A 144,179-nucleotide genomic window follows, 5' to 3' on the forward strand; every position below is an offset into this window, starting at 1 on the left:
AATAGTCATACCATTAATCTGCCGCCATCACCTCATGTTTTGGCATGATAATGTACGGCCCAATGTTGCAAGGATCTGTACACAATTCTTGGAAGCTGAAAATGTCTGAGTTCTTCAATGGCTTGCATACAACAAGACATGTCACCAGTGCTTGTTGTAAGGGGCTTAATACAGTTGTATTCCAGCCACTAGGGGGTACTCTGGTGAAGCCCATGGGAAATAAAGAAATATAGTTTAAGTGAATTGGGAAAAGTAAGAATGAAAAACTAAACAAAGACTGTAAACGGCTGTTACTTGTGCTGACATGATTAAAAGTGAAGTAAACCGTACTTTTCACATTGTAGTTTATATGATAAGCTCATTGGAAGGGTAACATTGTCTTGGGGAGTAGCTCACTGGATCTGAGACGCGGCACCTTAAATGTTCTACTGCTTGAGCTCTTGTTCCTCTTGTAGAATATTAGCTCAAAAGTATTGTGGAGCTCCTACACCTTAGTATAAACATTAATAGCACCCTAAATGAGTACAGCCATCTATTTCAGTCCAAGTCAAGCGCTGCATGTACCGCTCATTGAGCATGTTCGGGATGCTCTGGAAAGACGTGTACAACAGCGTGTTCCAGTTCCCGCCAATATCCAGCAACTTCGCACAGCCATTGAAGAGTGGGACAACATTCCACAGGCCACAATTAAAAGCCTGATCAACTCTCTGTGAAGGAAATGTGTTGCGCTGCATGTGGAAAATGGTGTTCACACCAGATACTGACTGTTTTTCTGATTGACGCCGCTACTTTTTAAAAAAGGTATCTGTATTCTCAGTCATATGAAATCCATAGATTTAGAGCCTAATTTCATTATATGAACTGTAACCCAGTAAAATCTTTGAAATTGTTGCGTTTATATTTTTGTTTAGTGTCCATCCACCCAAATGTCTGCAAGCCCACCCACCAACACATTTCTGGCTACACCACTGAAACTGGTACCTTACCCATATGGTTTAAGTTGGCACTGGAAGAAAGGAAAGAGGCTGGAGCGGTGTTTTCAAACTAAGGTAACATTCATTAAAGGCTAATCACTTTTTCTGGTGCTCCTATTCTGTTTGGTGGTGCAAACTTTTAAAAGCTATTTTACTAGGCAAGTCAGTTAAGAACAAATTCTTATTTTCAATGACGGCCTAGGAATGACGGCCTAGTGGGTTAACTGCCTGTTCAGGGGCAGAACGACAGATTTGTACCTTGTCAGCTCGGGGATTCGAACTTGCAACCTTTCGGTTACTAGTCCAACGCTCTAACCACTAGGCTACCCTGCCGACTATCAATACATTAGTAGCCCTGAGTGAATAAGAGCAACAGTTCAATCCAGAGCCAGTCAGGTAAATAATAGCTGTTAGTCAATGAACTGTGGGCCTACTTTGGAGGTCAAATTCAGATGTATCCAAACGTTCTATTTAGTTTTCTGTAAAATATTGCCATAGAGCTCGCCAGCGTGTAGTCCTAAAATCCCGGAAATACATTTTGTTCTAGAAGATAATAGCAGTCAGTTAACATGATCCTTATGAATCCTGTATGTGGTTTTTGGACTCCCGAGTAGCGCAGCGGTATATAAGGCACTGCATCCTTAGCGTCCCCACCCCTCTCCCCCCGCACAGTTGTGAACTATATGTATATATATTTATTTTTACACAACAAACTTATGTCGGGAAAGGAAAAAGGTGAGACTAATCTACGCCAGTTCTGATGAAAACCTTAGGGCACATAGCCTTGGGGGATGCCTTACTCCACCACTCCCTCCTTCCTTGCATGCCTCTTCCACCAATCCATTTGTTTTTTTATGGACAGAAAAGAGCAGAAGTTCTGAGCTGTCCGGTCAGGTCCATTGTCTATTGTGGCGTCACAACAGACACCCTAGTTCGTGTCCAGGCTGTTTCACAATCTGCCGTGATTGGGAGTCCCACAATTGGCCCAGTGTCGTCCGGGCTTGGCCGTCCATTGTAAATACGAATGTGTTCTTAACTGGCTTGCCTAGTTAATTAAAGGTTACACATTCTTCAAAATTCTTCAAAATTCACAAAAAGTGACGTTAGCCGATGAAGATTATCTCATAATACGAAACATAAGCCTGTGTTCACAAACCTTATTTTCAGCGTTTATCCAAATACCCTACAAAAACGCCATTAATTTCACCCATAGGCTTTGTCCAACGAATGGCGGAGTTAGTGCCTGTAAAAAGACGCCATTACCAATTCGCTATATAAATAGTAACTTACATTTCCAATGCAGTGTTTTCTTCTCCTTTACAACCACTAGATGGCACATTTGGGTAATATTTAAATACTGTACGTAACAGGTTAGGCCTCCAAAATATGAACAAAATATACATGTCAAACTATTTAGTGTGTAACGTTACTGTGCATATGGGATGGATGAGATAATTACAGAATGCTTGGTCTACTCTTTAAACGTATTTTTCACTTTGTCAGTAACCTATTGATTTTGATATACGGTATAAAAAAGGTTAAATATAAGTTAATTATAACATGTTTTTACGAGTCGTGCAGTACATTGCTGTCTAGAGTCATACAATTGTAGAGAAATTATATTTGTTGTCCTCAATCTACAGTAATGTGTAAAGCTCCTCCCATGTGTAGTTTTTTCCCCTGTGGTGTTCAGTTGGAGAGGACGAGCGCTTGGTCGACATTTTAGCACTGCATCATCAAGACTGACGTGGGGAATACGTGGGCAGAGGGTCGAGCCATCCACTCCTACCATAATTAGTGACGAGTCTGACTACGTAAAACTTTGGTAAGTTATTACACGGTAGACTAGTCGTGGGACTCGTTCTGAAGAAAAAAAGTAGAGCCAACAAAACAGAAAGATCACCGTTTACAATGACGCATGGACAAACTTCCAATTTGTCAGTTGAATCTACAGGCTAATGACAATGTTAGCTAAAGCTAGTTGCTAGCTCTGGTTACGTGGACAATCTCCTTCCTGTGTGTTAGCCAGCTGAACTACTTTATGCATTGACACGAATGGAACAGTTTGCTTGCTTGCTAACTAACGTTAAACTGGCATAGACAGAGTGAATTGGCTTGCCAGCCAGCGTCCGTATTACTTTAAAAAAAACTAGAAGCTGTATGCTACTAGCTAACGTTAGTTACGTGAGAAATAACGTTTGCTATCCACCTTTCATGCTTTTCGGTGTTACATCGCAGTTTATCTTGAGCGTTTGTCTTCAGCTGCATAAATTACGCTACTCCATTCGCGTTCAATTTTTTGGAAAGGTAACGTTAGTCAGCCAGCTTACGAAAAAAAAAACCCTGTTATTAAATGTACCCAAAGTATATCTGGTTTAGGTGCTGAATGTGGCTACAGATGTTATAAGCTAGCTCGCTACAAATGAACAATTTCAGAGTGACAGCTTCGAAACTCTGGACCTTCCTCCCCTTTTGTATTCAGACAGGCATGCGGCTGTCTTTGCTACATGGGAGTTTTTCCAGGGGGCACAGCTCTGACTGGGGAAAATCTTTTGGAACGGTTATCCAACTCGGAATTCCAACTCAGAAACCCTGGTTTCTTTATAGCGCTCCGACCTGAAGATCACCGACTTCATGTTTTAGAACTCGTTTTCCCCCCCGGAGGTCCCAGTTGACCTGACAGCACCATAAAAAATGGAAAACATGAACCAAGCAAACGCAACAATCACGTTTAACACAATGTTTAATTTAATATATTAATTTGAATTAAATCAAACGTTTATGTGTTTCATGTAATGCATTGTCACTGAAGGGGTTTGTTCTGTAGTGACAGTAGGCCACTTGTAACTTAATCAAAAGCCCTCGAATTGATGGTATTTGTTCTCCAACATGCAAAGACACTAGGCATTCCTTGTGTTTCTTTAAAGTGTGTATCCCAGTTTAATCAATATGTTTACAGCACAGGAGGACCCTAACACAATACTTTAACTAATGGCCTCCCAAGTGGTGTAGCGATCTAATGTACTGCATCTCAGTGCAAGAGGCGTCACTACAGACCCTTGTTCGATTCCAGGCTGTATCACAACTGGCTGTGATTGGGAGTCCCATAGGGCGGTGCGCAATTGACCCAGCATCGTCTGGGTTAGGTTTTGACCGGGGTAGGCCGTCATTGTAAATAAACATTTGTTCTTAACTGATTTGCCTAGTTAAATAAAACAAATGTGCTAACAGTTCTGTTACATATTCTTATGCATTCCTTTACACTTGTGTGTATAAGGTAGTTGTTGTGAAATTGTTAGATTACTTGTTAGATATTACTGCATGGTCGGAACTAGAAGCACAAGCATTTTGCTACACTCGCATTAACATCTGCTAACCATGTGTATGTGACCAATAAAATTTGATTTGATTTTGATGGCAAGCCAATCAACCAACACAGTTTTTGAGTAATCAGGCAGTTGTTCTGTACAAATGACAACATGAATTGCTTTAATCTAATGATATAATATTGAAATAGTCTTAGACTTGCATTTCCCAAAGGGAGCATCATTTGTTCTTATATAATCATCTATTAGGGTGGCTTTTTGTGCAATTTTCAGCAGCCATGGCATCACCCAGGTGGGTGCTACATGTTTTGGCAATGTTCCAAACCAACTCATTACAGAATTCCATTCTTAATGTCACTGCGCAAGTGAAAAGTGATTAGTGCTTTTTTGGGTTGATTCGATTACAAAAAAATCATCATGGTTTTCGGTTTTGATTTTTAGATTTTTTTTATGTGGATTGAATGCTGAATAAAACAAATTAATAAAAGTCCCATGATGGGAAAGGGGGATACCTAGTCAGTTGTTCAACTGAAATGTGTCTTCCGTATTTAACCCGATCCCTCTGAATCAGAGAGGCGCGGGGGGCTGCCTTCATCAACATCCACTTCTTTGGCGCCCGGGGAACAGGGGGTAACTGAGTTGCTAAGAGGCAGAACGACAGATTTTTACCTTGTCAGCTCGGTGATTCGATCCAACGACCTTTGTAGTGACTGTCCATTACTGCTGATCACTTATTAACCATTTTAATCACTTTACTTTAATAAAATGTTTCAGTTGTGTATATCACATTTGTTTTATTTCATTCCAAGTCATCATCTCTATAGAGCTGCTGCCTATGATGTTTGACAAAATCACCGTTTTAGTAGTTCTTCAAAGTAAATGAGGCATACTTTTATGACTGCTGAATACCAACTATCAATCACTTAGATCATGTATTTTTAAGGTAAAGATACCTCACGAAGCAACTTATTTCTATCCCTCTTGATCGCACATTCTCTCTCCCTGTCTGCTCCACAGACTGGACAAGTAGGTGGGCGAACAATGGATTATGGTCATTGTAGTTAATTACCACGTTTTCTGCGCTCAACTATTTAGAATATTGGTCTGTTGGAAACTGCAACTCTGTACTACATCGCACAGTTCAGGCTTGATCTGATTATCTCTAAAGAAACTGCACCGAGAGCACAGAATTAAAAAAAAAACGGAATTAAAGTAATTGAACCTACGTTGCTCAATTAGTTGTTTAAAAACAGAAAAATAACCAACATTTTGGTTAATTGCTCAGTAATACCCTACACATTTGTTGTAGTTTAATAGATTTTTTTCATTGAAATATGGATTCATGGCACAGTGGAATTTTTTATTGAGTGCAGACACAATTTAGAATGAGATTTTGATGTAATATGAGTTGGTGTGGAGTGTTTTCTTATATGCTTTATTGCTTTATAGTCAATTGCAAGTGATCACTCAGAAAAATGTGACAACCAATTTCCTTTGTAATGATACAAAACATAAAAATATATAAATTAATCAACTACAAGCTACAGGAAGAGTGAAAATAAGGATACATGAAAAAATTGTGAACTTCCCCTTCAATTGTGCTCAATTTCCTGACATATCCAGTCCGATGACCATGGACACAGCGGTTGCGTCATCACAGCAGGATGGAAGTGTTGATTACTCTCTGTCTGATGAAGAACCAAGTCAGAGCGAATCCAACTCACCAACTGCTGTACTTACTCAGGTAGCACCTTTTGTGTAGTGTGTAGTGTGTGTTGTGGCCATTATCACTCATCGCTCTTATATTCAGAGATGCATCAGGGTCTAAAGCCTGGTCCCAGTTATGTTGGTGCTCTTGCTAACTCCATTTCTCATTGTCAAGCCAAACACAACAATAAATGACAAGGAGTTGGCATGATGGCACAAACAAGCTAATTTAGAAACACTGATGCTGGAGCATCCTTTTCTCAAAATATTGTTAATAGGTAGTAAAACAATTGAACGTCTCTTGTTTTTCTCCAGGTTTCCGGAACAGGAGACTCCGCTGGCATGACAGTGGTGCAGTTACCTGTTGAGCAGACAGTTCAGGTCCAGGCTGTCATCCAGGCTCCTCAGGCCTCTGTCATCCAGTCACCACAGATGCAGACTGTACAGGTAGCTACTAGAGCTCCATCCCTTCCTTATACCCTCAGGTTGGGTCCCAACTTGCATCTCCTTCCCTATAGTTCACTACTTTTGTCATTGGGGATGCAGCCTCAAGGGTCACTCGTCTTGGCTCATACAGTAATTCAGTAGTTAGTTTTTTTCCCCATAGAACAATTCCAGAATGGTTTTAGGGACTTGTAGCTGTAGTTTGTTAACCTGAGTGCCAGTCTGTCCCATCATGCCAAATTCTTGTCACTCTTTGTCATGTCGTTGATAATGACAGCAATGGAGTTAGGAAGAGCACAGACATATCTGGGGCCAGGCTAGTAGTTTCTGATGTTGTGTATCAGTGATGCCAAGGATGTAACAAAGGGTATCTTCACATCTACAGGTGTGGGTGTTCTGGCTCTAATGCAGCAATCTCTCTTATTTGGCCTTGTCTGAGAAATGGAATCTGTGATTTAAGCTAATCAGTTTGACCTTCATGCACCGGATGTTGTATTGTACACGCTGTCTGCTTGCATTCGACAAATCAGCACGTCACGCTCATTTTCCTTTTTTTCTCTAAATCACACTCCCCAACAAAGAATGAGTCACAAATGGCACTCTATTCCCTATAGTGCACTACCTTTGACTAGAGCCATGTGAATAGGGCAATAGGGTGTTATTTGGGACACAACCTGAGATTTATACTGTTTTGGAAAGACTTATGTTTCAGTATTCAGTAAGGTATTTTAAAATGGAGGGAGGTGGCCCTACACAGTGTCTATGCATTACTTTTTTGTTCTCCAGATCACCTCTATAGCTGGGCTTGAAGGTGGGGAGTCGGCAGTCACAGACACACAGAAAAGAAGAGAGATTCTCTCAAGACGCCCATCTTATCGGTAGGCAGACATGAAAACATTGCAAATATAAAAATTGTATGTGTCCCAAAGGACACCTTATTCCCTATATAGTGTATTACTTTTGACCAGACATCTATGGGCCCTGGTTAAAAGTAGTGCACTATAAATGGATCAGGGTGTAAGTTTATATATTTGGGGCAGCACGTAGTGTAGCGGTTAGGAGTGTTGGGCCAAAAGGTCACTGGTTTGAATACCCGATCCGACTAGGTAAAAAATATGTCTGTGCTCTTCAACAAGGCACTTAACCCTAATTGCTCCTGGAGGTCGCTCTGGATAAGAGCGTCTGCTAAATGACAACATTTTGATATACAGTTCAATCGGAAAGTATTCAGACCGCTTGACCTTTTCCACATTTTGATATGTTACAGCCTTATTATAAAATTGATTAAAAACACAAAATATCCTCAATCTACTCACAATACCCCATAATGACAAAGTAAAAACATATTTTAACAAATTTGAAAAAATATAATATTACATTTAAATAAGTATTCAGAACCTTTATTCAGTACTTTGATGAAGCACCTTTGGCAGCGATTACAGCCTAGAGTCTTCTTGGGTATGATGCTACATGCTTGGTACACCTGTATTTGGGGTTTCTCCCATTCCCCTCTGCAGATCCTCTCAAGCTCTGTCAGGTTGGATGAGGAGCATCGCTGCACAGCTATTTTCAGGTCTCTCCAGAGATGTTTGATTGGGTTCAAGTCTAGGCTCTGGCTGGGCCACTCAAGGAAGCCACTCCTGCGTTGTCTTGGCTGCGTTGTCTTGGCTGTGTGCTTATGGTTGTTGTCCAGTTGGAAGGTGAACCTTTGCCCCATTTTGAAGTCCTGAGCGCTCTGGAGGAGGATCTCGCTGTACTTTGCTCCGTTCATCTTTGCCTCGATCCTGACTAGTCACCCAGTCCATGCCGATGAAAGAAATCCCCACAGTGTGATGCTGCCACCACCATTCTTCACCGTGTGGATGGTGCTAGGTTTCCTCCAGACGTGACACTCGGCATTCATGCCAAAGTGTTGAATTTTGGTTTCATCAGACCAGAGAATCTTGTTTCTCATGGTCTGAGAGACTTTAGGTGCCGTTTGGCAAACTCCAAGCAGGCTGTCATGTGCTTTTACTGAGGAGTGGCTTCTGTCTGGCCACTCTACCAAAAATGACTGATTGGTAGAGTGCTGCAGAGATTGTTGTCCTCCCGTCTCCACAAAGGAACTCTAGAGCGCTGTCAGAGTGACCATCAGATTCTTGGACACATCCCTGACCAAGGCCGTTCTCCCCCAATTGCTCAGTTTGGCCGGGCAGCCAGTCTTGGTGGTTCCAAACTTCTTTGATTTTAATAATGTTGGAGGCCACTGTGTTCTTGGGGACCTTCAATGCTGCAGAAATGTTTTGGTACCCTTCCCCAGCCTCAACACAATCCTGTCTCTGAGCTTGGTTTTTGCTCTGACATGCACTGTCAACTGTGGGACCTTATATAGACAGATGTGTGCCTTTCTTAATCATGTCCAAACAATTGCATTTTTTTTTTTACTAGTCAGTTAAGAACAAATTCTTATTTACAATGATGGCCTACCCCGGCCAAACCCGGACGACACTGGGCCAATTGCGCACCGCACTATGGGACTCCCAATCACGGCCGGATGTGATACACTTAGATGCAGTGCCTTAGACCGCTGCGCCATTCGGGAGCCACAGGTGGACTCCAAGTTGTAGAAATATCTCAAGGATGATCAATGGAAACAGGATGCACCTGAGCTCAATAGCAAAGGGTCTGAATAGTTATGTAAATAAGGTATTTCTGTTTTTATTTTGAATACTTTTGCAAACATTTCTAAAGGCGTGTTTTCACTTTCATTATGGGGTATTGTGTGTATATTGCTGAGGATTTTTTTTTAAGGGAATCAATTTTAGAATAAGGCTGTAATGTAACAAAATGTGGAGAAAGTCTAGGGGTCTGAATACTTTCCAAAGGCACTGTATAACCATTGACATTTCAAAGTAATCCAAGCAGAGTAGTTTATTACGTGCTTTCCTCTTTCCTTCAGAAAAATCCTCAATGAACTATCAACAGATTCCTCCTCAATTCCAAGAATTGAGGAGGAGAACCCTGAAGATGAGGTTCCACCCTCCAGTGTCTCTTCAGTTCAAGTTCCAACTTCAATCTATCAGACCAGCTGTGGCCAATACAGTGAGTTTCATTAGGCTCTGGTCAAAAGTGGTGCACTATACAAGGAATAGGTTGCCATAGTTGGTACGCAACTATGGTGTAAATGTTGACGTGCACTCACTATTGTGACATTAAGTTCTATATCCACTTTGTGTTATTGTGTAAGAGATCTTAAACTAAGGATTCATTGTGGAGGCTAAATTCATGCATCAATAAGCCAGTCACCTAACCTTACCATCCATAAAGTACAGTACTTTTTTATATTTGAAGAAAACATCTAATCTAATAGATCGAAAGGTGCTGCTTAGAAACGGCTGATAACAGTAATGAGCTATTTGTCGCAGTGGTCAAAAATGCAGAACTGCATGCGACTTTTGTCCCTCGTTGACAAAATAAACTCCCACACCCTTTTACTTCTGCACATTGATTATTCATGTTTTGGTACCTTCTTTAGATTCACACTAACATCCACATATACCTCTGAGTAACCCTTCTAAAAATGTGTGTCCCTCCTCAGTTGCCATCACCCAGGGGGGAGCCATCCAGATAGCCAGCCCAGGCAGTGAGGGCCTCCAGGGTGTACAGTCGCTGGCCATGTCCAACTCTGGTACCCAGATCCTGCAGTACGCAGCCCAGGCAGGGGACTCTGGACAGCAGTTATTCTCTGTGCAAGGTGGCCAGATGGTGATACAAGGTAAGAACTGAACTGAACTCTTTACACTTGTGGGAATTGGCTTATGTGGATACGTCTAAATTAAACTGTTTCTTACAGAGGAAATATGAAAAGCATATACATACGCATGGTCGCAATTGAAAGGGAACAGTTTGGAGATTATGGGAAATTGATGAGACCACAGTTGAGGACACAACAGTTCACCTGACACAAGACTGAATCCAAACATTACAATGTTGATTTTATGTGCATTTTACGTTTACTGTACTTTTCACCATATTTGTTGATAACGAAATCTGAAAATACTGTGGATACATTCAGTAACATGATAAGAATATTCCTGGAACATGTGGGGTAGGTGCAACATAAGGGTTTGAGTGAGAGGACTAACTGGTGTCTCCAAGTGGACACACATCTCTCCAAAGTACACAGTTCCTAAGTAATTTCAATGCACTTTTATGACTCAAAGAAGTCTTCAACACTAAGGTACTTTTTGGAGCTCTTTTAGTTGTGCCGTTGAGGGACTAGAGCAAGCACACTTGTAGTGTTTTTGTTTAGAACACAACCCTGCATCCCCACTATCACACAATTACTGTCGTTGTTTACTCAATCCAAAAACACAATCTGGGTCAGGTAGGAATTATTTAAAATTGTTCTATTGCCAACATGGCTATCTAAATGATCAAATAAATCTTAGTGTTAGGCTTTTACAAGGCAATTCAGAGAAACAAATCGTTATTTTGGTGTGCATAGAAAGGAGTCATGAGTGCCTTCAGGTGTTCCGCAGTGAATTCTCTTCACAACAGGCAAACAGGCTCATTCTGTTCAGAACAACCCAGGGTTTGACGCCATGTCATCTTGTAACTGTACATCAAACATAGTGATCAGGGTAGCCTAGTGGGCGAAAGGATAGCCCTCTAACCACTAGGGTAGCCTAGTGGGCGACAGGATAGCCCTCTAACCACTAGGGTAGCCTAGTGGTTAGAGTGTTGCTAGTAACCGAAAGGTTGCAAGTTCAAATCCCCGAGCTGACAAGGTACAAATCTGTTGTTCTGCCCCTGAACAGGCAGTTAACCCACTGTTCCTAGGCCGTCATTGAAAATAATAATTTGTTCTTAACTGACTTTTCTAGTTAAATAAAGGTAAAATAAAAACATGACATGAGTTTTATGATATGGAAATGCACATTTGGAATCACAGTGTTTGGCCTGCTTGTATGACATCAAAGTGGTATTTATTTATAATCCTCAATGTCTCCAAAATACATAGAGCCCTTTTCATTTACAGGATTTCCCTCACTCAGACAACCCAAAATCTGCAAAAGTTGCCCCATTAGCAGGAGGGATGGGGGCAACTTCTTGTTGTGTGCGGTGCTCAAGTTCAGTATGGCTTGTCAGTCAAAACCCATACAGCACTGTGAAGCACAGAGCCTGAGCTCTGATGTCATACATAGTTTGTTACTGTACAGCCACTGCGTTTCAATTTAGTTACTAATCAGTGCCCAAATTTGCCTTTTTCAACCTGAACACGGATGGGTATGAGTGTAAAGGGCTACATGAACTCCAAACTCTTTATGTCCCAAATGGCATGCTGTTCCCTAAATCAGGATGTTTTTATTTTATTGTCCAGTGTTGGTGATCACGTGCCCACTGGAGCCGCTTCTTCTTGTTTTTAGCTAATAGGAGTGGAACCCGGTGTGTGGTCGTCTGCTGCAATAGCCCATCCGTGACAAGGACCGACTAGCCCACCCGTGACTCGGACCGACTAGCCCACCCGTGACTCGGACCGACTAGCCCACCCGTGACTCGGACCGACTAGCCCACCCGTGACTCGGACCGACTAGCCCACCCGTGACTCGGACCGACTAGCCCACCCGTGACTCGGACCGACTAGCCCACCCGTGACTCGTACCGACTAGCCCACCCGTGACTCGGACCGACTAGCCCACCCGTGACTCGGACCGACTAGCCCACTCGTGACTCGGACCGACTAGCCCATTTGCTTTGCTGGTGTTTTCAGTCTTTTATGTCTAGCAACTAAATGTTTTTTTATTAAAATATCATTTTTTTTTTTAAATGCTCAGAACTTAGGTGGCCAAATAAAATCACCTGAAAGCCAAATTCGGCCTGCGGGCCCCCAGTTTGGGAACACTGCCCTATATAATGCAATACTTTTGACCAGGACCCATGGGTAATAGGGTTCACATTTTGGACGCAGTCTGAACTTTATAACCATCTGGTCTTTCTGTCCTTAGGCTTCCTAGTTATTTCATTAGACTACATTGAAATAGTGTGATTCATTAAGTCATGGGTTTGCATTCATTTAGCAGAAGAACAGAAGAAGGCTCTCTAAGTGGCTGGAGCATGACTAGTTTTTCTCAAAGAAATGTCAAGCATGGTTGGTTGACCCTGTAATGTTACTTACAGTACTATGCAACCAGTGTCATGATTTAACAATAGAGTATACACTACTGTTCAAAAGTTTGGGGTCACTTAGAAATGTCCTTGTTTTTGAAAGAAAAGCTAAAATTTCTGTCCATTTAAAAGACCAGCATCCCGGAGTCGCCTCTTCACTTTTGACACTGCGGGTACTATTTAATGAAGCTGCCAGTTGAGGACTTGTCAGGCGTCTGTTTCTCAAACTAGATACTCTAATGTACTTGTCCTCTTGCTCAGTTGTGCACCAGGGCCTCCCATTCCTCTTTTTATTCTGGTTAGATACATTTTGCGCTGTTCTGTGAAGGGAGTAGTACACAGCGTTGTACGAGATCTTCAGTGTCTTGGCAATTTCTCGCATGGAAAAGCCTTCATTTCTCAGAACAAGAATAGACTGACAAGTTTTGGAAGAAAGTTATTTGTTTCTGGCCATTTTGAGCCTGTAATCGAACCCACAAATGCTGATGCTCTATATACCCCGTTAGTCTAAAAAGGACAGTTTTATTGCTTCTTTAATTAGCACAACAGTTTTCAGCTGTGCTAACATAATTGCAAAAGGGTTTTCTAATGATCAATTAGCCTTTTTAAAATGATAAACTTGGATTAGCTAACACAATGTGCCATTGGAACACAGGAGTGATGGTTGCTGAAAATAGGCCTCTGTACGCCTATGTAGATATAACATAAAAAATCAGCCGTTTCCAGCTACAATAGTCATTTACAACTTTAACCATGTCTGCACTGTATTTCTGATCAATTTGATATTATATTAATGGATGAAAAATTTGCTTTTCTTTCAAAAACAAGGACATTTCTAAGTGAGCCCAAACTTTTGAATTGTAGTGTATAGTAATGGTTTTAGATAGTTCATCAGAGCATTGTAATGGTTTCCCTTAAATGTCAGTTTCCCTGTATTTCAATGGTACTTCTTTACAGCTGGACTTATTTTACAGAGAAACAGATGATAAACCTTAAATCATATAATCCTAACAAGTAGTAAAAGCCAATCCCCAGTGCTCACATTAGTACTACGACTGCTGTTATTTGGGCACACTAACCTCCTGTTTGATCTCCGTTGCCTAGTTGCGTCATAGGGTCTAAAAATATCCAGCTAGCCCTCCCTGCGTCTTTCCCTCCCTCCCCCTTGCCTCGCTGCATTGTGTTGCTCCACTTTAGCATTTGATCCAGGAGAAGAGCAGGGGGAGGGGCCTAGAGGCAGAATGTCTTATTGACTTCAGCAGGGCCAGTGATGTCATTGTGATGTCAATGTCCCTAATTGTAATTTTGTGCAAAGTTGATGGGTGACCCCTCCATGTAGAGAGCAGGCAGAGCGAGACACACACAGGCAGATATAAAGACAGAGAAAGTGTCTGGTTCTGTGGAGCCTGTGTTAGAGTAGAATATATGGCTGTTACTGGAGATGAGACTGAATCAGGTATGGAACTGTCGTTTTTAAGTTTTCCTTTCTAAGTGTTTCTCAGACTTTCATAGAAAATGAAATGTTGCATGCTGGCAGTAATTGAAAATGTATAGCTGCGTTGTTGTACAATTCAGATATCAATCTATCTGCATCGTCTATAGTTCGACAGCTAAATACATCATTTTGATACGTTTTGTTTTTGGGAGGAATGACTTTAAAGTTGGGTTGGTTAAATGTCTTTACAGAACTTTTAAGCATTGATAAAAACGTGTATGTAGTCTACCAAAGGTTCGCTTGGAGTCTCCAGAGTATTTTCTCAAGATACTGAGTGTTTTTAAGGGAACAGAGGAAACCAATAGCAAACTGAGACATGCACTGACTGAGGGTTAATAGCTAGCTACCCCAGAGGCACATTGCCCACAGTTCTTTCTGAGACTTGAACACCTTGCAAGAGGACTGTATAATTACCATTCAACATTCCTGTAGTGAAAAGCTAGACATAACTGTTGACTGAACAAGGCGGTAAGTGTTTGGTTAGCTTGCTCAATCCGCCGGTACCGGTCTGCCTGCCCCCTGAAATGCTCAAACAGAATGCTTCTCTGGATCAGCGAGGGTGAGGGGTGGTGGATGTGTGTTGACGTCAATCCGGTTTCCTGGAAGCAGATCTGGGCAGGGAAATTAAAATGTGTCGAGTGAGACCCAGATTGACGTCAGCAGGGAGTCATGCTGTGATTAGGCTACAGACAGAACAGAGCCCTCTGAGTGCAGTGAGCACAGCGTAGGCGATGCCAGTTTTAGTAATCCACTCAGATGACGACAGAGAGAGAAGAGCTCAGCCTGGTGTAGCCCCTCACATCTGCAGGCTGATGCTTGCTCTCTTATGTGTTAAAACACTAGTGCAGTGGTAGCATTTGGGCTATTATCAAGTCATAAATGTTACCAATTTTGTTTTTTGTGAAAGCATAGTTGTTTTGTATAAGTGTTTTGTTCTTGCCATATAGGTTCCTTCAGAAAGTATTCATACCCCTTGATTTATTCCACGTTGTTATACAGCCTGAATTCAAAATTGATTAAAAAAAAAATAATCTTACCAATCTACACACAATATCCAATGACAAAGTGTTTTTAGACATTTTTACAAATGTATTGAAAATGAAATACTGAAATGTCTCATTTACATAAGTATTCACACGCCTAAGTTAGTACATGTTAGAATCAATCACCTTATTCTTTAAACAATTCTTCAAGCTCTGTCAAGTTGTTTGTTGATTTTTTTGCAGATGATAATCTTAAATTTAAAACTGTAATTAGGCATATCAGGAACATTCAATGTAGTCTTGGTAAGCATCTCCATTGTTTTAGGTTATTGTCCTGCTGAAAGGTTAATTTGTCTCCCAGTGTCTGTTGGAAAGCAAACTGAACAAGGTTTTCCTCTAGGATTTTTCCTGTGCTTAGCTCTTCTGTGTCTCTTTATCCTCCAAAAATCCCTAATCTATGACAGCACCCATAACATGATGCAGCCACCTCCATGCTTGAAAATATGAAGAGTGGTACTCTGTGTGTGTTGTGTTGGATTTGCCCCAAACATAACACTTTATTCAGGTCAAAGTTCATTTCTTTGCCACATTTTTTGCAGTTTTACTTTAGTGCCTTGCAAACAGGATTATTGTTTTGGAATATTTGTATTCTGTACATTTTCATTTTCATTCTTCACTCTTGTCATTTAGGTTAGTATTGTGGAGTAACTAGAATGTTGTTAATCCATTCTCAGTTTTCACATATCAGCCATTAAACTGTGTAACTGTTTTAAAGTCACCATAGGCCTCATGGTGAAATCCCTGAGTGGTTTCCTTCCTCTCCTGCAACTGAATTAGAAAGGACACCTGTCTCTTTGTAGTGACTGGGTGTATTGATACACCATCCAAAGTGTAATTAATAACTTCACCATGCTCAAAGGGATATTCGATGTCTGCTTTTTGCTATTTTTACCCATCTCCCAATAGATGCCGTTCTTTGCGAGGCATTGGAAAAACCTCCCTGGTCTTTGTGGTTGAATCTGTTTGAAATTCACTGCTCGACATACAATTATCTGTATGTGGAGTACAGAGATGAGGTAGTCATTCAAATATCATGTTAAACACTATTATTGCACACAGAGTGAGTCCATGCAACTTATGTGACTTGTTAAGAACATTTTTACGCCTGAACTTATTTCGTTTTGCCATAACAAAGGGGTTGAATACTTATTGACTTAAGATAATTTCAGCTTTTAGTTTAAAAAAATTATTTAAAAAAAAATCTTGCCCTTTTTCTCCCCAATTTCGTGATACCCAATTGGTAGTTAGTCTTGTCCCTTCGCTGCAACCCCTACGGACTTGGGAGGAGCAAAGGTTGTCCTCCAAGCCATGCGTCCTCCGAAACACGACCCTGCCAAGCCGCACTGCTTCTTGAAACACTGCTCGCTTAACTCGGAAGACAGCCACACCAATGTGTCGGAGGAAACACGGACCGAAGTCAGCTTGCAGGTGCCCAGCCCGCCACAGGGAGTCGCTAGAGCGCGATGGGACAAGGAAATCTTGGCCGGCCAAACATTCCCTTTACCCAGACAACACTGGGCCAATTGTGCACCGCCTCATGGGTCTCCCAGTCACGGCAGGCTGTGGCACAGCCTGGGATCAAACCCGGGTCTGTGGTGACACCTCAAGCACTGCGATGCATTTGTAAATATGAAAACATAATTACACTTTGACATTATGGGGTATTATGTGTAGGCCAGTGACACAAAATCTAAATTTAATCAATTTTAAATCGGGTTGTAACACAAAATGTGGAAAAAGTCAAGGGTTGTGAATACTTTCTGAAGGCACTGTAAGCATGATGATAGTTTGTGACAAACATCTTTAGTTGTTTCTCTCCTGTAGTTACGTTGCAGTTACTATTAGAAGAGATTAGAATGGTATTTATCAAAATACCAGCGATCGGATGAGAATCTCAATTTCTAAACCAAGGAGCACATTGGAAATAAGTGTATTTTACGCTTTTATGTGTTATCCTCAGATTTAAAATATATATGTATTTTGTATGTATTTAAAAAAGTGTCAGAAATGTACAGTACCAGTCAAGAGACACCTACTCATTCCAGGGCATATGTGGTTCAGGGGCGGCAGCACTACCACTAGACTACCCCTTGGCAACTCTTGGATTTCTTTGTACTTTGAAATAGTTTTTAAATTAATCATCACCAAATAATGTAGGCTGCTATCAGTGAGGCTGTCTCTTCTTTCACTTTTGATGGCAGTTATCCACCCAGTAACCAGATAATGACAATTGTATTCACATAATTGTAGTAATTAATCCCCCCTACCATCGCCTATAAAGCCAATATCCTCTCTATTCTTTAATGGCAATGTGCACGTTGATAATCTGATAAAGACAAGAACACTGGTTACATAAAAAACCTCTGAACAAGCAGCTTATGACAACCAATCAGTGAAATGGTTTTTAATTGAGTTAGGCCTACTGTGTTGGGCAAGGTGATTGTCTCTCAATCCTGGTTGTTGGTGTTAAGTCACAGGCCATTGGTTAATCTTTTTACAGAGGGGTCAAAGGTGAGGGTTCCTGGCTCTCGTCATGGATCACGCTCTGTATGCATCCCAAATGGCACCATATTCGCTTTATAGTGCACTACTTTTGACCAGGGCCCAGAGGGAATAGGGTGCCATTTGAGATGAATTCTCACACTCTCCCAATACAGATTTGACAGAACTACTCAGAACTACTCCCTAATTTGGCAGCTGTGCTGTGATCTTAAATCTGTCTGTAGAAAAATGACCATTTTAAATTAAGTTCATTTGTGTCTGTTGGAATCCTGGATTGTCTGGTCATTTTAATAGAAAGAGTGGTCAGTTGTTTTTTTTTGCCGTTAAAAGGATTCCCATCTACTTTATTTGTATTTTGTGTTCGTCTAATTTACAGTTGCTTATCCTGTAAATAGATAGATGAGTAATCTTTGTGATTTGAAGGATTGAGTTAAAAAATACAGTACTTGATTTTCACCCAGCAAGCTAAGTACAGGTGGTCATTACAAGTGAGAATTTGTATTCCGATGTCCTGTCTGTCTCTCTGTGCAAGTGATGAACTTGATTTAAGTAAATTACTATCAAAACGTTCTGTCTGTGTTTTCTAGCTGCCACTGGAGATATGCCAGCGTACCAGCTGCGTTCGCCCACTTCGGGCCTACCCCAGGGCCTGGTGATGGCTGCGTCCCCAGGCTCCCTGTCCATGCACAGCCCCCCGGTGCACACTGAGGAGGTCACACGCAAGAGGGAGGTCCGCCTCATGAAGAACAGGTGAGACGGACGCAGTTGGCGTCCCAAATGGCACCCTATTCCCTTTACATTTGACCAGAGGCCCTGATCAAAAGTAGTACACAAAAGAGAGTAGGGTGCCTTTTGGGACATAGACACACATTTTACTTGAATTTCTCTGAATTTGGCTAACAACTGAGAAAGAGGAATAGATTTCAAAATCATTCATACTCATCTTTCGGTTTCCTCCCTTTCCTGTAGATTTTTAAAGCACCCTTTTGATAATTGGTTAGCAATAAAGGTTGAGTGGATGTTATGTGAATCGTCTGAGGTGTATTTGTTCACTTTTGATTGGGGTTGAGTGCTGGAATTTTTCCCACTGACCATCTCTTTTCCCCTGTCTTCTCTAGGGAGGCTGCACGGGAGTGCCGGAGGAAAAAGAAAGAGTATGTCCGGTGTCTGGAGAACCGCGTGGGCGTGCTGGAAAACCAAAACAAGACCCTCATCGAGGAACTCCGAGCATTAAAGGACATTTACTGCCACAAGAACGAGTAGCTCAGTAGCTGTACTCAGCCTTGTGCCAGGAGAGAGAGATCCTACTAAAATGGCTCATATAGTTCCGTTTACAGACTGACTGCTCTAAAAGACTGGAACAAAAACTACTTTCACTGTCTACTCCGCTTTTTCAGGCCCAGTCACTTTGATACTGCATCAGAGGTTGTCAGGCGGCCATAGGCTTGTGCTCTCCGGGCACAAGTCAAGTCTTGCTCTGGCCCAAGGCCCCTGTCTGTCCTCACTCATGCGCTTGCAAGTGAATACACAAGTGTCGCCCAGCCGCGTTTTGCTTTTGCTATTTTCAGTGAGGCAACCAATGAGAAGCCAGCCTGCAGAGGAAAAAGGAAGTACATGTGCTTCCTGAAGGCACAACGCTCACCACCACTGACTCACCACAGTGGAGAAGCAAAAGCTAAAGACCTGCATTAGAGTCTCATTATCAGCCAGCAAGTTTGTGCAAGCAGACTCACCAGCAAGCCAACCTACCTTAGCCTAAGTGCCAGTCTGTTTATGCTATCATGCCAACTCCTTGTTACTTATTGTCATGTTTGGCTTGACAATGAAACCAATCAAGTTGGCAAGAGCACCAATAGATCTAGGACCAGGCTAAACCTACCCATCTTTACTTTTCATTGCTAGCTAGAGTTGTTCTTATATTACTATATTTCTATTCTCATCTTGGCTGTTGTCAACATTCCTTTGTGAAATGAGATTAACCTCTTCTTTCAGGATGAAGTGTGACGAGTAAATACACTTTCTACATCATTGGAAGTTTTGGAATGCTGAATTTTGGCCATTTGAGTCCATTCAAAAATGTTTATGACTTAAAGGTCCAATGCAACCGTTTTTATCTCCATAGCAACTAATTCCTGGGCTACAATAAAGTACCTTACTGTGATTGTTTTCAATTAAAGTGGTCAAAAATAAACCAACATTTGCTTCTTAGCAAAGAGCTATTTCTCAAGCAAGAATTTAGCTTGGGCTGTCTGGGAGTGGTCTGAGCTGTTATTGGCAGAGAGGTTTCTTACAGGTCCATTAACTAATTTACCACCAGGAAGACCAAAACACCATCCCACAAAACCAGGCTGAAATTTCAGATGGTTTTTTCAAACAGCTCTTCCACTAAAAGGGCATTATTGTCATTTAGAAAATGACAATTTCACAGCATTATTCCAACCTCATAGTTTTGAAATTATTTTAAAACACAGGCAAATCTCGTTTTTGACCGCACTGGGCCTTTTAATGTGTTACTTGAATTAATGTGTAAGACCCAGTGTCAAGGATGTATCTAACATGCTGACCAAACCGCGCTTGTGCGGTCAAAAAGCATTAAACATTTTATGGCAATTTAGCTAGCTAACTTGCTGTTGCTAGCTTATTTGTCCTGGGATATAAACATTGGGTTGATATTTTACCTGAAATGCTGAATGTCCTCTTTACCTGAAAGGTCCTCTACCAAATTTGTTTCTCCTCATCTCTCCTCCTTCCTTCAGGCTTCTTTTTTTCTTCTTGAGAATTCATATGGAGGTTGGAAACCAACATTACACCATTACTACAACCGACCGGAGTGTGGACCTCAGTTCATCTTTCAATCACCCACATAGGTATATGCTCCTAAAATCCAATGAGGAGATTTGAGAGGTAGGACTTGCAGCGCAGCGCGTTGAGCGTCACAAATAGAACCAAGTTCTATTTTAGCACCCGGCTACGCAGTTGCTCGCTAACGCGTGCAATGATTGAATGCCTTTTATGCCTTTTACTTGATGTGCTCTTTTCAAATGGCACAGTTCAATTTAAAAAATAAACATGACATGCCCCTCAGAGGAATTTAAATTAAATAATTATATATTTATAGCCATCTGAGGAATCTTATCTCACCAAGACCATGTTGAAATGACTACTGCTATGCTACTCTTTCAAAACGGCTACATTTTCCGTTTACTGAATGGCTCACCAATCGTTCTCCACTTTGTCTGTTTTGGAACATTACTGTGCTGTGCCAGTATACTGTACACATGTATAAAAAAAATAACAAAAAAATACAACCACGGAAAGTACTGATGAACTAATGCTTGGGTATTTTGACTGTCTTTGTAAAAAAAAATGTATGTGAATGACTTTCTAATAACAGGTTGTGTGTGTCCCAAATGGCCCCTTATTCCCTTTATTGAGCACTATTTTAACCAGAGTCTTATGGGCCCTGGTCAAAAGTAGTGCACTAAATAAGGAATAGTGTGCCATTTGGGACATGCATAGAGTTCATGACTGCTCTGTTTAAAGGATATTGCTAATGAATGTCCATGAGAGTACAGACTTGACTGATGAAGCCGCTTCATTTTCTTTTCTCACACCAGTTCTGCTTGCGTGATTTTGCACCCTCCCGCTTGCTTTGAATTTTGTGGTAACCTTTCTTTCCGTTTACATGTATATGTCCTTTGTATGTTGTCATGCCAGTGGTTATACATTTCAGGTGAGATGTCAAATCAGATGAAAAAGAAAATTGATCTCAGTAAATGTTGTTGGATAGATTTGAAGAGCATGTCAAACAGTTTAGCTCTTAACCAGTTGTACAGCGCGCATTGATCCCTGCTATGTTTGTAAATTGTTTTAAAAAACAACTATTTCTAATAAAATTTCCAAAAGTTCATACCAGAATAGGAATTTGCAGTGAAAATGTTTGTAAGATTCATAGTCAGAAAACTATACACTATATGGACTGAAGTCTGTTCAAAACAATGTCTTTGGGCTTACCACTGAAATCAGCCTGGTCTCAAAGACGTAACATAGTAAATGTAAATTGGAGACTCAAATTATTATCATACACTACATGACCAAAATTAAACTCGGCAAAAAAAGAAATGTCCTCTCACTGTCAACTGCATTTATTTTCAGTAAACTTAACATGTGTAAATATTTGTATGAACATAAGATTCAACAACTGAGACATAAACTGAACAAGTTCCACAGACATGTGACTAACAAATTGAATAATGTGTCCTTGAACAAAGGGGGGGGGTCAAAATCAAAGGTAACAGTGAGTATCTTGGTGTCGCCACCAGCTGCATTAAGTACTGCTGTGCATCTCCTCCTGATGGACTGCACCAGATTTGCCCGTTTTTGCTGTGAGATGTTACCCCATTCTTCCACCAAGGCAGCTGCAAGTTCCTGGACATTTCTGGGGGGGGATGGCCCTAGCCCTCACCCTCCGATTCAACAGGTCCCAGATGTGCTCAATGGGATTGAAATCCGGGCTCTTTGCTGGCCATGGCAGAACACTGATGTTCCTGTCCTGCAGGAAATAACGCACAGAACGAGCAGTATGGCTGGTGGCATTGTCAGGCTGGAGGGTCATGTCAGGATGAGCCTGCAGGAAGGGTACCACATGCGGGAGAAGGTCTTCCCTGAAACGCACAGTGTTGAGATTGCCTGCAATGACAACAAGCTCAGTCCGATGATGCTGTGACACACCGCCCCAGACCACCTCCAAATCGATCCCGCTCCAGAGTACAGGCCTCGGTGTAACGCTCATTCCTTTGACGATAAACGCGAATCTGACCATCACCCCTGATGAGACAAACCGCAACTTGTCAGTGAAGAGCACTTTTTGCCAGTCTTGTCTGGTCCAGTGACAATGGGTTTGTGCCCATAGGTAACGTTGTTGCCGGTGAGGAGTCTGCCTTACAACAAGCCCTCAGACCAGCCTCTCTCGGCCTATTCCGGACAGTCTGAGCACTGAGGGAGGGATTGTGCGTTCCTGTAACTCAGTCAGTTGTTGTTGCCATCCTGTACCTGTCCCGCAGGTGTGATGTTTGGATGTACCGATCTTGTGCAGGTGTTGTTACACTGGTCTGCCACTGCGAGGACAATCAGCTGTCCGTCCTGTCTCCCTGTAGCGCTGTCTTAGGCGTCTCTCGGTACGGACATCACAATTCATTGCTCTGGCCACATCTGCAGTCCTCATGCCTCCTTGCAGCATGTCTAAGGCACGTTCACGCAGATGAGCAGGGACCCTGGGCATCTTTCTTTTGGTGTTTTTCAGTCAGTAGAAAGGCCTCTTTTAGTGTCCTAAGTTTTCATAACTGTGACATTAATTGACTACCGTCTGTAAGCTGTTAGTGTCTTCACGACCGTTCCACAGGTGCGTGTTCATTGATTGTCTGGTTCATTGAACAAGCATGGGAAACAGTGTTTAAACCCTTTACAATGAAGATCTGTTGAAGTTATTTGGATTTGTACAAATTATCTTTGAAAGACAGGGTCCTGAAAAAGGGACATTTCTTTTATATGTATTGCAAATTCATAACATATTGTACAAATTGCAATTTGTAACGTATCATACGCAATGGATGGTGGACATCCACAAACCACACGAAAAGTAACATATCATACCAAATGGAGGGAGACATATATACATGTACTATGTTATGTATATCCTGAGTCTAGGTTGCAGAAAAAGAGCACAATAATGAATACAAATACTAACCCACATCTAATTTATCTTCACCTTTAAATACCTTAACTCTGTCATCACAACATTGTACAACAGACTACTCAACAGAAAACAGAAGGCTGTTACACAAAACTTAAACGTTGCCTAGAGCAAATAACCTAAAAACCTCATGTTCCAACATTACATTTTTTATTTAAACTTTATTTGGACAGAGTCATGCTGAGACAAATTCATTATGATAGCCCAGGCATCAGATTGTGATCTATAATCAGCAGGACTCCATATAAGAGAAGGATTTACTACCCTTGACGTCCCAAGGAATATCAGTCACTTATAGAATTATTTCACTGTCTCTACCGTATATGATCTAAATGACAATAACGGTGTAGTGCTTTTATAGAGCAGCAATGCTGTTTATTAATTAACTGGTTTCTGCTCTACAAACTGCCCTCAAGTTTCATTTGTTACTTTTAATCCTTGAATTTCTCATTTCTCTTATTAAAGTATTTTGCATTTCTCTGAAAGAGTGCAGTACACCATTCTCTCTCTGTTTCAGGACACTGCAAAGTGGATGGGTTGGTACTGTAAACAGAGGACTTGGAATGAAACCTTTGAAACAATGGTGTTTTCCCTTACTGTTGTGTTTTTGTAAAGCCAATCTGTGAACATCTCCTACGTGTTCGCTTCTCTCAGAGTGTATGTCCAACGCATAGATGAGGGTTTCACGTTATATGGCAAATGATTTTACTGCTACTGTACATTTAGGAGTGCCTAAAATGCTTAGTACATGAAGATTGCACCCGTCAGATAGGACCTATCAAAACTTAGAAGTTGAACAACTGGAGGTGGGTGTATATTTAACATTTTATTAGCAGCATTGCAACATCTCCTGAAGTTCATCCTGTTTGGTTGAAGTGGAAATTTCCACCTCAGGACAAGGCGCAATCGGTAATGAAGTAATACACTGGTCTAATCCTGAAGCCTCTCCCTTCGCGAATAGTTCAACACTGACATCTTGTGGACAGAGGGTATTACTACATTTAGAAAACTAAACATGTATAAAGTACTTTTTACATCCGCAGATGTCACAAAGTGCTTACACAGAAACCAAGCCGAAAACAGCAAGCAATGCAGATGTAGAAGCACGGTGGCTTGGTAAAACTCACTAGAAAGGCAGGAACCTATGAAGAAACCCAGAGAGGTGCCATGGGCTCCCAGGTGTCGCAGCGGTCTAAGGCACTGCAACTCAGTGCTAGAGGCTTCACTACAGACCCTGGTTAGATTCCAGGCTGTATCACAACCGGCCATGATTTGGAGTCCCATAGGACGTCCCAGCATCGTCCGGGTTTTGGTTTAGCTGGGGTAGGCCGTCATTGTGAATAAGAATTTGCTCTTAACTGATTTTCCTTATTAAATAAAACAGCAGGGTCAAATAATAATAATACTCACAGTGGTTGTAGAGGGTGCAATGGGTTAGCACCTCTGGAGTAAATGTCAGTTGGCTCTTCATAGCCGAGCATGCAGAGGATGAGACAGCAGGTGTGGTAGAGGAGGGGAGAGAGAGAGTCCTCATGGGTGTTTGGCTTCGAGTTTAGTCTCCATACTCCTGCTACTGCTGTCGTGTTCTAAAGTATATCTGATGTAAAGCCAAATCTGATCTGTCAATTAACCCCAGGAATCTGTAAACCTTTTGTGAGAATTTGACATGTCTTAGACATGTCTATGTTTGGAATGGCGTGAACATGTCTGTCCTGTCCGTCTGCCTGTCTGTCCTGTCCGTACGTCTGTCTGGCATTAACAGATAAGGTCATGTCATAGGCCTCCAGCCTGGCAGCAGGCCTCTCACAGTAGGCTAGTGGTTCATTTCCACTAAGGATTTACCCCAGCGTTTACCCAAAAGGCTAAGGATTTTCTGTTTCCATCTACCCGTGTCTCACTGTGCCATGGCTCCGGCAGACCTGCCCTGACTTGCCAAGGCGCTGGGTACTTTTACGCTAGCCTTTACATAACAATGGCTAACTGTGAACTTTAACACCTCACAAAGCAACCGTCTTGAATGATGCAAAGGTTGTTGATTTTGCTCGCCACAAGTCTTTAGTGTTACACTCCTGATGGAAACACAATAACACTAGCGTACATTAACATGAAACACTGGTGACACCCTGGTGTGGGGGTAAGTCTAGATGGAAAAGCACCATAGGTGTGTTTTGTGGCTTACAGTATGACAGATCCCATTTGTCACAGTCTCTTGCTCTCTCTAGAGCCCATTGCACAGGCAAAGCCATGTCTAGCCATGTCACATTGATCTTGATAACTGCCTGTCTGAACTCATTACACCACTGTACACACACACTCTCGCTGTCTTGCGCTGAGCTAATTTGTAACCACTAACTTGATCTGGAACCTTTTCAAGCTACAACTGTGTTGCCTCTGTCATTGTGACAGCAGGAGCACCCATTTTATGTGCCATCATATTTGCCATAGTAGAGCGTCATTTACATTTTTGTTATAACTGATAAAAACAAAGATTGTTTATTATATTGACAAGATGTAACAATGAAAATACATGCTCTCAAAGATGGAATGCAGGCAGGAGGAGGCGAGATCAGGTGGGACCATTGTAGTCAATGAGAGGGCAGATATGTGTGTGAAAAACAGGCCATAGTGATCGATATAGGACTCATCTTTGTATCTTATGTAATCCGTTATGTTACCAGCAAAAATCAGAAAGGATGTTTACGATAAATATTTGACAGTTCTGTTTTCTTAATGACATTCAAATCAGCATTGAAAAAAGACGTAAATTTAAGTTTGTTCCGCCTGAGCGAGTCTGACCACAAGTCAGAGACCACTATGATGACAGACCAAATGTGTTTGATGGATCACGGGAAAAGAGCAGAATTAGGCTTTTGTAGGCTACAGTCCAACATATATCATTCAATGGTGCGACTACTGTCGGCATTCAAAGATTATCCAACTGGAATAAACGCCTGGAGGTAAGGACGACAGCAGTGTATGGTGTAGTCTACGGCGATACGGATAGCACTTATTATTGATATCTACATAGCACATGGATGTGAATCGCACTGCTGCTCTCTCATTTAGTTTTTTGCGCCTTACGGCTTGTGGTTGTTGTGGATGGCTGTGCACAAATCTAAATGTGTTTTTGAACCCAATAATGGTTGAATTCAAGACGTTTAAGCTGCCTATCAATCATTGTTTTTGAAACCAGTGGACAGCCAGTGAAAATGCACCCTTGCAACAGCTGCATAGTTCGGCTCCAAGGCTATGGAAGTGGGGCTTTTATTGCTCTATCTGATTAATAAAAAATAAGAATAAACTAATAGGCCTAATGGACACATGCTCAAACTTGCACACTTTTCAAATTAAATAAAACTACCGATTGCCCCTTTTAATCTGTAGTTTAAACATTCATTTCTGGACTTATATATAATATATTGATTCTTGAAGAATATAACTTATGAATGCTTCATGAGGTTAGTTCAACTGTAGCACTCCACGAGAACCCACAATATAAGCTTGTTTTACTCCAATGTTTGTAAACATTGTAAATGTAAACAAACACTGTATAGCCTCATATCATGGTTAAAACAATATGTTTTATGTCATGGATGGTCAGTGCTTGCATCTGAGAGTGTAAACATTTCTCAAAGCCCATCCCTCAGCTTTTATTTTTTACCAAAACAGAGGCAGGGCAACCGTTTTGTTATTGTTTCATCTGTAGATTTGCCCTTTAAACAGATGCATATTATCAAGATATCAAAGTGTCACCAACAAAAATGTAAACAATAGGCCTATAGAAAATACAGCATATGGCATTTATTTTTCAGTAGTGCTCAAAGCATGCCCTTCCTTGAGCACAGCATTTATTTTTTAACTCGAATTAATGAGCCCAATCAGTCCTCCATGACAACAAAATCTTGTTCAGGTAAAACAACACCTCCACTCAGCTGATCCGCAACACTGGGGCCCCACAAGGGTGCGTGCTCAGCCCCCTCCTGTACTCCCTGTTCACCCATGACTGTGTGGCCAAGCACGCCTCCAAATCAAATCAAATCAAATGTATTTGTCACATACACATGGTTAGCAGATGTTAATGTGAGTGTAGCGAAATGCTTGTGGCATTTCTTCAAGTTCCTCAGCGTACACAACACTGACAAACTGAAATGGTCCACCCACACAGACAGAGTGATGAAGAAGGCGCAATAGCGCCTCTTCAACCTCAGGAGTCTGAAGAAATTTGGCTTGGCAGTATCACCGCCTGGTACGGCAACTGCTCTGCCCGCAATCGCAGGGCTCTCCAGATGGTGGTGCCGTCTGCCCAACGCATCACCGGGGGCAAACTACCTGCCCTCCACGACACCTACAGCCCCCGATGTCACAGGAAGGCCAAAAAGATAATCAAGGTCAACAACCACCCGAGCCACTGCCTGTTCACCCCGCTATCATCTTGAAGGCGAGGTCAGTACAGGTGTATCAAAGCTGGGACTGAGAGACTGAAAAACAGCTTCTATCTCAAGGCCAACAGACTGTTAAATAGCCATCACTAGCACATAGAGGCTGTTGCCTATATACATAGACTTGAAATCACTGGACACTTTAATAAATGGAACACTATTCATTTTAATAATGTTTACATAGCTTGCATTACTCATCTCATGTATATACTGTATTCTATACTATTTTATCTTAGTCTATGCCGCTCTGACATTGCTCGTCCATATATTTATATATTCTTAATTCATCATTCCTTTACTTTGGGTGTATTGGGTATGTGTTGTGAAATTGTTAGATTTTACTGCACTGTCGGAGTTAGAAGCACAAGCATTTCGTTACACCCCCAATAACATCTGCTAAACGTGTATATGACCAATAACATTTGATTTGGCTAATCTATACTTCCATATTTACAAGTCCTATTCTTGAAGATTAAGGGGTATTACATTTATTGGAATGACTGGAATTCTGATAAACTTTGTTTTTTAATGTAAAGATATAATTTAATCATATTATTATAAGTAGTAGAAAGCAATGGGTTAGAAGAAGCCTTCATAACCAACCCATAAAGTAAAAGTTAACATCCATATATGGCCAGCTATGTAAACTTTAACATGGATTACTGCTGCAGTTGATGTCATTCAATTGGTAACATACATTTTTGTCTTCTTCTAATGCCTTTTAAGGGGACAGTAATCTAAAAGTAACTGAATGTAATCAGATTATGTTACTGAGTTTGGGTAATCAAAAAGTTACATTACTGATTACAATTTTGGACATGTAACTAGCAACTGTAATGGATTACATTTAGAAAGTAAGTAACTTACCCAACCCTGTTCCCAACTTATAGGAAACCATACCCAGTTGACTACTTGGTGGAAGCCCTCAATGGCAATATCCATGCTACAACAGGTTTTAGCCATGATGAGACCTTTTTCTCTATAAAATCCAGCACAACTCCAATATTTTAAAAGTTGTCGAAATGTCACGTGCGTCCACTTATATCAGTGCATTCGTGAAAACCTAACCATTATGAAAATTAGATTAGATCAAATAAACCTCAAGTAGCAAATTAGCAATTCAAATGTTTTGTTTACCAATTGCTACACTCCCTCATTGACCTCGATACAACAATTCTTATTCATTGACCTCGATTCAAAAACGCTTATTTTCGTGGACAGATTTTGGGAATAGTAAAACCTCTCGCTTCACTTCTTCCCCTCTGTTAAAACGACGACGTCTCGGACGTCAAGGGGCGTATTCATTACGGAAACCGTTTACCGTTTTTACAACTAAACGGAAGCACACAGAGAAAAACTAAAGTTTCTATCGGACAGATTCAGGTAGCTAACTCCCCATTTCATTTCGTTTGCTTCCGTTTAAGAAACGTTTTGCAACAGAATTGGTGTAATGAATACGGCCCTTGCAAGATGTTTATTATGCTGATTCTGTTACAAATCGTTTTGTAACTGTTTGGACTAATGATTATACCCCTGGCACGTCTGATTTAAATAACAGTCAATAGCGTAGTTAATGCGTGAGCTTGGCAGACTGTGGAAACTAAGAGGAAGGCTGGCTGCAACGGTTTACAGTGTAAAATCTGTCATTTTTCTCTGCTGAGTCTAGTCATTATCTCGTTGACTGTGCGAGGATTTATCAATGACAGTGCATTTACGTGCTGGTCGCAGTGGCGGTTTCACCCTTGGTGCTCTGATCCTCCTCCCCTCTTCAGTATCAATTTGAACCGACTAATATCATTCTTCGAAGAGAGCAATATTGGAAAGATGGGAAGCACGAGCTCTTGCTGTGTGTCTTCGAGCCCGAAGCTCCGGAGAAATGCCCATTCGAGGCTGGAGTCGCACAACCCGGAGCCGGAGTTGAGTAGGGAGGATACGGGCTGCAACCTGCAGCATATCAGCGACCGAGAGAATGTCGACGGTGAAGTATTTTAGGCAGCCCATATCTTAATAATAGCCTAATGTATAATAATATTAGCCTAAAGTTAAATGTGCCTGTGTGCTGGTGGTGAGTGTTTTGATAAATAACACGACTTAACCATTTTGAAGTTCACACTGAATTTTATTGCATTGGTTTGCCAAGTAGCCTATAGCGGTAACATTTATTGGCAACATTGCTTAATTTGCTTTTAACTATTATAGGCCGACATTGGATTTATTTTAAGTATTCTTTATTTCCTTTGAGACTCTATCCAAATGCCATGCAGAAATCATTGTTAAGCATGTTCCACTTAGCTAGGGTTTCTGTCCTCCCTCCCTGGCAGTGGATCTGTGTTATTGACTTATAATGCTTCTAATATGACTGTTTATCTGAATGTGTGCTGTTATTACTGTACATGGGGTTAGGCAACATGGCAATCCAGTCTGCCTCTCAGTCCCATGTGACATGTTGAAATATGGGATTGTGTCCCAAATAGCACCCTATTCCCAATAAAGATCACTGCTTTTAACCAGAGCCTTATTGGTCCTGGTCAAAAGTAGTGCAATATATAAGGAATAGGGTGCCATTTGGGACGCCTCCATGGTGCAACAGAGCAGACCGCATCCTCTTCATAAAGAAAGACGCCTTTGTGCTTCTCTTTGTTTTCAATTTCAGCATGAAAGACACCAATGGTGACATGGTATAGCACTCTGCCACACATGCTAACATGCATTACAATTGATCCATTCAAAGTGTTTACTAAATGGGTATAGCCTATTCAAGCTGAATGTCTCATGTAGAGATGCAACTCTCTGATATTGAGTGGTCTGCTTTGCAACATGCATGACTGAATATCCATAATTGGCAAACTCTGTACATTTTACATCAACCACTTGTGGTGTTTTCCCCATTTCTCATCAGTATTTCTTGTGGATATGTCCGTTGACTGAAAAAGGGTCTGGTACTCATTTTGGTGGCCCGGTACTGTATATATTTAGGTGACATTATTCCACAATATTTTAAAGCCAATATTCTATGAGTTGCTAGTTCTAAAGCAGTAGAACATTTCAGGTGCTGGTACCGGTGTGTACCAGCCTAATTCAAACACTGGGTATGTCCAAGCCACTAGAACCTACAGTGGTGGATAGAGGCTGTGACTGTCTGTACAATACAGGCTCCGTGTCTCATTCTACCTTGGCTCTCCTCTTCAAGTTACTTCTGAGTGCTGGAATGGGACAACATAATCAGGTAGTGTGGGTTCAATATGCCCAGCATGTTTTTCTCAGGCAGCCTTGCATGTCTCTGGAAACATTACCAATAACTAGAGGTCGACCGATTTATGATTTTTCAACACCGATATCGATTATTGGAGGACAAAAAAAAAATGCAGATTATTTTTTATATATATTTGTAAATAATGACAATTACAACAATACTGAATGAACACTTATTTTAACTTAATATAATACATCAATAAAATCAATTTAGTCTCAAATAAATAATTAAATGTTCAATTTGGTTTAAATAATGCAAAAACAGTGTTGGAGAAGAAAGTAGAAGTGCAATATGTGCCATGTAAAAAACCTAACGTTTAAGTTCCTTGCTAAGAACATATGAAAGCTGGTGGTTCCTTTTAACATGAGTTTTCAATATTCCCAGGTAAGAAGTTTTAGGTTGTAGTTATTATAGGACTATTTCTCTCTATAACATTCGTATTTCATAAACCTTTGACTATTGTATGTTCTAATAGGCACTTTAGTATTGCCAGCCTAATCTCAGGAGTTGATAGGCTTGATGTCATAAACAGCACAATGCTTGAAGCACAGCAAAGAGCTGCTGGCAAATACAGGAAAGTGCTGTTTGAATGAATGCTTACGAGCCTGCTGCTGACTGAGCAGTGGTAGGCAGACTGCTCTATCAAATCATAAACTTAATTATAATAAACACACAGAAATATGAGCCTTAGGCCATTAATATGGTCAAATCCGGAAATTATCATTTAAAAAACAAAACGTTCATTCTTTCAGTGAAATACGGAACCGTTCCGTATTTTATCTCATGGGTGGCATCCCTAAGTCTAAATATGGCTGTTACATTGCACAACCATCAGTGTTATGTCATAATTATGTACAGTTCTGGCAAATTAATTACGGTCTTTGTTAGGAAGAAATGGTCTTCACACAGTTCGCAATGAGCCAGGCGGCCAAAACTGCTGGATATACCCTGACTCTGCTTGCACAGAACGCAAGGGAAGTGGCACAATTTCCCTAGTTAAAAGAAATTCATGTTAGCAGGCAATATTAACTAAATATGCAGGTTTTAAAAAATATACTTGTGTATTGATTTTAAGAAAGGCATTGATGTTTATGGTTAGGTACACATTGGTGCAACGACAGTGCTTTTTTTTGCGAATGCGAAATTAACAGGCTCCGCATCGATTATATGCAACGCAGGACAAGCTAGATAACTACACATGGTTGATGATATTACTAGTTTAACTAGTGATTATGTTAAGATTTGATTGTTTTTTTTAAATAAAATATGTTTAATGCTAGCTAGCACCTTACCTTGCCTCCTTGCTGCACTCGCATAACAGGTAGTAAGTCTGCCACGCAGTCTCCTCGTAGAGTGCAATGTAATCGGCCATAATCTGTCCAAAAATACAGATTACCGATTGTTATGAAAACTTGAATTCTGCCCTAATGAATTGGCCATTCCGATTAATTGGTCCACCTCTACCAATAACCCCTCTGCATTTGACATTTAACTGGAAGACTGGCGCATATCTCTCCTACAAGTACAGTACCAGTCAAGGTTTGGACACACCTACTCATTCAAGGGTTTTTCTTTATTTTTTTTTACTGTTTTCTATATTATGGAATAATAGGGAAGTCATCAACTATGAAATAACACATGGAATCATGTAAGCATAAAAAGTGTTTTAAAAAATATATATATATTGGAGATTCTTCAAAGTAGACACCCTTTGCCTTGACAGCTTTGCACCCTCTTCGCATTCTCTCTACCAGCTTCACCTGGAATGCTTTCCCAACAGTCTTGAAGGAGTTCCCCCATTTGCGGAGCACTTGTTGACTGCTTTTCCTTCACTCTGCAGTCCAACTCATCCCAAACCATCTCTATTGGGTTGTGGTTTGTTGATTGTGGAGGCCAGGTCATCTGACGCAGCACTCCATCACTCTCCTTCTAGGTCAAATAACTCTTACACAGCCTGGAGGTATGTTGGGTCATTGTCCTGTTGAAAAACAAATGATACACCAACCCATCTGGTGGGACTATCGCTGCAGAATGCTGTGGTAGCCATGCTGCTTAACTCTGCCTTGAATTCTAAATGCATTACCGACAGTGTCACCAGCGAAGCACCATTACACCACCTCCTCCATGCTTCACGGTGGAAACCACACGCGCGGAGATCATATGTTCACCTACTCTGCATCTCACAAAGACACAGCGGTTGGAACCAAAAATCTCAAATTTGGACTCATCAGACCAAAGGACAGATTTCCACCAGTCTAATGTCCATTGCTCGTGTTTCTTGGCCCAAGCAAGTCTCTTATTGGTGTCCCTTTAGTAGTGATTTCTTTGTAGCAATTCTACATGAAGGCCTGATTCACTGTCTCTTCTGAACAGTTGATGTTGAGATATCTTACTTGAGCTCTGTGACGTGTTTATTTGGGCTGCAATTTCTGAGGCTGGTAACTCTAATGAGCTTATCCTCTGCAGCAGGGTCTGGGTCTTCTTTTTCTGTGGCGGTCCTCAGGAGAGCCAGTTTCATCACAGCGCTTGATGGGTTTTTGCGACTGCACTTGAAGAAACTATCAAAGTTATTGAGATTGTCCGCATTGACTGACCTTCATGTCTTAAAGTAATGATCGACTGTCATTTCTCTTTGCTTATTTAAGCTGTTCTTGCCATAATATGGACTTGGTCTTTTACCAAATAGGGCCATCTTCTGTATACCACCCCTACCGTGTCACAGCACAACTGATTGGCTCAAACACATTAAGATGGAAAGAAATTCCACAAATTAACTTTTTAGCAAGGCACACCTGTTAATTGAAATGCATTCCAGGTAACTACCTCATGAAGCTGGTTGAGAGAATGCCAAGTGTGCAAAGCTGTCTATCAAGGCAAAGGGTGGCTACCTTGACGATTTTCAAATATATTTTGATTTAACACTTTTTTGCTTACATGATTCCATACATGTTATTTCGTAGTTTTGACCTCTTCACTATTTTACAATGTAGAAAATAGTCAAAATAAAGAAAAACCCTTGAATGAGTAGGTATGTTCAAACTTTTGACTGGTACTGTATGTATAGGGAGGGAGGTTAAAAAAGAGTGAGAGTACTGGGGACTGCTCATAGTGTGATTGGAAAGGAGCGTGTAGGTGGATGAGTTGGGTGTTGTTCAAATGCCAGCCGTAAGGCCCTGGTCAAAAGTAGTGCACTATGAATGGAATATGGATCCATTTGGGACAGAGGATGTGAGGTCAGACAGTATGAAGATGGGCTGCTGAATGTTAAACTTCTCAGCGGGCTGTCTGTCGCTGTCCTACCACAGCAGCAGGCCTGAAGAGGTAGATATGTAATGACAAATCACTGCTGAGAGAGAGAAACTGATGCCTCTATGTTGACTCTTATGAGAAATATACGTCTATCACCATTACGATACTCTTGTCAAAATAGTTCTGAATCACATAAACAAACTACAACTTTAGAACCATCTATATAAGCAGTATAAATTGTTTAGAAGTCTTCTCTAAGCATTGAAAGTTGCAGTTTATTTAAAGTGGGATCTAGTTCTGTTTGAGAAGCCTCGAGTCTGACCCAGCCAGCCTGAGTTATGTTATTTCACAATCCATTTAGGGCTTTGTGGCCCTGTCCTAACGTTATTCTCCATCTTGTGTTCTTAAGCAGAGATCATCATGGCATAACATCAAGTCTCATGCTTGCCCTGATGTCTTGGGGAAAGGGAGATACCTAGTCAGTTGTACAACTGAATGCATTCATCTGAAATGTCTTCCACATTTTAACCCGGCCGCTATGAATCAGAGAGGTGCGGGGGGCTGCCTTAATCAATAATCCACGTCTTCGGCGCTCGGGGAACAGTGGGTTAACTGCCTTGCTCAGGGGCAGAACGACAGATTTTTACCTTGTCAGCATGGGGATTAGATCCAGCGACCTGACGGTTGCTGACCGAACGCACCTACCCAGCCAGGCTACCTGCCGCCCCTTGGCTGATACTCAGTCGACTTCAGGTTGGACATGCCAGGCAGGCTGCTTTTGAAGAAATGTTGAAATTTAGAGCAAGGCTTACTTTGGGCAGAGATGGCTCCTAGGTGGCTCTGCCTCTCACAGGTTTGAGGCCCAAATGGCACCTTATTCCCTTTACAGTAGTGATACGGTAGTTGCATATCGGGATATTAGTTCTGACTTTTTCCACATGTTTTACAGCCTACATTAAAATAGTTTTTTTTGTCACTGGCCTACACACAATACTCCATAATGTCAAAGTGGAATTTTGTTTATTTTTATACAAATGGTGACTTTAAATCTGTTAGAGTTTAATGACTTTGATAAGAGAACTGAGGATGGATTGAGTACATTGTAGTTACTCCACAATACTAACCTAATTTGACAGTGTGAAAATTAAGCCTGTAAACAATATATTCCAGAACACACATCCTGTGTGCAACAAGGCACTGAAATAATACTGCAAAAAATGTGGCAAAGCAATTCACCTTCTGTCCTGAACACCGTGTTAAGTTTGGGACACATTTTTAAGCGTAGTGGTGGCTGCATCATGTTATGGGTATGCTTGTAATCTTTAAGGACTGTGGAGTTTTTCAGGATTGAAAAAGAAACTGAATGGAGCTAAGCACAGAAAAAAATCCTAGAGGAACACCTGCTTTCCAACCGACACTGGGAGATTAATTCACCTTTCAGCAGAACAATAACCTAAAACACAAGGCCAAATCTACACTGGAGTTGCTTACCAAGATAACAGTGAATGTTCCTGAGTGGCCTAGTTCGTTTTTAGTTAAATCTGCTTGAATCTCTATGGCGAGACTTAATTGTTTGTCTAGCAATGATCAACAACCAATTTGCCAGAGCTTGAAGAAATCTGAAAAGAATAATGGGCAAATATTGTCCATTCCAGGTGTGCAAAGCTGTTAATCACTCACAGTAGTGATTATAACATGTTTTGATTCAGAGTGTATTTCATTTTCAATAAATTTTTAAACATGTTTTGACTTTGTCATTATGTGCTATTGTGTGTAATTTAGGTATTTTATTAGGATCCCCATTTAGCTTTTGGGAAAGCATCAGCTACTCTTCATGTGGTCCAGACAACATGAAACATGACATATTAAAGAACATTAATAGATGAGGACCGTACAAAAATATAAACGCAACATGTAAAGTGTTGGTTTCATGAGCTGAAATAGAAGATCCCAGAAATGTTCCATACACACACAGCTTATTTCTCTAAAATATTGTGCACACGTGTTTACATCCCCTATTAGTGAACATTTCTCTTTTTGTCAAGATAATCCATCCACCTGACAGGTGAGACGTATCAAGAAGCAGATTTAAACAGCATGATCATTTAATGGGTGAACCTTGTGCTGGGGACCACAAAAGGCCACTCTAAAATGTGCAGTTTTGTCACAACACAATGCCACACATGTCATGTTTTGAGGGAGTGTGCAATTGGCATGCTGACTGCAGGGAAGTCCACCAGAGCTGTTGCTGGAAAATTGAATCTTAATTTCTCTACCATAAGCCACCTTCAATGTCAGTTTAGAGAATTTGGCAGTACGTCCAAACGGCCTCAACCGCAGACCACGTGTAACCACGCCAGCCCAGGACCATTTTGTTTTTTTACTGTTGGATCATCTGAGACCAGCCACCTGGACAGCTGATGAAACTGGGATTGCACAACCAAAGAATTTCTGCACAAACTATCAGAAACCATCTCAGGGAAGCTTATCTGTGTGCTCATCGTCCTTACCAGGGTCTTGACGTGACTTCAGTTCGGTGTCATAATCTACTTCAGTGGCAAATGCACACCTTCAATGGCACTGGGACGCTGGAGAGTTTGCCCTTCACGGTTGAATCCCGGTTTCAGCTGTACCGGGCAGATTGCAGCTCATGCATGACATCGTGTGGGCAGGTGGTTTTCTGAACAGAGTGCCCCATGGTTGGGTTATGGTATGGGCATGTATAAGCTACACACAATGAACACAATTGCTATTTATTGGTGTCCATTTTGAATGCACAGAGATACTGTGACAAGATCCTGAGGCCCATTGTCGTGACTTTCATCCACTGCAATCACTTCATGTTTCAGCATAATGCAGGAGGCAAATGTTGGTCATTCCAGATACTGACTGGTCTTCTGATCCACCCCCGTACTTTTTTTTAAAAGGTATCTGTGACCAACCGATGCATATCTGCATACCCAGTCATGTGAAATCCATAGGGTAGTGCCTATTGAATTTTATTTCAATTTACTTATTTCCTTTTAAGGACTCAGTCAAATCTTTGACATTGTTGCGTTTTACATTTTTTGTTGAGTGTACATCAACTTAAAAACGGCACCGGTGGGTGAGACATGTTTAATCCATTTTGAATTCAGGCTGTAACACGAGGGGTATGAATACTTTTTGAAGGCACTGTATATCGTATTGTTTTGACTATCACAATATTATTTGGCTGTACCTGCACCAAAACTCCAGTATTTTTCCTTCACAGCTTGTTCTACTTTTTGAAGCTGCAATATGTAACTTTTTGGGCGACCAACCAAATTCACATAGAATGACATATCTAACATTTCTAAGAAGCTGTAGATATGTTCTCTGTGCACTATTTCTATGCATCCCATTAAGTTGGTGCCTATTTTACTTTCGGTTTTGTACACCAGCTGAAAATGCAATGTCATTGGTTATCTATATGGTACAATGATTCACTACACAATACATTTCTTGTTTTGTCACAACCAGAAATTAGTCAAGCATTTAGAAAACAACAGGAAATGGTGGAGCGATTTCTGCGTATTGCATATTTTAATAGGGAGCCAATTTTGTTTTCAGCTTTTTACTGATCAAAATCTTGTTCCTCTGCAGCAGACATGGCGAGCAATATATTTGGAACATCAAATCGCAATGCATATGACATCGTGATAATCGCAGTACATGTTTCCTCATTACCTGAGTAAAGAAGAATACCAAGTGTTGAATACCAAAAAGGCTGTCCTATATTCCAGGAAACATCCTTGACTAAATTAAATGTCTTTCTGTAGTTAAAATTTGAGAGGGCGGGAGAGGTCTCACACAAAGCTTACTGTGTTCCTGAATCTTACCTTAGTTCATTCTGCAGACCAGGGTGCAAGGCAGCATCCACTGATGTTCTTATTTCGGATGCAGGGAGTCTATCCTCTCTGAGACTCACTGACCAAACATGCTGGGTGCTCATTACGTGGATGTAAATTAGGTTGAAGAATATCATCTTGAATGGGGAAAATAACTTCTGTAGCCTTTTGTGGGCGATCTATAGCTCAAGTCCTCCCCTTTTTGTATTTGTGACTGCAGTGGCTAGATCCCATTCATGGCACTAATTATTTGGGGCAGAAGGAACACTGCATTGATTATATGGTCAGAAACTGTCGCTCTAAAGAAGAGGTTATGAATCTGCACGAGTTCATTGTCATATTCTTCTCCCCCATGTGAGTAGCATGTTCATTGTACATGCAGTAGTCAACTGGAAGTAAGATGCAGCAATAACGTTCTCCTCAACTGTCTGTTCTCCGGTTGGCGCACCGATTTTAGTGTCTTCAGAAATAATTCATACCCATTTGACTTAATCCACATTTTGTTGTGTTACAGCCTGAATTAAACTAATTACACTGAACAAAAATATAAACACAACATACAATAATTTTACTGAGTTACAGTTCATATAAGGAAATCAGTCAATTGAAATGAATGAATTAGGCCCTAATCTATGAATTTTACATGACTTGGAATACAGATACCTTAAAAAAAATGTTTTTAAAGTAGCGCCATGGATCAGAGAACCAATCCAGAAATTGCTGGATATTGGCGGGAACTGGAACACGCTTTTGTACACGACTATCCAGTGCATCCCAAACATGTTCAATTGGTGAGTATCCAGGCCATAGAAGAACTGAGACATTTAGCTTCCAGGAATTGTGTACAGATCCTTGCGACATGGGGCCTCTACATTATCATTCTGAAACATGAGGTGATGGCGGCGGATTAATGGCAGGACAATAGGCCTCAGGATCTCGTCACGGTATCTCTTTGCATTCAAATTGCAATCGATTAAAATGCAATTGTGTTCATTGTCCGCAGCTTATGCCTGCCCATACCATAACCACTCTGCCACCATGGGGCACTCTGTTCACAATTTGACATCAGCAAACCGCTCAACCACTCAACGCCATACACACTATCTGCCCAGTTTATTTTTATTTATTTAACCTTTATTTAACCAGGAAGGGCTCATTGACATTAATCTCTTTTTCAAGAGCGCCCTGGCCAAGATGGGCAGCACCAAGTCATTACAAAAAAATTAGACAACATGAAAATACACGTAATCTAGTAAAAACCATTGAATTCACAAGAGTATAAAACAGCAAATTAAAAACATTAACAGGTCAGGGAATCAGCCTCAAACCTTCATCAGTGATTTAAAAACACCAATCGGGACAAGTTCTTCCAGTTTAAAAGTATTTTGTAAGGTGTTCCAAGACGATGGCGCAGAGTACATAAAAGCCCTTTTACCAAATTCAGTTCGGACATTTGGAACAGTTAGCAGGATATAGTCCAGCGAACGAAGAGAGTACCCACCACATTTCTGAACAATAAAAATGGCCAAATAAAAAGGTAGTAAACCCAAAATGGCTTTGTAAATAAAAGCATACCAGTGACCGAGCCTACCAGTGACTAGAGAAGGCCAGCCAACCCTGGTATACAAAGTGCAGTGGTGCGTAAGGGTTTTGCAGTTTAACATAAATCTCAAAGTGCCATGGTAAAGAGTGTCAATTGATCTCAAACACTGAGCGGAAGCATTCATATATAAAGTATCCCCATAGTCTATTAAAGGCATGAATGTAGCTGATACTAGCCTCCTTAGGGCTTCAAAAGAGAACCGGCCTTATTCCTAAAATAAAATCCCAATTTCAGCTACAATTTTTGTGTAAGTTGTTGAATATGCAATTTAAAAGAGGCCGTCATCAATTAAAATTCCAAGATATTTATGAGGTTACAACTTCAATCTCCTTGCAGGTAGTAATAGGTGAAAGGTTCACAGGTCTATTTCTTACATTAGAAAACACCATTAGTTTAGTTTTGTCAGTATTCATGATAAGCTTCAATTGACACAAGGTATGTTGAACAGTATAAAAAGCAGTTTGCATGTTCTGGAAAGCTTTTGTAAGAGATGAGGCACAACAGTAAATAACACTCATCAGCATAAAAATAAAGTTGTGCATTTTTGACATTTTTGTCTTTAATCATTTATAAAAAAAATAGTGAATAAGAGAGTACCAAGTACAGAGCCTTGGGTCACACCATTAAAGACAGACAATTTAACAGACATAAGCCCATCAAATGTTAAATTCAAATTCTGTACCGGCTTCCTAATTTTCACTCTGCCATTTAAGTTAGTATTGTGGAGTCAGTACAGTGTTAGGTCATCTTCAGTTTTCTTCTATCACAGCCATTAAACTCTTTAAAAAATAAAAAAAATTTTTAATTATGTCGCCGTTGGCCTCATAGTGAATTTTCTGAGCAGTTTCCTTCGTCACCGGCAACTGAGTTAGGTAGGACACCTTGTATCATTGAGGTCTGGGTGTATTGATGAACCATCCAAAGTGTAATTAATAACTTCACCATGCTCATAGCAATATTCAATTACCCATCTACCAATAGGTGCCCTTTGTAAGGCATTGGAAAACCTCCCTGGTCTTTGTGGTTGAATCTGTTTTGAAATTCAGTGCTCGACTGAAGGACCTTTACAGGTAATTAATTACATGTGGGGTACAGCAATGAGGTAGTCATTCACAAATCCTGTTAAACACTGCTATTGCGCACAGTGACTCCATGCAACTTATTATGAGACTTGTTAAGCAAATGTTTACTCCTGAACTTATTTAGGCTTGCCATTACTAAGGGGTTGAATAATTTATTGATTCAAGACATTTAAGCTTTTAATTTTGTATTAACTTGTAATTTTGTGTGTGTAGGCCAGTGCCACAGTGACTCAATTTAATCAATTTTAAGTCTGGGCTGTAACACAACAAATGTGGACAAAGTCTAGGGGTGTGAGTACTTTTCTGAAGGCACTGTACATGTACATCACTGCCCATCTCAAATACAGTTTAATGATCAGATATAAGATGGTGCTTACTGCTCATGCCTTGAGGCAAATGTCTTGTGATGTGTCTACCTTGTCTCAGACCACATCACAAGCTATGTGTGTGTCAGGCCTATTGAGAAGTTTAAATTTAGACTGATGTGAAGCTGTTAAGGTAGTCTGAAAACCCCCTGTTCCTTCAACTGTATGACACTCTCTGTTCTTTTCCACCACTTTAAACTCAATTTCTATTCCCTCCCTCTTCTGTCTGCATACACTGGTCTCGTCTGTAATTATGCAAATGAGAGAGGTTGAAATAAGCTCAGACGCTGTCATATTTCCTTTTAATACCCCAAGTTGTACTTAAATGCGAGTTGGACTTAAATGGGCACATTTATCCCCTATGGTGCTCCTTCACCTCTACACTAATATTATCCTCCCGTCCTCACCCCTACAACCGTCTCTTCAGTTCCATTCACTCCACACAATGATCCCCCCCCCCCGGTCCCCTTTCATCAGCTGCTCCTCAGCTGCTCAAAGCATCCTGGCATAACAAACCGAATTATAAACAGCATGTACAAATAGATCCTCTGGCTGGTTAGATTGTCCCCATCATCCTTTTCATTCTCCATGAGCCACACCAGTAGGATGCATAATAATAACCAATAAACACAGGTCTTTGAAGGTCACATGTCCTCCTGTGGTTTTGGGAAAATATGTGAAAGCTCAAACAAAACTGTGGTTTTGATGAGGGGGGGGAAACCTTTTGTAAAACCTTTTTTATAAACCAATCCTCTCTCATTGAAATACCTGGAATTAGTTAGTCCTTACTAGAGGTCGACCGATTTAATCGGCATGGCCGATTTTTAATTAGGGCCGATGTTAACTTGAAAAATCAGCCTTTTTGGACGCCAACTATGGCCGATTACATTGCATTCCACGAGGAAACTAAGTGGCAGGCTGACTACCTGTTACGTGAGTGCAGCAAGGAGCCATGGTAAGTTGCTAACTAGCATTACACTTATCTTATAAAAACACTCAATCTTCACATAATCACTCATTAACTACACAACTAGCTGACCTGCGTTGCATATAATCAATGCTGTGCCTGTTAATTTATCATAGAATCACAGCCTACTTCGCCAAAAGGGTGATTTAACAAAAGCACAATCGTTGCACGAATGTACCTAACCATAAACATCCATGCCTTTCTTAAAATCAATACACAAGTATATTTTTTTAAACCTGCATATTTAGTTACAAGAAATTAATGTTAGCAGGCAATATTAACTAGGGAAATTGTCACTTCTCTTGCGTTCAGTGCAAGCAGAGTCAGGGTATATGCAACAGTTTGGGCCGCATGGCTCGTTGGTGTGAAGACCATTTCTTCCTAACAAAGACTGTAATTAATTTTACATAATTATGATGTAACATTGCACAACCTTCAATGTAACGGCAATATTTAGACTTAGGGTTGCCACCCGTTCGATAAAATACAGAACGGTCCGTATTTCACTGAAAGAATAAACGTTTTGTTTTCGTAATGATAGTTTCCGTATTTTACCATATTAATGACCTACGGCTTGTATTTGTGTGTTTTTATTATAATAAAGTCTATGATTTGATGGAGCAGTCTGACTGAGCGGTGGTAGGCAGCAGCAGGCTTGTAAGCATTCATTCAAACTTTACTGCGTCAAGCCTATCAACTCCCGAGATTAGGCTGGCAATACTAAAGTGCCTATAAGAACATCCAATAGTCAAAGGTATATGAAATACAAATGGTATAGAGAGAAATAGTCGAGGCGTCATAATTCCTATAACTACAACCTAAAACGTCTTAACTGGGAATATTGAACCACCAGCTTTCATATGTTCTGAGCAAGAAACTTAAGTTAGCTTTTTTTTTTTTACATGGCACATACTGCACTTTTACTTTCTTCTCCACTGTGTTTTTGCATTATTTAAACCAAATTTAACATGTTTCATTATTTATTTGAGACAAAATAGATTTTATTTATGTATTAAGTTAAAATAAGTGTTCATTCCGTGTTATTTTAATACCCCGAGTTGTACGTAAATGCGAGTTGGACTTAAATGGGCATGTATTTTATCGGTATTGGCTTTTTTTGGTCCTCCAATAATTGGTATCGGTGTTGGAAAATCATAATCGGTCAACCTCTAGTCCTAACCCATTGAGGAGATCTGTCTAAAAATAATAAATTATGAAGTTTTGTGGAATGGAGAGCTGTTAAATTCCCACTGTTATGGTCTCTCCCTTTACTGCTAAAGAATCATTTCAAGCAGATTAAGCCTTTGCAGGCATACTAGAGGTGTGTGATTGAGTAATTGACTAATGTGTTATTTACTCCCATCTTTGAGCATCTCATCACTTTAATAACCCCTTTTTAGAAGCATCAGTCTCATTGGTCTTAAATAATGTGCTCGGAGGAAATAATTTACTGATTTTCACTGCTCATTGATTTGTAGTCAAGTGCTATTATACAAATCTGAGTTGACATACCTGTGTGATGTTGGGTAAGATTCTTGGAATCTTTATTCAGAGAAATGGTCTTCTCAGGGCAACTCTGAAGCAATCAGTTACATACAGTGCATTCGGGAAAGTGTTCAGACCCCTTGACTTTTTCCACATTTTGTTATGTTACAGCCTTATTCTAAAATGTATTAAATAGTTTGTTTCCCTCATCAATCTACACACAATACCCCATAATGACAAAAAAAAAAAAAAAAAAATCATTTATATAAGTATTCAGACCCTTTACTCCAGTACTTTGTTAAAGCACCTATTGGCAGTCTTTTTGGGCATGATGCTACAAACTTGGCACACCTGTATTTGAGTTTCTTACATTTTTCTCTGCAGATCCTCTCAGCCTCTGTCCGGTTGGACGGGGAGCGTTGCTGCACAGCTATTTTCATGTCTCTCCAGAGATGTTCTATCGGGTTCAAGTCCGGGCTCTGGCTGGGCCACTCAAGGACATTCGGAGACTTGTCCCGAAGACACTCCTGCGTTGTCTTGGCTGTGTGCTTAGGGTTGTTGTCCTGTTGGAATATGAACCTTCACCCCAGTCTGATAACCTGCTTCAGAGTGCTCAGGACTTCATCAAGGATCTCGCTGTACTTTTCTCTGTTCGTCTTTCCCTCGATCCTGACTACTCTCCCAGTCCCTGCCGCTGAAAAACATCTCTACAATATTGGTGGAGTGCTGCAGAGATGGGAGAACCTTCCAGAAGGACAACCATCTCCACAGAGGAACTCTGGAGCTCTTTCAGAGTGATCCCCGGGTTCTTGGTCACCTTCCTGACCAAAGCCCTTCTCCCCCGATTGCTCGGTTTGGCCGGTTGGCTAGCTCTAGGAAGAGTCTTGGTGGTTCCAAACTTCTTCCATTTAAGAATGATGGAGGCCATTGTGTTCTTGGGAACCTTCAATGCTTTTTTTCGTACCCTTCCCTATATCTGTGCCTCGACACAATCCTGTCTTGGAGCTTTCCGGACAATTCCTTCGACCTCATGGCTTGGTTTTTGCTCTGACGTGCTGTCTACTGTGGGACTGTTTTATATAGATGTGTGTGTGTGCCTTTCCAAATCATGTCTAATCAATTTAATTGACCACAGGTGGACTCCAAGTTGTAGAAACATCTCAAGGATAATCAATGGAAACAAGATGCACCTGAGCTCAATTTCAAGTCTCATAGCAAAGGGTCTGAATACTTATGTAAGGAAGGTATTTACGTCTTTATTTTTAATACATTTGCAAAATTAAGAATAACCTGTTTCCACTTTGGATTTATGGGGTATTGTGTGTAGATTCTTGATTATTTATTTATCCACTTCAGAATACGGCTGTAACGTAACAAATTGTGGTAAAATTCAAAGGGTCTGAATACTTTCCGAACTCACTGTATCTGTTCACATACACCCATAGTATTATACTGAGGTAATGTACAAAAGCACTGCCAGATTACACATTATGTAGTCTTGAGTCCCAGCATTTCCCTGATTTATCCTTTTCATTTAGGGGATTTCATTGATACTGTACCTCTTCAAGAAGAGCCCACATTGATCTGAGAGACATTGATTGGGACATTGATTATGCCTCCCTTCTGCATCGGAATTTGCTCCAGGTCCCCTGGGTTGAACTAGGTGTTTGTCTCAAATGGCACATTATTCCCTAATATAGCACACTACTTTTGGCCAGGGCCAATAGGGCTCTGGTCTAAAGTAGTGCACTATATAGAGAATAGGGTGCTATTTGGGAGGCGGCCCCACGCCATTCTCAGGTAATTTTATTTAACTTTTTCTTTATTCAGGGGAACCCATTGAGACCAGTGTCTCATTTACAATGGTACCCCGAGGACAACAATGCAACAAATTCTAAATGTTCAATAAAAATAAAATAAACTACAAATTACAGAATCATCACTAAAGCTTCAAACACCACAAATATAATTATTCACATTTAATCCAAACAGTTGCATTTCTCATTTAAATTCATTCAACATTAAAGTCCTAAACTGCCCTAAAGGCAGTTAACCATCTCTGTGAATGGGTTTGGTATCTCATTTTAACAGTGACGTGAGGTAGATCAGAAGCTTGTGTAGTAGAAAGGGTGTACAGTAACAAAGGGTTAATGAAGTGATCTACGACACTTTAAAGAGGACAAGCCAACCTTTTGATACAGGATACAGTGTTGTATTAAAACGGTCACCTGCGATAAAGTGAAGGGTGCTATGGTACACTTCATCAAAAGGTTTAAGAATAGTGGCTGCCGCATTCTAATAAATTGTGTCACCAGAGTCAAGAACTGGCAGTAAAGTTGACTGTACAATCTGCATCCTGCTGTTTAGGGAGAGGCATGATATATTTCTATAAAATAATCCTACTTTAAATATCAGCTTAACTAGCTCATCTGTATGTTGTTATTTTAAATACTGTCCAATCCAAAAGTCCAGATATTTATAGGTGGAAACCTACTTGATGAAAGAACCATCCAATGCAGAAATGTGTAAGCCAGCTGAAATATACATTGACTTTTTCCAGCATTAAGTACCAATTTGAAATCAACAAGGACTTTCCTCAAGGTGACAAAATAGCCTGGTCAGCTATAGGGGCAATGGCGTACATACTGTACACTGTAAGTGTCATCTTTATTTGACTGCTACAGCTTTTTGCAGATAGAACAATATTATTTATGTAAAGAGGACAGGCCCCAAAATTGACCCCTGTGGGACACCTTTAGAAAGATCGCGGTAACTTGACTTGACACCATCAGAAAGCACACATTGTGTCCAGTCGGACAGATACTGTAGTTCCGAAACCACTTGCAAGATGCCTGGTCGAGTCCCATTTCAGACAACCTTAGGGGATGGTCGACAGTATCCGAGGCCTTGGATAGGTCTGTAAATATGTCAGCACAGTGTTTCCTGTGATTGAAGCAATTTAAGATATAATTTAAGACTAGCGTAGCTGCTGAAATGATGCTATGTCCAGTTCATAAACCAGACTGGTATAATTTTGAAGTTAAAGTTCTTAGCTTCTTAGAGAGTTTGCCAGTGATTTTTATCATATTTTTGCAAGATCAACATAGGTTGATGTACAGCCAAGATTTGATCACTTTCCAGAATTTAGCTGGATTTCCACCACTCAGATGCACAATTCAAAAGTTATGTTGACTTTGCAAAATGAAACTTGTGACATTTGACATGAATCATTCCAAGGCCACAGCTGCAGGATTTCAGATCCGATGGAGTCTAACACAAACATGCCATGATCAGTAGGTAACCCTGTATATGCTATAGCCATGGGGTTTGCTTGAGATGGAATAGATACAAGATTGCTGAGAACTGTGCCATTTGGTCTATGCTTCGAAAGCCAGGCCAGGGGGAAAAATGCCATATTATAACTAGGGTTGCAAAGGGTCAGAAACTTTCTGGAATTTTCCCCGAAAATGTTACAAGGGAAGTTAAGCCCTGGAATTTGGGGGATTTTGCTTAAATTCACCAGAAAATGTAGCTTAGAACAGGGAAACTTTCTTGTGGGATACAAATAAGGCACATTTAGGCTTGTGGCATATTTTGGTTAAACTATCCCCAATTCAATGGAATTGCAATCCTCTGCACTCTTCAGTCACATGTACAGCTGATTCTCAAGATCTTGCACACTAATGAGCTGCTATTGAGCCCACACTACTACACTGTCTGAGCCAAGAACTACATGCTTTCTGGTAAGTTTTGATTACAATACTGGGTGGGGTGAATATATTTTATGACATGCATGATTTTTTTGTTAACTAGTAAATAGTAGCCAACAGCAAAGTGTGTTTTTAAATCATATCTAACTTGTTAATTTCTGCTAGTTGGATGTGGACATGTGGATTTTAGCTTGCTTGAGCCTACTGAGTGTTAATTCACGTTTCCATACATGTTTCATTTTAAAACATTTATCTTACAGAGTTGTTTCATCTAACTGCTTAACTATTTATCTGTACATGGAATTTTTTTTTATTTTTTTTTTTTTACTCATTTTTTTTTCTAATCTTTACAGGAAAATTCCACGGGCACTATTGAATGTGTGGAAACATTTCACAGTAGCTAATATAGAAGGAAAATCTGTGTACATTTGCAAATACTGTGCCAAATCATATGTGAAGAATGCAGCAAAGATGCAGAATCATCTGACCAGTGCATAAAAGTCCCTCAGTGCGCACAACAACCAACCTCTGACAAAAGTCCCTCTACTTCTATCCGAGGTTAAAATGATGAACCAGACACCTTATCGGTAGCAACAGCTCATGGTCCTCCTGGAATCAGAAGTTTATTCTTGACTCAATGGAGGAACGTAGTCAGAGAAATGATGATGAATGGCTTGCTCGAGCTGTGTATGCAACTGGTTCACCTCTGATGCTCACAGGCAATGTGTATTGGAAGAGATTTCTGAACGTTCTTTGCCCAGCATACACCCCTCCAACCAGACATGCTTTATCTACTCATTTGCTGGATGCAGAGTTCAACAGAGTTCAAGTGAAGGTCAAGCAAAGCAGACTGTATTGCAATCATCTCTAATGGGTGGTTGAATGTTCGTGGGCAAGGAATAATTAACTACATCATCTCCACCCCTCAACCAGTATTCTACAAGAGCACAGACACAAGGGACAACAGACACTACGGTCTCTACATTGCAGATGAGCTGAAGGCAGTCATCAATGACCTTGGACCACAGAAGGTATTTGCACTGGTGACAGACAATACTGCGAACATGAAGGCAGTTTGGTCTAAAGTGGAGGAGTCCTACCCTCACATCACACCATTGGCTGTGCTGCTCATTTATTGAATCTGTTCCTCAAGGACATCATGGCACTGAAAACAATGGATACACTCTACAGGAGAGACAAGGAAATGGTTAGGTATGTGAAGGGTTGTCAAATTATAGCAGCAATCTACCTCACCAAGCAAAGTGAGAAAAGTAAGAGCACCACATTGAAGCTGCCCAGCAACACCCATTGGAGTGGTGTTGTCATCATGTTTCACAGTCTCCTGGAGGAGAAGGAGTCTCTCCAAGAAATGGCCATATCAGTCTGTCGTTATGGACAGCCCCATCAAGAGGATCCTCCTGGATTATGTATTTTGGGAGAGAGTGGTAAGCAGCCTGAAACTCCTGAACCCTACAGCAGTAGCCATTGCATGGATTGAGGGAGACAATGCCATCTTGTCGGCTGTTCAGACTCTGCTTGCAGATGTAAGAGAAGAAATCCATACTGCCCTGCCCACTTCACTGTTGTTCCAAGCAGAGTAAACTGCTGTTCTGAAATGCATCAAAAAGCATGAAGACTTCTGCCTGAAGCCCATACATGCTGCAGCGTACATGTTGGACCCCAAGTTTGCTGGCAAGAGCATCCTGTCTGGTGCAGAGATCAACAAGGCCTATAGTGTCATCACTACAGTGTCTCACCACCTTGACCTGGATGAAGGCAAGGTTCTTGGCAGTCTGGTGAAGTACACTTCCAAGCAAAGGCTTTAGGATGGAGATGCAATATGGCAGTCATGCCAACATATTTCATCAGCCACCTGATGGAAGGGACTTTGTAGATCTGAGGCTCTTTCCCCGGAGGATCATCCTCCAAATCCCAGAAACATCAGCCGCCTCAGAGTGCAACTGGTCCTTGTTTGGGAACACACACACCAAAGCACGCAACAGGCTGACCAATACAACGGTTGAGAAATTGGTGGCCATCCGGGCAAATATGAGGCTTTTTGAGCCTGACCACGAGCCATCCTCAACAAGGTTGGAAAGTGACAGTGAAGATGAGGCCTCAGTCTAAAGTACAAGGGGTTGACATTGAGGAGCTCCAGGGAGAAGACATGGAAGCCTGAGAGGAAGACAACCAAAGCTTTAGTTTCTAGACTATCATTTTACGTTGAAATGTTGAAAACATTTTTGGGAGATGCGATGGATCATTCAATATTCCCGTTTGTTCAGTGAAATCATCCCATGTGAAGAGTCAACTCATTTAATTAAAGTTCAATTCGTAACTAAATAGTTTAGTTTTTTTCTATTGGGGGGGATTTAATCATATGCAATTGTCTACTTATGATAAGGTAAAAGGGTTGTTTTTCTCCATATGGTAAATATGTCCAATGCAAAAAACTATTACATTTAAATGGTATTAATGTGAATTCCCATATATTCCCGTTACCTCCTGAATATTCCCCAAAATGTGCAACCCTAATGAGAACCTTTTTGTTGTGATAATAGTATTTGCTCGATAACCCACAAACTCCACTCTGTACCTCAAAGCCAGTTCTACTGCTTTGTTTCATTGTTCCTCCTCTCAGCAGGGATTGATTTAGACCTGCCACACCAGGTTGGTGCAATGATCAGGTAGAACAGAAAACCAGCAGGCTCCAGACCTCGTAGGGTAAGAGTTGAATACCCCTACTCTATAACCTGCTAGTTCATATGCCTTGCCACCGTGATATATAGACCTAAAGGCAGAGACCATAAGAAGACAGTGGCAGATTAAATTCAACCCCACTTGTTTCATCACAATACCAGAGAGCAACCTCTTGTCTGATGAAGTCGCCAAAGCATACTGCATGTAACAAACCGTTACATGACCTACAGCATGGTCAAGCAAGTTAATGTTTCTGGCATTTTCAGACTACTAAACAACTTAATTTTGAACCACGGAGAGCATGTAGAAAGAGAATAGGAGCTGCCTGCGCTCTTTCAACTTCAACATCATCAAATCACCTCTGCTTAGTCTAATACAGTGGACTAAATCGTATTTGGTATATTTTAGTTGTCAATCAACATAAGCTAAATATGATGTGGCTAGGTCTGGTCTATAGTACAGATGTTTTCATTTACTTTGTCTTGATATACACAGGCACTCAAGTGGATGAGGGCTTTGCAATTTTGGAACACAAAATATACCATATGAGAATTTAATGTGGTGGCTAGGAATGAATGCCTCTTATGCACCGTGGCTTTGCATGAGAACACACACTGGTGTTCCCCCTCTGACATTTTATTATGTGAGCTTGTGTGTGAATCTCTGACGCCTTGGGCTCCCCTGTCCGATATCAGACTGACTGAGGTTGCTTTGGCCTCAGTCCAGCCCTGTCAGCTCAAGTTGTCTCACCTCTTGTTGATTTGTTGAGCTCATGGTGTTTCTGCTGTATTCTTCTGGACAGAGGATTCCTCAAATTATGCCACAGCTGAGCTGTTTGTGTCCCAAAGGCACCCTATTCCCTATACAGTGCACTATATTGAATGGGGTGCCATTTGGGGCCCTTTCTTTACCAGACAGAGCTCAGTAGCTCAGGGCTTTAACTGGACCCATCCACCACACTCTTACAGTCAGCATTTGTAGTCCAACAATGGTGTGTCTGTTGAAATGGTACTAGGGGATTGGATGATGGGGTCTACATCCCAAATGGTACCCTACCCTTATATAGTGCACTACTTTTGACCAAAGTCCTATGGGCCCTGTTTAAAAGTAGTGCACTATATAGGGTGATAGGGTGCCATTTGGGGCGTGGGGGGGTGTTTGCTAAGTGACAGGATGGATGCTACAGACGGGAGTTTGGGAGTGGTAGCTGTTTTTGTTATTTCTCTCTTCTGACATTTGTGTCTTGCTTTGGGTTGGGAGTTTATAAAGTGTGATTCTGTTGACAGTTGACACAAAGATGCATTAATGTGCAAAGTAGTTTACATCAAGTAAGAGTCAGAAATATATAATGAGATCCACACACAATAATGGCAGTAACTAAATACTCATGCTGACATCACCATACTATACCATTCTTAGGACTTCCCTTGTAATGTGATTTGAAAGGGAACAGTTCACAGAGGGCAGTGGAAGCAAATGTGTTATTTCTTGAGGGATTTTCTATCATTGCCTCACACTTAAGACATGTTGCAGATCAGATGTTAAAACTTTACATGCATTAAACGGCAGCTATTTATTTTTACAATTGACTGCTCTATCAACCTCCCATTTATCTTAATGGCAATATTATCACACTGACAACATTTGTTTTGGCAATGGCTCAAATCAAAATGTGTTGCTGTAATGACTCATTAAATCCATTCGATCCCTATTGTTAAGTCCAAAGATACGTAAAATCAAAATGGCCAATTCCATATGTCAACAGACAAGAGCTGGTGAAAAATAAGTTTGCTACTGTGACCATCCTCCTTAGACCCCTTCCTCCACAGTGCACTACTTTTGACCGCAGACTTTTGACCAGAGCACTATGGGTGCACTACTTTTGAAAATGAAGGAATAGTGTGCCAATTGGGACACTAATTGCTAAAGTTTACCTGCTGAGCTAGATATTCAGTATCAGCAGTGCTGGCTTTGGCACTATTCCATTTTACAGTTGACTTCTGATAAGTGTGCTGAAGTTCAGTCTCAAATACATGTTCTATAACAGGGTTTCGCAACTGGTGGTCCTTGTTGATTTTATTTGGCCCCCTAAGGTTCGAGCAATTTTTAACTTTTTTCTCTTTTTTAAATTTTCATTGTTGGACCTACAGGCAGTGCTTGACTTGGGCCAGAGCTGTCCTGAGCGCTGTACTGGCACCTACAATTTTTGGGAAATTGCGTACCAGCTCCTCTAAAAAAACAGTGGTCTATCACTGTCCCGGATTTACACACAGCGTAAAAAGATTGATCAAAGAGGAATGAAGGTGGGATCTGCATTGACTAGCAATGGAGAGTGGGATTTTTCACTAGTCTGTGAATCCGTTGTGTGCAGATTGAGAGTGCGCCAGCCTGACGTTGTCAAATGAGGGTTCTTACGGTCATGAAAATCCTGGAAAAGGCATGGGATTTTGATATTGTTTTCCTTTTTAAATATATTATCAATCACTTAAAAATGTCTATCAACCATGATCAGAATTAGGCCCTCTGTATGTGCATCATCTGCGTGTGTGCCAGTGGTGTTGCCTGAGGGTAGGGGGACATTTCAGCAGCAGTTAGTCTATAATTATTTTATAGGCTAACTATATAGCCATACTACCTCTCTAGTTAAATTAGCTCTAAGCATTAATGGTGTTGACTAGCTGTCGCCTTTCCACCGGCACTGTCCACTGACACCATTATTGGAAAGCTGGGATTCCCCTCTATTAAAAAGCCCCTGAAAGCGCCGGTTGGCACATGTTTTTCTGTTGCTCATAAGATAAACATTTGATTTCAGTCTTGAAGTGTTTCCTGACCGATTCCGCATTTGGTTAATGATGTTTGTCACCATTAGGCTTCCGTGTCTACAGTGTCTATTTCACTTTCTCAAAATCCTCAGAATGAATCTAAGATAACTCAAGAAATCTGTAATTAGTTTTGACGTTTTTGCAGAGGAAGTTTTTAGTTGCGCAATTTTACATTGAACTATGGTGTTTGGTGCTGTACTTTGTATTCAATTTTGACACTAGAATAATGGGTTTTGACTCCTATCGATGCCACCTAGGCCATTTTTCAAAGGGATTCGCTGCTTTTTAAAGGCATTCGCTCTTTAAACACTAGGCTAGCCATGTAATTCCGACCAACGTTAAAAATATTTGAAGAATTGACAAATTAACAAATGACTTCCATGCTGTGCCTAGACCTCCCCTGAAACATTACCATTTTAGCCTTAAGATAAGAGATAAACATGTCTTCGTTAGCTACCTTGCTTTGAAATAGCCTACCATATCCATTTTATCCCTGATTCATTGAATGAGGGAATAATTGTATAAAGACATAAAAGTAGGCCTATTTGGTTGTAATGTTGCAATATTTTATATCAAGGGTGGTCAACCATCCTCCAGGAGAGTTACTAGGTGTGCAGGCTTTTGTCTGAGTTCTGTTCTAATACACCACATTGTACCCTAAACATCAGCTGCTCAACAGGACCTTTGATAAGCAAGCTTGGGTGTGTTTCCAGGTTGCATCAAAAGCCTGCACACCCAGCAGCTCTGCAGATGGAGGATTGACCACACACAGGAGCTTAACAGTGCAGTTAATCTACTTTGTATGGGGTCAAGTGCCTTGATCAAGGGCACAACGGCAGGAGATGGAATGCAACCAGAAGAAATGCTTAGGCTGCCCGCCCAGGGATTTCAATGACCGAAAAATCCCTGTAAACAAACCAGGTTTACAGTAAGCTGTAAGCTTGTGGTCACTGTACATGTGTTTTTATGAATGCTTGGAACATCAAAGAGAACACTGGGTAAATGACTCACTTAAAGCACTTTCCTTTCAAGCCCACCTCTCCCATGTTTATCCTAGATATTGCACAGAAAGAAAACGGATTACTGAAACCAGTTGAAACATACTGTTCAAGCCAACCCATTTCAATATGTCACAATACTTGTTTTAAGGATTAACATGGGCTAATTTGTTAACACTATCAGGGCCAATTTAAAAGAAAAATCCAACACACAAGTGAGTTGTGGTGGATGTCCTTTTGGTGGTGGACCATTCTTGATACACACGGGAAACTGTTGAGCGTGAAAAACCCATCAGTGTTGCAGTTCTTGACACAAACCGGTGTGCCTGGCACCTACTACCATACCCTGTTCATAGGCATTCAATATTTTGTCTTTCTCATTCAGCCTCTGAATGGCACACGTAGACAATCCATTTCTCAAGGCTTAACAATCCTTCTTTAACCGGTCTCCTCCCCTTCATCTACTCTGATTTGATTTGAAGTGTATTTAACAGGTGACCTCAATAAGGGATCGTAGCTTTTACCTGGATTCACCTGGTCGGTTTATGTCATGGAAAGAGCTGGTGTCCTTAATGTTTTGTACACTCACTGTATTTCACCATGAAAGCAATTAAAGAAATGAATGATGCTTTTAGTGGTTCACCCTGGCACTTAGTACAACATTTTTTGGGGTAAAATATTTTCCCCCAGCGCTGCAGACAGCTGTATCGATCCACTAATATGGGTTGTAAAGGCCCAGTGCACTACTTTTGTGTAAAAAATTATAATTTTGGCACTGCAGGCGGTTTCTATCCATCCACTAATACAGGGGTTGTAAAGGCCCGGTGCACAACTTTTGTGAGAAATGTTTATTTTGTACAGTCAATAATTGATTGGATATGTAGTGATTATGCCAACACAGCCAGATATGTACTGTTTTGTGCCCTTAAGCGTTTTCAAACTGACTTGTATTTGTTAAATGGGACTTTATTAATATAATGAGTAATCCAGGAATATCATGAGTTAATTGACTCAAAACTTGAAAAAAACTCTAAAGAGCACAATGACTATAATAAATGACTACCGGACACGAAGGGTCCATGGCGCTCCTTCTCACCACTCGATTGGCACTGCTCAGAAGAAGCGGTCCTCCAATGGAATGAATGGAATACACTATTTCAATTAAATATTTCAAGGACAAAATTTACATGCATTACATTTTTGTTGTAACAACTTTTTTTTAAAATTATACTTTAAAGATTTACATATTTATGTTTAGCTCACATATGTTTAAGTATGATTTAATACTGGAATGGGCAGGGGCCAACAAAAATCAGAACATTTTAATTTTAGAGAATTTGCAGTACGTCCAGCCGGCCTCACAACCACAGACCACGTGTAACCACGCCAGCCCAAGACCGCCACATCCGGTTTCTTCACCTGCGGGATCGTTTGAGATAATCCACCCAGACAGCTGATGAAACTGAGGAGTATTTCTTTCCAATAAAGCCCTTTTTGTGGGGAAAAACTCATTCTGATAGGCTGGGCCGAGCTCCCCAGTGGGTGGGCCAGTCTCCCAAGTGGGTCTATGCCCTCCCAGATCCACTCGTGGCTGCGCCCCTGCCCAGTCATGTGAAATGGGACCCCCCCCTCCCCCCGGTTGTTAATTTGACCACGGTTACGACAAGTTTAGAAAGCTGGCTAGACTAATTTAACAATCTAAAAAAAAGAAATTCTGACATGAGCTAATGGAGTGACTCATTGACTGACATCACAAGAGAGAAACATCTGATGCACAACCAAATTTCGAAATTGCACCTTTTATGTATTCTAACTTTTTAACTGTAAGTTGGGGGACCCCGACTGAAAAATACATCCGCTGGCCTATAGAAGAGGGGGCCGCCAGATGCCCATCCCTGCATTGGGTCTGAAATAAAATAAACGTGTCAAAAAAATGTAGACGTTAATAAATGCCTTTTCTACAGCTTCCAAGATGGAGGCGTGGGGCTTCAAAACAGCACCCCCTGTCAGTCATTGTGTGTGTATACATCTTTCTCATTGGTCCTTACATTGAACACTCACTCACAGGCATGCATGCAGGAATCCAAATATCATGTTCTACCTGGCACCAGAAAAGTCCAGTCTTGTCTACAGCCTGCTAGTGTGTCCCAAATGTGGAATTCCCTATAAAGAGCACTACTTTTGACCAGAATCTTATGGGCATAAGCCAAATGGGCCCTGGTTAAAAGCAGTATACCATATAGGGAATAGGTGTGTGTGTGTGTGTGTGTGTGTGTGTGTGTGCGCAGAAAATGTCTGGATTGTGAGAACATACTGGACGTATTAAATGCACTATAAGGGGATTTGGTGTGGGTGTGATTCACTGACTGCCTCATACATCACTGGGATGTTTCATATTCAGGGCTGTGTTTCTGGTCCTTTGCCAGACTATTATTTAACAACCGGTCATTTGCAAATGGATCTGAAGTGGCAGAGCGATGTGGACTGGATTGAAGGTAGTCTTGGCAGATAGCAGTATGACAGCCTTACAAGGATATTGCTATGGAGGTTTCTGTACTCTGGTTCTGGTTATGTTATGTGTTGTGTCTTTGTTAGTGGTAGGGCTGGGTGATATGGCCTAAAACTAATCTAAAAAGAATAAAAATAATAATAATCAAATGAAAAATGTCTAATGATACTAGATATTCAATGTTTTCTCTAAATAAGCTTTGTTGTACAGTTAAAGGTCAAATCCACTGCATTTAAAACAGTCAACAATTAACTAATGAATTCTGAGCTTGGTAAACTATACCTAACCTGAATATATATATATATATCTATATCTCTTCCACAACCATAAAATGTAATTATTTTAGCAAAATAGTTGTACCTGCTTTTTTTCCTTCTACTTGATGACCGCTTTGCTCACTCTTGGCATTCTCTCAACCAGCATCATGAGGTAGTAACCTGGAATGCATTTCAATTAACAGGTGTGCCTTAAGTTAATTAGAAAGCGCTATAAAAATCAAATTATTAAATGTGGAAATTGTTCAACGTTGTCCTTGTGCATAGTTGTACGGTTTGTTTTAACTTTGTAATCATTGGTTTTTGTTTGACATACACAAATCTGAGTCTCCACATCGTTCTGTTCCTGTGGAATTTCCCCCCTCCCTCTGGTAGTGTGCTCTGTGGTAGTTCCTCCTGCAGGACAAGTGGGCAGGGCATCCCTGCAAGCATGGATTAAAAGGCTGCGCTCTCATATCCTTCCTGTCTGCATGCTGTCAGGGATGATGCCAATTAATCTACATTGCTATGTGTCCCAAATGGCACCTAGGGCACTGGTTAAAAGTAGTGCACTACTTCCATTTGGGATGGAACCCACTGTACTGCAAAGTAAGTTCATATTTGGTAGGGGGAAATTAGGCATGAATGATCGTTCATTGATTACATATAGAATCTTACAGTATCTAGGCAAATTGATTATGTGTATTAACAGCTTTGCTGTACAGAAAATAGACCTCTGTTGGTACCTTGTCCATGCTTCAGAACTGCAGTGTATTTGTTGTGGAATGCCTGACCCCCCACGAAAGGCTAATTGTGTTCAAGTGACCTCACCCTCTAAATACCCCCTGGTCCTAATTTCTGAATTTGTGGAATCCTCCCGCAGTGTGATACTGAGGCTGTGTCTGAAATGAGACCCTGTTCCCTATTTGGTGTGCTATTGTTGACCTTAGCCCTATTGGCCCTGGTCAAAAGTAGTGCACTGTACATTGAATAGAATGCCATTTCAGACAATCTGGGTTTATGTTGCATAAGTGTTCGAAATCTACGAAATGGCTGTGTTTTATGCAAGACTAATCTACACTGTCAGTCCATTTTTAGTTGGCCCAGGTTGGTTTCCAGCCAGAAGTTGCTTCTCACCCACAATAACATGGAATGAAGCCTGAGATGGTCAAGTAACTTTGCCTGACACCTGAAGATTTGCATCAGCTCCTTGAGCTAATCCCTAGTCTTTGTCTCAGTCATTTGGTTTGAATTTGGTTCATTTGGTTCTCAGCTCTGGCCTATCCCTCCTGGTCAGTTGGCCTATAGCCAGCCCCACATGCTCTCTGTCTTGGTTTCTGCCAGGTCAAATCCCTCTGCTGCTGACAAACGCCTTCATCGTCCTCATCAACGGCACCCCCAGGTCTCTCCATCCATCCCACCAGCTCTTTGCCGTATTCAAACATGATTAGAAAAAGCTATGAATAAATGAGACCGTTGAGATGAATGAGTGGCTGTTCTGTTATGTATTGCTCTGTAATCTACTGGCTAGGTCTGGGTCTGCCTACAAGAGGAAGTGATTCAGTAGGGATGTGTACACCAAATTGCATGCTATTCCATTTGGTAAAGGGAATAGGGTGCTGTTTGGGACACAGTAGGAGTTAGAGGACCTCCCTGGCATTTTATAAAATTCTGAATGAGGCTATTACTGCATTGAATGTATTACCTGAAAGAGGTAGGCTAGGATATATCTCGAACAGGATTATCTATTTTGTATACAATTTGAGTGGAGTTGATAGTGCTCTCACATCCACTGATTTAAAAATAATAATTTAAAGCAACAATATTCATGAGTGATGGGCTGTTTTTAAAACTCTGCAGCTGCAATTACATTTTTGTAATAATCTTTACAACAGTAAAAAAAAAAAGTGTCCCCAGAAAGCCAGACGGAGATGGGTAAATGAGACACGCATTCGGTCTTTATAGCATAGGCTATGCTGCAGCAAATGTAGGCCTACCTGTCACAAGACAACAAGTTACCATGATGAGATGATAGGTCTACATGCATTGTGAACTGTGGTCCATACTTAGATGGGATGTCTGTCCCCACCCTGAGCGTTGATTCATCATGCAGAGGCCGTAGAAAAGCCAGATTTAGGCATTGCATATAATTTTAAAAGATCCATTTCAAGTCATGCTGTTCATAAAAATAATTTATTGTAAGTTATTGGTTTCTCGCAGTTATTTATCCTGGGAAAAGGGAATGATATTGTGTGATAAATCTTGGTAACTGGGATCTTGCCATTCAACCTTAGTTCTCACCCCATTCCATAGACACAGTAATTATGACAACTTCTGGAGGATGTCCTCCAACCGATCAGAATGAATCTAGTACTAAAAGCATAAGCTACAGCAAGCTAGCACTGCAGTGCATAACATATGGTTAGAAGTTTACTCAAAGAGAGCGAGAGACAATGGTTGAATAGTTTTAAACAAATACATTTTTTAAATTAAGGTGACGCGAAAGAGCTAGATTTATTTATTTTTTTTACCCACTTTCACTTAGCTAGCGAATGCAGCTAGCTAGTTTTTAGCCTACTCAAACACCCTGCTGAAACAGAGAGGGATGCTATGTTAGCTTGCTGGCTATCGAACACTGGAACTCTTCCAAATCAAGGTAAACTTTTGGTTGTGTTTAATTTATTGCCACCTGGGCCTGCTGGTGTAACAGCTGCTACACTGCATGATTGTAGTGGGTTTACTAACACGTTGACTATGATGTTTAATATGTGAACAACAATGTAGGCTGTGTAGCCGTTAGCGGTTATGACGTGAAGGCTTGGCAAATAATTTTTTATTTTGTTTGCCTGGTCACAGACAGCTGATGTGTTGGGCACTAAAGTCCACGTGCAAAGGGAGAGGGGGAGAGCGCTTAGATGCGAGAAGACATTTTACAACGATCAGACTGATCATGCTGTTTGTATGTGGCTGCTGTGAAAGTGAACTGGGATTGCGTCTGATCAGGGGTGTATTAATTATTTTGATTCTGTTCAAATGTTATGACAAACGGAAAATGTAGGCTACTTTAGTCCTAGCGCTAACTGAGAAAAGATTGACGTAACATAAGCGGTCATATTTAGCTGACTCTCGGCTGACCGAAACCATAATATGAATTAGCTATTAGCAGTGACTATTTACAATTCATCACGGGTGAGCTCACCATCGATCAAAATAATTGAGTAAAACACTTTTCTAAAAATCTAAAGTAATCCGACAGTAAGTAGTTTGTTCATGCCACCATTTATTCAATATTTTTTGTGGTCAACCAAAGATAAGAAGAGACAAATGAGTTTGGTCTGTTTTCAGTACGCATGTTGAAGAGGGTGTGTTGTCTACCATCATTCACTTTGTACTAAAAATGTATGAATCTTCCCTTTTTTTCTAAAATCTTTGGTCAGTCAGACAGATGTTTACGTGACACCCAGAATGCATTGTATGATGTCAACAAACATGCTGCCACACATAGCTGGCAAATAGCTTATCAAATAGCTTAGCATTAGCTCATCATAATCAGTACAACCTTCAAAAAAGTATTTTGCATACATATTGTGTCCATTACAATCTATGCAAGAATCGAAATGCATGATTTGTCACCAGTACTTGAAACGTGATTAAAACATTTTAAATGCATTATGCTACACATACATGCATGCATACAGTTGAAATCGGAAGTTTACATACACTTATGTTGGAGTCATTAAAACACGTTTTTCAATGACACCACAAATGTCTTGTTAATAAACTATAGTTTTGGCAAGTCTGTTAGGATATCTACTTTGTGTATGACACAAGTAATGTTTCCAAAAATTGTTTACAGACTTAAAATTCACTGTATCACAATTCCAGTGGGTCAGAAGTTTACGTACACTAAGTTGACTGTGCCTTTAAACAGCTTGGAAAATTCTAGAAAATGTCATGGCTTTAGAAGCTTCTGATAGGCTAATTGACATGATTTGAGTCAATTGGAGGTGTACCTGTGGATGTATTTCAAGGCCTACCTTCAAACTCAGTGTCTCTTTGCTTGACATCATGGGAAAATCAAAAGAAATCGGCCAAGACCTCAGAAAATAATTGAAGACCTCGTTCATCTGTACAAACAATAGTACGCAAGTATAAACACCATGGGACCACGCAGCAGTCATAGCGCTCAGGAAGAAGATGCGTTCTGTCTCCTATAGCTGAACGTACTTTGGTGCGAAAAGTGCAAATCAATCCCAGAACAACAGCAAAGGACCTTGTGAAGATGCTAGAGAAAACGGGTACAAAAGTATCAATATCCACAGTAAAACGAGCTATATCGACATAACCTGAAAGGCCGCTTAGTAAGGAAGAAGCCACTGCTCCAAAACTGCCATAAAACAGCCAGACTATGGATTGCAACTGCACATGGGGACAAAGATTGTACTTTTTGGAGAAATGTCCTCTGTTCTGATGAAAGAAAAATATAACTATTTGGCCATAATGACCATTGTTATGTTTGGAGGAAAAAGGGGGAGGCTTGCAAGCCAAAGAACACCATCCCAAACGTGAAGCACGGGAGTGGCAGCATCATGTTGTGGGGGTGCTTTCCTGCGGGAGGGACTTGTGCACTTCACAAAATAGATGGCATCAGGGGGGGTGGAATGATGTGGATATATTGAAGCAACATCTCAAGACATCAGTCAGGAAGTTAAAGCTTGGTCGCAAATGGGTCTTCCAAATGGATAATGACCCCAAGCATACTTCCAAAGTTGTGGCAAAATGGCTTAAGGTAAGGTATTGGAGTGGCCATCACAAAGCCCTGACCTCAATCCCAAAGAACATTTGTGGGCAGAACTGAAAAAGTGTGTGCGGGCAAGGAAGCCTACAAACATGACTCAGTTACACCAGCTCTGTCTGGAGGAATGGGCCAAAATTCACCCAACTTATTGTGGGAAGTTTGTGGAAGGCTACCCAAAACAGTTGACCCAAGTTAAATAATTTAAAGGCAATACTACCAAATACTAATTGAGTGTATGTAAACTTCTGACCCACTGGGAATGTGATGAAAGAAATAAAAGCTGAACTAAATCATTCTCTCTACTATTATGCTGACATTTCACATTCCTAAAATAAAGTTGTGATCCTAACTGACTTAAAACAGTGAATTTGTCCTTGGATTAAATGTCAGGAATTGTGAAAAACTGAGTTTAATCTATTTGGCTAAGGTGTATGTAAACTTTCAACTGTACAAATACAGTATGCTACAGTAGAAATGACAACACGATATACAGAAAATAAGGCACTTACTTTGATTGGCACTCACATACAGTACCAGTCAAGTTTGGACACACCTACTCATTCCAGGGATTTTCTTTATTTTTACTATTTTCTACATTGTAGAATAGTGACATCAAAACTATGAAATAACACATTGAATCATGTAGTAACCAAAAAAGTGTTAAACAAATCAAAATATATTTTAGATTTGAGATTCTTCAAAGTAGCCACCCTTTGCCTTGATGACAGCTTTGCACACTTTTGGCATTCTCAACCAGCTTCACGAGGTAGTCACCTGGAATGCATTTTATTTAACAGATGTGCCATTTTTAATTAGTGGAATTTCTTTCCTTATTCTTTATTTGTTTGAGCCAATCTGTCCTATTGTGACAAGGTTGTGACAAGGTAGGGGTGGTATACAGAAGATGGCACTATTTGGTAAAAGACCAAGTCCATATTATGCCAAGAAAAGCTCAAATGAGCAAAGAGAAACGACAGTCCATCATTATTTTAAGTTGAAACATTGCCTGCTAATTATCTATAGGCTGTGTGCCTTGGTTTGAGGGCAGCACTGATTAACTGTCCTGTGTAAAAAAACAACAACAAAAAATGAAAAAATGTTTCAAGCTCCCACTAGGGTGACCGTTAGCGATATTTGGAAATCACATGTGAAAAGGTTAACATTTGGGTGATGGGGGTGTCTTCATACTTTTTTCACCTAATAGCAGGAAGAGCAGTGGTCAGAACCTAACACTTTCATGATGTATGATGTTACAAAACCCTAACAAATTCAGTGGCTACTATCTCTGAACAGGGTACAATTCACAAGGAATAGATGACATCGGATGAAGAAACAATACTCTGAGCCGTAGCTCCATACTACTTGTTTGACATAGAGAACTGATACTATATTCTCATTGTTGGTGTGGAAATGGCTTGGTGTCTGTGGATAGCTTTTGGCCATTCCTTTGGATTCCTCATATCTTATTCATTGATAGAACAAAGTTTTTGGGGGGAGGGGTCTTTACGCAGTGTAGTACCTTCCACAAAATAAAATCTCGACCAAAAAGAAACGTAAGCATCTTTGAGGAACTTTTCCCACTCTTGAGTATGCAGTTGGCTTAACTTTGTGGTTTGATTGGATTCTATTATTTAAGGTAGCATCTTTAGTCCAGTTGTTTGAGCACAAAGTCCCCTTTTCCTGGTTCAGCAGGTGTGTTGAGGTGTTTTTGCCTCTGCAATGGTGACTCTGTGAGGACCTGAGTCCATGTTCAATGGTATAAAATGCGTATTTTTGACACATTGCACACTTTATCCTGAAGACTTCTTTCTTTCTTTACGATGCAGAGTCCAAGTGAATGGTAGCTACCAATATCTTTTAAATTACAATCCTTTTTCTCAGTCAGGACAATGTACAAAAAGATGGCGCCGACAAGCGGTCGCCCTGTTTCTATCTCCTAGACAACTTTGCAGTATTTTGATGCACCTGCAATAACCTATACAGATCTGTGTACGTGACCAATAAACTTTTGATTTGATACCATAGCATATGTATAGCATATGAGCGTAACAATCTATTTGATGTACATGTACACATGTGCACGCCAATCCGTAGCTCATATCCCTAGGCCGTGATGTAGATTTGCTCTGATTCACAAAGCATGAATCATGCTCCAATGTCTCTGAGGGAAAGAAACACAAATGGATGAGAGGACTAGGGAGAACAGCATGCAACAAACAGTGCATTACTTTGTCCAGAGCACTATGTAGGACAGGCTGCAACCTGTGGTCCTTCACTGTTAAGGCTGCTTGTGTGACTGTCCCCTGTGTTTTCAAGGAAATCTATGAATTTGCATTTTAATCACTGCCACTTTTCAGCACTAGCATGTGCGCTGCTGCCCTCTGCCTACAACACATATGGCCTCCTGTCTATAGAGCCGAACCGTACTGTGCTGGCTTGGATATTTTCTTTTCACATTGTCTTTTCCAGCACGCTTTCAGGAACTATCGTGGATGTATAATCAGGCCAGGCCAGTACACCTTGGCTTGGGTTGACCCTGATATTGAATCGGGCATGTTTATGGTCTGTCCTTGTGGCTGAATGAGGCCAATGCATGGATGAGAGAAAAACGTAGGGTATAAATGTAACCTTTTTGAAATGTCATCTCACCCCTACATTTTGGGGGTCAGTTGTCAGTTACATGTGTTTGTCTGGGCTTCTGAGTGGCGCAGTGGTCTAATACACTGCATCTCAGTGTTAGAGGCATTACTGCAGTACCTGGTTCAAATCCAGGCTGTGTCACATCCTGCCATGATTGAGGTCCCGTAGGGTGGCGCACAATTGGCCCAGCGTCGTCCGGGTTTTGCCGGGGTAGGGGACGGCCTAACTGACTTGCCTAGTTAAATAAAGGTTACACACACACACAGACACACACACACACACACCACACTGACCAAAAAGTTATTTTGTTGCCATTTACGTATGTCCCCATTATCATAATCAAAACCTATTTCTTTCACTTACTTGCTGTGCTGTTTCATTGTTCATTTGTTCAGGCGTTTCATTCTCAACTAGGATATCTATGGATAGCCGTTTGGGTCTTTGCGTGTCAAAAAAGGTACACGTCAAATAAGCTCGTTGACCAATCAGGACCTGAATATGACTGTACGTCACATAATTTAACACGTTCCTTAATTTTTTACGTAGTTATTACACATTGATTACACTCCCACATATTTCATATGTCACAACGATTCATCGATACGTATGCTATGATGCTGGTAAAGTTGTCTCGTGCACCTACAGTGCTGGTCTTTAAAAAATGTAATAAAAAGCTAGCTAGCTAGCTCGCTTGTTATTTGTTATTCACTGTGTAGTTGCTCCTCATGTCACTTTATTTTAACTCTGCATTATTGGAAAATTACCCATAAGTAAGCATTTCATTGTTAGTCTACACCTGTTGTTTACAAATATATTTTGATTAGATGTATTTATTGCACTCCTTTTGACCAGGATCCTGAAGTGCAGTGCACTATGAAGGGAATTGGGTGCCATTTGGGACTTATACCATAGTTGATATTGCTTACAATGACATCCCAGTAACTGACAGTGATTTTATTTTCACAGAGTTGAACATGGAGCACAACCCCTCAGACCATCCTCGGGCCAGCACTATATTCCTCAGTAAATCTCAGCCGGATGGTGAGTTGGTCTCAATAAATCAATGAATCTCAGACTCTTTGGAATCACTCAGCTTTGATCTCTGTGGTAATATATGCCTTGCCCTGGGGTGTTTCACTAGCAATACCAGCAGCCTCTGGATTCTCATACTATCACACTATTACTGTGTTTTTTTTCTCTGATAAATATGAGCATTTTTCTAGGAACAACCCCTGCTTATGACTGATCTGAAGAACTTTTGAGTCATGCTTAGTTGTGTTATACTGTAACAAGACAGTACTGGCAGCAGAGCAGGTTAAGATACACCATTGTCCAGAAGCTGCATCAAAGAAAAGGTGACATTTGATACATACCCATGTGTTAAAGTGAGCGCCAATGATAGTTGTGTGTTTTTGAGTTGGACAGGTAAATGAAGTAGATGGATTTTGGTTCTCTTTCAGTGGAGTTGCCTAGCAAGAATGGTGAGTATAAGCTTAGGCTACTATCTGTCACGGAGAGCTTCTGCTTCCCCCTAGCTGCAGAGTGGAGTCTGTCTATCATGTTCTCAGTGTCTAACCAGCATTAGGGGTGAATCCTAGCTTCCACTTAAGTGAATGCTTTATTTTAATAGTTAGGTCAAAATGTAACTTGACATTAATGCGTATGTGGAAGTTAGGACTTGCCTTTATGATTTAACCAGCTCTGATAATGTGATAATAACCGCGTTGTCCTCTTTGTGCACACTTTGAAATGCTTCTCTCTGTACCAGGTAGGATCCATAGAAGCCTTGCTGTTTCAGTGCAGCATGTCTTGCTGATCATGCTGGCAAATCTACCATGATGCTTTTTTTTTTTCTATTGCCGTGCGTAATTTCTAGGGCAATGCTGATAACCAAGGATCAAAGCCTTTCTCGCTCTTTCTCTTTTTATCTCTGTTAAGTGCGTGAAAAAAGAAAGAGCCTCTTCATCAATCATGTGAGTATTAAATGCTTATTAAATATAGGCGTCTATATTATTTCATGATGTTGGAAAGTTAGTCCTTTGTAGCTGATTCATAATTGTATGAATTGCCCATGATAATTCCTTGTCAATGTGTGTTAACTTGTAAAACAACACGAGTCAAAGGTAATGTACAACATTATGTCCTCCATGGACCCATTCAGGTGCAACTCGTGTGACATCCTGTTAAATTAATATAGTTAGTGCCGGCTTGCATCATTCATGGTAACATGTTAGGAGTGAAGGAATCTCTGCATTATTGTAAAAGATTAACAGTCCTTAGCTAGCCGATACATTATTGCATTTCATGTCTTCATTTGTCATGCATGTCCATCGCGTGCTCCGTTTGACGAAGTAGCCTACTGTAGAAACCTTACTTCATGTATCAATATGCCCTCTAACAGTCAGCTTTTATATTTGTAGCCATATGTGTATTTGTAATTCTATTTCATTATCGTAGCATGGATCAAGGAGACGAAAACACAGCTCCTGTTCCACCATCTTCCTAGATGACAACACTGTCAGTCAACCCAACCTTAAATTCACCATCAAATGGTGAGTATATGTCCCAGTTACATTTTCATGAGTTGACCTAATGGGACAGTACAGAAAGTCCTTGTTATGACAAATGCCTCAACCACGACCTGTTTTTCCTTCTCTACAGTGTATCCCTTGCAATATATTACCATATAAAGAACAGGTAAGAATACCCTATCACTTTGAGCAAGCAATGCCTTGAATGGAGAGTTTGTCTAGCTAGTGTAACAGTTCAGTAAAACATTTTACCTTTCTTGAATGGCCTGTTTCAGGGACACAGATGGAGGAATGCAGCAAGACATTTTTGACGAGAAGCTTCACCCTCTCTCGGTAATAGCCGAAGCAATCTGTGCAGGTGTTCATATTGGCCCACTGTGTTTCTGCGTGTATGACTCTATAAAATGTAGTTTTTATACTCTGTTCATAAAGCCTTCACGTTCTTCTACTCCCACAGAAATCAGAAGTGCCGTCTGACTATGACAAACACAACCCAGAGCAGAAGCAGATCTACCGCTTCGTCCGGACGCTGTTCAGCGCTGCTCAGCTCACTGCAGAATGTGCCATTGTTACACTGGTAAAGGAGGGGGATGGTTGACTCCCTTGTTTGTGTCCCAAATGGCACCCTATAACCGATTTAGTGCACTAATCGCAGTGCCATTAGAGATTCTGGGTTCGAGTCCAGGCTCTGTTGCAGCTGGCCGCGACCGGGAGACCCGTGGGGCGGTGCACAATTGGCCCAGCGTCGTCCCGGTTAGGGGAGGGTTTGGCCGACAGTTATGTCCTTGTCCCGTCGCGCACTAGTGACTCCTGTGGCGGGCCAGGGCGCACTGCACGCTGAAACGGTCGCCAAGTGTACGGTGTTTCCTCAGACACATTGGTGCGGCTGGCTTCCGGGTTAAGTGGACATTGTGTCAAGAAGCAAACTTGGTTGGGTTGTGTTTCGGAGGACGCACGGTTCTCGACATGCGCCTCTCCCAAGTCCTTACAGGAGTTGCAGCGGTGAGACGAGACCGTAACTACCAATTGGATGCCATGAAATTGGAGAGAAAAATAAAAAATAGTATAAAACATGTAAAATTCCAATTATTTAGCAAAGCATATGGCACAATTGTATTGTTTTCTTTATTTTCAGATGGCCAGGGGCACACCAGCACTCAGACATTATTTACAAAAGATGTGTTTGTTTAGTGAGTCTGCCAGACCACAGGCATTAGGGGTGACCACGTGTTCTCTTGATAAGTGCATGAATTTGACTATTTTCCTGTCCTGCTAAGCATTCAAAATGTAATGAGTACTTTTGATTGTCAGGGAAAATGTATAGAGTGAAAAGTAATGTACAGACATGTTTTACTTAAGTACTTTACACCACTGCTCATCAAATACCTTCTCAGACTGGGCAGACAGAAGTCCTCTCCACCAAGTTATTTTATCCCCTTTAGCGCCATGTTTGATCATCTGGTGTCCTGTTGGTCACTGTCTCAGTATGTCTATCCCCGGTCAGACACAGGCTTGGAGTGTTCCAGTCTCAGGCTGATCTCCATGTGAGTCAGTCTGCCAAAGGCTGCCTAACTAGCCTGTGTGTGCATCCTAAAATGCACCCTATTTAGTGTACTACTTTTGACCAGGGCCCATAGGTCAATATAGGGAATAGGTTGTCAGAAGCCTCCTAACTAACCTGTGTCTGTAGGCTGCTGGCAGGCAGATTCAGAGACTGTCAAGAGCAGCAGTGGAGGAAAACTAGGCCAACCGCCAGCGGCCAAAGCCAGTAAGCCACTGAGTCATCAATGTGCAGTACAAGGCCTGCGGCTAATACTCTACTGCCTGTGGAATACACAGTCGGTCTGCAGCCAGACCAGAGAAACTACTCTATTGCCTGTGGAATACACAGTCCATCTGCAGCCAGACCAGAGAAACTACTCTACTGCCTGTGGAATACACAGTCGGTCTGCTGCCAGAGCAGAGAAACTACTCTACTGCCTGTGGAATACACAGTCGGTCTGCAGCCAGACCAGAGAAACTACTCTACTGCCTGTGGAATACACAGTCGGTCTGCAGCCAGACCAGAGAAACTACTCTACTGCCTGTGGAATACACAGTCCATCTGCAGCCAGACCAGAGAAACTACTCTACTGCCTGTGGAATACACAGTCGGTCTGCAGCCAGACCAGAGAAACTACTCTACTGCCTGTGGAATACACAGTCGGTCTGTAGCCAGACCAGAGAAACTACTCTATTGCCTGTGGAATACACAGTCCATCTGCAGCCAGACCAGAGAAACTACTCTACTGCCTGTGGAATACACAGTCGGTCTGCTGCCAGAGCAGAGAAACTACTCTACTGCCTGTGGAATACACAGTCGGTCTGCAGCCAGACCAGAGAAACTACTCTACTGCCTGTGGAATACACAGTCGGTCTGCAGCCAGACCAGAGAAACTACTCTACTGCCTGTGGAATACACAGTCGGTCTGTAGCCAGACCAGAGAAACTACTCTACTGCCTGTGGAATACACAGTCGGTCTGCTGCCAGAGCAGAGAAACTACTCTACTGCCTGTGGAATACACAGTCGGTCTGCTGCCAGAGCAGAGAAACTACTCTACTGCCTGTGGAATACACAGTCGGTCTGCTACCAGAGCAGAGAAACTACTCTACTGCCTGTGGAATACACAGTCGGTCTGCTGCCAGAGCAGAGAAGGGCTAATATTAGGATCAGAGAAATGCATTTTCCACACACCACGTGACATTTTGATGCACCAATGTTGTGGCCTTGTCTAAAATGTACACTCGTCCTTGGCTTGTCTCATGAGATCATCCTGAGAGCGCCCTGGGGGCTGAAGGAAGCTGTGAGAGAGGGAGTAGGGATGGGGGTGTGTTGTGTGCCTCGGGTGAGGATCAGTGGGGTTGAGGAGAGGTCACTGTATAATTCAAGATTGAGATACGGGTCAGGTTTTGAACATGGCTCTGTGTGTGCGTTATCAGGAGATTAACATACTATTTAGGGAATAGGGTGCCATTTGGGATACAACCAATATCACAAAGGTAGTGGTCTCATTTACCTCATGACTTTAGTATTCATTTTCCCATTGTGTTTATTAGGTGTACGTTGAGAGGCTGCTGACGTATGCAGACATAGACATTGGCCCAGGGAACTGGAAGCGTATGTTGCTGGGAGCCATCCTGCTGGCATCTAAAGTCTGGGACGATCAGGCTGTGTGGAACGTAGACTACTGCCAGATCCTCAAAGACATCACCGTGGAGGACATGTGAGTTAATCAATCAATAAATGGAACATGGACTACTGTCAGATCCTCAGACATTTGTGTGTGTGATTATATACTTCATTGTCTCACATGTTTGTCACATGTCTGGAATGGGAACATGATACATTTTATTTTCAGGATGTTATTTTCAACAGGGACTCTTCTCTTCTGCCGGCTAATTGTAGCTGACCTGTTTTGCTGCTTGCATTTTAAAGTACACACTTTTTCTGAGTAAATGCTCAAACTTAAAGCTTTACTGACTTATGGCTGACATTGGACCACATTTTGAAATCAAAAGCATATACACTGCCGGTCAAAAGTTTTCGAACACCTACTCATTCAAGGGTTTTTCTTAATTTTTTAAACTATTTTCTACATTGTAGAATAATAGTGAAGACCATCAAAACTATGAAATAACACATGGAATCATGTACAGTCGTGGCCAAAAGTTTTGAGAATGACACAAATACAAATTTCCACAAAGTTTGCTGCTTCAGTGTCTTTAGATTTTTGTCAGATGTTACTATGGAATACTGAAGTATAATTACAAGCATTTCACAAGTGTCAAAGGCTTTTATTGACAATTACATAAAATTGATGCAAAGAGTCAATATTTGCAGTGTTGACCCTCCTTTTTCAATACCTCTGCAATCCGCCCTGGAATTCTGTCAATTAACTTCTGGGCCACATCCTGACTGATGGCAGCCCATTCTTGCATAATCAAAGCTTGGAGTTTGTCAGAATTTGTGGGGTTTTGTTTGTCCACCCGCCTCTTGAGGATTGACCACAAATTCTCAATGGGATTAATGTCTGGGGAGTTTCCTTGCCATGGACCCAAAATATTGATGTTTTGTTCCCCGAGCCACTTCTCACTTTTGCCTTATGGCAAGGTGCTCCATCATGCTGGAAAAGGCATTGTTCATCACCAAATAGTTCCTGGATGGTTGGGAAAAGATGCTCTCGGAGGATGTGTTGGTACCATTCTTTATTCATGGCTGTGTTCTTAGGCGAAATTGTGAGTGAACCCACTCCCTTGGCTGAGAAGCAACCCCACACATGAATTGTCTCAGGATGCTTTACTGTTGGCATGACACAGGACTGATGGTAGCTCTCACCTTGTCTTCTCCAGACAAGCTTTTTTCCGGATGCCCCAAACAATCGGAAAGGGGATTCATCAGAGAAAATGACTTTACCCCTGTCCTCAGCAGTCCAATCCCTGTACATTTTGCAGAATATCAGTCTGTCCCTGATGCTTTTCCTTTAGAGAAGTGGCTTCTTTGCTACCCTTCTTGACACCAGGCCTTCCTCCAAAACTCTTTGCCTCACTGTGAGTGCAGATGCACACACACCTGCCAGCTGCTATTCCTGAGCAAGCTCTGTACTGGTGGTGCCCCAATCCCGCAGCTGAATCAACTTTAGGAGATGGTCCTGGCGCTTGCTGGACTTTCTTGGGCGCCCTGAAGCCTTCACAACAATTGAACCGCTCTCCTTGAAGTTCTTGATGATCCGATAAATGGTTGATTTAGGTGCAATCTTACTGGCAGCAATATCCTTGCCTGTGAAGCCCTTTTGTGTAAAGCAATGATGACGGCACGTGTTTCCTTGCAGGTAACGATGGTTGACAGAGGAAGAACAATGATTCCAAGCACCACCCTTTTGAAGCTTCCAGTCTGTTATTCAAACTCAATCAGCATGACCGTGATCTCCAGCCTTGTCCTCGTCAACACTCACACCTGTGTTAACAAGAGAATCACTGACATGATGTCAGCTGGTCCTTTTGTGGCAGGGCTGAAATGCAGTGGAAATGATTTTGGGGGATTCAGTTCATTTGCATGGCAAAGAGGGACTTTGCAATTAATTGCAGTTCATCTGATCACTCTTCATAACATTCTGGAGTATATGCAAATTGCCATCAAACAAACTGAGGCAGCAGACTTTGTCTCATTCTCAAAACATTTGGCTAAGACTGTAGTACCCAAGGTTGTGTTAAACGAATCAAAATATAGTTGATATTCTTCAATGTAGACAGCCTTTTGCCTTGACAGCTTTGCACACTCTTCGGCTTTCTCTCAACCAGCTTCATGAGGTAGTCCCCTGGAATGCATTTAAATTAACAGGTGTGGCTTCTTAAAAGTTAATGTGACATTTATTTCCTCCTTAATGAGTTGGTACAAGGTAGGGGTGGGTGGTATACAGAAAATGGCCATATTTGGTAAAAGACGAAGTCTATATTATGGCAAGAACGGCTCAAATAACCAAAGAGAAATGACAGTCCGTTACTTTAAGATATGAAGGTCAGTCAATAAGGAACATTTTGAAAGTTTCTTCAAGTGGAGTTGCAAAAATCATCAAGCTCTATGATGAAACTGGCTCTCACGAGGACCGCCACAGGAAAGGAATACCCAGAATTACCTCTGCTGCAGAAGATAAATTAATTCGTGTTACCAGTCTCAGAAATTGCAGCCCAAAGAAATGCTTCATAGAGTTAAAGTAAAAGTTGCATTGACTGTTCAGAGGAGGCTGTGTGAATCAGGCCTTCATTGTGGAATTGCTGCAAAGAAATCACTACTGAAGGACACCAAGAAGAAGAAGAGTTTCTTGCTTGGGCCAAGAAACACGACTGATGGACATTATACGGGTGTAAATGTGTCCTTTGGTTCCAACCGCTGTGTCTTTGTGAGACGCGGTGTGGGTGAACGGATGATCTCTGCATGTGTATTTCCCACTGTAAAGCATGGAGGAGGATGTGTTATGGAGTGGGGGTGCTTTTGCTGGTGACCCTCTGTGATTTATTTTGAATTCAATGCACACTTAACCAGCATGGCTAACACAGCATTCTGCAGTGATACACCATCCCATCTGGTTTGTGCTTAGTGGGACTATCATTTGTTTTTCAACAAGACAATGCCCCAACAAACCTCCAGGCTGTGTAAGAGCTATTTGGCCAAGGAGAGTGATGGAGTGCTGCATCAGATGACCTGGCCTCCACAATCCCCCGACCACAACCAAATTGAGATAGTTTGGGATGAGTTGGACTGCAGATTGAAGGAAAAGCAGGCAACAAGTGCTCAGCATTTGTGGGAACTCCTTCTAGACTGTTGGAAAAGCATTCCAGATTAAGGTGGTTGAGAGAATGCCAAGAGTGTGCAAAGTTGTCATCGCTTTTTTTTGGTTAACACATAATACAATGAGTAGTTGTTCTAAAACTTTTGACCGGTACTGTACATTTATGTTTTTACACCAATGTTTTGGATACATGCCCCTAATATGTTGGTTTTGATCTCTAGGACAGTGAGCTGTCTACGTAACAGTGCTACCAATTGTTGTGAAAATAAACATATTTTCTCACTTTTTTTCTGAACAGGAACGAGCTGGAGCGTCAGTTTCTGGAGCTTCTTCAGTTCAACATCAACGTTCCGTCTAGTGTTTATGCCAAGTACTACTTTGACCTGCGCTCACTGTCAGAGACCAACAACCTGAGCTTCCCTTTGGAGCCCCTGAGCCAGGACAAAGCCCAGCGACTAGAGGTGAGCCACCACTCTATTTCACTGTTTTATCAATGATCACATTTATTTCTAAAGCCCTTTTTACATCAGCAGCTGTCACAAAGGGATTTTATAGTAGGGCACTTTCTGACAACTGCTGTTCTGAGAAAATGGCTTTAGAAATACATTTGATAGATGAATTGATGGCAGCTGGTCCTCTTAATAGCAATGGTTTAACACTTGGACCTGACGATGTAGTCCATGCCAGAAGGTCAATAACAATTCAGTTCAAGCGATACATCTGAGTTTGTTTAGCGATTCATGTTATTTTTTTGTTCCTGCAGGCCATCTCGAGGTTGTGTGACGACAAGTACAAGGATGCCAGGAGAGCTGGCAAGAAGCGCTCTGCGAGCGTGGACAACCTGGTCGGAGTGCGATGGGTCCCTGCCATCCTCTCCTAACAACCAGGAACATAGACCAGACCTGAGACTGGGCCTCAGGCCAGCATGGGGACATCCAGTCTTTTACCTAGCAAAATTCTAGTAACTTTCCGAAAAATCCCAGATTTTCTAGAAATCCTGCTTGGAAGATTCCCGGAATCAGCAGGAAATCTAGAATCCTCCGATCTGGATTTCTGGAAAACCTGAGAATTTGGGGAAAGTTATCGGAATTCTGCTCCCCTAACTTCACAGATAGATGCCTTTGCAGTGCTGCTGCTCCTGTAACACAGAAGGAAGAACTCTCTACAGGACTGGTACTTCACTAACTGTTAAGAAAAAGAAAGCTTCTTTGTGATATACAGTGCCTTGCGAAAGTATTCGGCCCCCTTGAACTTTGCGACCTTTTGCCACATTTCAGGCTTCAAACATAAAGATATAAAACTGTCTTTTTTTGTGAAGAATCAACAACAAGTGGGACACAATCATGAAGTGGAACGACATTTATTGGATATTTCAAACTTTTTTAACAAATCAAAAACTGAAAAATTGGGCGTGCAAAATTATTCAGCCCCCTTAAGTTAATACTTTGTAGCGCCACCTTTTGCTGCGATTACAGCTGTAAGTCGCTTGGGGTATGTCTCGATCAGTTTTGCACATCGAGAGACTGAATTTTTTTTCCCATTCCTCCTTGCAAAACAGCTCGAGCTCAGTGAGGTTGGATGGAGAGCATTTGTGAACAGCAGTTTTCAGTTCTTTCCACAGATTCTCGATTGGATTCAGGTCTGGACTTTGACTTGGCCATTCTAACACGTGGATATGTTTATTTTTGAACCATTCCATTGTAGATTTTGCTTTATGTTTTGGATCATTGTCTTGTTGGAAGACAAATCTCCGTCCCAGTCTCAGGTCTTTTGCAGACTCCATCAGGTTTTCTTCCAGAATGGTCCTGTATTTGGCTCCATCAATCTTCCCATCAATTTTAACCATCTTCACTGTCCCTGCTGAAGAAAAGCAGGCCCAAACCATGATGCTGCCACCACCATGTTTGACAGTGGGGATGGTGTGTTCAGGGTGATGAGCTGTGTTGCTTTTACGCCAAACATAACGTTTTGCATTGTTGCCAAAAAGTTCAATTTTGGTTTCATCTGACCAGAGCACCTTCTTCCACATGTTTTGTGTGTCTCCCAGGTGGCTTGTGGCAAACTTTAAACGACACTTTTTATGGATATCTTTAAGAAATGGCTTTCTTCTTGCCACTCTTCCATAAAGGCCAGATTTGTGCAATATACGACTGATTGTTGTCCTATGGACAGAGTCTCCCACCTCAGCTGTAGATCTCTGCAGTTCATCCAGAGTGATCATGGGCCTCTTGGCTGCATCTCTGATCAGTCTTCTCCTTGTATGAGCTGAAAGTTTAGAGGGACGGCCAGGTCTTGGTAGATTTGCAGTGGTCTGATACTCCTTCCATTTCAATATTATCGCTTGCACAGTGCTCCTTGGGATGTTTAAAGCTTGGGAAATCTTTTTGTATCCAAATCCGGCTTTAAACTTCTTCACAACAGTATCTCGGACCTGTCTTGTGTGTTTGTTCTTCATGATGCTCTCTGCGCTTTTGACGGACCTCTGAGACTATCACAGTGCAGGTGCATTTATACGGAGACTTGATTACACACAGGTGGATTGTATTTATCATCATTAGTCATTTAGGTCAACATTGGATCATTCAGAGATCCCCACTGAACTTCTGGAGAGAGTTTGCTGCACTGAAAGTAAAGGGGCTGAATAATTTTGCACGCCCAATTTTTCAGTTTTTGATTTGTTAAAGTTTGAAATTTCCAATAAATGTCATTCCACTTCATGATTGTTTCCCACTTGTTGTTGATTCTTCACAAAAAAATACAGTTTTATATCTTTATGTTTGAAGCCTGAAATGTGGCAAAAGGTCGCAAAGTTCAAGGGGGCCGAATACTTTCGCAAGGCACTGTAACATAAAGATTTGACTGTTTGGAGAGCTCATGACATCATAGCTTCCCGTTGACAGAAGTAGCCAGATGATCACCGCGGCAACATGAGCTTTATGCATTGAAGCAGCAAACCAAGATAGAAGTGGTCAGAAAACAAAATGTCAATGTCATTTGACCTCTTACCCTGGATCATGCCAAACGAAAAGGGACTGAAACGAGGAGGGACGACCTGAAATTGTCCAATAAGAAACGTGTGTTTTCGTTGCCGTTGCAAAACGCTTTGCTACAGTGTCCACTGATGAATACGACCATGGGTCTGGACTATCCAACCTGGCATGACAGGACAGATGGTTGCCTTTAAAGACGGTTCTGTGGCTTTTGGTGAACAGGTTTTTATTTATTTTGTATTCATAGTTGTTTTTACTACTAAGTGCTACAGCCAACCAAACCCAGGTACAATATTTGATCAGATAAAATAGCCTTCTAGCTGTGCAGGCGTTTCTACTTGATCTACATACACATTCCAGAATCATTTAGTTCTTAATGAACATAATTATTTTGTTAATGTTCAAACAAGTTGGCCATAATTAATTCCTTTCCACTAGTGTACAGTTACTGTGCCTCCCAATACCTAGAATGTTGTATTCAAATCTGCAGCTAAAATCCTAATTGAAAGCTTTTGGAGATATGTGAGTGATTTTTAGCTACTGTGAATGTGTCATCCACAGGATGGATTCAAAGTAGGTTATGTTGACAAGAAAGCAACCAATGAAAGGATAGAAATGGGTTGTCATACTTGATACACTGTAGAGCGTGACTTGTGTTTTCTGTCTCAGAACTCTGGATGTTTTAAGCTACAATGTTTTTTTTTAAGAACAAAACCTGAACCCTGAGCCAACTTATATATAACATGGCTCCTTCAAACTTTATACAGATTGATTTTGTCTTTTAAGCAATTATTTTTTATTCAAATATTATTGTTAAATTCATGATGATCAACTTTTTTTTGTGTGTTTTATCATGAAGACCCCTGACAACTGAAGCACTAGAATTTAATTATTTTGCTAATCAACTTTCTACAGTGTTTAAACAAGTATAAAAGTGATGATGAGATCATTAACTTAATTGTTAAATATTTATATTGAGGTGTTGATCCATGTTTATACTAAAAGAAAATTCCCTTGTTTTCTTATTTTGTGTTTTTTTTGTACAGTTAAACAGGCTACAAATAAATCTCAGAGGATAACACATTAGTGTTTAAAAACACATTAGTGTTTAAAAACACTTATTTCCAATCTGGTTGTATTCATTTATTTTTATATGTGGAGAACTTGTTAAAGACTGTGCATGCTAATCACCCTATTACCAGTGTATCCGTAGCCAATGGAAATGCTAGCTAGTTAGCTGTGTGCTAGTAGAGGGACAGAAGCTATACTGTTACATTTACAGCATGGAGTAGCAGGCTTGTGTCCCAAATGGCACCCCCATTCCTATATAGTGCACTACTTTTGACCAGGGACCATAGGCTCTGGTCAACAGTAGTGCACTGTACAGGGAATGGGGGTGCCATTTGGGAAGCACCACAATTGTCATTAATCACTCTATCTATTTACGCACTCTATCTATCTCTAGCTATTTACGCACGAAACTTGACGTTCACGGTCAGGAGGTTCATGGATATTGAGGCTCATGGCTAAGACCATCACCATTTGGGGACAGAGCTACGTTCTCATTATTGTTCTATAATCTTTAACCTGGTAACCTTCAATCTGAGTACCATTCTAGTCACTATGCTACTCTGAGTTCATGTAGACCCAACCAGTTGTCTGAGCTCAGTGTAATTTGTTGAAATATCCTAGCAATGCTTTGATGGTAACATGATTTTGGCATGATGATAATAATAGCGCAGAGAGGTGTCTTGTCACTAAGCTGTTTATAACACTTGAGAGAGATCTATAGTGGACACACACACACACACTGGGGAACAGCTAGGGAACTTACGCTGGAGCCACTTGTCTACGACTCAATGAGACCGTTGGATTTGAATTGGACTGAATTGAATCGAAGTGAATTGGATTGATCAGACTGAAATAGACCCTCGCTGAGTAACCTGGATTGGAGGAAGGTATACAGACCGTGGGATGAACTGCTTGTTTACACCATGGAGAAGACGCGCCTAATGGAAATGCTCTTTATTACTTTCAATCACAATGTCACTTTCCTGGGTAGGTAAACATAATGTGCATGGTATATGTATGGGATAGTTGATGTTTCTCTGGCCTTTATGCAACATATTTTTGAGTGCAGTCAGACCATTAAATTTGCTTATTTAGATTCACAGGTTTTCCTCCCCAACAAAATGTTTAGGGGAGAGCGTGATGGTCTTCTTTTGATAGTTAATGTTACTAGCAAATAGCTTTGTTTTCAATATTGGTGTCTAACGTTAAAATAGTGTGTGTGTGTGTAAGTGAATATTTAATTGATTGGCTCTATATGCAGGGAAGACGTGGTTGATCTTAATGGTGGTCCTGAGACTACTCATCCTCCTGTTCTCTGGTTATCCCCTCTTCCGGGACGAGCAGGAGCACTTTGTGTGCAACACCATCCAGCCGGGCTGCACCAACGTCTGCTTCGACGGCTTTGCTCCCCTCTCCCTCTTCCGCTTCTGGCTGTTCCAACTGATCATGCTCTGTCTCCCTCACATGATGTTCATTTCGTATATCGTCCACAAAGTATCGTCAGCTCTTCGTATCGGAGGGAACTATTTCCCCGGCAGCAGAAGTCCGGCAGGGGCTCTGTGTACCCATCAACATTCCCTACCAAAAGGGACGCCTAACTTTCTAAGGGCCTACCTCCTGGACCTGCTACTGCGTATCTTACTGGAGGTAGCGTTCAGTACCGGACAGTACTACCTCTATGGCTTCTCTGTCCCCAGGCGCTTCCAGTGCTATGAGTCCCCCTGTACGTCCATGGTGGAGTGCTACATATCCAGCCCCACAGAGAAGACCATCATGCTCAACTTTATGCTGGGGGCTGCCTTCCTGTCTCTGCTACTGAGTCTGGCGGACTTGATGTGCTCCGTGCAGCGCATGGTGACACAGGGGAGGAGAGAGGAGGAGCTGAAGGAAGGCGGACTGTTCATGAATGAAGGAGTTGGGGAAGATATTGAAGTCCTGTACGCCCAGAACGCTCTCAAAACTGTCCTAAAGAGAGGACAAAGTCACATTGACAAACCGACCTCGAGGTGTATCCCAAACAGTGACCTTTCACACGGACGAGTGAGAATAAACAATGAGACCCAGGTAAGGGTGGCTGCCCCACCCCTGCAGGGGAGAAGGCCACCACGGAGAGCTGCAAGGATGGAGCCTCCGCCGCCATTGAACGGTCGCTTTGTTCATCCAAACCACATCTCCCATTCATCTCCAGTCCCCCTCTCCCGGGGGTCAGAGAGAAACCCAGTGGTAGTCTCACGCCAGTCTACCCCCTCGCCAATGAACAGTGGCCGGAGGCATGGCTGCTACAACGTGGTAGACGCAACACTCCTGGAGCAGCATTATGATAGTGCAGAGTCCCGTGATAGACTCCAGGAGGAAGTCATCCTGCAGGAAGTGGGGGTAAGGGGCACCTCAAGCTCCTCCAGTGGTTCTTCTTCCTCGTCAGATGCGCAATAAAGTTTGTATTTTAATTGTTTAAATGTACGTAATTCTATGCAATTCTTGTTTCTTTTTAGTTAAACATTGTTGATGATTTCCTCTACTTACACTTGAATGAATTTTCCCCCTGAATGTAATAATGGGCTATACATTACATTTTGCTGACTTTATACTTAGTGACCACATTCTGTCTATAGAGCTGTTTGTGTTGGCTTACAGAATTAGAATGAGTGACTCAAACAATGCCAGTTGACCTTCAAGGACAATGGTGGCAGCACACAGCTGTTGTTCAGCTCAAATGTTTTTTCATTGGCTTCACCAACAACAGTCAGACAAGACTGACATGCTCCGGCCCCACCGAAGCCAACGTCACTTGGAGAACTGAGGGTCACAAAGGAACATTACTCTGCTGTGGCATCTAAGGAAACCGTAGACTCAAAAGAGACCTCGGGAGAGGTCAATGGCCTTAAAGGAGGCCAGTGATGGAAGACTTAGGTTTGAGGTGAATGGAAGAGCACCTGACTCCTAGACAAATACACAAGGGCAGAGACACAATCCAAGGTGTGTTACAGTGAACTGCACTGTACTGTCAACGATGTTCCCGACCTTTGCGGAGATCAAGTTCACTGTAAATACCGTGGATGACAGCTCAATTGTAGATTACCTTAAATTAAAAGTCAAGCACAATGCGCTTCTCTGCAATGCGCTTTGGATTGAATCGTGTCCAAAGCCTTCATCCAGTATAGCAGTAGTGTAGGATTTCAAACGATCTTGATTTTTTTAATTCTACTTTTTTTTTTTTTCTTTTTTTTTTGAATAAATCATTTCAACTACCATAGGGATTTATGTATTCTGTTTTTTAAGTGAATGTACAGACTATATTAAACATTTTAGTACACATGGGACTGCCATAATTATTACCTTCTTTGAAATCAGGGCTGTAACCAGGGTGAGTTTTAGGGAGGTTTGGAATTAAATGTTGTTGTTTTTTAAATGCTATTTGGAGAATAGCAAAAACAACTAAAAATGATCACTGCCATTATCACTTGGGCTGATGTAGGTTCATTAACATCAGGTGATCTACAGGCACATAGCCTATTAGCTATACAATTGTAATATTATACCCCTGAAAGGGAGGAAATATGAGGAAACGATTCACACTGACACGTCGCATCAGCGACAAAACAAACATGTATTACATTTGTAGAACTGTATTGTTTGCATTTTAATGTAGGCCTATTGGGAGGATAGGCCATGTGGAGATGTTCCTATTGAAACATATCTGTTTTTTTTTAAGGTACTAACTTTGATAAGATTAGTCCATATTTTCTCAGGAGACCACACATGGGGCCCTGACCCCAAGTTTGGGAACTATTGTACGAACCACTATGTCTCTACTTCTCCCACCATGCATTGCAGCCTGCGTCAGTCTCACCATTGAGCGCCACGCCACTGTCTGTCTCATTGGCTAACTCTCTGTAAAGCAAAGTTATTATGAGCTGTTTTTTGCTCCTGCTGAGGTACTCTGTTTAGCGTTAACCAGCTAGAAGGATGAAGTAAGAAGCTAAGTAATAGACCTACCAAAGCCCTTCAACATCAATGCAATATAAGTCTCTGCCAGCAGCTAGCCACTTGACTGACTGACATGCACTACATGCCCAAAAGTATGTGGACACCTGCTCATCGAAAATGTCATTCAAAATCATGGGCATTAATATGGAGTTGGTTCCCCCTTTGCTGATATAACAGCCTCTTCTCTTCTGGGAAAGCTTTCCACTAGATGTTGGAACATTGCTGCGTGGACTTGCTTCCATTCAGCCACGAGCATAAGTGAGGTCGGGCACTGATGTTGGGCGATTAGGCCTGGCTCGCAGTCGGCGTTCCAATTCATCCCAAAGGTGCTCAATGTAGTTGAGGTCGGGGCTCTGTGCACGCCAGTCAAGTTCTTCCACACCGATCTCGACAAACCATTTCTGTATGGACCTCGCTTTGTGCACTGGGGCGTTGTCATGCTGGAACAGGAAAGGGCCTTCCCCAAACTGCTGCCACAAAGTTGAAAGCACAGAATCTTCTAGAATACCATTGTATGCTGTAGCGTTAAGATTTCCCTTTACTGGAACTAAGGGGCCAAGGCCGAACCATGAACAACAACCCCAGACCGTTATTCCTCCTCCATCAAAAATTACAGTTGGCGTTATGCATTGGGGCAGGTAGCTGGAATTCATCTGTGGGACTGCCAGATGGTGAGCGTGATTCATCACTCTAGAAATATACATTTCCATTGCTTCAGAATCCAATGGCGGCGAACTTTGCACCACTGCAGCCGAGTGACATTACGCATGGTGATCTTAGGCTTGTGTGCGGCTGCTCGGCCACTCGGCAGTCCCATTCTGTGAGCTTGTGTGGCCTAGCACTTTTGTGTGGCCTACCACTTCGTGGCTGAGCCGTTGTTGCGCCTTGAAGTTCCCACTTCACAGTAACAGCTTTTACAGTTGATGAGAGCAGCTCTAGCAGGGCAAAAATTTGAATCTGACAAACTGACTTGTTAGAAAGGTGGCGGTGCCACTTTGAAAGTCACTGAGCTTTTTAGTAAGGCCATGACTGTGTGCTCTATTTTATGCAACTGGTGTGGCTGAAATAGCCAAATTCACTCATTTGAAGGGGTGTCCATATACTTTTGTATATAGTGTATCTATATTTTTTAAATAGCTTTTTGTCCGGCATCTCCCAAATACACTGTCAGCAGTAGTTACCTATTGATCTGACTGTGAGCTGGGGTAGTTTGTTTCATATCTCAGGGCCTCGAGAGTGCGGAGTTACCGCCGTTTGAGAGAGTGAGAATTTGTCGCACAAAAAGGTAAATCCGGTGGAGAAGGCGAACATAATGAACAAAGGCAGGCGCCATTATGAATCAGTCAGATCAAGAATATAAGCATTCTGAGTTATCAACGCTGGGAGCAATATTTAGATGTTGAACCGTAATTGATTTTATTGTTTTTATTTATTTTATTTCACCTTTATTTAACCAGGTAGGCTAGTTGAGAGCAAGTTCTCATTTACAACTGCGACCTGGCTAAGATAAAGCAAAGCAGTGCGACACAAACAACACAGAGTTACACATGGAATAAACAAACAGAGTCAATAATACAATAGAAAAAGTCTATATACGATGTGTGCAAATGAGGTAGGATAAGGGAGGTAAGGCAATAAATAGGCCATAGTGGTGAAATAATTACAAATATAGCAATTAAACACTGGAGTGAAAGATGTGCAGAAGATGAGTTTGCAAGTAGAGATACTGGGGTGAAAAGGAGCAAAATAAATAACAGTATGGGGATGAGGTAGTTAGATGGGCTATTTACAGATGAGCTATGTACAGGTGCAGTGATCTGTGAGCTGCTCTGACAGCTGGTTCTTATAAAGCTAGTGAGGGAGATATGGGTCTCCAGCTTCAGGGATCTTTACAGTTCGTTCCAGTCATTGGCAGCAGAGAACTGGATGGAAAGGCGGCCGAAGTAGGAATTGGCTTTGGGGGTGACCAGTGAAATATACCTGCTGGAGCGCGTGCTACGGGTGGGTGCTGCTATAGTGACCATGGAGCTGAGATAAGGCAGGGCTTTACCTTTACCTAGCAAAGACTTATAGATGACCTGGTTGCAGTGGTGGGTAGTATATGGGGCTTTGGTGACAAAACGGGTGGCACTGTGATAGACTGCATCCAATTTGTACAATATGTGTACAATATATATACATACATATATACGGAACTCGGTGTCCTCACAGGTAATAGTTACAGCCATGTTGGAAATCCATTTAAACAACTGCGGGTCTAATAATGTCGGAATAAGTAAGTGTAAGCCATATTGACCTCCTCTGGTAGATGTATGAAAGTGCAGATGAAAAGAAGAACCACCTTGCCAGAGATGAGCAAGGCGAAATCTATGGACATTTCTATATGTGTACATGTACATACTTTTCCTTAGTTAAATAGTAAATTATAACATTATTCTTACAATACGTTAAATCATTCAATTTTCTATGAATTTGTTTTGCAAACATAATGTTCAGTGTCCAGGGGAAGGGAGAACAGTGAAAATACCAAATCAGCTCCTTCCAGTCATTGGCTCCTATTCCCCTGATTGATCCACTGTTCATTTGCATCCCAAATGGAACCCTATTCCATATAGTCCACTATGGGCCTTGGTCAAAAGTGCACTATACATGGAACAGGGTGCCATTTTGGAAGAATTCCTAATGTAAAAATGCTGCAACCCATCAATGGCCCTACATGCTGTACCTAGACCACTCCGATCTCATGGGTAAATGCAACTGGTGATAGACATTAACATAATAGAACATCAAAAATCTATAAAAAATATTGCCAAACTGACTTTTCACCTTTAGACAGATCAGTAGGATTATATGCTTGTTGCCCTTGGTGACAGAAAAAAATCCATTCCTCATTCCTTTGATGTTGTCAGACTAAATGTACATGGAAAAAAAACATCACTACATACAATGCACCATTCCCAGCAAGCCTACTGGGTAGTAGTCATTAGTGCACAACATATCAAAACATGGCAAACCCTTTTCCAAAAGAAAATGAAAACAAGCGATTCGTAAAGGACAAAGTCAGGTGGTCCCTCCATGTTTCAGTACGTTTAGGGCCTAGTGAATATGACTGTTGTGTAAGGGAAATAAGTGGAGACTGTATTGAGGAATTGTACATTGAGCTAGTAACACTTTATCAGAGCAGAGGCAGCATGAATGATGTTACGACTCTGTTTGAAAATATAGTGGGGAAGGAGTTAGAGAGCCTGCTTTTCTGCTGGTTGATTACAAAACAACACAGGGTGACCAGCTGGCTAATGAATACGTGAGAACTGAATAAAACACTTGCTTTACTGTTTTTGTTACAGCATCCTTATGGAATTGTATCGATATGGGCAAATCTACTGTATATACAATGCTCTGTATACGTTTGGATTTTCCGCCGCTGCGTGTTTAACTGTGGGCGTCATCTTACTTCTGTATTCAATTTAAAACAGATGTATCTCAATCAATGACAGAAAACCAATTGAATCAGTAGACAAAGACACCATTCAATGTGCTTTACCAGTTCAGGGGGATGGGGGGTTAAATGGGATACCATGTTTTCGTCCTAAATGGCACCTTATTCCCTACGTATTGCTCTACTTTTGACCAAGGCCATTTGGGCTCTGGTCAAAAGTAGTGAACTATAGGGAATAGGGTGCCATTTGGGTCGCCTTCTATGGACGGCCTCCTGTTTATCTTGGCAGGAGGTGGATCCGGTGTGACCTCCATGACCTAATTTCCTCTGTTGATTTTTACTGGGGGCTGCAGTATAATAGGGTGCCATTTGGGACGATGGCACCCTACCAACCTATAACTTTGTCTCTGAGCTGAATCCTAGTTGTGGCCACATGTTTGTCAACCATACATTATATTGTTCTGAATAGGCTATAGGCCTACCAACTGTTTAACATTTTATTGGAATATCAATTCACTTATAATTGGCATTGGGAAAAACGTGTTATTTATTAACATTAACATTTATTGAGTGCTTGTTGAAAGCTTGCAACACAGAGGAAGGTCCCCCAAAAAGCTTGTAACACAGGAAGGGCCCCAAAAAAATTCAAAGACTCCAGTCACCCAAGTCATTGACTCTTCTCTCTGCTACCACACCGCAAGCGGGACTGGAGAGCCAATTCTAGGTCCAAAAGGCTCCTTAACAGCTTTAACCCCCAAGCCATAAGAGTGCTGAACAATTAATTAAATAGCTACCCGGACTCGACTAACCTGTACCCCCGCACATTGACTCAGTACAGGTACCCCCCTGTAGATAGCCTTGTTATAGTTATTTTATTGTTACTTTTTTAATTGTTTTATTTACTTTAGTTTATTTTGTAAATATTTTCATAACTCTATTTTTTGAACTGCATTGTTGGTTAGGGGTTGTAAGTAAGCATACTACACCTGTTGTATTTGGCGCACGAGACAAATACAATTTTAATTTAATTATTTTTCCACAAGGTGGCGGTATGATATTATTGAACTGCAGTAGCCTACCTGAAGCGTTGCTCCTGCTCTCATGAAGCTGCCTTGGCTTAATGAAGTTGCAGATACAACTTGAACTAAAGTCAGGATGCAGTTTATCAAATAGAATGAGAGGCATGACCACTGGGTCCCAATAACATCATGCTGGAAAATCCCTGTTTGGTTGGACAGTTTTTAAGAATAGATAAGTACATTTTTTGTGATGAACACTACATCTCCTGAATGTCCAAATTAACAAAAACAGTGATATGTATTTGCAAAACTATTTTTTATTTTTTATTATTATATATATGGATATTGGATCAACACAAACATGCCCCTCTGCGTAAAAGTAAACACGGGCTTCATTTTATAAGGTTTGAGATTCTTTACACCCAGGTCTCGCTCTTAAACGAGTGTTTTCGCCACAAGCAGGGGTCCTATTTGCAGTTTTCACATGCAACAGTGTCTCTATGCTTGTTAAGAAGATAAGCACGCTGTTTAAGCGCTTTCAGAGTAAACCGACCACACACTGGGACGTAATTACCTTCTAACGGGGAAGGCAGAGGGTCGGTCTAGTGGGCCTAGCGTGTTTGTTTGTAGTGCGTCCCAAATAGCACCCTATTCCCCATATAGTGCACTACTTTGACCAGGAACCATATGGCTCTGGTCAAAAGTAGTGCACTATAGGGAATAGGTTGCCCTTTGGGACCCAGTTCTACTGTCCCACTCCATCACTGTCTGACATCTTAATTATCAGGCCTAGGGCATATTGACAGTAAGATGGGGGCACCCAACCAATTATGCACACCAGTGGGTATTCTGAACTCTGCTCCACACAAACTTCAATAAGAATAGTAGTAGAATCTTTATAATTTCATATTCATATGAGGTCAGTGCCACGTCCATGCAGTCTGATAGCCTGCCTACACTTTATTCAAGCGAGACCTAGGCAGTATTTGACGTTTCATTGGGTCGTCAGTATTAATTGGGGGCAGAAGACGCAAGACTTGTAACATAATTGTCGCACAGAGGGGTTCCGTCGAGAGAGGATTACTCAAACAGACCACCTGTAAAGGCTTTCATTGCCATTTCAATGTTATTCCGAATCCTTCCCGTGGTCGCATCTCCAATACGTAAAAGTGTACTGTTTTCACCAATGCTACCCAAAAGGAACCCGATATCCATACACAAGTAGGGATACGTTTCTATGAATTATAATTGTTTGACAATTTAAGAATAGGCTTTCTAACTTATCCAAAAATCTATTCTCATGGCAGGAAGACAACAAAAGCAAATTTGCTAAATGTAGCCTACAGCTTTGGCACAGAATGACTACCAAGACGCACAGGTAAACATTTTATAAAAATGGTTTTATTCTCAAAATAAAGATCTTCTATCAAAGTTAATTATACACATTTACAATCTCGTATAGCCCTACATTTTATATACAAATGTACAATGTTTTTACATGAATAATTATATAAATACATTAAACACCAACAAAACCCGTATGAGACAGCATACTTCAAACCATCTTTGCTAAGCAAATTTTACAGGTTAAAATGAGACAAACGCCAAGTCTCTCTTTCGAATTAATAAATGGTGTGTTTAAGACAATATGGTTATTTGTAATAAGGAATAGAACAGTAGATATAACCTTGAATTTCCGCCTATCGAAAAAATATCACTGTATTGTGTATGTCATTGAACTGGTCCTCAACAGTAAGCATAGAATCACATCTCATTATATTTACATGGTTCTAAACTGGTGTGGTCTCATTGAGTAAGAAGAGAAATCATTACGTGCTCGTTAATGTGTTAATTTGAACACGCTGATGGACAATCCCAACATAATTAGATGTCTATTCTTCCTTTTCAAACCCGAGACAATGGCATCTGTTTGGGACAAGAGACAGAGCTCGCAGTGCCAGACCTCCACGTCAGTCCCGTGCTAACGTCACTGTACATTGACCCGCTCGTGGTCTTGCTGGCCCAACAGCAGCGGGTGCAAAATTTCCTCCAGGATTCTAAAGTTTTCCCCGACCAGACCCACGCGCCGGACGTGATGCCAACCAAAAGGCACATGAAATATTTGAGCATGAACACAGCGTAGTCTGGCTTTTGCATTTCATGCTCCGACAAGCAGGAACAGTTATTGGTTATTTCCCAAGTATGTCTGTTGTGCTGCTCATAGAAGTAACAGGCTACTATAATCGTGGCTGGGACAGTGTAAAGCACTGTAAAAATACCTATTCTGATCATCAGTCTCTCCAACTTGTCTGTTTTCGTCCCTCCTTGCTTTATAACACTCCGGATCCGGAACAGTGACACAAATCCAGCCAGGAGAAACATAGTCCCAATGAACAGATAGATAACCAACGGCGCCAAAACAAAGCCCCTGAGGTTATCCAAGTTCTGATTGCCAACGTAGCATATTCCAGCCACGGGGTCCCCGTCCACTGAACTCAACGCCAACACAGCTATTGATTTCATGCTGGGTATCAGCCAGGCAGCTAAATGAAAATACTGGGAGTAACTGGCTATGGCCTCATTCCCCCACTTCATCCCCGCAGCCAGAAACCAAGTAAGGGACAGAATAACCCACCAAATAGAACTTGCCATGCCGAAGAAGTAGATGAGTAGAAATACAATGGTACAAAGCGCAGGGCCGGTGGTCTCGTAGTGGATGTGTTCGGTATCATGCTCCATGTTACAAGCCACTTGTTCATGTCCAGCAATTAGTCTGACAATGTAACCGACGGAGACAAACATGTAACAAGCAGAGAGGAAAATAATGGGTCTCTCCGGATATTTGAACCGCTCCATGTCGATTAAGAAAGTTGCCACTGTTGCAAAAGTGGAGATAAAACATAACACGGACCATAGTCCTATCCAAAATGCAGTAAATGTCCTTTCGTCTTGGGAGAAGTAAGGATTGTGGCAGGGCATGGCACAGTTCAGAGTCTGTCCCGTTTTAACTCTGTTATATAGAGGATGACTGTCACTGTTGACTTGAACCATGGGCGCGCGGCAGTGACACCGGGGTTCGCAAGGAGAACTCTGAGGTTTGTGTTTACTAGGAACATTCGAACGCCCGTGTCCATTCTTCTTTCGTGGGTTTATTGGTTTAACGGGGCGGTTTGTGGGCTTTGCAACAACTGGAGAAACAGTCGTTGTCTCGCTTCTGTTATAGTCCATGCACAATGTATCTTGGTTACCCTGCACTGGTAATACATCGCATCTCATTCTGTCTGGCCATGGGAATCCGTACTGCCTCATCAGAGGCGCGCAGCCTGCCTTGGCTCTCTCGCAGACACTCCGACACGGCGGCAGGGGCTTCTTGTAGTCCTCCAGGCAAATAGGAGTGTACATGCTACAGAGAAAAAACTTCAGGTCCGGAGAACACTTGATTTCCACCAGGGGCCAAAACTGGTGCACCTCCAGCCCTGCCTCGTCCTGTGTGTCGTGATTGAACTGGTTGGGCATGTAGGTGTAGTTGTAGCCGATTCCTTTGCATAGAGGCACGGATATCTCCTGGCATTGTAGCTCCTTCGCCGCGGCGCAGCTCGACCTGTGTAGAACGAGTGCAAAAAGCATGCACCACCCCAGCAGCTGACACTCCATCCTCATTCACTGTTGAATTCGTCTGCTTCAAAGTGCCAGCGAACTTGCGCTTGCAAGTAGGCTGTAGAGTCCGATTATTCCAGAGATGCGGGTAAACTCATCCTTGGCGCAGACGGTGTTTTTGGGGATAAGCAAGCCTTCGGGTGTCTTCTGGCTGGTATAATGTTAGGGAATCCAAACATCACATCGTTTATTCTCTGTTTACGTTATTTTGTTAAAAAAAAAACTACCACTCTTCTCCGTCTGCTGTGGACTGTTGACTGACAGAATATAATTTACGCACCGATATCTCCATTTGGCACCACGGTTAATCGCTCGCTCTGCATGTTAACAGTTCTTGGCGAACGCATTTAATGGAATATATCTGGAGGGAGGCGCAGCGAAGTCACTCCCCCTATCGGAGCGTCTAATCACAGAGCGACAGGGCGGGGAACTAGGGAAGTCAATCAAGTGTTTTTCAAAGGTGTTTGTTTACGTTTTCCCCTTTTATAGAATAGTTTTAATTGCTTGGTCTTGGTTTATTCTTCCTCCCCCGTACAAAGCGATGCATAACGAGTTATTAAACGAGGGGGGGGGGGGGGGGGGGGGGGTTATTGAGTGAATTGAATTGGACATTGTGGCTAAATTAACTAACACGCTTCCGAGAACATTGTTCCCATTTGATTCGTTGCATTGCACTCCTTGGGTAACGTTAGGCCTTATTAGACTACAGTGTATGCATTTTCACGTTCAACATGATATTTACATTTCAGTCAATCATGGATACAATTATTTAAGAAAAACCTTCCAATCACAGATAAACCGGTCTATCTGATTTTAAAGGAACACGTTAATTGTAAACCTTTATTAACACTGTAGTAGGCATAGACCCAAGATAAATATTCAAACTTTAGGGGAGGGTGGAGACCCTGGGGGTTAATGTGAGATAGTTAGGAGACCCCAGGGGGTTGTCCTAAACTAAAGAAAAATGTGTTTGTCTTAATTGAGGTGCCATTGTTTGATTTAGGGCTTGGATAAGCCCCATGCTGAGGAGGTGATTAGTGAAATGTCTGCCAATGGCTAACAAACATGCTGAGGATGTGTGTCAATAGTCTAAGGCCCTATTCCCACTACGAGATATGAAGGAGATTCTGCTGAGTGGGGTGGCAAAAGAGAATTTTACTTTTTAATTCACACTACACCCTTGCCTTACCTTTCGTTGAGGTTGACAATGCAACATTCTTGGTCCACAGCCCAAATTCAAATCAAATGTTCAAATGTATTTATATTGCCTTTCTTACATCAGTAGATATATCAAAGTGCTGTACAGAAACCCAGCCTAAAACCCCAAACAGCAAGCAATGCAGGTGTAGAAGCACGGTGGCTAGGAAAAACTCCCTAGAAAGGCCAAAACCTAGGAAGGAACCAGGCTATGAAGTCCTTTTCTGGCTGTGCCGGGTGGAGATAAATAACAGAACATGGCCAAGATGTTCAAATGTTCATAAATGACCAGCATGGTCAAATAATAGTAATCACAGTGAACAGGTCAGGGTTCCATAGCCGCAGGCAGAACAGTTGAAACTGGAGCAGCAGCACGGCCAGGTGGACTGGGGACAACAAGGAGTCATCGTGCCAGGTAGTCCTGAGGCATGGTCCTAGGACTCAGGTCCTACGAGAGAGAGAGAGAGAAAGAAAGAGAGAGAGAATTGACCGTAAATATCACAGTAGCCACGAGTCAGTAAGCACAAACTATTCAACAATGACAGAAACTTTTCTTCTAAAACATTATTACACTATTGAATAATGCAACCAAACCAAATAACACTTGTGAGTAATGCAACAATTTACAAGCATGTAAGGGTTTATTTTCTCGTCTGTAGGCTACACTCATTACATTTTAGCTTCAAGACAGAAGCACAGAGTTGCTGTAGCAGCATGTCATCATCAGGTAATGAATGATTAACCCTCTCCATAGAATAGAATATAAAATACAGTAGGCCTAAATTACATTACAACAAACCAGGCTTCATTTTGATCAATATCATGCAAATCATTACATGTGGTAAAAGCAAATTGTGACTGAAAACGTGGGTATAAGGGAATTCACCAATAAGTGTGGTTTTACAGTGCCATCAGAAAGCATTAATAACCTTTGACATATTCCACATTTTCTTGTGTTATAGCCTGAATTCAAAACAGATGGAATATATATTTTCTCACCAATATACACACAATATCCCATAATGACAAAGTGTTAACATGTTTTTAGACATTTTTGCACATTTGTTGAAAATAAAATGCAGAAATATCTCATTTAGATAAATATTCACACCCCTTAGCTAAGACACTCCAAATCGAGTTCAGGTGCACCGAATGTCCTTTGATCATCCTTGAGATTTCACTACAACTTGATTGGAGTCCACCTGTGGCCTATTCAATTGTTTGGACATGATTTATAAAGAAACACACCTGTCTATATAACAGTTGACAGTGCATGTCAGAGCAGAAACTATTCCCTGAAGTCCAAGGAACTGTCCATAGATCTCTGAGATTAAATTGTGATATATCGAGGGAAGGGTATAACACAATTGCTAGAGTGATGAAAGTTTTGAAGAACACAGTTGTCTCCATCATTGGGAAAGTAAACAAATATGGAACTACCCAGACTCTGTCTAGAGCTGGCCATTCGACCAAACTGAGCAACCGGGCAAGAAGGACCATGATCAGGCAGGAGACCAAGAACCCAATGACCACTCTGACAGAACTACAGAGTTCCTTGGCTGAGATGGGAGAACCTGCCAGAAGGACAACAGTCTCTACAGCACTTCACCAATCTGGACTAAATGGGAGAGTGGCCAAAGGGAAGCCACACCTGAGAAAAAGGCACATGACAGCATGCCTGCGGATTGCAAAAAGCCACATGAAAGACTATGAGAGTATAAGGCAAAATATTCTGTGGTCTGATGAGACACAAATTTTACTATTTGGCCTGAATGCAAAGCTCTATGTCTGTAGAAAACCAGGCATAGCTCATTACCTATTTAACACCATCCCTACCGTGAAGCATGGTGGTGGCAGCATCATGCTATGGGGATGCTTTTCAGCGGCAGAGACTGGGAGACTGGTAAGGATAGAGATAACAATGAATGAAGCCAAATACAGGCAAATCCTTACTGAGAACCATCTTCAGAGTGCAAATGACCTTAGACTGGGGGTGAAGATTTACGATCCAAAAGGACAATGACCCGAAGCATACAGCCAAAGCAATGCTGGAATGGCTTCAGAACAAGAATGTGAAAGCCCTTGAGTGGCCCAGCCAAAGTCCAGACTTGAATCTCATTGAAAGTCTGTGGAAAGACTTGAAGATTGCTGTTCACCACCACTCCCCATCTAACTTAACAGAGCTTGAGAAAATCTGCAAGGAAGAATGGGAGAAAATCCCCAAATCTAAATGAGCAAAGCTTATACAGACATACCCAAGACGACTCAAAGCTGTAATCGTTGCCAAAGATGCTTCTACAAAGTATTAACTCAGTGGTGTGAATACTTATGTAAATTAGATATTTACAGTGCCTTGCGAAAGTATTCGGCCCCCTTGAACTTTGCGACCTTTTGCCACATTTCAGGCTTCAAACATAAAGATATAAAACTGTATTTTTTTGTGAAGAATCAACAACAAGTGGGACACAATCATGAAGTGGAAAGACATTTATTGGATATTTCAAACTTTTTTAACAAATCAAAAACTGAAAAATTGGGCGTGCAAAATTATTCAGCCCCTTTACTTTCAGTGCAGCAAATTCTCTCCAAAAGTTCAGTGAGGATCTCTGAATGATCCAATGTTGACCTAAATGACTAATGATGATAAATACAATCCACCTGTGTGTAATCAAGTCTCCGTATAAATGCACCTGCACTGTGATAGTCTCAGAGGTCCGTTAAAAGCGCAGAGAGCATCATGAAGAACAAGGAACACACCAGGCAGGTCCGAGATACTGTTGTGAAGAAGTTTAAAGCCGGATTTGGATACAAAAATAATTCCCAAGCTTTAAACATCCCAAGGAGCACTGTGCAAGCGATAATATTAAAATGGAAGGAGTATCAGACCACTGCAAATCTACCAAGACCTGGCCGTCCCTCTAAACTTTCAGCTCATACGAGGAGAAGACTGATCAGAGATGCAGCCAAGAGGCCCATGATCACTCTGGATGAACTGCAGAGATCTACAGCTGAGGTGGGAGACTCTGTCCATAGGAGAACAATCAGTCGTATATTGCACAAATCTGGCCTTTATGGAAGAGTGGCAAGAAGAAAGCCATTTCTTAAAGATATCCATAAAAAGTGTCGTTTAAAGTTTGCCACAAGCCACCTGGGAGACACACCAAACATGTGGAAGAAGGTGCTCTGGTCAGATGAAACCAAAATTGAACTTTTTGGCAACAATGCAAAACGTTATGTTTGGTGTAAAAGCAACACAGCTGAACACACCATCCCCACTGTCAAACATGGTGGTGGCAGCATCATGGTTTGGGCCTGCTTTTCTTCAGCAGGGACAGGGAAGATGGTTAAAATTGATGGGAAGATGGATGGAGCCAAATACAGGACCATTCTGGAAGAAAACCTGATGGAGTCTGCAAAAGACCTGAGACTGGGACGGAGATTTGTCTTCGAACAAGACAATGATCCAAAACATAAAGCAAAATCTACAATGGAATGGTTCAAAAATAAACATATCCAGGTGTTAGAATGGCCAAGTCAAAATCCAGACCTGAATCCAATCGAGAATCTGTGGAAAGAACTGAAAACTGCTGTTCACAAATGCTCTCCATCCAACCTCACTGAGCTCGAGCTGTTTTGCAAGGAGGAATGGGAAAAAATGTCAGTCTCTCGATGTGCAAAACTGATAGAGACATACCCCAAGCGACTTACAGCTGTAATCGCAGCAAAAGGTGGCGCTACAAAGTATTAACTTAAGGGGGCTGAATAATTTTGCACGCCCAATTTTTCAGTTTTTGATTTGTTAAAAAAGTTTGAAATATCCAATAAATGTCGTTCCACTTCATGATTGTGTCCCACTTGTTGTTGATTCTTCACAAAAAAATACAGTTTTATATCTTTATGTTTGAAGCCTGAAATGTGGCAAAAGGTCGCAAAGTTCAAGGGGGGCAAATACTTTCGCAAGGCACTGTATGTATTTCATTTGAAATAAATTAGCAAACATTTCTAAAAACATGTTTTAATTTTGTCTTTATGGGGTATTGTGTGTAGATGGGGCAGACAATTTGTTTTGTTTAATCCACTTTGAATTCAGGCTGTAACAAAACAACACAATGTGGAATAAGTCAAGAGGTATGAGTAATTTCTGAAGGCACTGTATATAGAAGCCCATACCCACCACCCCAAAAATTCAATAAAATGCTTCATGGTTTGTTAAGCTGCAGAATTAGTCAGTGCTTCAGTCTGATCAATTGTAGCCTACTGATAACAACCACAGCTGCAGGTAGTCTTGAGAAGCCATTGCGCTCTGTCCCATCTGGGCCTGGTCAGGTTTTAATATCCTAAGTTACGTATTTATAGCCTAAAATAGGCCCATTTATTTGTGTTCTGAGGAAATGGGAATGTGAGTAAATTTAATTTATATTTACACCTCAGGTGGTAAGGCTACCTAGGCCTTTTAAATCCAAAATGATTGACACACAATAGTATTGACACACTACTTGAGTATATTTTTAATGACAGATGCAAAGGCCTACACCAGGGGTATTCAACGCTTATCCTACGAGGTCCAGAGCCTGCTGGTTTTCTGTTCTACCTGATAATTAATTGCACACACCTGGTGTCCCAGATCTAAATCAGTCCCTGCTTAGAGGGTAACAATGAAAAAAATGCAGTGGAACTGGCTTCGAGGTCCAGAGTTGAGTTTGAAGGGCCTACACAATCCTGTTCGTTTTTGTCCAATCGCAGTTGTTGTCTCTTTGTCTGTGTAAAGAGTTTTAATGTTTTCATCCTCCCTAGGGCCAAAATTATGACCTGATTAGAAAAATTATCTGATCCCATCACAGCCCATATAAAACCACTTTTTACAGCTGATTTATTACTATCTCATATGCTACAACTAGGGTCCTGAGTTACATACCCTACATTATTCATCTCATATGTATATGTATATACTGTACTCTATATCATCTACTGCATCTTTATGTAATACATGTATCACTAGCCACTTTAACTATGCCACTTTGTTTACATACTCATCTCATATGTATATACTGCACTCAATACCATCTACTGTATCTTGCCTATGCCGCTCTGTACCATCACTCATTTATATATCTTTATGTACATATTCTTTATCCCCTTACACTTGTGTCTATAAGGTAGTCGTTTTGGAATTGTTAGCTAGATTACTTGTTGGTTATTACTGCATTGTCGGAACTAGAAGCACAAGCATTTCGCTACATTTCGCTACACTCGCATTAACATCTGCTAACCACGTGACAAATAAAATTTGATTTGATTTGATTTGATAGGGTCCTGAGTTAGTTAGGTTAGCCTACTACGAGATAAGGGTCTCTGGTCCCCGGGAAAACTATTTCCCCCCACAACTCAAATCCCCACACAATGTTACCATTTTTTTTAAAAACTATCCCATTTGTATGATCTACAGTTGACATGTTTTTGGTGGTGTGGATGAGCTTCCATAGTTGTACGTTGCTCAGTGCAGCCATGCAGCGACTGCGACAGTTTCAGGCTGTTACTGCAATTTCAGGAAAAAACTCAATAAACCAAGTCTCAAATAGTTCCACAGCCTTTTTTTATACGTAAGATGCCAAAATAATAATTTCTAGTTGAATGAACATATGAGAACATTTTTAAGTTGGCTGAATTTTGCCTATGTTTTCTCATGTTGGAGCTAAGTTTGAGCCAACTAAAAATGTCAAGTTCAGGTAATACTTAGACTGAAAAGTTGAGTAAACAAAAAAAAGGCTTGGAACCAGTTATTTAATATCAATTAATTGAAACAACTAGATCTGTGGATGTTTTTTTTCAGTGTGACATGCACATAATTACAAATATTGAGGTATACTGCTTATGTGGTCTGTCTTGCATTTTGTTCCGAGCAAATCTGGCAGAGCCGTGCTTCCAAAGCCAGCCTGTGTCTACTGCATTGATATTTTAAATAGATTTCCGTGAGTGCTTCCCCTCCCCCCATCAGAGGGGTTTGTGCCCAAGTGGCACTCTATTCCCTACATAGTGCACTAATTTTAACCAGAGCCTTACGTGCCTTATTCAAAAGTAGTGCACTATACAGGAAAGAGGGTGCCATTTAGGATGCACACAAGCTTTGAACTGCAGGTGAAAGTTGCAGAAAAGAACAGGTGTCCAGTCTCAGGGTCATAGGCCAATATAATGGAGACCAGCAGATGAGGAGCCGCATCAGTTACCCTGATTGTGTGTGCGTCTCAAATGGCACCCTATTCCCTATAACAGTGCACTGCGGGCCCTGGAAATAGGGTGTGTCTATCAGAATCTATAGGGACCCGTATTGATTAACAGACAGATAGAGCAGCATTCCAGCAACCAACTGTTGAAACGCCCCCTGTGTGTAACTGTGATAGCAGGTGTTGGATTACGTATGGGCCCCCTGCTTTCCAAATTTAAAAGGGTGGAAATGGAATTACTGCATCTGTTTAAAACTACATTTCTAGGCCTACATTCTCTGGCCAGAGTGGGACCTACCCCCCGCCCCCCCTTCTCTCTCGTTATGCTCCCAGGGCTCTCACAGTTCATGATGCCAGGGGGAGAGCGGGGGGGAGAGCGGGAGAGAGAGAGAGGGAGAGACACACAGAAAGAAAGAACTAGAGAGAGAGAAAGTGAGAGAGGGGAAGGAGAAAGAGGGAGGGAGAGAGAGACTCATTTGAGACACACGTGTAGATTTGTAAAGACTCATTGCTGAGGACCAACTCTCATGTCTTTTCTCTACGCTCCCACCACATGAAACATGGCAGCCATGTAATTCCCTTGTGGCAAAGTTGACCCCAATTGAATCAGTCAAATGATAGGCATTAACGGCAGAATTGAGTGGTTCTGCTTCGTCTAAGTGATGGTCGATTTTCAGTTTCTTTCTGAGCTTATTGAGTTTATCATTAAAGTCCACAACACAGTTATTTGAAACATATTGTGAACCATTTCAACAACTTAAAAGAATGATACTTGTTTACGATTGTTATGTTACGAAAGATTTATAAATACAAATCAATTGTATATGACCTTACAGTGAAATGCTTACTTATAAGCCCTTAACCAACAATGCAGTTTAAAGAAAATACCTAATACATTTTTTTTTCAAAAAGTAAGAGATAAGAAAAACAAATACTTAAAGAGCAGCAGTAAATAAAAATAGTGGGGCGATATACAGGGGGTACCGGTACAGAGTCAATGTGTCAATGTGCGGGGGAACAGGTGTCGAGGTAATTGAGGTAATTATGTACATGCAGGTAGGGTTATTAAAGTGGCTATGCATAGATAATGACAGAGAGTAGCAGCAGTGTGGGGAGGTGCAAATAGTCTGGGTAGCCATTTGATTAGCTGTTCAAGAGTCTTATGGCTTGGGGGTAGAATCTGTTTAGAGGCCTCTTGGACCTAGACTTGGTGCTCCAGTACTGCTTGCCGTGCGGTAGCAGAGCGAACAGTCTATGACTAGGGTGGCGGGAGTCTTTGACAATTTTTAGGGCCTTCCTCTGACACTGCCTAGTATAGAGGTCATGGATGGCAGGAAGCTTGGCCCCGGTGATGTACTGAACTGTATGCACCACCCTCTGGAGGCCGAGCAGTTGCCATACCAGGCAGTGATGCAACCCATCAGGATGCTCTCGATGGTGCAGCGGTTAAACTTTTTGAGGATCTGAGGACCCCTGCCAAATCTTTTCAGTTTCCTGAGGTGGAATAGGTGTTTTCAATCCCTCTTCACGACTGTCTTTGTGTGCTTGGACCATGTTAGTTTGTTGGTGATGTGGACGCCAAGGAACTTGAAGCTCTCAACCTGCTCCACTACAGCCCGTCAATGAGAATGGTGGCGTGCCTGAAATGGCGTGCCATTTCCTGTAGTCCACAATCATGTCCTTTGTCTTGATCACGTTGAGGGAGAGGTTGTTGTCCTTGCACCACACAGTCAGGTCTCTGACCTCCTCCCTATAGGCTATCTCATCGTTGTCGGTGATCAGGCCTACCACTGTTGTGTCATCGGCAAACTTAATGAAGGTGTTGGAGTTGTGCATTGCCGTGCAGTCATGAGTTGTACAGGAGGGGACTGAGCACGCACCCCTGAGGGGCCCCCGTGTTGAGGATCATATTTGGAGGATGTGTTGTTAACACCTGTGGGCAGGCCGTCAGGAAGTCTAGGATCCCGTTGCAGAGGGAGTTGTTTACTCTCAGGGTCCTTAGCTTAGTGAGGGCACTATGGTGTTGAACGCTGAGCTGTAGTCAATGAATGACATTCTCACATAGGTGTTCCTTTTGTCCAGGTGGGAAAGCGCAGTGTGGAGTGCAATAGAGATTGCACCATCTGTGGATCTGTTGGTGCGGTATGCAAATTGGAATGGGTCTAGGGTTTCTGGGATGATGGTGTTGATGTGAGCCATGACCAGCCTTTCAAATTGTTTCATGGCTACAGATGTGAGTGCTACGGGTCAGTAGTCATTTAGGCAGGCAACCTTAGTGTTCTTGGGCACAGGGACTATGGTGGTGTGCTTGAAACATGTTGGTATTACAGACTCAGACAGAGAGAGGTTGAAAATGTCAGTGAAGACACTTGCCAGTTGGTCAGCGCATGCTCGGAGTACACGTCCTGGTAATCCGTCTGGCCCAGCGGCCATGTGAATATTGTCCTGTTTAAAGGTCTTTCTCACGTCGGCTGAGGAGAGCGTGATCACACAGTCATCCGGGACAACTGATGCATGTTTCAGTGTTTCTTGCCTCGAAGCGAGCGTAGAAGTTATTTACCTCATCTGGTAGGCTTGTGTCACTGGGCAGCTCTCGGCTGTGCTTTCCTTTGTAGTCTGTAATAGCTTTCAAGTGTAGTATGATTCGATCTTAGTCCTGTATTGACGTTTTGCCTGTTTGATGGTTCGTCGGAGGGCATAGCGGGATTTCTTATAAGCTTCCGGGTTAGAGTCCCGCTCCTTGAAAGCGGGCAGCTCTACCCTTTAGCTTAGTGCGAATGTTACCTGTAATCCATGGCTTCTGGTTGGGGTATGTACATACAGTCACTGTGTGGACGACGTCCTCGATGCACTTATTGATGAAGCCAGTGATTGATGTGGTGTACTCCTCAATGCCATTGAAAGAATCCCGAAACATATTCCAGTCTGTGATAGCAAAACAGTCCTGTAGTTTAGCCTCTGCTTCATCTGACCACCTTTTTATATACCGAGTCACTGATGCTTCCTGCTTAGATATTTGCTTGTAAGTAGGAATCAGGAGGATAGAGCTATGGTCAGATTTGACAAATAGAGGGCGAGGGAGAGCTTTATACGCGTCTCTGTGTGTGGAGTAAAGGTGGTCTAGAATTTTTTTCATTCTGGTTGCACATTTAACATGCTGATAGAAATTCGGTAAAACTGATTTAAGTTTCCCTGCATTAAAGTCACCGGCCACTAGGAGCGTCGCCTCTGGATGAGTGTTTCCCTCTTTGCTTATGGTGGAATTGAGTGCAGTTTGAGTGCCAACCTCGCTCTGTGGTGGTGTAGACAGGTACGAAAAATACAGATGAAACCTCTCTTGGTAGATAGTGTGGTCTCAAGCAAAACTTTGAGGCTTCCTTAGATATCATGCACCAGCTGTTGTTTACATAAATGCATAGGCCCCCGCCCCGTGTCTTACCAGAGGCTGCTGTTCTGTCTTGCCGATAGAGTGTATAACCCGCCAGCTGTAGGATATACGTGCTTTCAGTTCGTCCCATTTATTTTCCAGTGATTGAACGTTAGCTAGCAGAATGGAAGGCAAGGGAAGATTAGCCACTCGTCGCCTGATCCTCACAAGGCATCCTGATCTTTTGCCTCGAAATCTCAGTTTCCTTCTCCAGCGAATCACGGGATTGGGGCATGGTCGGGTGTCTGCAGTATATCCCTCGCATCCGACTCATTGAAGACGAACTCCTTGTCCAGTTTGAGGTGAATAATCCCAGTTCTGATGTCCAGAAGCTCTTTTCGGTCATAAGAGATGGTTGCAGCAACATGATGTACAAAACAAGTTACAAACAAAGCGAAAAAAAACTATCAAAATAGCATGGTTGGTTGAGAGCCAATAAGATGGCAGCCTTACCCTCCGGCGCCCTCATTAACAACTTATGATTGATTTCTTTAGCAGTCAGTCTGGCCTTTTCTCTGGATATTTCAACTGGGCATACAGACCTATTTGTCTAACTAAATCAGGTTTCAGAATGTCTGAAAAGTAAATGAACATGTCATTTTAGTCCCAAGGTAAAAAGGAATAATTTATTTGATTTGAAACCGTATATACTGTATGTGTATTAGGAGATGGGGCTGAGGGTAATTAGGTCTCATTTATGACTCCAGGAAAGAGATTGGGCCCCCTCTCTCTCCAAATGATGTTTACTTTAGAGTTTGAAGACAGTCTTTAGGATGCCACCTTTAGTCTCTGAAGAAATATGGTCCTGTTGCTGAGTTCTAAGCATCCTATGAATATTCAATATACAAATATAGCCTAGCTATATCTGTCAGTACTGCCCACCACGCTTCAGGGTGAATTCTCCCTAGGTACCGATCTAGGATCAGCTTTCCTTCCCCCAAAACCTAACCATTAGTGGAGAAAATGGAAAACTGACCCAAGATCAGCGTCTAGGGTTAACTTCACCTTACACCTTACACCCCCAGCACCAACACTCTCCAAGTGTGATTCACTCCACAGTCTGTAGTTGTAGCAGACTCCCCTGTCTGTTTTGTTTAGCCAGAGATTTGCTGCTAAACAGTTTCAGGTGTGTTGCAAAAATCATCAAGCACTATGATGAAACTGGCTCTCATATGGACCGCCACAGGAAAGGAAGACCCAGAATTACCTCTGCTGCAGAGGATAAGTTCATTAGAGTTACCAGTCTCAGAAATTGCAGCCCAAAGAAATGCTTCACCGAGTTCAAGTAACAGACACATCTCAACATCAACTGTTCAGAGGAGACTGCGTGAATCAGGGCTTCATGGTCGAATTGCTGCAAAGAAAACATTACTAAAGGACATCAATAAGAAGAAGAGACTTGCTTGGGTCAAGAGCCCCGAGCAATGGACATTAGACCGGTGTAAATCTGTCCTTTGGTCTGATGAGTACAAATTAGAGATTTTTGGTTCCAACCGGGGGTGTCTTTGTGAGATAAGGAGTAGGTGAACGGATGATCTCCTCATGTTTGTTTCCCACCGTGAAGCATGGAGGTGGAGGTGTGGTGGTGTGGGGGTGCTTTGATAGTGACACTGTTGGTGATTTTATTTAGAATTCAAGGCACCAGCATGGCTACTACAGAATTCTTCAGTGATACCCCATCCCATCTGGTTTGTGCTTAGTGGGACTATCATTTATTTTTTTCAACAGGACAATGACCCAACACACCTCCAGGCTATGTTGGGTATGTGGCAGGGTCTACAATCCATCACGGATTACAAAAAGAAAACCAGCCCCATCGCGGACACCGATGTCTTGCTTCCAGACAAACTAAACTACTTCTTTGCTCGCTTTGAGGACAATACAGTGCCACCGCTACCAAAACCTCTTCTTCACCGCAGCCAACGTGAGTAAAACATTTAAACGTGTTAATCCTCTCAAGGCTGCCGGCCCAGACGGCATCCCTAGCCGTGTCCTCAGAGCATGCGCAGACCAGCTGGCTGGTGTGTTTGCGGACATATTCAATCAATCCATGTTCCCACATGCTTCAAGAGAGGCACCATTGTTCCTGTTCTCAAGACAGCTAAGGTAACTCAAGAGGTTGAGTTTTTTTAGAACAGAGTTGAAGCTGTTAAAATCATCTTCATACATTCATGATTCTGCAAAATACATATTTTATACGTTTCTATATTCATAGTTAATTTAGTACCATGTGAGCCCCACATCTATGGTGCTATGTTTTCCCTTCTAACTTGCAACTTGTTCTCTTCACGTCATCAGTCCCTGAAGGATGGGGCTATTTTAAAGGGAACAACTGGAAAGATTCATGACATTTTTATAATTGTGTCCTTTCTTCTGCTGCTATTACATCCTCAGTAAGGGAAACAGGGCCGTATCGGCTTCACACAAACACAGATTAATTAGAACCGTAATGACAAGCTGGAAACTAGCTAGCGCACTTACTAACCTCTCATCTGAGGGAACGCCGGGGCGAGGCTAATCAGTCGATGAGTCCCAAATGGCACCCTATTTCACTATATAGTGCACTGCTTTTGGCCAGACCCTGGTCAAAGGAAGTGTACTATATTGGGAATAGGGTGACATTTGGGAGGCAGTCAGACTGCTCACAGAGATCATTTCTCTGAGTAATTAGGCAAAGCCCCTGTGGAAAAGGAGGAAATGTTGTAATGTACCGTGAAGATGTTTTTCCCCTTTACCTGCATGGCAGAAATACCACACTTCAACCACCTTGGAATGGAATTAAAAATGTTCGGAAAGTAATAAAGTTATGTCACACAATGTCTATACATGTTTGCATTTCAGTAGTCCCCAAAGCTCCTCTTTTCAGTTCGCTGCAGCTCGCGACTAGAAAGAGCTGCAACAAACACTCAAACTGGACAGTTTTATCTCAATGTCTTCATTCAAAGACTCAATCATGGACACTCTTACTGACAGTTGTGGCTGTTTTGTGTGATGTATTGTTGTCTCTACCTTCTTGACCTTTGTGCTGTTGACTGTGCCCAATAATGTTTGTACCATGTTTTTTTGCTACCATGCTGAGTTGTCATGTGTTGCTGCCTTGCTATGTTGTTGTTTTAGGTCTCTCTTGTTGTGATGTGTGTTTTGCCCTATATTTATGTTGTATTTCATTATTTTATTTAATTCCAGGCTCCCGTTCCCGCAGGAGGCCTTTTGGTAGGCTGTCATTGTAAATGAGAATTTGTTCTTAACTGACTTGCCTAGTTACATAAAGGTTAAATAAAAAATTAAAATAAAAGCCTCGGAAAGTCCAGACTTGTCACGTTCTGTTTGAAATTGTCCAATTGTCCAATAGTTAGGTTAACGAGACGAGATTTGGAAGAATGGCCAAGCGAGACTAGCAGTTCCGTAATAGAGGGCTTCTGTCCTCCGCTATATCTTGTCCTGATTTAACAGTAGTGACCTCGGAGATAATGTTCCCCATCAGATTTATTTCAAGTATTAAAGCGGAAGTCTGACATATCTAGTTACTAGTAAATACTGCAATTGAAAAATACTTAGACCTTTATACTCCAGATGCCATTTTGTTTTATGTTTGAAGAGCAGCTCTGTAGCGTCACAAGATTGTGTATATTTAAAAAAATGTTTTAACTAGACGAGTCAGTTAAAAACAAATTCTTATTTTCAAAGACAGCCTAGGAACAGTGGGTTTAACTGCCTTATTCAGGGGCAGAACAATAGATTTGTACCTTTTCAGCTCGGGGATTCAAGCTTGCAACCTTCTGATTACTAGTCCAACGCTCTAACCACTAGGCCACCTGCCGCCCCAGGTTGCTGGTCCGCAATCAAAAATGAGATTCAAGGTTTCTTTTTAGTATTTAATTAATGTGAAATGTTTATCTATCTACCTACACCTGAATAAAACAAATACTAAAAATGTATCTTGAATCTCCTTTGAGTGCGGATCAGCTACACAATTTTGGAATTCTATTGCATTTTGGTCGACGCACCTGTTCTGAGCGCAGTGGTCACACAAACCTTCTGAGATCTGTAGCATCCCATCACTTTAGTACTCAAAGAGCCTTGTCCTCATCCTCTTAGGGGAGTGTGGAGTTGGCATTGTGCCCTCTGTGTACACGCCAGACTTTGGTTTACCACTAGTGAACCTGTTGACCCTTCTACCTCTGGTCTGCATCCCAAATGAAACCCTATTCCTTATACATGCTACATGGCCAAAAGTATGTGAACACCTGCTTGTCAAACATCTCATTGCAAAATCATGGGCATTAATATGGAGTTGGTCCCCCCTTTGCTGCTATAACAGCCTCCATTCTTCTGGGAAGGCTTTCCACTAGATGTTGGAACATTGTTGCAGGGACTTGCTTCTAGCCATGAGGTTATTGGGGTCGGGTACTGATATTGGGTGATTAGGCCTGGCTCGCAGTCGGCGTTCAATATGAATCCCAAAGGTGTTCAATGGGGTTGAGGTCAGGGCTCTGTGCAGGCCAGTCAAGTTCTTCCACACCGATCTCAACTAACCATTTCTGTATGGACCTCGCTTTGTGCACTGGGGTATTGTCATGCTGGAACAGGAAAGGGCCTTCCCCAAACTGTTGCCACTAAGTTGGAAGCACAGATTAATCTAGAATGTCACTGTATATTGAAGATTTCCCTTCACTTGAACCAAGAAAAACAGCTTCAGGACTCAGCGGGCCCGTTCTGTGAGCTTGTGTGGCCTACCACTTTGCGGCTGAGCCATTGTTGCTCTTAGACGTTTCCACTTCACAATAACAGCACTTACAGTTGACCGGAGCAGCTCTAGCAGGGCAGAAATTTGACAAACTGACCTGTTGGAAAGGTGGCATCCTATGATGGTGCCATATTGAAAGTCACTGAGCTCTTCAGTCTATGGAGATGTCAGCAACAGGTGTGGCTGAAATAGCCGAATCCACTAATTTGACGGGGTGTCCACATACTATTGGCCATGTAGTGCAGTGTACTACTTTTAACCAGATCCTAAAGTTGTGCAATATATTGGGAATAGGGTGAAATAGCCGAATCCACTAATTTGACGGGGTGTCCACATACTTCTGGCCATGTAGTGTAGTGTACTACTTTTGACCAGAGCCTAAAGTAGTGCAATATATTGGGAATAGGGTGTCATTTGGGATGCAAACCCTGGTTTCCATGCAGCAGGGTTGGAAAACTAATGCAGATGGTTGTCAGATCACTAATGGTACTGCGCACCGACCTGATACCTAGAAAACCTACTGTTTCTACTTGTGGAATCGCAATGCTCGTCAGTAGCCGAGAATTTTGACTTTGAGCCAGTCAGAGAGCACGAGCCTCCATGTGGGGGAGCCGACGGACATGAGAACAAAAAGGAAAAAAGAGGGCACTTTTCCCAGTGTAATCCACCCCCTTTTCATCAGAATTTTTCTAACTTAAACAATAAAGCTGCAAAAGACATCTAGCTAGCTGCTTCACCGACTCTTGGAAGCTAACAGGCAGCTACTTCATTAAAAAAGATTATGATTGAATTATAACATTATTATAATTATATTTAATTATAATGTTGCTAGCTACGCTATTCATTGTCATTTATTTATAATGCTACTAGTTTAAGTTAGTGATCTAGTTGTGGACATCTGGTTATTATCAACAAGGGCTTACTTCAAATTCTATCTAGCTAGAAACAACATTTTCGCAGCTTGCTAGTTAGCTTACATTAGCTGCAGCAGGCACAGGTCAAACAAGCTACTGTCACCTTGTGGCCTGGAGGATTTAAATGAAGCAAATCGCAGGTAATGTTCTGTGTGAACAATAAAAAGTTAATTGCCAACACTCTAAGAAGAGGTGCTAAGTACCGGCAGTCAGATTTCTCGGTGTGTCTGACCCTTTAGAATAAGAAGCATGTAAATCTATGGGCAATATTCTTTTATTGTACTTTTAAATAGTCATGTTTCCTCATTTCACCCATCTTGGAACACACACGCTCACACACATACTCTCACACACACACAATCACACATGTTCACACACAAACAATCACCATTGCGTTGACCGACCAGCTTAACCTTCAGCAATGCCCTGCTATGTTTGCCCATGTCAGTGTCTCCAACAGCAGCCTAACAGCAGCCCTACTTCAGCATGTACACGGTGCAGGGACCTATGGGGTGCACCCGCTTGACACATTTCACACGGCCGTGACAAGCCATCCAGGCCAGACGGCACCGGACAACCCCGGCTGTGGGCTAAGCCCCTTGGTCCACAGGATAAATAATCCTGACACACTGGTCCCAAATGGCACCCTATTCCCTCTATAGTGCATTGCTGTGACAGAGCCTTATGGGGCTCTGATCAAAAGTAGTGCACAATATGGGAATAGGGCGTTATTTAGGACGCAACTACTGACTGCTTCACTGATAGCTTCACATTAAACTGAGAGCTCCAGAACCACCTCCCCAGACGAGAATGAGTTATGGAGGAGATAGACAGGTCTGGGGGAGAGAGAGAAAGAGAGGGAGAGGGGGTTATCACTGCCTATCATGAAATAGTCTTGAGTATAAACTGGAAAATGTATTGTTATGCACACCTGCTTAGCCAGCCTGAGATAGCATGGCTGAGGCTATAGCTGAGAGAGAGAGAGCACTCATTAGCTCAGTCATTAAGGCTATCTCATCCCCAGTGGTGTAAGTACTTAAGTAAAAATACTTTAAAGTACTACTTAAGTGTTTTTTGGGGGTATCTGTACTTTACTTTACTATTTATATTTTTTGACAACTTCTACTTTTACTTCACTGCATTCATAAAGAAAAATAACATACTTTTTTACTCCAAACATTTGCCCTGACACCCAAAAGTACTTGTTACGTTTTGACAGGAAAAGTGTCCAATTCACACACTAATCAAGAGAACATCCTTGTTCATCCCTACTGCCTCTGATCTGGCTTTGTTTGTAAATTAATGTCCGAGTGTTGTAGTGTGCCCCTGGCTATCTGTACATTTAAAAAATATATATATAATAATTGTGCTGTCTGATTTGCATAATATCAGGAATTTGAAATTACTAATACTTTTACTTTTTAATTTTTTTTTTAGCTATTCCATTTACTTTTGATATTTAAAACCAAATATTTTAGACTTTTACACAAGTAGTACTTTACTTGAGTAATTTTACATGAAGGTTTCTTTACCTTTACTCAAAGTTTGACTTTTGATGACTTTTTCCACCACTGCTCACCCCAGAATGTGCTTTACTATCACGTTGTTCATGTTAAAGTGTCAATAAGGGGTGCAGTTGCCTGACCCTGCATTAATGAGATAGTGTTGCCAAAGGATAACCAAGAGAGAGGGAGATGGCTTTAGACTTCTTTAGACAATACAGGCATTGCTCCCAATGCAAGGGTCCAAAGGTCAGAGTCCGTGTTCACGCTCATTTTAGAGACAATTCTATATACAGTTCAAGCAACTATTATATAGCAAAGATACACAGTCCAGTCTGAGTCCAGACTGCTACCTACTAATCCGAGAAGCCCTGTCTGTATGCTGTGTTTAGTTACCATGGATATTTTGTTTCTGTTACTCTTTAGTGGGTGCTATATTTAGCCTTGACATAAGGAAGCAAAGTGGTGTTTACTGTTCAGGGATATATGTTTGACAGGCACTCTTAAAGTGATATAGAGGCTTGTTGCCCTTTGTGAATGAGAGAGAATCCATCTGGTCATGTTGATGTTATGGCTGGTTCCACGTATGTTTAGCAGCATATGCGATGTCCATGAAACTACTGTATATCAACGAATAGTTTGAAAATGAAATGAAACAATACGGAAAAAAAATGCCATACAACATCACATTAGCCGCAAGTAAGAAAGCAGTAACAAGACACTGGCTATCACCTCAAATACCAACCATCCTGGACTGGACCAACACAACCAACAACATCCAAGAATATCAGCTACAATCTGCTTGAAAAGGGAACCCTTTGTAAAGACCTGGACCAAATGGACATCATATATGGATAAATAAAACAACAGAACCCATCTAAACAACAAACCACAGACCAGATAAGACCTGATCCCAGAACATAGAACAATGTGATGAACATAATGAACGTACACAGGATAATGCACTACGGTGAAGATGGAGGAAATCCATTTATCTTATATATAAATCATATGTTCCGACAAATGTACAATGTATATTCAACTGTAATGGGTATTAAATGCACAGACCTCTGACTCTTTGGGTTGTTTTTATAAAAGTAATTGGACTAAAAGCAGATGAGTTTCCTTTAGAGTCCGTGGCTGGGTCTGAGATGGTACCCTATTCCCTATACAGTGCATTACTTTTGACCAGAGCCCTACAGTAGGTGGAATGCTATCAAATACATTATACACAAGGTTTTCACGTGTTTGTTGCCATTCCATTTGCTCCGTTCCAGACGTTATTATGAGCCGTCCTCCCCTCAGCAGCCTCCACTGGATGTAGGGTGCCATTTGCGATGCCCACAGGGAGGGGAGAGCAGAAGTAGAGGTGCTTATGAACGACACACATTGTTGTCAGCCCCAGGGAGAAAACTGAGCAGTTTGGCAACACCGACGGAATTTCCTTCTGTGATGTTATCTCCTGCAAGTGATTTAGCTCCAGCAGAGAGAGAGAGGAGAAAAGAGAGAGTAGAAAAAGAGAGAGAGAGATATGTAGGTAGTTATACCTTTTCAGGCCTCTGACAGAAACACCTCATGACTTGTACTGCCTGTGGTTGAAACCTACTGTACAGGACGGTAACTATACAATTACTACCTGCATGTGATCTTTTATGAGATATCATCTTAGTTTTTTTTACTGTCACTCACACTTTTTGTAACACCCAAATATTCAACCATTCCCAAAATGTCTTTGTCCTTGTGCGCATTTTAATTGGAGGGCTTAATAACACCACCATGTTGTCTTGAAGTGGACGTAATCTTTGTTGATGACATTGATAGGACCTTTGAGCCAGGCAGTAGTAAGAACTCAACTTTGCACTCATTGTCTCCCCCATGCTGACCCATGTCCATACTTTTGGGTCTGTGTCTGGATGGTACACCCATAAATGTTGTGCACATGGCTGTCTGTGACCACACTCCTGAGTGTGCATCTGAGAAAGTGTGATACATCCCTCCATCTTTTACAACATATGCATCTCCTGCAGTCCGACACATGCTAATATATTAGCTGGCATACTGTACAAACACATGCAAACACATGGTCTTTTAGGGAGGTTTTGTACAATGCACTTTGTTATAGAGATTGACCTGTTGAGCTCTTGCATCAAGGATATAAAGATATGAAATACATGCTAATAAAACCACGAAGACATTCTTTAATAAAAATTCCAGACACTGCAATAAATCTTTATCTGTCCAATGGAGTGCATCATATGATAAATCACCCCAATATCTCATGAACTACTGGGGTTGCATCCCAATTGGCACTCTATTCCCTATTTAGTGCACAACTTTTGACCAGGACTCATAGGACTCTGTATGTAGGGAATATGGTGCTATTTGGGATGTAGGCTTGATTTGCAGCAAGCAACAACAGAACGGTAAATGTTTACACATTTCTAAATGGGACATCATTGTCAGCCAGGGAAAGTGACAGATGACGTTATTCATAGACTTGAACGCCAGATTATGTTTTTATGTCAGTTAATGATTACACCATCATGAAATATATATATATATATATATATATATATATATATATATATATATATATATATATATTATTATTATATATAGCATTATACAGTGCATTCAGAAAGTATTCACAAAAAAAACAAGGAGAAGTAGACAGTATGGACATTATGTGAATAGAATAGGTGTGTACATTATTTGTTTTATAGGATGAAGTATGTAAAGTGGGTGAAGTCCCTACCACATGCCTCTTTGAGCAATTCAACTGTAACTCCACTTTGTCTCTGTAGTGTTGTTTTGCCTCTTTGATTGCGTTACGGAGGTCATAGCTGGTCTGGTTGTAGAAGTCCATGTTCCCAGTCACCTTGCCATGGTTAAATGCGTTTTTTGGTTTGCATCATCACAGTAGGAACAACATCCTCTATGCACTTCCCGATGAGCCATCGCGGTGTCGTCTTGGGGGAGAATATACATGGCAGTGACAATAACCAAATAAAATTATCTCGGGAAGGGATGTGGTGGGCATTTGATGGTGAGGTATTCCAGATCAGGAGAACAAAAGGACTTGAGTTCATGTACGTTTCCACAATCACACAATGAGTTGTTAATCATGAGCCCCTTCCACCTTTGTTTTTCCTGGAGAGTTCTTTCTTCCTGTCCATGCGATGAATGAAGAACCCCGCTGGCTGTATGGACAGGTACAATATATATGAAGAGAGCTATGATTCCGTAAAACAGTTACAGTCCCTTATCTCTCTCTTAAAGGATATCCTCGCCCTGGGCTCGTCTACTTTAATGTCCAGGGATTGAACGTTAGCTAGTAATATACTTGGGAGCTGTGGCTGGTTTGCTTGCCGCCTGACTAGACGGCATCAATGTTTTGGTGTAGCACCCGGGATGAATGGGTCTGCCTTGGGAAGACCAAACAATGGGTCCAGATCAGGGAAGTTTAATTTCTGTGAACGCCGATCTAATGCCTAAAAGTTATTTTTGTCTGTATCAGATAATACCACTAGAATTGTTTTGAGCAAATAATGTACGAAATGACAAAAAAAGCTAAATACTGCAAAGTTGTCAAGGAGCTAGAAACAGGGTGACCATGTCTGTCGGTGCCATCTTGGTCAGCCCCGTTATGCTCAACCCACAAAACAAAGAGAGTAGAATCAGCTCACCTGATTTTACACTAGGATTTGACAATTAGATTTTCAATGTACATTTTTCCTAAACAAATAGTTTCACCATAATAAAAGGAAAGTTCAGTTCATGTCACACGGTTGATCTTAAAATGAGGGACAGATGTCCATGATTCACTAATCACATGAAACAAATAATAATCTTCAGAAATGACTTTGTCAAGCAACAATATGACTAGGCCTTGACAATGGTGGTGAAAACTAAATTTTAGGGTTAAGCCGGTTAAACTCTTCCTATAGGTCACAGAGGGACATGTCAAAATGCTGAATAATTTAATTTGAGGTATTAAGTTTATTTGGCAATAGCTAATAGCTACTTTCTGTAGTCCCTGGGCATAGTTGTAGTAGTAGAGCTAGCAGTAAGAACTCTACTGTCACGTTCTGACCTTAGTTCCTTTATTATGTCTTTGTGTTAGTTTGGTCAGGGCGTGAGTTGGGGTGGGTAGTCTATGTTATTTTTTCTATGTAGTATTTATGTGTTTGGCCTGGTATGGTTCTCAATCAGAGGCAGGTGTCGTTCGTTGTCTCTGATTGAGAATCATACTTAGGTAGCCTGTTTTCCCCATTTTAGTTGTGGGTGATTGTTTTCTGTGTCTGTGTTTTCACCATACAGAACGGTTTCGTTTTTCGTTGCTGTCTTTCACTTTGTTAATTTGTATTTTTGTGTTCAGTGACTTTTCATTAAGAATGACGAACACTTACCACGCTGCACATTGGTCCGATTTGTCATACTCCTCGTCAGAGGAAGACGAATTTCGTTACATCTACTCCGTTCTCCGTTCTTATCAACCATGTTTTTCAGCCACAGAGTGGACCCTCTGGGTCTATCTGTAAGGCACACCCATAAAAGTCCTCCACATGACTGTCTGTGGTCACACTCCTGAGTGTCACACGCATGCTACTGCTGAGATAATTCGTGATTTACTACATAGGCATCTCCAACAGTTTGACACATGCAAATATATTTGTTTGCATAATGTATGCAGTGTGTACACACATACAAGCAAATACACATTCACACCATCGTCTTTGAGGGAGCATTTGTATAATGCGCTTCGTTATAGAGATTGACCTGTCGAGCTCTTCAAGCTTTGCAACACTTCATCAAGAATATAAAGATATTAAATACATGCTAATAAAACCATTAAGAATACTTTAATAAAAATTCCAGACACTGCAATAAATCTTTATCTGTCCAATGGAGTGGCTGGATTTTGATGCAAGTGCGTCATAATATAAATCGACCCTATTTATCACCAACTGGGCCTTCGTCCCAAATGGCAACCTATTCTCTATTTAGTGCACTACTTTTGACCAGGACTTAGAGGCTCTGGTCAAAAGTAGTGCACTACAGTATGTAGGGAATATGGTGCCATTTGGGATGCAGCCCTGGTTTGCAGCAAGCAACAACAGAACTGTAAAAGTTTACACATTTTTAAATGGGACATCATTGTCAGCCAGGGGAAAGTGACAGATGACGTTATTTATAGACTTGAACACTAGATTATGTTTTTATGTCAGTTAATGATTACAGCATCATGCAGCATAGAACGGTAATAATTTCACACAGAAAATACATGATGTTCTATGGCCATATTTACTGCACTGCTGTTGTATCATACTGTAGTTGCCAATAACACAGGAGAGACCATGTGACGAATAACACTTTGTCCTCCATGTAAATGCAACGAGACACACAACTGTAGTAAAGCAATAGTACTACTCAAACAACATAACTAGGAGGAACCGATGTGAATAGATTGCTGTGTTGACGGTCCTACACTTGGAAAGAGAGACACAGAGAGCCATTTGCTGCTGCTGCTGCTGCTGCAGGCAGGCAGGCAGGCAGGCAGGCAGGCAGGCAGGCAGGCAGGCAGGCAGGCAGGCAGGCAGGCAGGCAGGCAGGCAGGCAGGCAGGCAGGCAGGCAGGCAGGCAGGCAGGCAGGCAGGCAGGCAGGCAGGCAGGCAGGCAGGCAGGCAGGCAGGCAGGCAGGCAGGCAGGCAGGCAGGCAGGCAGGCAGGCAGTAATAAGATGACAGGTATGCAGAGTGGAAATTCAGCAACTCTTGGAGAACAGTGGATAAAACTGCTTCTTTATCGTTTAAATCTTTTAACAATAAAGAAGCTGTTAAATTTAACTTCCACTGCCCTCTAAGAGTTGCTGAATTTCCTCTTCACTTCAGTTTGCTCCTTAATTCATGCACCTTGGTTGGAGAGAGAGGTAGTACAAGGCAGTGTTCCCTTCCCTTTGGACAGGTATGTGGAGGACTGGACAGACTAACAGCACTGACTGGCCATCCTGGCTGGCTTAATGGAGTGAGGCCCAGGCCTGGTCTACTTAGCAGTATGATACACGATAGGGTCCAAATCCAAAGTGGAATGGCTGCAGGCTGCAACCTGTGCTAAATAGGGTCACGGGGGAAACAAAGGGGGTTCAGTCAGGAGTTGAGAGGCAGCACACACTAAAAGAACATAGGGCCAGACACTACATCTCAAATGGCAACCTATTCCATATATAAAGAATAGGGTGCAATTTGGGATGCAACCTAGTGTGTGTGTGTGTGTGTGTGTGTGTGTGTGTGTGTGCGTGCGTGCGTGCGTGCGTGCGTGCGTGCGTGAGAAAGAGAGTGGGAGAGCAGTGTGTTTTTGAGAAAGCTGCAGACAGACTGAAATTTCACTGAGATCGTTGTCTCGTTCACTGTTGCGATCTGCCAAAGGCAAGAGAAGTGACTGAGAGGGTTTGAGATAAAATAACAGCCAGAAGACTGAAATTACTTTCCTGAATGTCTTGGGATTAACATAGAGAATAATAAATTACTATACTCTACTCAAGCGCCAATCTATAAAACAAAAATGCTGAAAATCTTCAGCTCTTCACCTCAGGCTTTGGAGTTATCATTAGAAGTTTCTAGTCATTCTAAAATAATTGTAATCTAATAGCTAGCTATATCCTGTGGTAATTAATGATGAGGTAAAGGACAGTAGAGAATCTGGATTGATTTGATATTGATACCCATCATAGACTAGAATATTTTGTCATCATTTCCCCTAAAGAACTTACTATATATTATTTTGGTTTGCTGTTCACATAGATGAAGAACGCATGTGAGACTGGATAGGTTTGCAAGCAGAGACATTTTGCCTATGAATTGATAGACAGAAAGTCGAACAATGGCAGGTGTCATTCTCAGGAGAAGTCTGTCTGCCACCAGACAGAGGAAGAGCTATGTATATTTCACATGAGAACTGTTCAAAATCACCAGTCCTGAATGAAAGAGAATAATGCCATTACTATTCCAGCCAGGGGAACAATTCTGTGAGTTGTCCTAGTCAGAGCTCCTGTGTAAAGATGTGAGAGTGTGTCCCAAATAGCACTCTATTCCCTAGGGCACTACTTTTGATCATATCTCTATGGGCCTGGTCAAAAGTAGTGCACTAATTAGGGAATAAGGGTGCCATTGGGATGTACTCTGAGAGACTTTCCCTTCATTATTGCTCATAGCTCCAACACCTCCTCAGAACCGACATAGCTTGCTTCCCACACTGGGCTCATGCCTGGAGAACACAGGAACGTTTCCCTCTTGAGTCAGACTACGGGCCGGTCTCAAAGGTCCCTTTAACATGCTGTATACTTCAGCCTTTCTTTCCCTCTCAGAATACACATCACTCAACGTCTCCCCTCATCTCTCCCCTCCTCCATCCCATCCCATCCTCTCTTCTCTCTCCTCCTCTCCCCCTCCCATCTCCTTCCCTTCTCTCTCCTCCTCTCCCCTCTCCCCTCCTCCATCCCACCCCCTCCGCTCTCTCCTCCTCTCCCCCTCCCCTCCTCTTTCCTCCTATGTCCACTCCTCTCCCCTTCTCTCTCCTTCTCTCCCCTCCTCTCTTCCCTCCTATCCTCCTCCCCTCCGCTCTCTCCCTCCACTCTCTGCTATTCATGGGGGGTAGGTACTCAGGGATTGGCTGAGGCCCGGGACTCGTAGGGTGCGTAATTATGTCTCATTCATTCTTACAGTAGTGGAAGAAGAGCCACACAAGACTACAGCAATTAGAAAGGCTGAGCCCTGAATGGGCCAACTTAATCAGGCCACAGAGGCTGGGGCTTCCTGCCCATTAGGCCAAAAGGGAAGTGTTGCCATTGTCCAAAAACACAAGGAATGTGTATAGAGACACGGTTGGGGCGGGTGGTGGGTGCCTCCATTTAAGGGCCATTGGATGGAGAGATGTGGATTTAAAGAGCTTTTCACTGCCTTAGTCAAACTTCCTGCCATTTCCGTCCACCACCATGTCTCTTGAATGTGGCTTTAACAAAGCCACAGACCCCCTCCTTAGTAGCTGGTTAATACAATGCGTTACACAGTAGGTTCTTTCAGTCCGTCAGTTACTGCTCATTTGTTGTTCTTTTGGCCGATTGTCTTTGGCGTACTCTTGGGACTTCGTTCAACATTTGTTGTTGTAGAAGCATATTCATTCATTGTAACATCCTATGTCTATTTTATCTCAACAGCTAAATTACTGTTTTGATCAACATGCCTTCTAGTGATGTAGCCTTCACATAACCTTCACACCCCATGTATATAATGAACAGAAATACAAACAGGGATATTCCGTACATCAAACCTAAAAGGGAAATACCCTGCAACATGAAACTTAAAAAATCCTCTTTAATCACATAATATGAGCAGAAAGTGTAGTTTTATCTCCATTGCATTCCCATGTGGAAACTGTGTCCACCCCTCCTTATATTTGTATGGGGAAAGGGCTGCTATGGATTATAAAGTGGATTATGCAAATGCATTTAAATATATGCATGTAACAAAGGTTTAAGTTCGTGTAGTGCCTGTGGCCGGAACTTATGAATACTCAAATATGATGGTAATTATATAAACATTTTGTGGGGAAAATATATGCTTGTTGTACAGTAGCATGTTAATCCACACAATTAACCACATTTGTAAATAAATACAATCGAATTGACTGTATTGAGATATCTGTCTAGGTTATGTAGTATGTATGTCTGTCTATCGACAGGGTGATCATCTAGTCTCGTTTTAGTTAGGCTTTTACCCTCCACTATTTCATTTAAAGAGAGCTAGTTGTTTATTCTGTCATTGTTGAAGCATCAACATTCAGTGTGGGTTGATATTAGCTATTTAGGGCATTTTTAAAAAAACATTTATTTTGCGAATTGGAGAAATATTGCTATGATGCACCAGAGCAACTAAAGGGAAGATAAGTGAACTGAGACCCGTTTTTCTATCCCCCTCTCTAACCAACTCTTTCATGTGTGTTTTCCCACATTGCTATTTTGGAGAAGATTTTGATCTGCAGTCATCAGCAGGGAAAGGTTGTTTACATCCATCTCCTTTCATTTCATTTCCATGTCACAGATGTTTCTACCCAGCTCTCCTCAGTGGTTTATACTGAGAGCAGAGCCAAGACCCTCTCAAGGAGCAGAGGCCTTGACGGTAGTCTTGTGACGTTGATGAAGGGATCGCTTATCCGAGAGCCATTGACTATTTCTTTGGTCCACTGTCATCGGGCAGACATAAAGTTGAGAGGTTAGGCTAACGTGGAATTGAGTTATGTGCATGGATACTGTATACTGATGATGATTTCAGCAAAGTGTCTCTCATTACCGTATGTTGTTTTCGCCTCTTAAACATGAATTGATTTGAACAGAATTGCATGAATTGCAGAATTGCATGCTTTACCTCTCCTGTGTCATTCAACTGAAAAGAAGACTAGTTGAATCTGTATTGCTACACTGACTTTGGCGTAAAGGTTGACTGTTTATTGCAGGGTTAGTAAGGAGTCTGCTCCAAGGCTGCCTCCGAAATTACATCCTATTCTTTCCATACAGTCAGGCCTAAAATGATTGAAATTGTATTATTTTATACTAATACAATTGCTCAGAGAAAGAATCTTTGTTTAACAAGTAATACAACGTAGTATTAGAATAACGACACTGAGCCTTTTTCTAAAATGTTTTATGAGATTGGAGAACACATGCGGAGGGTTCCTGACCATTCCTCTGTTCATATTTCCAGATCCTTATGGACTGCCCTCTCAATTTAAACCACAGGTGTTTAACTGTAGTGCTCTACTTTTGACCAGAGCCCTGGGGGAAAAAAAAACGGAAACCTATTCCATATACAGTGTGCTACTTTTGACCGGAGCCCAGAGGACCCTAGTCAAAAGTAGTGCACTACCTAGGGAATAGGGTGCCATTTGGAACACAGGCCAGGTCTTTGGGTGGCATTGGAGGAGAATTCAGCAGCTAATTGTTTTTGTCAGCACTCTAAACACACTTAATAACATTTCCTCCCACTAATTGTGGGTGATAATTAGAGTTTGGGAGCTAATTTGCACAAATCATTAACAGATGCGAGCTGACAAATAGCCTGATTTAATTCCTTACAATCCCTCTCCATTGTCTTGTTAATTGGCCCTAATGTAATCAGACACTCAGACACATTTTCTCTATCAAGCTTCTCAGTCACACTGAATACTGACTGTTCTTCCAAAACCCTCAACGAACAGACACACTTTAGGAAGGTCCAAAAAAAATCCTCTTAACAGCTGTGTTCAAGTACATTATAGGCCTGGTAAAGAAAAGACAAACACTTTTTTCTCCCTTAGGGCCACCATAGATCACCACTTATCAACTTAGTTTCAATCTGTCTTTACATTTCTTCACTTCATCTGTGACTTTACGTGACACAGAAATATCTCCAGATCACACCTTTCCTCTTAACATGGCAGTCAGAAGCACTGTCACGTTACGTTAAGATGACGCCTCTGTTTGACTCACGTGCTGTGGGCTGTCTGTTTGCATTTCAGCATTCAATAATAATGCAAATGAGGACGGATTCCACATCATGATCAAGAGATGAATCATGCTGGCAACAGCTATTTGTTGGAGCTTCCCACCCTGTCAGACAAAGGACTTAGCATGGAGCAGCATGTTTAGCAGACATCGTCTCTGTCAGTAGCCAGACCACATCTCCCGTTCCCTCCCTCCCCCCTCCCCTCCCACCACCCACTCACTCTAAAGCAGCTGCAACTCCAACCAACACAGAAGTGAATGTAGTACTCTTATTTATTACTGCAAACCGTAACAAAATGTTTTGCAATGGAATACAAAAACATGTGTTTCTTAATTAGACACATTCAGGTAGACCCGCCCTGTTTCAGTCTGTCTTCTTCTGTTTGGTGCCTATTAAACACAACTCTGGTAAATGTGACATGTCTTTCAACAGCTGGAAGAATAGCAGAAATGTTCCATTCATGTGTGGTCAAAATATGTCCTGATATGCTGTTGAATCAAAATATGTATAGCAGCCCCTGCTAACTAACAAACATAAACAACAACTAGTACCAACCAACCAAGTAGTGGTTGAAACATATTTTGGTGACCAAAATGGATAGAACATGTGTACTTTCTAATATCATCCCTATTACAGTATACATGAATCAGTATTCAGTTCAGGAGTAGAGTGCTAGTGAGGTGTGGTGAGTGGTATGGCCTGCCAGTTCCCTCTAGGGCATGTAGTCTGACTATCTGGCCTGTGCACGTCCAATCAGATGTCAGGCTGTGTCTCTGTGTATCTGTCGGTCTGTCTTTCTTGGTGCAGGCAGGCCCAGGCATGAGGCACCACACAGGCCGGACTGGATATCGCCTTCAGCGATAAAGCAAGGCAGCCAGGCAGGAGTCAATATGGCCCCAGGCTAAAGCCCCAGGGGAGCGAGGGAAGGGGAGTGGACCTGTTTCCCTCAGAAAAGGGCTCTAGGGCTGCATCCCAAATGGCACCCTATTCCCTTTGATAGTGCACTACTTTTGTCCAGGGCCCATAGGTCTCCGGTCAAAAGTAGTGCACAATCTATGGAATAGGGTGTCATTTTGGATGCACTTTAGTACTATGTGACTGGTTTCTCTGGCTCAATCTCCCGCACAAGAAGAGAGGTGAGGGGAATGGGCAGTTTGACAGTGGCTTGATATCCGGAGTCAGCGGAAAAGGTGCTGGTTGGTTATTTGGCAGGCTTGTCTGATAGACCAGGGTGAAATCAGTTTTGACACCATGTCATATCACTTTGAATAAATGTTTGGTATCAGGGGAAAATGCAGGTAATGATGTTTATCAGTCCTCCAAGATTTGGTCCACATAGTCCTGTGTCCTCCTCTCACTAGCTCTTTCTCCCGTGACAGAAACACAAGTACTAGTCATTGTAACGTGTGTAACCTCACTAAAATGGACCAGGATGGCCATAGAATTGACCAGGATGGCCATAAATGGACCAGGATGGCCATAAAATGGCCATAAAATGGACCAGGATGGCCATAAATGGACCAGGATGGCCATAAAATGGACCAGGATGCCCATAAAATGGACCAGGATGGCCATAAATGGACCAGGATGCTCCAATCATATACTATACATTCCAAATGAAAGACTTGATTCTGTCTAAAAACCTGAAAATTATTACAATGACAATGAGAGAGGTTTTGCAGGTTACATGGTTGTTCTTCAGAGAACAGATACTTGCTCTTTAGGTTGGAATGTTAATTGGAGTGACTCACATCCCAGGTCTCTGTTCTGGGTGATTATGTAGGCCTGCCAAATAGCACCCTATTCCTTACATAGTGTACTACTTTTGACCAGGGCCCAGGGTCCAAATTAGTGCACTATATAGGGAATAGGATGCAATTTGGGACGCACACTATGATCATGCTGCAGGGAGTCACCCAGACTAGACCATCTAAAGACCTCCTCAATTATAGAGTCAAACAAATCATTACAGAATTAAAGGAGTGAAATGTGAAGTGTGTTTCAAATTTCAAGTTTTATCCCAAATGTTTTATTTGATCCCAAATGTACACACGGTATACACCATCCAACGAAATGCAAATATGGATTAAATACATACTAGGCTTCTGTCGTTCTCTGTCTCTGTGACTGTTGCATTGAATGCCACGTGGTCTGTGTCTTTTGTTACATGTCCCATTAAAGGCATCATCTTCTCTTGAGTTGACAGCCAGAGTGACTAGAATGTAGCTCTCCATTTTATACATTGATAGTTATCATGGTATACAGTGAGAGACAAACGAAAAGCCAACACAGTAGGAATAATCTCTTAAAACATATAGTAAAACCATAGCATCTGGGTCTTCAGCCCATGAGATACTGGACAGTTACTGTTCTGTGAAAATGGCAGATGAGTATGATGTTTCACTTCTCACGGTCCAGAATCTATAGGAAAAATATACAGGGCAACACAAAAACATACAGAGCATTGAAACATATAGACACCCCTGGGTGGCCTCGGAACATAGAGAAGCAGAGAGAACATTCCATTCAGTCAAGTTTATATTCTGGAAGATTATGGAACGTAACACAATTACAGTGAAATTATATCAGGCTCCCACTGAAGAGAGTGGATACGCAACAGGGACGTAGCTACTTTGATTTTTTTTTTAAATGTTTTTTTCCCCCTGTGAGTGAATGTGTTTTCCATCATTGCAAGGCTCAGGTTTGACACATTTTTCCAGAAATGTTCTCGTCTCAGCTCTTTGAATATATGGCTGGCTGGTTGCTCTTTTCAAATGGGAACTTGAGCTCAGCTGCAAAATTATTTATTTATGAATTTTCCGGTGATAAACTATTACGCGAGGAGTTGAGTTGAGCTACTGACTGGATGTAGAATACAGTTGTAAAACAGATGGGATAGATGTAGGTACTGTAATGGACAACCACACACACACACACACACACACACACACACACACACACACACACACACACACACACACACACACACACACACACACACACACACACACAACCACACACACAACCACACACACACACACACACACAACACAACACAACCACACACACAACCACACACACACACACACACAACACAACACAACCACACACACAACCACACACACACACACACACACACACACACAACACAACACAACCACACAGATTCTTGAAGAATGCCCATAGCATACATATCCACACATGAAGAAACATGCTTCCTGTATTCCATTATAAGCAGGTACATACTGAATATGACTCATTTTTTATCCATGTAAGAAAATAGCAGCTGACGCCTTGAGAAATGTGTTCGATGGAAAGATGAACGGAGCAAATTACAGAGAGAACCTTGATGGAAACCTGCTCCAGAGCCCTCAGGACACCAGACTGGGGCAAAGGTTCACCTTCCAACAAGACAACAACCATAAGCACACAGCCAAGACAATGCAGGAATGGCTTTGGGACAAGTCTCTGAATGTCCTTGAGTGACCCAGCCAGAGCCTGGACTTGAACCCAATCTCTGGAGAGACCTGAAAATAGCTGTGCAGCAACGCTCCCCATCCAACCTGACAGAGGTTGAGAGGATATGCAGGGAAGAATGGGAGAAACTCCCCAAATACAGGTGTGCCAAGCTTGTAGCGTCATACCCACGAAGACTCGAGGCTGAATACTTCTGTAAATGAGACATTTTTATTTTTTATTTGTAATACATTTGCAAAAATGTCAAAAAAACTGTTTTTGCTTTCTCATTATGGAGTATTGTGTGCAGATTGATGAGAATAAAAAATAAAAAATCTATTTTAGAATAAGACTGTAATGTAATAAAATGTGGAAAAAGTAAAGGGGTCTGAATATTTCCAGAATGCACTGCACATATACAGTAGGTAGGGATGAAGTGACTTAGAAAGTGAACATGAACATATTCTCAGCTAGCAACAGCTTCTATTCATTTTAATGTCCTAATCTGCAGCTTTCATGCTTAATTAATGTGAGGCATTGACTAGGCATACAAAAGTCAATAATTCAGTCATGACAGATACCGTTTGCATTTTAAGTGATTTCTATGGCAACAATCCATCCACATGCCTGTGTTTATATTCAGCACCCAAGATGAATTTGCACTGATAATTAGCTGTGTCATTATGAATCTGTAAAACCTAACTTAAGAAAAGGACATTGTGTAAAGAAAGTCGGGTCTGTATTAGATTTTATGTTTATTACACATCTGTCACTCTGTATTAGGATGGCTTCCACAAACATGATGTGATCACTTTTCACCCAAAGCTCTTTGTATGAAAGCAGCTGAGCATTGCTCTCACTCACACAGGTCACACTACTTATACAATACTGCAGCTACATCTAATTATGAACAAGAGGAATTTTAGCCCGAGGCTTTTCGAGAAAGTAGAAAAATGTTTAAATATTTTGGTAAGTAACAAAAATAGGACTTGACATGGCAGATGTGAAGGGTCCTAGTTTGAGAGACCTTTCCTTTTTTATATAATGGAGGAAGGCCACACAGTACGCCATGCGGCATACTATCAGTAGCCGGTAGATATACACAATTCCAAAGGTAAACAACACTGTATAAAACACCATTTGGCTTCCATCTGAAGAGTGCATCTGCTTGGCGCTGATACTTTCTTCAGATAGCTCTAGTTTTCTCTGTCTGATTGAGCCTAAGTGACCGAGTAGGAAATATACTTATTTTACAGTGATTTAAGAAAGGAAATGACTCATAAAAACTGTCGCTCTGAGTAAGAGCCTCTGCTAAATTACTCAAATGTAAATGTCAAAACAGAAAGTCTTCCCATCTAGCCTGCCAATCTGATGAATGGAATATAAACCATGTATTTGGTAAAAAAGAGATCCACAATGCCTTAATGCAAATTGATTCTCAACTCCCTTTCCATGCCTCAGTTCACCACACCACCCCATCCCTCTGGCAAATATTGTCTTATCCATTAGTGCAAACTGACAGAAAATGTGACATTTCTCACTGTGTGGCTGGGCAGAGAAGTCAGGGGAAGAATTTCATTCAAGTTGGTCTTTGGGGGCTCAGTACACTTGGGGTTTTGTTTTTCTCCATTCAGATGCTGCAGACCGTGGCTTCAAAGACTGCTTTCACAGAGCGTCACTGTAAAAGCATCTGAATAGAGAGAAGGGATAGGAGGGAGAGTTAACTGAGAACTGCTGGAGATAAGGTTCAGGTGAAGTCTTCTATGATCTCGGCTCTGTTCCTCAAGTCCATCTCCCCCTCAATCTTTTCTTTTTTTCAGTTGCCATGCTACCAAGTTGGTGTGTCCTATTTGAGTGAATCACAAAAAGAGTTTCATTTGAATGGATGAGGTTAGTCCTGTATAGTATTCTAATCTTTGTCACAGTTATTTTCTTCAGTCACCCTCTCAATTGATAATGAATGTAGTGTAGTGTGAAGGCATTTGTCAGGGTATCAGTCCATAATAGGATTGCAACTTTCTGTTTTTTTCCCCCAAATTCTCAGGTATTTCAGAAATCCCGCTTACAGGATTCCCATCTTTTCTGCTAAATTCCCTCCTGATTCCAGGAATCTTCCAACTTAGATTTCTGGAAAACCTGGGAATTTTGGGAAGGTTACCGGAATTGTACAACTCTAGTCCATAAGAAAGCTACATATACAACTGTTGGTCTGGTGCTTAGTTTGTAGGCCCTGATCACATTCCAAGCTGTGTCCCAGTGTGTCCAACTAAACAGTGTTGCTGAAGTTCACACTGTTTTCCCTGGCCGCATGCGGCTCTCCATCCATCGCTGGCCTAATGATGTTGACAGAGTATCCAAGGTAAAAACCAAAACACCAAAAATGAAAGCTAACCAGGTAATCTTCACATCATTTTATGTGGATTTCTTAAAACCCAAATGAGAGTCACACTACTAACACACTGCCATTAGGAAAATCCAGGTGCATGCAGCACCTGCCTGCATGTAAAAAGTTTACTGCCAAAGCAATGTTTCATTGAATTCAACAGCCTCCAATAATCCCTGGATAAATACTTGTGTAATGTCTCAAATGGCACCCTATTCCCTATAGTGCACTACCTTTGACCAGAGCCAAATAGGGAATAGTGTGCCATTTGAGTCACATCCTCAGTGAAGCTACTTTGGCACTTTACTTACCTACCTTTTTGCACAGCAGCTGTATTCCAGCCTCTCTCTCTCTCTCTCTCTCTCTCTCTCTCTCTCTCTCTCTCTCTCTCTCTCTCTCTCTCTCTCTCTCTGTCTGTCTGTCTGTCTGTCTGTCTGTCTGTCTGTCTGTCTGTCTGTCTGTCTGTCTGTCTGTGAGTGAACTGGTAACCCTTGGCTACATGCCTACCTCCTCTCCCTAATCACACAACCACACTGCTGGTGAACAGGGAAATGAAAATGAAATAGACAGGTTATGTCCCAAATGGCAACCTATTCCCTATATAGTGCACCAGTGCTGGTCAAAGGATAAAGCACTATGTAGTGAATAGGATGTCATTTTGGACACAGACACAGACTCAGAGGATATTGCACGTTAGTCTGCCGAGGAGTAACCCAATAACCCATGCAGTCCTTGACTGGACAGTCCCTGGAAGTATATTATTTTTTAGTGTGACCTACGTTGACATGCTGGCTGACTCACTCTACTGTTTAGAGAAAGAGGCATTCGATACAGACTTACCATATGTGCTTTAACAGTACTTCAGTTTCAGGTTTCCTTTCTCTTGTCCTTGCCAATGGTTCCATAACACGTCTACAGTAGGTTATGCCTTGAGACAAACATAGATACAAAAACACACATTCTCCTTGGATGCAGACATAAGCAGGCATAAGCAGACACAAGCAGACAGATAGACCTCCCTCAGAGTTGTCAGGAGCGTGCCATGACTAGTACAACCATTCATCTGGTATCTACCGGCAGCAGCCACATGGTCTTAGTTGTTGTCAGTGGAGAGTGAAGTGTGTGTAACCAGCTCACCTCAGGGCATGATGCCACCATCTGTATCCAGTCTGTAAACAGTGGGCTCCACTCCACACAAATACATGTATGCATCCCAAATGGCACACTATTCCCTATATAGTGCACTGCTTTTGTTCACTACATAGGGAATAGGGTTCCATTTGGGGTGCATTCAATGCCTTGTGCAGGAGATATATTTAGATAAACCTGCCGGCTGCACGGCCACCAGCATCGGGACACACCCCCATAGATCAACAATGGAGTATTTGGTTCAAGCAGGGGTAGTTAACTCTAAAAGGGAAATTGCTTCAATTTAATGCTTAGCTTCTTATATACTAGCCAGAACACCATGTAATGTGGTCCCTCAGGGCTGAGGCTCGGCTTGCCCTGCTACTGATCCCACAATTGGCCCAGCATCGTCCGGGTTAGGGTTTGGCAGGGGTAGGCCATCATTGTAAATAAGAATTTGTTCTTAACTGACTTGCCTAATTAAATAAAGGTTAAAAAAAATAATAATAACAAATATTTATTTAAAAAATCCCAGCCATTGTACATTTCCCCAGGCTGGAAACTAGTCCCAGGAAAAACAACGTATACTTAACTTTCCTGAGCTGTTGGAAAGTGTTAGATGCAGACAGCAGCCACATACAGACTTGAAATCATTGGCCATTTTAATAAATGGATCCCTATTCACTTTAATAATGCCACTTTAATAATGTTTACATATCTTGCATCACTCATCTCATAAGTATATACTGTATTTTATACCATCTATTACATCTTGCCTATGCAGTGTTTCCTCTGGTGGTCCCCTACTTCCTATATAGTGCACTACTTTCCCCTTTCCCCTATATATTGCATTTATTTTGACCAGAGGCCTATGCTCCCTGGTCAAAAGCAGTGCACTATATATGGAATAGGGTGCCAGTTGAGTACATAGTCTAGATAGATGTCTGGGCAGATCCCGGTCCATCCTAGTGGACATTCTGCTATACTGTAGCTAGGCAGCAGTTTGTCTGTCTGTCTGTCTGTTGTGGTACTGCTGCCAATATGCCAGCATGAGGGAAAACAAAGCAGAGGATGAATTCCTGACTAAACACAGGTGAGCTGGCTGTGTATTTTACTGTTTTAAATAACTCCAAAGCAAAGTGGTTGCGTCTCAAATGGCAGCCTATGCCCTATATTTTGCACTATGGGCACTATGGGCCCTGGTCAAAAGTAGTGCACTAGATATGGAATAGGGTTCCGTTTTGGACGCACAATGGTATTTGTCATAATACTATATTAATCACGGAATAACTGTTATTCAGCTTTGTAAGTGTCAGTTTGGGAGGTGAAATGAAACGGTGCAAATGAAGACCGAATGGTTTTTAATAACACCTTTTTACTAGGCTCCAGACGAGAATCTTATTATGATGACACATCCCTCTGATTATCCTTGCTGTTAGAGACTAGTTAGGTTGGCACTAGATTTGTTTGTCTGGGGTCTGGGTTAGTTTTGGGGAATTTCGCTACTGTATGCGTGTGGGAAGTTACACACACACACACACACACACTGTAGTACTATGTGTGGTTTAGTTTTTTTTTGTATTCTAGTAACAGACGTCATGTTAGTGTTTACAGTTGTGGTCATAAAGAGAGCGCACTGACTTCTGTTTTTATCTCTTGGTAGTTTACCAGTCCAAATGCACAATATTCCCCAACAAAGAGCAGTTCAATTTGAATGTTCCGGAAAAATCTTCCATTGTAACTTTAAGACTGTCCTTTTATGTTCTTTGAAAACAGAAAGATATTAATGTTATGGGTGATGTTCCTTCCAAACCTCTTGATGTCCTGGGCTAGCTAGAGAGCACATGGTGTGCACCTTTCCTTTCCCTGGCCTGATATCTGTGGAATATAAATCTGTCATAGCAGTATTACCTGGAGACCTGTGGAACCTTAGCACCACTTTCCATCTTCAACATAATATTTTACTTGTGTTTTTAAGGGGAAAATATTCCGTATAATAGCTTCAACAGTAAATTTGAGTGGTTGCGTTTATGCAGCCCTATCACTCAGCTGTTTACCCAGAAAAGTGGAGGGGTGTACCCTTTGTTGTTGTTTGAATCCCAGATTGCTTCTTTAACTGAAAATATGCATTATAACTTCAACAGTAGGCTAAAATGTTGAGGTTGACTGTCTGTACAGTTGCAGTAGTTCAAAGCTTTCCCGATGAATTCCTATCTCATCCACTTTGCACTAATGGTTATGAGTAGAATTTATGTTACATAGGGCGGCTATCTACTTTTCTGTTGGAATTATCATGTGGTCAAGGCAGTGTCTGCGCCACAGACCACCAAAACAAACAGTGTTAAGTGAAAGCATAGCTTTCCTAATATGTGAACAACCAGCTGCTGTTGAGATGTGCTCCTACTAAATTTGTCAACATGGAATACATGTAGTGTACATTGTCTAGAAGGCAGCTGAATGAAACCGAAACGACACAACTTTTTGTTAATAATGATAACACATAGATCTTCTACAGCACTTTTCTGAAACCCAAATGCTCTGCTGCATGCAGAAGTAATGCATACGGTGGGGGAATTTCTATGTAAGTTACTCAGAGGCAGTTTTCTTTGGACCGGAGGATATGTTCCTTGTGTTTAGAGAAAAGAGCGTCGCTGCCAGAACTTTCCGTTTTCTAGTTCAGCTGCATGAGAGAGAGGGAGCACACTGTGTGGTCCTCTGCTCCGTGGACGGGCGGGGTCATGTGACCAGGGTCATTGGGTCTGTTGAAGCACCTGAGGCAGGATCCAACATGGTTTCCATCCATAGTGTTTGCGTGTGTGCAACATCATCACTGCAGCAGCCCTGGGTTCAAATACTATTTGACATCTTTCAAATGCTCTTAGCATCTGCTTTAGCCTGCCTGGAGAGCCAGATGGGCGGGTTGGATGGTTTGCAGTTTGTGACTCTTCTATTGGTTCAGCGCTCCAGGCAAGCTCAATAAAGCCCAGCTAAAGTATTTGAAATTATTTCAAATAGTATTTGAACTCAGGTCTGCACTGCAGAGCAGAGCTGCTAACAGCAGACAGGAGATTAGTGGTTTCCGTAGCTAACTGCTAATACCCACTCGCAGGCTCTCTCTCCAGCTCAGCGCCTAGCCCAGCCTGGGACAAGTAGGCTACAGAAATACAACTAACCTGAATAGTCTTTTGTCACATTCATCAATGGGAAACACTTTATGTGAGAGCATAAGCCACAAAGTCTGTACATTGCTCAAATAATTCCTACTGGCTAATGCAACTTGCTTCAGTCCGTATCAAAACCGAGCGCTGGCCACCCACTGTTGTTGGATATTTGGTTAGCTAGCCCAGTTGATAGACAGCCATAACAGCAGCCAGTCAGCCAGTCATATAGTAGACCTAACTGCATTGTTTTTTAACAGCATTAATTAATAAGATGTGAGGTTAAGGACTCTCGTTATAGTCTCAATGCAATTACAGTGTGTCAGGAGATGCTGAGAGAAGAGTCTTTTCAGGGTTTTACTTAGCCAAGGCCGAGCTGCTGAGAGGATATCTCTGTCCCAAAGGGCACCCTATTCCCTACATAGTGCACTAGGTTTGACCAGACCACTATAGGACCTGGTCAAATGGAGTGCACTATGTAGGGTATAGGGTGTCAGATGGAGTGAAGCCAGGACGTCTTAAAAGGTCAGGGAAAACCAATAACATCTCCAGCCACCAGGCAAACTCTCAGACTGAGGCAGGCTCCCACTGATCCTGAACAGCAGCACAAAGCAGAGGCACAGCCTCTCAGGGGGAGGAGAGAGGATGATGAGGGAAGGAGAGGGAAGGGGAGGGGGAGGGGTGAAGACAGGGAGGTGGGAGTGAGGGGAGTAGGGGAGTAGGATGAAGGAGGGACAAAGGAAGGGGAGGGAGAGATTGGGATGTAGGAGGTAAGGAGTGGAGGGAAGGAGAGGGAGAGATTGGGATGTAGGAAGTAGGGAGTGGAGGGAAGGAGAGGGAGAGAGAGGAGAGGGAGTGGGGAGAGAAATGGGAAGGAAATGATAAGGGAAGAAGACAGAGGGGAAGAGGCAGCAAGAGGAGAAAGGGAGAGAAAAGAAAGAGATAATCCCCCAACCCTCCAAACTGAGATAATAATTAAATATCCCATCCCCATCTGTACAAACCACCAGAGCAGGTCCATCAGCAAGTCTTCTTTCCTACCTGTGTGAAGTTCCTCACTACCTCAGTGTTCAGGGACTGACAGACAATGGGAATGGTCAAAAGTAGTGCACTACAAGGGGAATAGGGTGCCATTTGGGACAACGACAAACATACGTCTGAGGGATTTATTCTTCATGGACCACCTTTGGTTCTGCTCAGCACGTCCCATGGTGCATTTCTTTTGGCTAAAGGTGCAGATGCTGCAAAACAACTCTCTACTGTATAAAACATCGGCAAAATATACATTATTAGCTCATCTCACTCTTGATTTGTTTATTTTCTGTGTGATTTAACCTTGTATTTAGGGTTTGCTTTGGGATTGAAGGAGTCTTTGAAGTTATGGCCAAAACTTGAATTAGATTTTATTCTCAAGGCTATAACTGTGTTGGTTTAGTGTATAGTGCCTTCAAAGGGATAGTGTAGTTTAAATGTCATCATTTTCTGAAGAATTACGTTGCTGCCAAACAAGCGGGTGTTTCAGAGAAAATTTGTAGGTGTTGTATAGTGTTTCCTCAAGTCTGTTGTTCAGATGTATTAGTGAAAAGCATTAGTGTTGATTAAATTGATAGCTACTCATTAGTTTTTGTACAACATATCACAAACTGTGTTCTTGCATGATGATCCACAGGTTGACCTCTGCATGCCCTAGTTTTCCCATTAGCAAAATACAGATAATACTGCCTATTTCCCCCCCTAAAACAGGTCTGATGTAACCAAATCAATTATGTGGCAACGTGGTGGGTTGTGTGGATGCCAGTGGCGGCTGCTGAGGGGAGGACGGCTCATAATATAAAAAAGGAACACCTACATGAGAATGCTGTTCATTGACTACAGCTCAGCGTTCAACACCATAGTGCCCTTTACTATGTTACACCTACACCCGAGTTCAGCTTAGTCAGTGATATTATATTCTATTGTAGCCATGTAGCCACACCACTGTATTGTAGTCTGTAGCCATGAAGTGCTTTGAAAGGCTGGTCATGGCTCACATCAACACCATCATCCCAGAAACCTTAGACCCACTCCAATTTGCATATCGCCCCAACAGATCCACAGATGATGCAGTCTCTATTGCACTCCACACTGCCCTTTCCCACCTGGACAAAAGGAACACCTATGTGAGAATGCTATTCATTGACTACAGCTCAGAGTTCAACACCATAGTGCACCTCAAAGCTCATCAATAAGCTAAGGACCCTGGGACTAAACACCTCCCTCTGCAACTGGATCCTGGACTTCCTTATGGGCCGCCCCCAGGTGGTGAGGGTAGGTAATAACACATCTGCCACACTGATCTTCAACACAGGGGCACCTCAGGGGTGAGTGCTCAGCCACCTCCTGTACTCCCTGTTCACTCATGACTGCATGGCCAGGCACAAGACCAACACCATCATTAAGTTTGCCGATGACACAACAGTGGTAGGCCTGACCACCAACGACAATGAGACAGCCTATAGTGAGGAGGTCAGAGACCTGACCGTGTGGTGCAAGGACAGCAACTTCTCCCTCAATGTGATCAAGACAAAGTAGATGATCGTGGACTACAGGAAAAAGAGGGCCGAGCACGTCCCTATTCTAATCGACGGGGCTGTAGCGGAGCAGGTTGAGAGCTTCAAGTTCCTTGGTGTCCACATCACCAATCAACTAACATGGTCCAAGCACATCAAGACAGTCATGAAAAAATATTTTGCATGGGTCCTCAGATCCTCAAAATTGCTACAGCTGCACCATTGAGATCATCCTGACTGGTTGCATCACCACCTGGTATGGCAACTGCTCAGCCTCCAAGGCACTACAGAGGGGAATGCGTACAGCCCAGTACATCACTGGGGCCAAGCTTCCTGCCATCCGGTGTCAGAGGAAGGACCTACAAATTGTCAAAGACTCCAGCCACCCTAGTCATAGACTGTTCTCTCTGCTACCGCACGGCAAGCGGTACCGGAGCGCCAAGATTAGGTCCAAAAGGCTTCTTAACAGCTTCTACCCCGAAGCCATAAGACTCCTGAACAGCTAATCAAATGGCTACCCAGAATATTTGCATTGTCCCCCCCCCCCCCCTTTTACGCTGCTGCTACTCTCTGTTATTATCTGTGCATAGTCACTTTAATAACTCTACCTGCATGTACATATTACCTCAATTATCTTGACTAACCGGTACCCCCTGTATAGAGCCTCGCTATTGTTATTTTACTGCTGCTTTATAGTTATTTGTTATTTTCATTTACATTTTTTTGTTATCTATTTTTTACTGAACACTTATTTTTCTTAAAACTGCATTGTTGGTTAAGAGCTTGTAAAACAATGTGATTTGATTTGTTTTAATAATGGAACGGAGCGAATGGAACGACACCGAACACATGGAAAACATGTGTTTGATGTATTTGATACCATTCCACCTATTCTGATCCAGCCATTACCACGAGTCCGTCCTCCCCAAATTAAGGTGCCACCAACTTCTAGTGGTGTGTGTGTGTGTGTTTTGCACCTTTGCAATAACTTAAAAGCAGCCTCACCTGAGTCTTCAAATCACATCTGTTTAAGCGCCATTTGCATTGAAAGGCCCTGTTGGCTCAGGGTGAAGCCTAATCCAGGGGGAGCAGCAGCAAATTGGGGATTAATTGTCCAATTGCTGATTAAGAAGGATGGAGGGCTGAGGTACGTTTTCACGTTGTTTGTCAGACAGGGGAGATTACACATTGGGGCCAGACCCCCCCCGGAGACAATCTGCATACATCACACTGCACTAATCCAGACGTCTCAGTTTCCCAATCCCCTTTCCTCTCCGCTCTCTATTCTATGCAGATGAAGCCAACTTAAATAAGATATTGTGTAAAGGCAGATAGACAGACAGACAGACAGACAGACAGTCAGCTGGTGGGGTGACAGATAGAGCTGAGAATTAGTAGTCTTCATTACAGTTATACGAATCAGACTTTAAGGGTACTGGAAGTGTAAAATAATGAAAGCCAGTGCTACACAGTTAATATATCCTGTAGGGCTACGTACTATAAGAACAACAGGACGAGGGGATATAATTAAGACTGTTTAATGCAGATGATTTCGCTCTAAGGCTTTTCTCAAAACCAGTCTCTTGCTCCAATAGGAAATTACATGTTTCAGTCTGGTGAAAACCTGCAAGAAGACTGCTCTTCCATGGATTACATCTCCAGGTTCAAGTCCACCCAACCCAAAGCAGGTCTGTGTGAACGCATCAAGTCAATGTTAATTGGCATTCCTCTCTGTGGCTTAACCTTCCAACCCAGTCTTAACCGGAATTGGCACACACACACACACACACACACACACACACACACACACACACACACACACACACACACACACACACACACACACACACACACACACACACACACACACACACACACACACACACACACACACACAGGGGATGGGAGGAGGGTGTTTACTCAGTGTTTGCCTCACCCATCTTCTATGACCACAAGTCTGCATAGGCCCCTCACTAAGGCCCCTCATCAACCGAGGTGGACGGCTGAAACTGGAAGCCCCTCACCCCGCCCACCCTGCCCTGGGACTCCACATCACTATGGCCCCTCATCACTCTGTCTGAGTCTCTAATAACAACCTATTCCCTTTGTAGTGCATTACTTTTGTCAAAATTACTACACAACACAGGGAATAGGGTGCCATTTGGGATGTAGCCCACTAGCACATCAGCTGTGTGTTTTCTTAAAGGGCCCTCCTTCTCAGAGGAAGCCCCCCAAGGGTCCTCAGGGATTTACCAGCTAATGAGGCGGTGGCCGGGCTGGATCAGGGCTGTTTAAAGGGAGAAATTACCTTTGTTCTGCATTGGGAACTAGGGCTTTCTAAAAAAGTAGCTACAACATCTTTAAAAGGGTTTAGTTTAGCCAAGCGTGAAATCCCCAATCTCTTACCCCGGTTTTCATCCCAAATGGTACCATATTCCCTACATAGTGCACTACTTTTGATCAGAGCCCTATGGTAGTGCACAATATAGGGAACATGCTGTAATTTGGGATGCAGATGCTGAATATCCTTATTCAAATACGTACCCAGGAAATACATTTAAAAAACATTCCTCCATCTCTCCTGTCCCAGGGCATGACATGTGTTAGCTGGTGATGAGTGGGTTTAGTTTCATGTGTCTGGAAATGTGCTCCCATCATCAGGAGTATGGAAAACCTACACCATTTCTTTAATTATCACCTTCCATTTATATTTCTCTCTATATTTCCATCTTCAACTCATTCTCTCTCTCTCTCTCTCATTTTCTTGTTTTCTCACATTCTCTCTCTCTCCATCTCTCTGTCTAATTCTATTTCTATTTCTCTCTAATCCTCACCCCCATCTCTCTCTCTCACACACTCTCTCTCTCTCTTTCTCGTTCCCTTTCTACCTTTCTCTCTGTCTCTCTCTTGGCAGGACTCCATTAGGCACAGTGATGGGCAGAAGGGGAGGAGAGGGAAGAGAGAGAGGAGAGGGAAGAGAGGGAGGAGAGGGAAGAGAGGGAGATGGCTTTGACACAGACATCAGCTTGTTCCTGTCAGGCTGCCGCTGCAGTGTGTGTGTGTGTGTGTGTGTGTGTGTGTGTGTGTGTGTGTGTGTGTGTGTGTGTGTGTGTGTGTGTGTGTGTGTGTGTGTGTGTGTGTGTGTGCTTGTGTGTGTGTGCTTGTGTGTGTGTGTGTGTCAGCGCCAAGCCGTGCTAGAGCCGTGGGTGAGCTGTCAGGAGCCGCGGGGTGCAGGGACCCCCCGATGAAAGGGTGTCCCACAGAACTTGTCATCGCACCAGGGTGCCTCTGTGCCACCGCAGTAGCTCATCTCTCCCCTGACTGCGCCTGCAGAATTAACACTACATAGGGAAATGAGGAGAGGAACAGAGAGGAGCAGTAAGATAGCACAGCACAGCAGCCCATCTTCTCTCGTCTTTGCCATTTCACGTCCCCTCTGATTTTGTCAAGTTCTCTCGTTGGCTACATTTAATTTTTTTTTTATTTTAATGTACTTTTACTGAGAGGAAAACAAGTGTAGTCTCTAGTAGTCATTCAGAATTAGAACTGCTCGTCGGTCTCTATATAATAGAAAGAAAAGATGTTGGCGATCCAAATGGCACCCTATTTCCTATAAAGTGCATTACTTTTGACCAGAGCTCTATGGGTCAAAAGTAGTACACTGTAGAGAATAGGGTGCCATTTGGGTCGCCGACACAGTGCGAAGGAGAGGCTCTTTCACTAGAGAAAAATATATTTATGCAAGTATTTATTCAAGAGTAAGATGTGTTTGTTGTGTTTCATTCATTCACCATTCAAATCTTTATATATTCAAGCGCTTTCAATCAGTATCACCTCCTGCAGTTAAATGTTTTGTTAGAGGCCCAATGCATCCATTTTTCTCTCGTTATAAAATAGTTTCTGGATAACAATTAAGTACCTTACTGGGATTGTTTTAAATTATAATAAAAATAGCTTCTTAGCAAAGAGCAATTTTTCAAGCAAGAATTTTGCTAGGACTGTCTGGGAGTGGTCTGAGTCGGGAAGGGAAAACTGAAAATGAGCTGTTATTGGCAAAGATGTTTGGAACTCTCTTTCTTATTGGTCTATTAGCTAATGTACGGCCTGGTGAAGTCACCAGGCAGGCCAAAACTCCATCCCACCAAAACAGTCTGAAATTTCAGGCAGCCTTTTCAGCTCTTACGCTAAAAGGGCAGTTGCATAATTTTCACAATTTCACAGTATTATCTCAACCTCAATGTGGGAATATACATAAAACACATGTATTTCACGTTTTTGACTGTAATGGGCCTTTAAGTGTTTCAATCGTGTGTTAATTGGTATTTGATCTGTTTTGCCTGGCAGGTCACTCTCCAGGTGTACATAATTACTTTAATTATTTAACAGCCGTATTCTAGGATGTCCTAGAGTGTGTCATGTCTGAGAGGTTGAGTTTAGAACCTTGGAATGGCAAGCTGGTTTATTGGTTTATGTTGTGCTTTTTTTCCACAATAAATTAAGTCTTTTTTATATATTTTGATTCTCAGTATACTTTTTAAGCCTTTAAGGGCACAAGGCCTGCCTTGTTACACGCAGTCACTACTATAGCAGTTGGGTAAATGAAGGACTTGACCCGGTTACCAACAGGGTATCTCTCATTCTCTACCAACATGGCCATTTAAAGCACCACTTATTTACATTTAGAATGGCTCCTACGGCCTCCAATATCCCTTTAAAATGGGTGGATATGAACTTGATGACCGTTACTCTAACAGAAACAAATGTGTTTAAGTGGTGCTTTTAAAAGCTAATTAACCATTCATTCAAATGTCATGGTCTGCGCTTTTTATGTTCTGCTAGGTCTGATCAGAATTGTCAGCGGATTGACATCCATTCATAACTATCTGACACGATGATCTTAATGCTGTGGTCTAAAACACTCCTGTTATTGCCATCTGGTTATGAGTGGAAAATAAGCATGCAAAGTTAACTTGGCATGTGCTAGAAACCTTCTCTTTGCTTGGGCCATAGCAATTGAGAAATGAGTTAATTTAGCGTTTTATATCTCTTTTACTAGCTAATAATAACACCCCTGACTGCCCCCCCCCCCCCTCACACACACACACCCCCTCTCCCCAGTACCTTCACCATTTGGTTATGAAACGGTGTTAGCTCTGCAATAGGAATGGGCAGCACAGCACGGCTGTGTGTGTGTGTGTGTGTGTGTATGTGTGTGTGTGAGTGACAGCCAGGCAGATAGTCTTGACTCCAACCAACACAGGACTCCATTGTACTGACCCTGAGTGCTGGCAACAGCTGGCCACGCGGCAGTTATCTCACAGTGGCAACAGCGATGACAGGAAGAGCTTTGCTTAAGCTCTGTATTCCCTATCACACATGATGACATGACAGATGACTCCGGAGGGGTTGTGGCTGTACGCTGGCACTGCCAAACATTCTGAAGACACACGTTTCCATTGACTTCTTCAACTTCACAAGTCAAAGGAAGATTTAACAGTTTAAAGGGGGACAAATATGATGAACATCATTTGGAAGTTATAGGTAGCAGATTGCTAGAGAGGGAGGGAACCAGGGAGGGGCACCGAAAGCAGATGGTAGTGATATTTAACAGTAACCTAAGAGAGTCATAGTCAAGAAATGATATATCCAATTTTAAAAAACATGCCAATCCATATTTCAAGTTCAGGATCAGTGGCTTTTTTGCTTCTTTCAGTGTCAGACCCATGTGAATATAGACTTTGGATACTATTGTACTGCTGACATACAGCCCATCAACAAATAAAACCTGATGTACAGTGCCTTCAGAATGTATTCATACCCCTTGACTTATTCCACATTTTGTTGTTTTACAGCCTAAATTCAAAATGGATTAAATATATATTTTCTGACCAACCTACATACAATATCCCTTCATGACAAAGTGAAAACATGTTTAGAAATGTTAGCAAATGTATTGAAAATGAAATACAGAAATATCTCATATATTATTACACACCCCTGAGTCAATATTTTGTAGAAGCATCTTTGGTGGCGATTACAGGTTTAAGTCATCTTGGGTATGTCTGTATCAGCTTTGTTGGGAATTTTCTCCCATTCTTCCTTGCAGATTTTCTCAAGCTCAGTTAAGCTAGATCGGGAGCAACAGTGAACAGCAATCTTCAAGTTTTTCCACAGTTTTTCAATGGAATTCAAGTCTGGGCTTTATTCAGAAGCCATTCCAGTGTTGCTTGGCTGTATATTTGGGGTCATTGTCCTGTTGGAATGTAAATCTTCACCCCAGTCTAAGGTTCCTTGCACTCTGTATTTGGCTCCATTCATTGTTCCCTCTATCCTTACCAGTCTCCCAGTCCCTGCTGCTAAAAGGCATCCCCATTGCATGATGTTGACACCACCATGCTTCACAGTAGGGATGGTGTTAGATGTTTGATTAGCTGTGCCTGGTTTTCTCCAGACTTAGCGCTTTGCATTCAGGCCAAAGAGTTCAATTTTTGACTCATCAGACCACAGAATCTTTTGTCTTATGCTCTTAGAGTCTTTCATGTGCCTTTTTGCAAGCTCCAGGTGTGCTGTCATGTGCCATTTTCTCAGGAGTGGCTTCCATCTTGCCACGCTCCCATAATACCCAGATTGGGGAAGTGCGATAGAGACTATTGTCCTTCTGGCAGGTTTTCCCATTTAACCCAAGGAACTCTGTAGCTCTGCCAGCGGTCATTGTGTTCTTGGTCATCTCCCTGACCAAGGTCCTTCTTGCCCAGTTGCTCAGTTTGGTCAGATGGCCAACTCTAAATCAAATTATATTTGTCACATACGCCGAATACAACAGGTGAATTGCTTAATTACTACACACCTTAAACAACAATGCAGTTTTAAGAAAATACCTCAAAGTAAGAGATAAGAAAAACAAAAAATGAAGGAGCAGCAGTAAATAACAATAGTGGGGCTATATAGGGGTACCAGTTCAGAGTCAATGTGTCAATGTGCGGGGGAACAGGTGTCGAGGTAATTGAGGTAATTATGTACATGCAGGAAGGGTTATTAAAATGGCTATGCATAGATAATAAAAGAGAGTAGCAGCAGCGTGGGGAGGGGGTGGGGTGAATTGTGAATTGTGATACAGTGAATTATAAGTGAAATAATCTGTCTGTATTTTTTATTTTTATTTATCCGTTATTTTACCAGGTAAATTGACTGAGAACACGTTCTCATTTGCAGCAACGACCTGGGGAATAGTTACAGGGGAGAGAAGGGGGATGAATGAACCAATTGTAAACTGGGGATTATTAGTTGACCATGATGGTTTGAGGGCCAGATTGGGAATTTAGCCAGGACACCGGGGTTAACACCCCTACTCTTACGATAAGTGCCATGGGATCTTTAATGACCTCAGAGAGTCAGGACACCCGTTTAACGTCCCATCCGAAAGACGGCACCCTACACAGGGCAGTGTCCCCAATCACTACCCTGGGGCATTGGGATATTTTTTTTAGACCAGAGGAAAGAGTACCTCCTACTGGCCCTCCAACACCACTTCCAGCACCACTTGTTGGAAAAATGACTTGTGTCATGAACAAAGTAGATGTTCTAACCGACTTGCCAAACTATAGTTTGTTAACAAGACATTTGGGAGTGGTTGAAAAATTAGTTTTAATGACTCCAACCTAAGTGTATGTAAACTTCCGACTTCAACTGTAACTATCTTAAGATGAATGCACTAACTGTAAGTCGCTCTGGATAAGAGCGTCTGGTAAATGACTAAAATGTGAATGTAAATGTATATGGAGCCATTTCGGACACAGGCTAGGATTGAGACAAGGCAGTGATCAATCATTAGCCTTGTATATTTATGAGAGGATTACGATTGGCCCTCAGCTTCCTGTCACCTTTGACCCTGTGTTCTATGGATCTCTCGCCATCTGTTATTGGCTGTTGAGTGACGCTTGGAACTCTCTTTTGATATCCCCCTACGGACCCTGGGTGTCATTTGGGACGCACACAATACCTTGAATGGCCTCTGGTGAGACATACAGCATTTAATGAGGAGACACATCAAGAGCATAGCGATATGAGCTGAGGTATGCATTGCAGACTTATTGCTTCTGTGCCTAAGGGCATGAAGGGGCCAATTTCCCTCTCAACATTTGAAGGAAATATCCCTGAGCGGTCACATGAGTGATTCAAACCATTTTATCCCATGTGGTGTTACATTTGGACAGGGCTTACAGCTGAGTGCTGCAAGACTTACGCTGTTGTTGTGGACTGTTAAGATCTTGTCCCATAAATTTAGCTGGAACTATGACTTGTTTCATTCCTATCTTCCTTAATGGAAAAATCGAGAGGCTAATGGAAAGATAGAGTTGCAGTAAAATTGTCCTTGGGGTTACGAGATAGCATCTTGTATAACCTCTCGCTATGAATTGCACTGGATGTACCGTGTGTGTGTGTGTATGTGTGTGTGTGTGTCTGTGTCTGTGTCTGTGTCTGTGTCTGTGTCTGTGTCTGTGTGTGTTTGTGTGTGTCCTTAGTATTGGCTTAAGCGTCAATGTATAAAGTATGCAGTGAGATGACAAGGAAATTGATTTCTACCAGAGAGGGAGAGAGACAAGGACCCCACTCTGATGCCCACACACAGCCATTTTGTATTCCATACAGTGCACTATTTTTGACCAGGGCCTATATGGTGCCATTTGGGATGCAACCTTGCATTTCTTGCACTGTGGAGATCCAGTAAGTACTAACATATATACATGAACTTGCGTGTAACAAAATGTAGAATGAATGAACAGCTGAGGTTTATTCCTCTCTCTCTTTTGACATATCACATGCTTGTGTTTCATGCAAGGTGGAATAGACGTTGAATTGACGTCTTTGCTCAGTGGGATATTTCATTTGGCATATCTCCATGTTCTGCCGGTTGCCTTGGGAGTCAGACAGATGTCTGTACAGTAGTACCTAAGGACTCAGACGCTGCCAAATGGCACCCTATTCCTTTTAGTGCACTACTTTTGACCAGAGCCATCTTAGCCCTGGTGGCCTATGTAGGGAATAGGATGTCATTTGACACGTAGTCAGAGGCACCTCACTACCAGTCTACAGACCCATCCGGCACTGCCTCAACCTGTGCTGTGTCACTGACATTACTCTTCATTTAAGATACAGATAATCAAATCAAATCAAATTGTACTAGTCACATGCGCCGAATACAACAGGTTACAGTGAAACGCTTACTTACGAACCCCTAACCAACATTGTAGTTGAGGTAGTATGTACATGTCGGTAGAGATAATTCAAGTGACTATACATAGATGACAACACAGAGTGGCAGTAGTGTGGAGAGGGGGGGCAATACGAGTAATCTGGGTAGCCATTTGACTAGATGTTCAGGAGTCTTATGTCTTGGGGGTAGAAGCTGTCAATAAGAAGCCTCTTGGAACTAGACTTGGCGCTCCGGTACCGCGTGCCGTGTGGTAGCAGAGAGAACAGTCTATGACTAGGGTGGCTGGAATCTTTGACAATTTTTAGGGCCTTCCTCTGACACCGCCTGGTATAGAGGTCCTGGATGGCAGGAAGCTTGGCCCCAGTGATGTACTGGGCCGTTCGCACTATCCTCTGTAGTGCCTTGCCGTCGGAGGCCAAGCAGTTGCCATACCAGGCAGTGATGCAACCATGGTACAGCTGTAGAATCTTTTGAGGATCTGAGGACCCATGACAAATCTTTTCAGTCTCCTGAGGGGAATAGGTTTTGTTGTGTCCGCTTCACGACTGTCATGGTGTGTTTGGACCATGATAGTTTGTTGGTGATGTGGACAACAAGGAACTTGAAGCTCTCAACCTATTCCACTACAGCCTGTCGATGAGAATGGGGACGTGCCTGGTCCTCATTTTCCTGTAGTCCACAATCATCTCCTTTGTCTTGATCATGTTGAGGGAGAGGTTGTTGTCCTGGCACCACACGGCCAGGTCTCTGACGTCCTCCCTATAGGCTGTCTCGTTGTTGTCGGTGATCAGGCCTACCATTTTTGTGTCATCGGCAAATTGAATGATGGTGTTGGAGTCGTGCCTGGCCGTGCAGTCATGAGTGAACAGGGAGTACAGGAGGGGGCTGAGCACCCACCCCTGAGGGGCCCCTGTTTTGAGAATCAGCATGGCAGATGTGTTGTTACCTACCCTTACCACCTGGGGGCGGCCCGTCACAAAGTCCAGGATCCAGTTGCAGAGGGAGGTGTTTAGTCCCAGGGTCCTTAGCTTATTGATGAGCTTTGAGGGCACTATGGTGTTGAACTCTGAAGCTGTAGTCAATGAATAGCATTCTCACATAGGTGTTCCTTTTGTCCAGGTGGGAAAGGGCAGTGTGGAGTGCAATAGAGACTGTATTATCTGTGGATCTTTTGGGGCAGTGTGCAAATTGGAGTGGGTCTAGAGTTTCTGGAATGATGGTGTTGATGTGAGCCATGACCAGCCTTTCAAAGCACTTCATGGCTACAGACTACAATACATGGGGTGGCTACATGGCTACATACAATATAATTATTGGTCCATTTGCACAGAAATTCAGTGATACACATATCACTGAACTCGGGTGTAGGTGTAACATAGTAAACAAACAAAAAAAATCCAGCACACTCAAATATGTTACGTTTGGTATTGTATGTATTATTTAGTGAATGTCCATCATCCATTTCTTATGATATGTTACAAATTACAATTCGTATGATATATTGTTAATTGCAAATTGTACAATATGTTATGAATTTGCAATACGTATGATGTGTTACGAATTTGAATTTGTTAGCTAGGTCGCTCGATGGCTAACGCTAACATTAGCTAGGTGGCTAATGTTAGCTAGACTAGGGGTGGGGGTTAGGGGTTAGGGGTTAGTGTTAAGGTTAGGATTAGGAGTCATGTTAAAGTTAAGGTTAGGGGTATCTAACATGCTAAGTAGCTAAAATGGGTACAATATGTTACGAATTTGCAATACGTATGATATGTTACAAATGTAAATTTGTTGTGGCTAACATTGGTCAAACGTAGGGCACTGTAAGGAATAGGGTGCCATTTGGGATTGCAGACATAGTCAATATGTGTCCTAGAAATGAGCCACATGAGTAGCTGTCACTCACCAAGGCTATTGTTGCCTATCTGCACCATCGAATGCAAGGCACCTGAAACAAACACGAATTTTACACTTTGGGGTCTGGGGTGATAATGAATGTATATTTGACTATACAACATTGGTAGTCGGCTGCTCCACAATTTATGATGAAATGTGTACATTTGTTGGATTGGTCATCATGGATGATGACATTGGCTTTCTCTTTGTGGTATTAGTGTTTGCGTCCCAAATGGCATCCTATTCCTTATTTAGTACACTACTAGAGCCATAGGGCTCTGGTAAAAAATATATATAGGGAATAAGGTGCCATTTGGGATGCAACAGTGTCCTGTCCTCTAGCAGGGCTGGGTTATGCTGTTTCCAGTGCTATTCTTGACCTGTCGTAGTCTGTCCTACTAGACTGATGCTTTTTACTACTGTCTTGCTGGCTCCAGTGTGATTCGCCTGTTAGAGAGGTCACAACGGGCAATTATGTCAGTGTGCTCGACAACTGCTTCAGGTTTTAGTACTCTCACGACAGATATGGCATCCCCCCTTTCACTTCAATTTGGATTCATTCCACCCCATATTCAAACACTCACATGATCCCAATGCACAATGTTTAAATGATATGCATGTCACTGAATTACCCATATTCCCCAGTCCTCCTGGAGAATCCAGGGGGAATGTTACCTTTGAAGGATGGAATTTCAGAAATATGTTGTCTTAATTGAGTTACCCCCGCTGCATACACAGTAGCATTAAGAGTTAAATAGGCAAAGTATGCAGTAGAGCATTTACTGTGTAAGCATTTTGACTTTGCTCCTCCACTGCTCTTCGGTAAAGACCCAATGTGTCACATACAGTATCTCTTTCATCACTTAACTCTAAATCTAACTTACAGTTGTTCTCAATTGCTGAAACACAATTTCTGAAACCTTGCTCCATTTCCTGAAAACATTAAACACAAAACCTCATCTTCAAGCACTATTTACATAACCTCTGACTCCTCTCGCAAAATGAAACATTCGCCTCAAAACAGTTTTACCTCTGTGTTCAAAATAAAACAGTGCTCTCAAATCATAAACAAAGTGATCAAAATGATATACACTCTCAAGCAGTCAGTAAACAATACACCGAAAAATAGAAAACACATTGTTCAAAACATACAATTCTCCGGGAGAAGTGAATTTTTAATCTAAAAAAATATTCATATTTTTCCGTCATTGTCTTTTGATGAACGAAAACATGTTCTATCATAGTAGCTCAAAATGTATCAGAAATTACTACTCTGCTTTGCTCTTTGCAATTTTGTTTTTTGTTCTTCCTCCTCCTTGTACCCCTATTTTTACAGTACTGTTCCCTGCATCTCACAAACTTGTCCTTTGTCTCTATGATACTGTAATTCTTGTTCTTTATTGATATGAACCTGCAACCAGTCAAAATCTATTAAGCAGTCAGTACTGTTAATAAATGGAAAGCACAATGTTCAGGGCCATACAATTTGTCCATTGTACAGTATACAGCCTACAATGCACTGTACTACAGTATACAATACTAAAAGGGACAAAAATCTAAGGAGAAAACATGTGATCAATGTGCTTCTTCTTGTCTTGGGCTGGGTCAGGCCAGAGCACTTCGTCGACATCACAAGTAATATTGTCTCTCCTGAGGCAACGGGGGAAAAAGCCTCTTGTGTGCCGTATCCAGCCCTGACATGATTCCTCACCTATATCACCACAGGCTAAATCCATGGCTTGCAGCAGATTTACTCTGGTGTAGGGTTGTCTATCATACACTTTCCATCTCCAAGAGAAGAAAAACTCCTCAATCGGATTCAGGAGAGGCGAGTATGGAGGGAGGTACAAGTTTATAAACTGCCCATTGATGTTAAACCATTCCCTTACCTGAGCAGCTCGGTGGAAAATTACATTGTCCCACACTATCACATAGGTGGGAATGGGATTCTCATTTAGCTCTTGACCCTGCTGCTCTTGAACCTGCTGCTCAAATAAAATATCTCTTAGATTGGCAATAAATCTTAGAAGGTGCTGGGTGTCATATGGCCCGAGTGTAACATGGTGATGTAGAACACCATGGTTGCTGATAGCAGCACAGATTGTGACATTGCCACCTCGTTGACCAGGGACTTCAACAATGGCCAGCTGTCCAATCATGTTTCGGCCTCTCCTTCTCCTCTTTGTTAGATTGAAGCCTGCTTCATCGACAAAGATGAACTCATGGGGTCTGTCCAAGGATTCCAAGTCAAATATTGTCTGTGTAGAAATACAATATACTGTATGTAGGATTTTGTAAGTCGTACAGAGACAGTGCTATACTGTAGAGTACAATTAGGCTTTTGATTCACATACATTGTATGTACTGAAGAGTAATGTCATTCACATAGTATGTGTTAGTACTGTAGACAATCTGGATTACAGTAAATGTTTCTGAATGTACACTTACTTGCACATACTGAGCTCACAGTTCTTTCACCCTTGGTGAGTTGTGCTCAAAGGGTACTCTGTATACTTGTTTCATTCGCATCCTGTTACGATGGAGGACACGGTCAATTGTGGAAATGCTCACACTGTCAATTCCCTGGAGGTGTGTGTTGTCTTGTATCCCTCGTTCCTGGATTTCTCTGAGTCGTATTGCATTATCTTGAAGGACCAAGCCAACTATAACAGCCTCTTGGTCCTGAGTGAATATACCTGTCC

General features: G+C 41.9%; 4 protein-coding genes across 6 annotated transcripts; 3 read left to right on the forward strand and 1 right to left on the reverse strand.

The window, feature by feature from the left end:
• The first annotated feature begins 2,673 nt into the window (after positions 1 to 2,673).
• On the forward strand, positions 2,674 to 20,706 carry LOC139387017 (cAMP-responsive element modulator-like). Of its 2 annotated transcripts, XM_071132967.1 has the most exons (8): positions 2,674 to 2,799; positions 5,924 to 6,044; positions 6,323 to 6,454; positions 7,238 to 7,329; positions 9,390 to 9,532; positions 10,029 to 10,205; positions 18,226 to 18,388; positions 18,757 to 20,706. In XM_071132967.1, exons 2-8 carry the CDS (start codon positions 5,928 to 5,930, stop codon positions 18,899 to 18,901), a joined length of 969 nt encoding a protein of 322 aa, XP_070989068.1. In that variant the 5' UTR covers positions 2,674 to 2,799; positions 5,924 to 5,927; the 3' UTR covers positions 18,902 to 20,706. The 2 variants fall into 2 exon arrangements, with proteins under 2 accessions (XP_070989068.1, XP_070989069.1); XM_071132968.1 differs by lacking the exons at positions 2,674 to 2,799; positions 5,924 to 6,044; positions 6,323 to 6,454; ... (1 more) ...; positions 9,390 to 9,532; positions 10,029 to 10,205 and adding an exon at positions 13,945 to 14,054.
• Positions 20,707 to 29,428: 8,722 nt separating this feature from the next.
• LOC139387195 (cyclin-Y-like) lies at positions 29,429 to 77,080 on the forward strand. 2 transcript variants are annotated; one of them, XM_071133262.1, is made up of 11 exons: positions 29,429 to 29,807; positions 65,100 to 65,174; positions 65,594 to 65,614; positions 66,072 to 66,106; positions 66,591 to 66,685; positions 66,795 to 66,830; positions 66,940 to 66,997; positions 67,122 to 67,241; positions 69,762 to 69,928; positions 73,290 to 73,452; positions 73,755 to 77,080. In XM_071133262.1, exons 1-11 carry the CDS (start codon positions 29,654 to 29,656, stop codon positions 73,869 to 73,871), a joined length of 1,041 nt encoding a protein of 346 aa, XP_070989363.1. In that variant the 5' UTR covers positions 29,429 to 29,653; the 3' UTR covers positions 73,872 to 77,080. The 2 variants fall into 2 exon arrangements, with proteins under 2 accessions (XP_070989363.1, XP_070989362.1); XM_071133261.1 differs by lacking the exon at positions 65,594 to 65,614 and having other exon boundaries at positions 29,462 to 29,807; positions 73,755 to 74,090.
• A 703-nt stretch (positions 77,081 to 77,783) lies between these two features.
• On the forward strand, positions 77,784 to 80,303 carry LOC139387405 (gap junction delta-4 protein-like). The gene is made up of 2 exons (XM_071133558.1): positions 77,784 to 78,039; positions 78,314 to 80,303. Exons 1-2 carry the CDS (start codon positions 77,976 to 77,978, stop codon positions 79,483 to 79,485), a joined length of 1,236 nt encoding a protein of 411 aa, XP_070989659.1. The 5' UTR covers positions 77,784 to 77,975; the 3' UTR covers positions 79,486 to 80,303.
• A 6,579-nt stretch (positions 80,304 to 86,882) lies between these two features.
• On the reverse strand, positions 86,883 to 89,477 carry LOC139386697 (frizzled-8-like). Its single transcript, XM_071132518.1, has one exon. The coding sequence runs from the start codon at positions 89,155 to 89,157 to the stop codon at positions 87,403 to 87,405; it is 1,755 nt and encodes a 584-aa protein (XP_070988619.1). The 5' UTR covers positions 89,158 to 89,477; the 3' UTR covers positions 86,883 to 87,402.
• Positions 89,478 to 144,179: the final 54,702 nt, after the last annotated feature.

This window comes from Oncorhynchus clarkii, chromosome 28 (assembly GCF_045791955.1).
Source record: "Oncorhynchus clarkii lewisi isolate Uvic-CL-2024 chromosome 28, UVic_Ocla_1.0, whole genome shotgun sequence".
NCBI classification, from domain to species: Eukaryota; Metazoa; Chordata; class Actinopteri; order Salmoniformes; family Salmonidae; genus Oncorhynchus; species Oncorhynchus clarkii.

What these genes read in the sequence shown, in the direction of transcription:
- LOC139387017 (XM_071132967.1), top strand. Translation starts at nt 5,928, where the DNA reads ATGACCATGGACACAGCGGTTGCGTCATCACAGCAGGATGGAAGTGTT. An exon ending in CAACTGCTGTACTTACTCAG is followed by an intron (nt 6,045 to 6,322) that starts GTAGCACCTTTT and finishes GTTTTTCTCCAG; the next exon opens with GTTTCCGGAACAGGAGACTC. An exon ending in GACCAGCTGTGGCCAATACA is followed by an intron (nt 9,533 to 10,028) that starts GTGAGTTTCATT and finishes GTCCCTCCTCAG; the next exon opens with TTGCCATCACCCAGGGGGGA.
- LOC139387195 (XM_071133262.1), top strand. Translation starts at nt 29,654, where the DNA reads ATGGGAAGCACGAGCTCTTGCTGTGTGTCTTCGAGCCCGAAGCTCCGG. An exon ending in CAGTAAATCTCAGCCGGATG is followed by an intron (nt 65,175 to 65,593) that starts GTGAGTTGGTCT and finishes GTTCTCTTTCAG; the next exon opens with TGGAGTTGCCTAGCAAGAAT. An exon ending in CTTAAATTCACCATCAAATG is followed by an intron (nt 66,686 to 66,794) that starts GTGAGTATATGT and finishes CCTTCTCTACAG; the next exon opens with TGTATCCCTTGCAATATATT.
- LOC139387405 (XM_071133558.1), top strand. Translation starts at nt 77,976, where the DNA reads ATGGAGAAGACGCGCCTAATGGAAATGCTCTTTATTACTTTCAATCAC. An exon ending in TCACAATGTCACTTTCCTGG is followed by an intron (nt 78,040 to 78,313) that starts GTAGGTAAACAT and finishes CTCTATATGCAG; the next exon opens with GGAAGACGTGGTTGATCTTA.
- LOC139386697 (XM_071132518.1), bottom strand. Translation starts at nt 89,157, where the DNA reads ATGAGGATGGAGTGTCAGCTGCTGGGGTGGTGCATGCTTTTTGCACTC.